The sequence below is a fragment of the Uloborus diversus genome, chromosome 3 (genome assembly GCF_026930045.1).
Source record: "Uloborus diversus isolate 005 chromosome 3, Udiv.v.3.1, whole genome shotgun sequence".
Taxonomy (NCBI): Eukaryota; Metazoa; Arthropoda; class Arachnida; order Araneae; family Uloboridae; genus Uloborus; species Uloborus diversus.
In genome coordinates this window covers 33,881,524-34,025,702 of record NC_072733.1, presented here as the reverse complement: position 1 = coordinate 34,025,702, position 144,179 = coordinate 33,881,524, and the positions used below count along the sequence as shown (strand labels likewise).

The 144,179-nt window shown below is 34.0% G+C and overlaps 1 protein-coding gene across 1 annotated transcript; it reads right to left on the bottom strand.

The window, feature by feature from the left end:
* Nucleotides 1-42,432: 42,432 nt before the first annotated feature.
* On the bottom strand, nucleotides 42,433-141,409 carry LOC129218334 (uncharacterized). The gene is made up of 4 exons (XM_054852571.1): nucleotides 141,374-141,409; nucleotides 137,792-138,050; nucleotides 67,593-67,696; nucleotides 42,433-42,480 (listed from the first exon to the last, which is right to left on the bottom strand). The coding sequence occupies exons 1-4, from the start codon at nucleotides 141,407-141,409 to the stop codon at nucleotides 42,433-42,435; spliced, it is 447 nt and encodes a 148-aa protein (XP_054708546.1).
* Nucleotides 141,410-144,179: the final 2,770 nt, after the last annotated feature.

Here is a 144,179-nt window from a genome sequence, read left to right as displayed (position 1 = left end):
AATTGCTTTGGGGTCTACAAATCAATGATTGTAGTCGGCAGAGCGAGGGAGGAGAAAAAAAAAATTGCTTATGTTTCTTGCTTACATCAACTTTCGGTGTGAGTAGTCTTTAATCACCTCTTCAACAGTGGTGCAACCAGAACTTTTTTTTAGGGGGGAGCATATTAAAAAAAAAAAAAGATTTAGATCTAATAGGGAAGAAAAGAAAGGGGGGTATGGGGGTTCTCCCCCGGAAAGTTTTTGAAACTTGTAGTTTTAAAACCGCAATTTAAGACTTTCTTTGCTGATGCTAGGGGGGAAAAAGTACAGGGGTCTCGGCGGAAATTCTAGAAATTGAAGTCTTAAAAACGCGATTATAAGCCATATTTGTTGACTTTTGGGTAAGGGATGGAGCTTCAGGGACTGTCAGGATCGATTTTTGAATAACGGAATTTTTCAAGAAATACTAAGCACTTCAGAATGCACTCAAAAGGACAAAATAACTTTTCTGGCATATTTTTTTGAGGGGAAAGTTTGGTTTGAAATGACTTGAGCTGCACTTTTCCTCTTTTGTGGAGTCATTTTCTTGGAATAATTGAAAACTACAGGAATACTTAAATAGTGTTCTTTCTGACCCAGATAAGTTATTTTGTCCCTTTGAGTGTGAAAAGTGCTTAGTATTTCTTTCTTTTTTTTTTTTTTAAAGAATTCTGTATTTTATTCTTTTATTCTGTAAATGTATTTCAGAGATAGAATAATGTTACTATCAGGAAATTTCACCTCTGTTTTCCATATAAATGCTTCATACCAAAAGGGAAAAAAAGCTATAACAATTAGAGCCATTTAAATATTAAAGGTTTGCAAAACTAATTCATATTTCACAACAGACAAAACACTCGTGATAAAGACCGTATTTCTTTATTTAGCCCCGTTTTCGATTATTGACATACATAGATGAGGATAAAAAATCCAAAGAAAGCATTGATAGTGGATAAATATCATGCTTGCTCCAGAGAAACCTTGATTCAAAATTTTTATTATGATTACTATTAATATTGCTGTTGTAAGGCAACAAAATTTGTAACAATGGGTTTTGTATTTAAACATTTAATAGGGGAAATTACATGAAATTTGCTATTTTCCATCCTGACCGAAATAATAATTTTACTTCAGAATTTTAATTTTTCAGCGTTAAGTTGTACCTTAAAATGAAGCAAATCATTTAGTGAAATCCAGAAGTCTCTCTATATATTTTCTTAAATTCAAATCTTAAAAACACGATTGAAGGACCATATCTTCTTATACTAGAGCCAGAAATTTTTCGAAATTAAAGCTCACAAAACTCAACTTTTAGCGATTTTTGAACTTGACCAATAAGCTGCAACTATTAAATATTTTTAATTCAAAGATTTCTTTAAAATAAATTAGGATTTTCCCCCGGACAGTATTATTTTGAAAATTGAAATCACTTTGTTTTCCCACTATACGTGTTCTTTTTTCCTCTTCAATAATAAAGAATAGTTTTTAAAAACATTTAGCTCAGCATTCCGGGGGGGGGGGGGGGGGGGGGGGGGGAGGGAGCTGTGGGTCCCTCTTCTGGTTGAGCCACTGCCCTCCAACCAAAAATCTTTTAATCTCTACATAGTATAAAATGAAGTGTCCAAAAACGTCTGTTTGTTTGAACTCTCAAAACTCGAGAACTACCCGGCCGATTTTGCTGAAATTTTCACAATTTGTTCCTTTAAGTCCTGAGAAGGTTTGCAGACAAGTTCGAAAACAATTCGATGAATAGTTCTTTTTTTATTCCAATTTAGGGAAAATTTTCACATAAATTCCCGAATATGGGGGTGAAAAATTACTCGCAATTAGTAACATTATATATCGTTGGAAAGAGAAGAATTTTCCGCGTTCTACGCAATTTGTTCCAACGCTCTAACTTAATTGCGGCGGGAGTTATTTACGTTTTTAGCTTGAATTTGTTTAGGCTTAGCTGAAATTTAGGCACTATTGTCTTCATTAAATTTATCAATAAAAATTGAAGGAATTGTCCTACAGTTTTCTTTTTGACACCATTGAAAAGAGCTACCTTTTTTTACTCCAGATCTAACTCGACCTATGGTCGGAAGTTTAACCCTCTATCTCCATTAGAAAAAAAGTTACAAGCGAATTAAATGAAGTTCAAAAATCTGTTCTCTATTCAAGTTTTTAACCATTTTATTTTGCGTTTCCACGGTAACGCTTTTTGAATCCATCATTTCCATCTTTCTCATTTTCAATTCTGAAACTTATTTTACTTTGTGTTTCCATGGTTATGCTTTTTAAATTCATCTTTCTCATTTAAATTTCTTAAAAGTATTTTAATATCTCTCGTCATTGTTTGGAGGGGAAATTTTGCATGATGATTTTTTTTCTTTTATTTATGCCTGATTGTTGAATATACGTCACTCGACACAATTTTTGTTTTCAAAATAGACCGGGCAAAGCCGGGCAACGCAGCTAGTAATTAAATATAAATTTTGCAAACGGAACCTGTAAAGCTTTTATGATATTTTTACTTCAACTGATTACATTTCATGGACTTTCCTGCTTTTTTTGAGCGAATTAAAATAGTATTGATTCCCGATACACCACTGACAATATTAAATATCTTATTATAATAAAAGGAAAATATGATTTTTTCGGCTGTATAATTATGTTTAAAAAACGTGATTACCGTACCATAGTCTACAAGAAATTTTTCTTTAGGTCAAAATTATGACCACATCCAAAGCTAAAGTAACATGGCTAAACATAAGAACGTAATATTATGCTATCTGCAAGAAACGGAAAATCTATAAATAATTGTGAATAAATTTTACAAAATAAGTAAATGGACTGAAATCAATAATGAAGATTGTGGAATCAGGTAAGAGAAGATATGAATTAATAATATATGTACATAATGATTAAAATGGAAAAACGGACATTTCCCTCAAAAATGTAAAAGGTTATAAATATAAAGTTTGCAGGAATAATTTAATAAATTATCACACAGTGAAAAAAGTTGTCTCATTTCTTAACTTAACATAGTTCGTCAATAAATTTTTTATTGTAAATTGCAAGAAGTTTCTGTTGTCTCAAAATTCAAGATGGCAAAAACATCTTTCTAGAAAGGTCCTCTTCTTCTGGGGCAGACCCAAATCTACGTACCCGCAGACGCCGCAGTAGGGGGGGGGGGGGCACACCACAGAAAAACCTACGGTCCGAGTGACCAAAGAATATTTTTAAAAAATAAATAATAAATGTGTACTCAAATTTAAAAAGTTGAAAATATTTTCAACATTGTTATAAAAATTAGGATTAAAAGTTCCTCATAACTGCTCAAAACTTTAAACTAATAATAATTACAAACAAATTTAAACAATTTAAACAAATGAACTCATAATTAAAGTAGAAATATTGAAGCAGTTAAAAACAAACAACAACCACTCGTTTAACAAAATAGTCATTCGAGGTGCGGGGGGGGGGGGGGGGGGGCTATCCAGTGGCCTGTTGGGGGCCCTGAAGATTTTTTCAGGGGGGGGGGGGCAGAATTTTTGGAGGCGAGGAGTGTTTTTTGAAGAAAAAAAGACTTTTTTGCCGCAATAACATAAATGTCGTGTAAAGCGCGAAAATATTTATTGTTACAAGAGTTACAATAAGGCTGTAGGGCAGTTTTAAAAGACTGAAGGGCGCAACTAAAAACGCAATAGGGTGCCTTTGCTTAAAAATTAACGATTACAGGTACGGTGGGACGAAATGTTGGTCGTTAAGAGAAGATTTAGAAAAAAAAAACCTCTCTTCTCCGAAAACAATTTTTGTAATGTCTTAAAATGTCATTTTAAGTCTTTTCAAAATTCAAGATAGCAAAAACGGACCCTTCAAGAAACTTGTTGCGTACGACAGTGTATGAAAAATGGCATTAAAGACCTGAAAAACGGAGATCGGGAGGGGGGGGGGAGTTTTTCAAGGAAAAAAGCGGGGCTGCGGAGTCGAATAAAAAAAAATGTCTACGGCTCTGATTCCGACTCCGGAAATTTTAGAACCTTCGACTTCTACTACTTTACCCCAAAGAGAGTTCGACTCCGACTCTTGAAATCTTAAACCTTCGACTCCTGAATCCGACTCCTTCACCCCAAAATCAGACCGACTCCGGCTCTTCGACTCTGACTCCGCAACCACGGAAAAAAGACATTTTTGTCGAGTTGTCGAGATTACGTAAATTGAAAAGACTGAGGGCGCATCTAAAAACGCAACAGGGCCCTTACAGACTAACTAACAATTGCAGGAATTGGATGTTTGTCTTGATTCTAGATTTAAAGAGCTCTCTTTTCTGAAAATGTTTTATTTATTTTTTTTTAAATTTCTTAAATTGTCTTTTTAAAAGATTTTAAAATTCACGATCGCAAAAACGGGCCTTTCAAAAACTATTCTTCTAAAGACCTGAAAAAAGAGGGGGGGGGGGGGGTCACAGTATGGCTGCTGGGCGCTTTAATATGACGACAGAAGGGCGCACCTGTGCGTTAAAACAACAACTATTAAAGGTATGGGGTGTTTGTCTGTGTAAGAAAAAAAAAATCTGCAGGGCTCTTTAGAAGGCAAAAGGGCGCTACAGGATGTTGCTTTCTGCCAAATAAAGATGAGTCACCTCTAGATGCTTGTTAATTGTGTTAATGCAATCGGAGGTAAGATAGCAAGAAAATTGATGATTGAAATTGCAGTAGAAAATATTGCGGTCCTGATACACTGTTACAAAGACTAGCTATACAATTTTTATTTCGGAGAAAAAGGGAGGCAAAATCTAAATTACTATTAAAAATGGTAGCGTAATATACAACTGATAATTACTTTTCAGGAAGCACTCAAGAAAAAAGCTGAATAATCTTCCATGTCTATCCGCTCTCCTCCCTCCTAATCGCCGCTATTAAATTTCCACCAGAATTTCGCTGGTGATTCTGGGTATCGAGTAAGCTATCAGCGGTTCCTAGAATTTATGATTTACTCGTCAAGACCCCTGTTCCAAGGATTTTGACCCCCAAATTACCTTCAAAATCGCACCAGTGAGCAGTGACAATGATTGAGAAGAAAGGAACAAATTTTGAAAAGAAAGGCAAAATAATTCCAGGTTCCTCAGTGATAAAAGACTTATATTACCGTAAAACTTTTGTACTTAACAATTTCGAGGTGTCAGGAAAAGAGAGAAGAAAAATCATCAGTTAAAGGGGAAAAAAATATTTTTTTTAGTAACAAAAAGAAAGGGGGCGGATAATTTATTTTTGTAAAGAATATTTTTGAACAAAACAAAAAAAAAATATTTTTCTGGCGTAGGGGCGCATCGGCCATGTGGCCGGTTGCCCGGCGGGCCAGTCCGGGCCTGGTTGAACAAAACATAAGGCTACTGAGAAATATTGATTGTACTACATGCCATCCATGGTTGCATAAGATGTTGTTGCATGGAGCTGAAATACTGCAGAAGTCGATTCTCCCTTTCAGGATATCGTCAGAAGAAGCACAAGAAAGTAGGAATAAGGATTACAAGACTTTCAGTATCACAAATTCGCGGAAAATGTCTCCTATATCTACCAACAAAGACTTGTTCCTCAAGCTACTGGAGACTTCCGATCTTTTTATCACAAACATTAGACCTGAGCCAAAAAAAAGCACCTGAAAATCAGTGATGCAGCTAAGGAACTGTTAATCTAATTTCCTTGAATTTGAAATCGCATGTATCTTTTCAATTAAACCCGTAACAGGGGAGAGGAGGTCTCACAGACCACTCAAAAGTTTATCCCACCACCCCTACTTCATTTTCAGTCCGATTGAATGGTTTCCCAATAGCTTTTTATTTTGTGATCTTGAACACCCTCCTTGCTTATCAGTATCTTTTGGCACGTGCATCTGGTTTAAATTTCATTGCATTCTTTAAGAGCGGTCTGTGAGACCTCCCCTTTAGTGTTACAACTTTCGGCAGTAGTAGACACGGATTTTAACGTTTGCACTGGGAATATAGATTTATTTGATCCGCGTTATGCAGAAGAGATGTAAACTGTTCGAAATAAGGTTGCTATTTGTTTAAAATGTTCTTAAAAGGTACGCAATGAATGTTAAAGGGACAATAAGAGCTTAATTATTTCTGGAAATACGACGCCATATACTAGTAGTTTAGGTAATGTCAAAATTTTTCAGTAAGGAGATATAATCAATTTTTCGGTGTTAAAATGTTCTTTATGTATTTAATAACTGGAATGAAATCATTAATAAATAACAGATTCATTTTTATTGCAAGTAGTACGTTATTTACCTCAGCATGCGATTTTTCTAGAAAAAACGTAAGATTATAGCAAAATGTCCTCGGAAAAGGTGTATTTCGAATCAAAATCCAAAAATATTTTTTCCCCATGCTAATAAAAGTTCAAAGAACATCTAAGGCAAAATACAGGAATGTATCTTATATACACGGTTTTTAAGAAATTTTTAAATAGAGCGGTCTCTGAGACCTCACGTCCCCTCTTACGTCCTACTTTTCACCTCCCCTGCTACGGGTTACCCCTATGCCTTTGAATCCCAAGTTTTATTATTTTCAAAGTTCTCCAGTCTTTTAAGCTTCATAAAAATTTATAATTTTAAGCAATATTTAATTTAAATATATGCTCAAAATACTTACTGCAACTTGTTTTCATAAGTACAACCTATTTCAAAACTGTTTATCTTTCCAATAGATTTTTATTTAAAAATTGGTTATTTAATTGTCTTCAAAATTTCAACAAAAACTGTTGAACTTGATGTATTTTTCTGTTCTGATTCCAATGAGAACGGCACCAGGTTACTATGTTAATCTGTTCTCGAGATATTGAATTTTTCCGCTTTTTGGCCAATCGACCCCACTGTGCAGCGGCTGCTAAAATAAATGTTATGGCGGTGTTTATCAAACCACATCATCTATATAAATATTCATTTGAATAAAAAATTTTCCTTATCTCGTACTGTCCATGCAGGTATATTTAACAATTTGTACAATCAATGCATTACTATTTTGTATTTATACCTCTATACATATCATCTCTCTTGCTCTATTTACCATATTTTCGGGTAGTACGTGTTTTAAAGTTGAAATTAAACATCTGTGGTGTATCTGCCAGGGCACCATATCTGAAGAAATCCCCCCCCCCACTCTTATTTCTTCGCGTTTCTCATGTTTGCCAAATCAAGCGGCAATGTTAAAATTCTTTAAAAAACTCCAGTAGAGCTCTCAAAATGCACCATGAAACAGGTTTCTCATTAAATTTAATTTCTTACTCCCTTAAACCTCCACGTAGACTAGGAGGGACAGAAGAAGGGAATTGCGCCCTTAGATGGCACTTATAGAGAGACCAACAAAGCGCACTGACAGGTAAACACAATGTGTTTTGGACTGTCAAACTTATTAGATATCTTGCTATAATATACATACTGTTACAAATTTTCAACTCTCAAGAATCTAAGGCAACCCAGGTTAATCTTCCTTAACACCTGACAATGAAAAAATATTACCCTTCGAGTCACAATAGCGCGAGGAGAACAAGCCTCGAAAATGAGATAAGTTCCGATCAGAAAATTAAAGTAATAATTTCAAACAAACAATGTCTTTGTTTTTTGTAAAAAATTCTTTTACTCTTCTTGGTGCATTTATCAGACAACATTTTGTTTTTGCCAAATGTATTTTAATGCTTTTAATACTTGTTTTTGCTTCATTGGATGCTAAAACCTAACTTTCTGAAAGCATTTCTGTTTTCTTCAAACGTATGAAATCCAGAGGTGCCCCTCCCCCCAAGTTCAATAACGCAAATCCCCCCCCCCCTTCAAAAATTATACATCCTCGACTTTTTTCCTTTTGTATTTTTAGCTCTCTTTTTAAAAAGAGTTTTTTTTTTAAAATATTTTATGTTTATTTGCAATTATTATTATTATTTTATTAGAAAAGTTCTGTGCTACGCAAATGAAATACACAGACACACAAACTAAATAAATAAAAAACGTAGAAATAGTTTTTAAAAAAATAATTTAAATTGAAAATGAATAAGTTTAAACAAAAACACTTTTGATGGTACAGACTACGTTATGACCCCTCCTCCTCCTGTGATCATCCCTGACATATATAGCAATCTGAAGAAGCACAATTGTAAGACTCTGATAAAAAAAATATGTATGACCTTCAGAGAATTAATTTCAATGTGAAAAGAAGTAGGCGGTGGGGGGGAGGGGGAGTCCTGGTGCAGACAATGCTGAAATTTTTTGGAGGTAGTTTAACAATTTTATTTGATCTCATGGCACATGATTTAATCTCAGTTTCCCTGTCTGCTTTGTTCCACACTGAAATGAATTTTCTTAAAGTTATACATCTTTTTATCAGAGCCATAAAATACAAGCACTTGCTTATCATTTTTCAGATAGTTATGTCTCGGTGTCAATGAGGAGAGAAGGTAGGTGTAGCACTGTGAACATTGAAAATTTCAGGGGGGGGAGCAATTGAAGAAGGTTTTCGATCTGATCTCGTGTAGTCTCCTTTTGGGGGGTGGAGGGGGCTCTGTGTAATGGAAGGAGTGCGTCATTGTTCTTGGGTGGATGGGCAACATATCGCCCCTTCGAATGCTATGGAGGGCCCCCCAATGACAAAACTCTCGAAAATGAGATCTAAAAAAAACTCTTAAACTTGCCCCCTATCAATTTCAGTGAAAAAGAATACCCTTGTACCCTCGTGCAAACCCAAATGAGAAATATCCTCCACCCCCCAGGATGAAGGCACACACCCTCAAATGCAAAAAGCACGCCCCGTTAAAGAGACTCCCCCCTCAAATGAAAGTTGAAAATCTCCCTCCCCTCTGTATATCAATGGCGCAGTGTCTGCCAGGAGTCCCCGTTCCCTAGTACTCTTTTCTTTCCACACAGAAGTGAGCTCTTTACTTGCTTATGCCTCTTCAGATAGTTATTTCTGTCAGCACAGAAATATATCGCTATAGTACAGATCTAAAATTAAAAATTTCGGGGGAGGGGGGGGGGAATTATTGTTTTTGATTTCATTTCGTATAGTCTCATTTGGGGGAGTGAGTGTGTGACACCATTCTTGGGTGTGTGGGCAATGTATTGCCCTTCCAATGCCATGTAACGGCAACTTCGGTTTATCTCCCTTAACACCTGGAAATCAAAAATATTATCCTTTGAGTCACATTATCGGGAGTAGAACAAACCACCTTCCAAAATGAAATCAGTTCCCATCAGATAATCTATATAAATACAACCCAAATTCAAAATAATAGAATATCAGAACTGTTTGAACAAAACTTGTCCCCGAGTCAGAAAAAATGAATGCATGCAAATTAAAAAGACTAAAACTCTTTATTCATGAATGAGTAATTAAATTTAAACAACTTTGCAGATATTATTTTTAAAATTTATGCATCATTAACACATTGGAAAAATAGATTTTTTATATGGGTCAAAAAATTAGAATAATCTATTCATTCAATGTGAATTTAAAAAAGTAGCGAAAAAGCGAAAATATTTGCATACCTATTACCCTATAATTTGTTACAAGTATGGAGATTGGCGCCCGGATAATTTTACGCTCTTTTAAAAGCCATTTATTGCTCAAAATGGGTCGTCAAGGTGATAAATATTAAAAAAACGAAGTTACATATTGCATCATTTCTTTAATTTAGAAAAAAAAAAAAAAAACTATCCATCTCAATTCAAATGAACGTTTTACAATCTATGGTATGAAAGATTTTAAAGAAATATAGAAGGACTGACCTAAGTCCAGTCAAAAGATATTGATAATATCTGTTAGCAAATTATCTGATATAGGAATAGGAGGGAAAACTTTCATTTGGGTAAAAAACTGGCTGACCGGAAGGAAACAAAGGGTAGATGTAAGGGGAAATTATTCTAATTGGAGTGAGGTCTTAAGTGGGGTTCTTCAAGGATCAGTGTTAGAGCCTCTTTTGTTCATTGTCTTTATTAACGATATTCACAAAAATTTTTCTGGGAACATGAATTGTTTTGCTGATGATGTGAAAGTTATGGGGACTGTAGAAAATGAAGAACAAGCAAATCAGCTGCAAGAGGATCTAGATCTATCTTAAGGCTGTTGTCCCAAGTGATTGGCGCCAAGGGAAAATCAATCTACTCAAGTAATCAAAATCAACAGCAAATAGCCTCCCGATCTTTGTTGCATACGACGTGATTTTCAGTCTAGAATCAATTGAGATAATATTGTAGAAAATTTTTTCATTTTTATAATTTAAATTAATTTTAAATGAAAATCTCGCTTGGCGACGGTTTCAGAATAGCAACCATACACGCACTAAAAACTGAGCAACTTTGCGCCCTACTACAAATCCCGTAATAATATTGGGGAAAAAAAAGTTATCGATGATTCATAAGACTTTGAGGGTCTTAATGATAATTTTTAAATTTCATTTTCATCAATTTTTATATTTTAAAGTGTGGATGTTTTATAAAACTTGTTCAATTTACAGACATTTAGTTTCAATTTTCTCATGCAGGTGTCGCTGAAGTAAGAAATCTGAAAAGTAACCACTCTCTTGCACATTTCCTAATTTACTACCATTTATCACTTAAGCTTTTCCCGCCTTTTTCCCAACGCGAGCCACTGGCGAGCTTCCGTCTTTCTTCAAACTCTGATAACGATGTTTCCCGAGGGCCCAGGGAATCGACTCCCCATCGAGAAGTGGTTGAATGCATTCCTTTTGCTAATTCCAGCGTTTCACTGAGGCATTTCGCAGTTTTTAGTTTTGTCGGTCTGTATTTTGTTATTGTGAATGCCATTCATTAATAAAATGAAAAAATAAAATAAAAGCGATTTTTTGGCTATTTTGAAACAAAAAGCATTTATATATGATTTTTTATTAATGAGATAAATGTTAAATCATAGTGCGTTTGACTATATGTGAGCAAAAATTTTAAATTTATCTCAACTTGTCACATTTGCTGTATTGTAGAGTTTGGTTAGAAGTTACCGGTTTTAACGATTGCTTCGGTTTAGTCACTTAATAAAGGGATTTCTTCTCAGGAAAAAGCAGGCGCTATCAAATTATATGTATTGTTCGATCAACACTCAGAATAATTTCTGAAATTTCAACTTTTTATCATAGTTTTCCTAAACGTTCCTGACTTAATATCTCAATGAGAAAAAGTATATGATTTGCACAAACACAAACATCATATATGAGCAATAAAGAGAAAAACGAAAGAGGAAAAAATGTGCAGATCAACTCCAAGAAGCTTTCCTGTTTTGAAAGTTTTAGGGTTGTGACTATTTTTCGAGAAAATGAGGAATCTCCTTTCAATAATGGTTTGGAAAAGAATTTGATACTGTTAAATTTATTCTTGTCTTCCTTTTCATTTTCTTTTTGATTTTTCCTCATCAAAATTGATCATTAACTTAATTTCTTCAAAATATTTAACATTTATGACTCCTTTTTGTTCAGTATTTCCGTAATAAATACCTACTCAGCACATAACCGTAAATTTTAGTGGGGGGAAGGGGAGCTTCTCCTATGTAGTCAAAACTTACAAGAGACTAAATTGTCATCTGCAATGGTACGGAAAGGCTTGGAGGAAGTAATTTATTCTGCGATCGAGGCATTTTTATCTGAAGTTATTACCTTCAAATTAAATCAATCAAATATAGATTACTTTGTTCCAGGAAGGTTTCACTCAACTGGAATTGATAATTAACACTAGAATCGCAGATGGGGTCATTTTGACCCAAAAGCAATTTTGTTTCCAATTTCCTCAAAAAGTTACGAACGAAATTGAAAAAAAAATCGTGACTTTTCCAATTTTTATACCAATAATAATCTGTGAAATTATGATATGTTAAATACTTACCACTTTTTTTGTTTTTAATACTTATACCTAAAACCGCGGAATGGGTCATTTTGACCCCATTATAATCACAAGCACTAAAGTTGCAATTCAACGTTTCCTAGAATAGGAAAAGCTTTTTCAGTCCTCCCTCCATTTCCCAGATGAAGGCAGAACAATACTTCACGGTCAGTAAATTATTACTGATAACAGAAGTGCAGGTGGGGGGGAGGGGGCGTCTGCAGTAGTAGTAACAAGTGTTGCAGACGCTCCCCCTCCCCTAACGTTATCGTTCCTTGTGGGAAAAATGCGTCTGGTTAGAGTATTCAAGGAATATTTCCTTTCTGATGTTTTTTGTTTCGGCCTAGAAGGGAAAGTGGTGAACTGGCGCACATCCGGTTCTTTATGACTTCACAACTGGTTGTTCGCATTGCCTTGGATAGTTTGATTGTATTAGTCTGTTAGGTTTTTTGGCGCCTTGTTTACACGGAGATAAAATTGATCTGATGTGAAAATGGCTGGAAGAAATTGGCATAAATTAACAGTTAGCGTGGCCCTCGAATAAATGCGACAATTATCGGAAAATGAATCTGAAAACGATAATGATGAAGAAATTGTTTTCAGCAATGATGAATATGCCCCCCCCCCCCCAGATGAGGAAAATATATTTCCTTGGATGAAGATACCATATCTAATTTTTCTGGACAATGTACCAGCAGAAAAACTACTTCTGGGAGGAAAAGACAATATGTACACAAACAAAAAAAGTTGTCAAATTGAAATCCAGATGAAATAAAATCTGAAACTTTTGTTACAAATGGCGAGGCCCTCGAATACTTGCAACAATTATCGGAAAATGAATCCGAAAACGATAATGATGAAGAAGTTGTTTTCAGTGATGATGAATATGTGCCCCCAGATGAAGAAAATATTTCCTCGAATGAAGATACCGTATCTAATTTTTCTGGACAATGTAATAGCAGAAAAACTACTTCTGGGAGGATTAAAGTTAATGGGAGAGAATTTTATATCTTACTATTATATTGTATAATCTTAGTATTACTCTTGTTCATCAAAAATATTTTTTTTTACCTCTTTCTAAACATCAAAGAACCCATTTTAAGCTTTGGGTCAAATTGACCCCTGTCCGCGGTTTTAGGTATACGGAAATTTCCGTGGTTCTAGTGTTAAATAATACTCGAAATTCATTATCTTAGAAACGGTTCATTGGATATAAAGTAAATATAAAATCAGAAACATAATTCACTTAATATTGATAATTTTTTACATGCAATTTGATGACCAATGATAATGAATAAATTTGCGGTGATTATAAATAAACATTCATACTCTAAATACATTGCTACAGTTTGCTGAGGAGCGCCTCAAATCGATTGTACACGAGGAACTCTGCAGTTTATGCAGTCAATATGCATCACAGCTCACAAGATGAATATATACATATCATACAAAGCGGAAAATGTTTCACTCACCTGAATTGGTAATTAAATAATTCTCGAAATTCATTCTCTTAGAAACGGTTCATTGGATATAAAGTAAATATAAAATCAGAAACATAATTCACTTATTATTGACAATTTTTTACATGCAATTTGATGACTAATGATACTGAATAAATTTGCGGTGATTAAAAATAAACATTCATACTCGAAATAAACTGCTACAGTTTGCTGAGGAGCGCCTCAAATCGATTGTACACGAGGAACTATGCAGTTTATGCAGTCAATATGCATCACAGCTTACAAGATGAATATATACATATCATACAAAGCCGAAAATGTTTCACTCAACTGGAACTGGTAATTAAATAATTCTCGAAATTCATTCTCTTAGAAACTGTTCATTGGATATAAAGTAAATATAAAATCAGAAACATAATTCTCTTATTATTGACAATTTTTTACATGCAATTTGATGACTAATGACATAATGAAAAATGTGGCGGTGACTATAATGTTTATGCAGCAAGTTACCTTTTTGAATCTTCAATTTCGGAGCAAAGTTCCAAACTCCCTCATCTGCTGCCTTAACAGCATCGAAAGTGGTGCATAAATGTGTTTTTACGGTATTATATAACGGGAAGAGGGTGAAAGATAAGACTTCAGGATTTTTTTTTGACATCGAAGCTCTCAAAACGCAATTTTAGATGATCTTGGATAATTTTAAAGAAACGGGGGGTTTGAAGGCTCTCCCCGGAAATTTTTCCAAATTGAACTCCTGAAACTGAATTGCCTTTGATGATCTGACAAGAAAAATAAGGTTCCGGGGCTTTCCCGGGATTTTTTTAAAATCTTAATTTTTTTTAAAGTTTTAAAGCCCGAAATTTTAGGCGGTTTTTGATGATATTGGGATGACGAAAGATACGAGTCCACTCCCGAAAATTTTTCTACATAAAAGCCCTAGAAAAGCAAACATGGACCATATTTAAAAATGATAAGAATCGACGGTTTTCAGGACTCTCCCCCCAAATTTTTTTACTATTGCTCCAAAAACTCAATTTCAGACGGTCTTAAATGATATTATAGCCCTAGTGGGCCCCAACACCAATATAAGCTTTTCAAACCAAATTTTATTTATGTAAAAATTTTCGGGCCCTTGCCCCCCATTCCAGATCCTACACAAAAAAAATCTCGACTCTCTTTCAGGATTCCTTACGGTCAGGACTTTTTCTTTCTTCTCCCTTTCTTTTTCGGGGATTTTCCCTTTTCTCCACTTTTTGCTCAGTGCCGTCCCAAGGTTTAGTTTTCGCACATGGAAGTTGAGCCGTGGGCCCCCTTTTTTCCACTTATAGGCCGATTACTGAATTGGCCATGACCTAGGGCCCCTGCTATTTAGGAGCCCCAAATTGGCTAAAACTGGTTTAGCAAATGGCAAAATTTGAAATGTTTGCCTACAAGAGGGCCCCGAAAAAATGTCTGGAATGGTGCCCCCGATATCTTAAATGGGGGTTCCACGTCCATAGTTTCATGGGTTCTGGGGGAGGGGGGGGGGGCAGAACCAATATAATGTTTTCCAACTAAGTTTGATTTACATTTTTTTAGTTTTAGTATTACGGTTACTAGTTTTTTTTTAAATAAAATTGAATGAAAACAAAGCTTGAAAATTTTCGGGCCCCTCCTAACTCTGGGCACTCGAGCGTTGTGGGGTCGTGTGGTACGTAGTTATGCCAGTGAAGGTAAAACACTTGATTTGCATAGCAGGGTACTCCAAAAGCTTTTTAGGGGCAGGTCCGGATCTGTATACCCACAGACCCCACATCCTTAAAAGGACCAAGGACCCAAGAAATTGAAAAAAAAAAAATAATAAATGAAATCAATAAAGAAATAAAGCAAACAAAACTAAAATAAAAACACTTGCACTAAGAGACTTATTAGCTTTGCAAATATGCACTTCTGGCCTCAGGGAAAAGGCCCTACATATTTTATTGTAGGGTGGGGGGACCGAAATTTATAGATCAGGGCCTGAGTAATAATGTCACGCATATTATTTATGATCATATATATATATATATATATATATATATGATAATAATTAAAAGCAAGTTGAAATTAGTTTTTCCTCCGGCAATTTTTGTTGTAGAATTGGAGACATCTGCTAGTAGTTTTTCTTCTCTTTTCCTGGAAAGTATAAGAATAGGGAATTGACGGTGAGATAATAAGGTAGTGTCGGTATGAAGGGGGTGCTGAAGTCTTTTTTTTTATCGGTGTGTTCCCTAAAGGTTGACTCTTTGTGCTTTTCTTTGGAACAAGTGCCCGATCACTCTGATGACAGGAGGTGAATATATTTTATAATAAAACTAGAATTGGAACATAATTTTTTTAAATTTTTGGCAGTAATTTTGTACCTCCTGAAAAGGGTGGAAATTTTTCCCATTTTTTTTATGCGGCAAAGTGGGAAACAAATTATTTTTATAATGAAATATTTTCTATTCGTTTTTGAAACATATTTTTCATCAGATGAATGAGTAAAAAAAAAAAAAAATGAATAAATAAAAAGGAAATGAAACAATAAACTAAAAGATAAATAAATTAATTAATATGTGAGAAAAGATAATTGACTGAATAAAATAGTGAATGAATAAGAAAATAAGTGAAAGAATGAATAAATAAGGGAATTAATAAATCGTCGCCTCCAAGCAACAGTAGGATATCTTAGTGTTATTCCTGGCATTAGATGTCTTAGCGCTGCTCTGAGGAGACGAAATGAAGGTTTGCAAATGAAGTAATTAATAAATGAGTATGTAGTCATTTGACTAAAGAATGAATCAGTAATTGAAATGAACTATATTTCACTTCGCCCCATCCACTTTGCCTTGCACGCACTTGACTACCAGTACAAAGCATTTAAAATGCAAATAAGCTTAATCATAAACAAATAAATACTGCACTGAATATTACAGTGAGTGACAGAATATTACAAGTTACTACAAAATTAGTGTCTCATTTAAAATTTACAAGCATTTTATAATTTAAAGAAAAAAATTATTTTTGACTTGCATCAAAATATTAGAAAATGAGTATCAAGGGCGCCCATATGCAAAATAGTAAGGGGGGGGGGCTCAGATATTTTCCCCATGGTTTAAGAGGGTATTTTCTCCATGGGAACCGATTTCAGGACAGATTAGAGTCATTAAAATATTTCATTTTTCATAACTTATTCATTAATGGCTGGAGAATAAATGTTTTTACATTTTTGCAAAGAAAAAAGTACCGAAAGCAAGGAAACTCTAATTTCAAAGGGAGGGGGGCAACCGCCCCTGCCCCCCTATATGGGCGCCCTTGATGAGTATCAATTTTTGAAAATTACTTGTATTATATTCTTTGATTTTCAGAAGTAATTTTTTCTCTAGTGGAAAATAGACTATATGGGTTACTGAATTGTTAAAATATTGCTAGACAAGTGGCACTAAAAGCATTGTAAATATTTCACCATTTCACTTTACCTAGTTATATCAATTTGCCCCACATTTCCCTACATTATATACATGTATTTATCTTATAGGTGTGTAATTGTGAAAGTTACTAGTGTAATTTTTTTGAAGCCTTGATAATCTCGATTTTTTTTCTTTCCAAGAGATTTGCGGTTGTACTCAGGGCCGCCGAGAGCTAAATCGTGCCCCAAACCAGTTTGGTCGCCGGGCCCCACTCCAGCCCTAAAAGTGGCCGAATTTATACTACTCCAATTCCGAGCCAGGCCCGCGCAAGGGACGGATCCCTAGTTTCCGATTAAGCTGGCATGACTTCTCGTCGGCTCTGGTTGTACTGTATAGTGTTTACATACAGAAAGAAAGACGGAGCAGATCCAGCTTCTGATTTAGGTGGGGGGCTATTTCATTACTGCAATATGGGAACACAAATCAAGAGAATTGCGTCTAGTATATATCCGGAGAAAGAGAATTCAGCAGAGTGAGCTTAGACACAAAGTGACGTAGGCACAACAAAATAGTGGTTTTTAGAAACCCGCCCTTGTACAAAAAAAAAGGCTTAAAAACACACAAAACAGCATTCCCAAAATTTAAACTGTCAAGTTGATGAAGAAATGTTGACATTTTGCATTCAGGGGAGCCCCGATGGGAGGTCACAGCAATATCCCAAAAACTCCTTAAATTTTGCTGACGATTCAGAAGATTTAGAGCTTACATTTCAACATAGTCTTTTTTCTTTTTTTAACCGTTTAACCGCCGAACTATTGACGGATGATCAAATTTGAGTAATTTTTTGAAATTATGTCTATTTCTGTCTAGTAAATACAGAAATAAAATAAAATTTCCAGAAAAAAAATTTTTACTATGATTTTCAGTGTGTTCCATTTTTGGAACATTGGCGTTTTGCATGAAGTTTTTTTTTCAGAGAATTTTTTTAAACTAAGAGGTTTTGAATGCGGTTTTTATCTTAGCATACTTTATTTCGGAAAAAATAATATTTTAAATTGCATTTGTGTACATATCAGAATTCAGAAAATCCAATACTGAAATATCTAATGCCCATCATATGAAAGGAAGCATTGCTGGTGAAGTCGTTTGTCGCAATTGAAACATTTCTTAGTCGTATTTTTTTGCACACCGCGCAACGTCCTTGGGATGCAGATACAATATAATGTCCGTCAGACATTCTTGACCGTTTATGTAAATGACAACGAGGCCCTAGAGGACTTTCCACTCGTACTTTTCTTCTTAGGAGGTGAGTTGTTATTTCTCTTCGGAACTCTAAATGCTTTATCTTGACTTCGTGTAAATCACAATGAAGTAACCAACTAGCTACAACTGAAATATTCAGCGCATTACTAAAAAGATTCCCCCACCATTTTTTACTCCTCAAATGAGGTCTGTAGCTCCCTAAAAGTTTATCAAAGACGTCCACACCCCCCATTCCTTCATTGTTTCTCTTGATAAGATGAGGTTGTGGCACATCTATCTTGCATTTCTGCGCATTTGAGTAACATTTTACAGATGCAAGTGGCTCATGTGTATAACATTTAGATGCTACTGTAACCACTGCATTATCTCTCCAGCTGCACATGTACACTGATCCATCAGATAGATAGTTAAAATTTCCGCGATCTTCTTTAGAAAGGGCTTTTTTGGATTTCCGTGGACAATGGCCAGTTCGGTTTTCAAGAATTGTTCCTGTTGCTCGTACACTTTTTTTTTTGATAGCTGAGAAATTAAGTCATATGATGTAAAAAAGTTATCAAAGTATACTTCATGCTTAGACGTGTCAGTCAAAACCGATAATAGATCATTTACAACTCTGGATCCTAATTGCACATCAGGGGATCCTTCTTTTTTGCCTGAATAAATCTCCATGGAATGTGGGTATCCACTTGAAGAGCACAGCATCCAAATTTTGAAGCCGAATCTTATTGGTTTTCATGTAATAAACATTTTACATGAATGCCGACCGTAGTAGGGAACCATAGATTCATCTATGCTTAATTTTTCATGAAATACACCAAATTGTTGAGGCTTTTTACACAATTCTTCGTAAATAAGGAAAACTTTTCTTAGTTTGTCATTTTGTTTTAATTCATGGTTGTCCATCAAATGAAAGTTGTTTTTTATTTTTCGAAAACGATTTTGAGGCATAACTGTTAGTACAATTGGCACAGATGTATCTTCTACACTGCTCCAATACATATCTTCAGAAGGAACAGAATGGTACCCACTCAATAGCAACAAACCAAAAAATTGTAGGATTTCATCTCTGTCAACATCTATTCTTCCTCAGTGATATTGCCTAGTTCATCAGGGGGTAATTGGCATATATCTACATCTGACAAATCCGAATCTGACAATGTCTCTAAATAAGGCACAGCTTGTTCTACAGTAAGAAATCTTGTAGACATTTTTTAACATTTATGAACAGTTGGTATATGTCAAACAGAATTTTGTTTCGCCCGAAAACAAAGCTAGCGAATTATTGAACTGCATTTAAAATATGAAGAATAAAACTCTCACTAATATTATTTTTTATTATTACGTCACAATGCAGCTGTCCGAGCAGGTGTGGATTCGGAGCCATATAGTCCGTCAAACAGAAGACTGTTATTATTTTCTTTGCTAACAAAACGTCAGATCCTTTCAAAATATAAACTTACTTGGTTTTGCCAACATCTACATCAGAGTACATTCAAAATGAGAAAAAAAAAAAGAAACATGTATTACGAAAAATGAAATTTCCCCTTGGAAGTCGAACGATTTATTTCTTGGAAATTTGACTCCCTAAAAGCGCCAATGTTCCAAAATTGGAACATGCTATTTTGAAGGGGTACACCTTTCGGAAATATCATTGTACATTTCTACAAGCATTTTAAAATCATACATTGAAGTATTTTTCACAACTATAATAAATATCATCACATTTTCTGAAAAAACCAATTTTTGGTAAATTTTATAAGAAAAAGTTGCAAAAAGCTAAAAGAACACTCATCTTTGAAAAATCGCAATAAAGAATTGAAAACATATAAACAATCAAGCAGAAAATCAAAAAATACTTTGAAATAAGACTAAACTGTGTTAAAAAAAAACTTGTTTATTTTAACGTTATTTCTTGGGAAAATTTTCACTTAAATATGATGTTCCATTTTTGGAACATTGGCGGGTAAACGGTTAAATTCTAAAAATTGTTTTTTAATGAAACCTAACATTCCTGCTTATTAGATGTTATGTGCGTATGTATGATATGCGTGTAAGCTCGTGTTTTATCATTCGATAAAATTAGAATTTTCCTTTCCCCAAAAATTTTATTTCAATGAACTTTAATGTCTTGTGCGTTAACCATTTTATCAGTCGTTATCTTTATTTATAGCAGCATCTTTATCCTATTATTTTTTTCATCTACGAATCAACGATTTAAATAATTTACTCTGTTATTACGTTAACTCAATTGTGTTCTTACAACTCCTCACTGTTCAATGGTATTTCATTAAAAAATTGTAACTGGAATACATTGCAAAGAGTCTAAAGTTTCCGCTTTTGAAAACTGCATATTTGAAAAAAAAAATATGTTTAAAAAATTTTTGATGACTCTTTTTTGTTCTTCGGTTTTTAATTTTGCATGTTTCCTTTATTAGACCAGGATCTGAAGGGGGTTGAGCATGCATGGAAAGGCTGACGCAATATTATTTCTGATTATTGTTACAGGCACGATGGTGTTTATGAAACCACATCTCGTCGCCCCCCCCCCCTGGGTGGTCGACAACCCCGGGGGAGGGGGGAAAGCAGTGGGGGGGAGCCGTTTGCTAAAACACTCATAACTCGCGAACTATTTGAGATAAAACACTGAAAAAAGTGGCAATCGACGCAACAAAACAAGGGCTTCATAAAAACTAAATAGGACTTATGATCGCATCTTTGTTAGTATCCGAGTATAATTCTATTTTTCGCAAACAAGCAAAAATTTTGAATAAAATACGCATTTTTTTTTCAAATTATCAAAATTATTTAACTGTTTAAGGAACCAATAAAATCTGAAATATCATTATCCAGTTTGTTTAAAATTATTTAAATATTATCAAAGCGTTGAAAAGTGAAATAAAAGCAAGCTCAAAAAGCATTTGAGGTAATTCACAAAAAAAAAAAAAAAAAGCTTGCGGAATGTACTTTGAAGACTCGACATAAACCAAAGTAAATTTTGTGGCTCTCCTGTTTTGGCGGTTTTATTTCGTAATATTATCAAAACAATGTCCTAGTTATGTAATTGTTTAATCTTTAACGCTTTATAGCTGCTTAGTATGGGTCACAATGGCACTTTTTTAAAAATTAAAACATGCAAGTTTGCAAGTACGAATTACAGAAAGGATAAATATAAATGATCAGGATAACCCTTTTGCAGATTTTACACTTGAGTTATGAAATATAGTGGGCAAGGCTATTGCCACATAAGCAGCAACAAAATTTCAGTGGAACGTTAAAGAAAATGTGAATAGTCTCTTATCCAGAAACGTCCTGCAAAGAAAATGTGAATAGTCTCTTATCCAGAAACGTCCTGCAATGGCAATGTCTTCAATAGCGACTGCAAAACAGCAAAAGAAAACCAAAAAAACATTTAATCTGGGAAACGTTAGCTCAAAAGTGATGTTAGTACATCTAAAAATCATTCCCATATAATCCCTTACGAAAATGGTTGATAGAGCTTAATAGAATTCTATAAAAAATTATATAGAAGTCTATAAGAAAGTTCCTATAGAAATTATTTCTATATAATTCTGTAGATATCCATATAGAACTTGAGAATGAAGTTTCTATAGAGAATTTCTTCTATAAAGTTCTATAGAAACTGCTATAGAATTTGAGCATAAGGTTTCTATACATAATAAATTCTATAAAATTCTATAGAATTTGTTCAGAAAACTTCCCTTACTGTAGAATTTTGTAAAAAGTTGAGAATTCGTTCATTTTGTTTACAATTATAGTTTTCATTAGTGTTTATATAATACTTCTAGTTTGGAAAGCCTAAAAAGCCCTTATTAATTAGGAAGGTTAATCCCTAAAATGAAATGGTTTAATTCCTAATTAATCTATTTAATTTTAAGAATAATTGTTTTAACAATTAATTATTTGTTAAGGTCATATTTTTTATTACAAGGGCGGATTGTAGTATGGTCTTTAATAATAATACTGTTGCATTTTGTCATAGTTCAATGAAAAAAATCAAACTTAATTAAATAAAAAAAATATACTCATAAAAGATTAAAAATTATTTATTATTTACAATGTTTAAGTTATTTTATAGTAATAATAAAACTTCTAAACATTGAAATTAATTCTAAAAATGTGAGAATTCGTAAAAATTCTTGTCAAGGTTTAGTAAATAAAATAATCAAAATTCCAAGATGCAACTCCGTCTTTTGCCGAGAGTTTGCCAGCAGTATTTCTCTCAATCTCTTTGCGCATGCGCCAGTCTGTTTTCCCTTTTCTGCCCCGAACGGCGCCGGCGATAGCGTCCATCTTGCACGTGCGATCCTCTAAGCGTTTTGCGATGAAAATGGCTGAACCTTGCCGAATTCGTTAAAAGTATGTATTATTTTTGTGTTGTTCTATTAAACAAATTGGGAATGAAAAAACTTATAAATAGTAGTTATAAAACAAAACTTGAATTTTAAATCCAGAATGAACTTTATTATGCATTGGAAATAGCATTTGATTTTACTAAATAAAGCTCATGACTGAGTAATGACATTAATTTACTAGTGATTTTTGCATTATAAATTTATATGTAAGTAACAATAACCGAAAGTTTGGACGTGTTAACATTGTTTTTTATATTGATAGGGGTTTTAATATTTAATTAGCACTCCCAAATGGTACCACTGTCCAGTGTTATGAAGTGTCTTTATCTAACAATAATGTGTAATCGTTGTAATAAATTGCTGCACCTAATATTTTAAGGCATAATTTAGTTTTGTCAAACGTATATTAATTATGTAAAGCATTGTCATTGTGTTTTATGAGACTCTTAATAGGATCTAGAGTAGGGTGGTCCAAGATCTTATGGTAAAAACTCAAGTTGAATGTAAAAGCCAAGGGACCCCCCATTTTTTTTCTGTTTGATAAAAGAAGTAAGGAGCCAAAATTTCAAGGTCATAAGTCACTTGGAAGGCAGTGCTCAATGCTGTTTAAAAAAGGAAAACCGGAATTTTTTTTTACAATTTTTGAAAAAGTGACAAGACATGTTCGGATACAAAAACTTAAATTTATTTGGATATTTTACATTAGAAACCATGTTAAAAATAAGTATATTTTATAGTGAAGACCATAATAAAAATATAAAGTCTTTAAATTTTGTCTTTGGAAGTGGATGGTTTCTGTAGGCTTTCTAGAACGGCCTTCTTTGTTGGTTCAGTCGGAACTTGTTTTCGATTAGCCTCTACAATCTGCAGCAACAGCTGTTTTTCCTCCTCATCATTTGTTATGAGTTTGTTAAAATCTTGAAATAGTTTAACACCTCTTTCTGCGATGTCATTGACCACTTTTATTTTATTTACTCTATTTTTTGCCTCTTTAAACTCTGGCTTCTGTTCCCATTCACTTGGGTGCTTGTTTAAAAAGCTTTGCTTAATGTTTAGCTTAGTAAACAACATTGTTCTACTATTAGCAAAATCTGCCAATTCACATTCATCACTTAGTAAATTGGCATTTCCTCTAATCATCCTGGGCGGTGCAGGGGCACGGGCAGACATCTTATTCACGATGCTCACTTTGTTTTCAAGGCTCACTTTGTTGGAAAAAAGTGATAATCCAACCAGTTCGTCGGATAGGTACCACAAATGTGGCTTCAAGGCTTTTTTGATGGTTTTAGCTATCTCTCCATCAATTGCGCTGTATTTCCCAGCCTCTTTCCAAAAAATTAGGTCGTTGAAAGCTGCATTGGTGCTGATTGGAGCCTCAACCCAGTTTTTCACATACAGAAGTGCTCCGAAACGGACAAATCTGTCCAAGTTTTCTTTCTCCTTGTTTGTGAGATGGTAAACTCCTTGACCTTGGAAAAGGTACAATTTATATGCATAAATAAGCTTAGCCATCCACCGAGCATGGTGAATAGGCCCAGGTGCTCTCCAGTGAATTTTTTCTATTGGTTGCCCCAACACCAACAGCGTCAGTTCAATAAGTTCGAGGTAGTCATCTCGAGGCTGATCTTTCTTACTAAGATGATGTAGCAGGGACTCGATGGTACTGCTTTTTAACTCAGCTTCTCCAGGGGAAAAATTTAATGGTGTGTAATCTGATCGAACAACTACATTCCATGAGTCCTTCAACCTTTTAAATATGGGAATTTCAGGAGAGCTTGAAGGTCCCAAACATAATGTAAATACTTTGCTCAAAATTATTTCCATTATGTGATGGCGACACGCCAACCATAGAAGTTCTTTGTTCAGCTTATTTTCAATGAAAGTGCATGCACCACTCTTGAATCCAGTGTTGACGGCTGTTGTGTCAAAGCCCATACCAATGACTTTATCATCGAGGTCCCATGTTTTAAGAGTTTTAAGTACTGCATCTCCAGTTTTCAAACCTGTTCCACTAGCCAATTTTGGCACCCCCAGCAGTTTCTCATTTCCACCAGCATAGGAAACTAGCACTGGTAGTCTATCTACTTTTTGTGAACCTAAAATGTCGGGCAAGATTTTGCCGTCCCAATGAACAACAATTGGTTCTCTGATGTCTAAGTTTGATTTCATCTCTGTTGAAAAATTCTGCCTTGCTGCTTCTCGTTTCCTTTTTATAGAACTTCTTGAAAGCGGTAATGCCGCAGGATCATGCCCAAGTGCGGCGGCAATAGGAATGATAAGCCTTACAGCTTCACGATCGGAAACTTTATTCCTGTCTAAAGCCCCTGCCACATTCATGTCCAAAAGGCTCTTAGCCTTTGGATCAGAAACATCTTCTTCGCTCTTGCCACCTAAAACATTTTCAAATTTTTTTTTGGACGAAGGTTGATATAATTCAGAACCATTTTCAGAACTGCTTTTGGCACTTGAACTATCATTTAAGTCATCATCGGGTGGATTAATAGAAGAAGACATGGATTTTGCAGCAGAAACTGACTTTTCTCTTCTCTCCTCTTCTTTTTCAAATCTTTCTAATGCTCTTTCTTGCTTTTTAATATACTCTTTGTCTTGAGATGAAATGATCATTTTTCTCTCAGTTCTTTGGTCAATTAAAAAATCTTTGTCTTGTTGTATTTTCATGAGAATTAAAGCATCTGAATGGGCAATGTCAAAAAGCTTTTCGATTTTGTCTACAAATGATTGCTCGTTTGTTCTTTGTTTTTCTGTTTTTCTGCTTTTATTTTTCTTTAAAAGTAGCCACTGTGAATGCACACTTTCAAGTTTTTCAATCGAATCCTTGGTATATTTAGTCGGGATTAGGGCTTTGCTCCAAACTTCATTCACTTCTTCAATTGTGCTATGACTGGCATTCCTGACAGATTTTTTTTCACTTAAAAAAAAGTGAAATCTTAACAAAACTTCTTTTGTTGTAGGAAGTTGGTTCTTCTTTGTTAAAGGTTCTAAGTCCTTAACGCCGATTAAGTAAACACTGTCCGCCTGACGCGTCTTACGCGCAGTCATTTTAATTGAAATATAGTTCAAACCTGAAACAAAAAAAAAAGGCGTTAAAAGGCTAAACTTAAGTGTTTTACAGATATTTATGAAAACTAAACGTTATTGAGCACTGCCTTCCACATGTTCTAGGGTGCTAAGATTTTGCATAGATTATTCTTTTATTAGATGTAAAAAAATGGGAGGGTCCCTAGATCTAAAAAAAAAACTTGAGTTTTTTGAACCACCCTAATCTAGAGGCTGTATAGGAAGATCTATATAGGCTCTATAAGATCTATAGAGGCTCTATAAGAAATACCTGTATAGAGTTTTATAGAATTATGGCCCAATTTTCTATAGGGCAGTTCTATAGAATCCTATAAAAATAACTCTATACAATTCTGTAAGAAGTATATAGAATTCTATAGAACTAATTTTATAGAATCCTATAGAATTTTTCTCTATAGAATTCTATAGAAAACGGCCTATAGAAAATTGGGCCATAATTCTATAAGACTGCCGTTTTATAGGTATTTCTAAAGAATTTTTTTATAGAATTCTATAGACCATTTTCATAAGGGATAAGCCCAATGCTAGGTTAGGTTCATCAGAATGGTTCACTAAAGCAAAGCGTGAGATCCGATTTTGTGAACGTAATTGAAAATGATACTTCTTGCAGCAAAACTCTGGAAGAAGCACCCTATTTTAAAAACAAAGTTCAAGTTATCGATGGAATGACTCTGGTCCATAATGTCCCAAACACTACTTTCAAATCCAGCAAAGACTTTGCAGGTCTCCAAATAAAAAATAATAAAATTTTTCTCTCCAATAGTCAAACTACACGAGCAGACCTTAAACACGATCGGTACATCTCACTGTCGTTTTCATAACTTGAAAACCAGAAGTTCAGGAAAGTCTCCTTCACTTATAAAAAAAAATCACTAGGTACCAAACCAGTGGTTTCGTGTCATAGCCATTCCTGAAAATAAAAAGAACCTTAAAAGTACATTTCAGAGTATGTAATATGTAACATATCCGTTCCTGCATCCAATCAGCTTCTGGTGTCTGGTAACTCTGAAAACGAAAATGAATATTATTTAAAATCTGAGAGTCAAGTAATAAATTTCTCTGAAATGCACGAGTCCAACCAGGACGAAGCACGCAACAGAATCTATCTTCCTGCATATGATTCAGTGCAAAATAGGGGAAAAAGTAACTACAGTAGAAGACCGTTATAATGCATACCTTGAGATCAGAGCTTTTGCGTTATACAGGTTTTGGCGTTATATAGGTCATTTCACAAATTTTGAAACTAATATTCAGAATATATATATATATTTGCACTTCAGAATTAGTTCTATCTGCAATAAGCATTAAAACACTAATTATACAACTAATCATTCACAAATAAATATGCTTTACAATTAAAAGAAAGTAAATTATCCTGCATTTCTGCCAGCTTCATAGTTTGCATAACAGCTGCATTTTCAAGAGCCATCTGATATTTTCTCTTCACTGTGAATATTAATTTTCATTTAAAAGCTTTGAATTACGATGGGAAGATGAAAAATTGTTTCAAAATTTAATTTTCCTAACAATTTTTATGTTAGCAAGGCAAAACAAAAGGATTGTTTAAACTTCAGAATTTATTGTTTACTTCTGAAAAGTTGTGCGGTTTATAGAGAATTGCGTTATATAGGTCGGCGTTATAAAGGTATTCTACTGTAATAGTTTATAGATCATAAACTAATGAATTCTTATTGGCAATCTTTGTTAAAGGACAGAGGTTGCCATTTCATGTGCTGGTGCTGTGGAAAGGAAAAGAGCTTTAGGATGACATCTATCTTCAGGAGCACTTACGGAAAAACATCTAAAATTTTACTAGCTTTTGATGCATTTTCCGCCTGCGATTCAACAAGTAAAATAGGAATACACAAGTATGCTTTCACTTTATCAAAAAAGTCGGAAACTTTTTTTGTACACTAGAGTTATCATTAAAACAATATCTGAGTGCTTCAAAATTTCAACTGTTAGAAGCTGTATTATAAAAAATTGTCAAGAAAATAGGTATTTCTTGCGAATGCAACTATTACAATAATTTCTGGTCATTTCCATCAGAAATAAATATAATATCAGCTCTCTACCATGCTCCTGCAATTCTTTCCAACATGTGCTAAGAAGTATTACTCAACTGTACTATTGAATCAATTCCCCTGTACTTTAGCAGTGTCTTTAGATGTAACCAAGCTTGGGTTTTACTTGAATGAAAATAAAACAATAAAGTGCCACACTCTATGATGCATCCAGTGTTACCAGAGAGTTTAATTCCACAATGCGCAGGCAAGAACTGTAAATTATCTTGTAAATGTTTTATTAATAACTCATCTTGCTGTAAATACTGTGCTTTTAAGGCTAAAGCAAAAACCCATAAACTACAAAATACTCGGAAGAGAACGATTCAATAGAACAATTACGAGTCAACAAAAAAGAGTATGATCCAGCTTTCAGAATTTCTGATATATTAATGCTTTATGTATGCATATTGATATTCTGCAATAATTTTTTAATACGCTTTATTTTACTAATTTTATTTAATTAGTTTTTTTAGAGCTCTAGTGTATAATTTTATATTTATATTCGTTTTCATAAAAGCTCAAAGATGCTTCTCAATTTTTATATTTATTTAGTACATATTATTTCTTGTATCACTGTTCTTTGTTGGGTAAATTATAAAAAACAATATCCGCAAAACAATACCCGCAATATTCTTTCGTGCAAATTGAAAATATAAATTAATAAAAATAAATTTAAATTATATTTGAATTGAAACTACTCTGGGCCTGGTTCCCTAGTTCCTCTCAAATTTAAAGCAGTATATAACAAAATTAAAGCCATAACTGAATACTTTGCAATTAGAATAAGTTTGAAAACTGAAGAATGAATAGTTCGTCATAAGGATAATAAAGCTCCTTTTTTTTTCTCCTTAGCATACTGCCGTTTTATTCAATGCGCTAACTTAGACAGTGCTTGCATTTTCTATTTCGCTTCTTAACGCTCACGTTGGTAATAATTAAGTAGTTTTAAATAAACTGAATGATGAAGTTTCAGATTTTACTGATTCCCTAAACGGTTAAATAATTTTAAAAAAGAACTTATTTTTGAAAAAAAAAGCTTTTCGTATTTTATTCAAAATTTTTGCATGGCTGCTAAAAAAGGAATTTTACTTATAAACCAAGAAAGATAGGACTATAAACATATTTAGGTCTTACAAGCCCTTGTTCTGTTGCATCTTTTGCCACATTTTTAGTGCTTTACCTCCTGGCTTTACCTTCTACGGTTCGCGAGCTATGAGTGTTTTAGTAAACGGCGTCCCCCTACTGCTTTCCCCCCGTGGATGTCGACCGCCAAGGGGGGGGGGGGGACATGTGCTTTCATAATCACTATAGTGCCTGTAACAATAATCAGAAATAATTTTGCGTCAGGTCTTCCATGCATGCTCAAAACCCCCCTCCAGATCCTGAACTATACTATGAATATGAATAGTGTCAGAGCTTGCTACTGTCATTTTGTTTTTCAACGCATTAACAGTACTTAAACAGTTTTAACAAACTGAATAATGATATTTAGGATTTTATTTTTAAAAAAATCAAACAATTTTGATTTAGAATTTATTTTGGTCAAAAAAAGTTTGTTTTGCGCATTTTATTCAAAAATTTTGCTTGTTTGCGAAAAATGGAATTTTACTCAGAAACCAACAAAGATAGGTCAATAATCATATTCAGCTTTTATGAAGCCCTTGTTTTGTTGCGTCGATTGCCACTTTTTTCAGTGTTTTATCTCAAATAGTTCGTGTGTTATGACTGCTTTCCCCCCTCCCCCGGGGTTGTCGACCACCCAGGGGGGCGACGACGTGTGGTTTCATAATCCAGGGTTCATACCCTTTAAGCAGAAAAAAATTCAAGCACTTTTCAAGTACTTTTCAAGGAAAAAAATTTTGTTTTCAAGGCAATATCATAAATTTGTACTAAAAATATTGTATGCAGATTTCATTTACTACAAACACATAGAAATAAGGCAATAATACAAAAAAGTATAGGAAAACAAAATTGCTTTTCCTACAACGAGAGACGCTTTGATGAAAGATCTACTGCATCGAAAGTTTTTCTGAAAATGTTTGAAAAGTTTGGTCATAAAGAGAAGCAGATACCAAGAGGTTTAATTTTGAGGTTTTTCAAAGGTTGCAGCAGTCAGAGGTTTGTATATTTTCTAGAATCAGCAAATTAATACTTAAAAAAAAACCTTTCATAAGTGCTTTAACCTTTTACGGGAAGAAACTAAAATACCCAAGCTCAATGGCATTGCCAGAGAGGAGTTTTTGAAGTCACCCCCCCCCCCCCCAGTTTCAACATTTATTTCCAATAGCTATAGAGTGGTTTATTACAATATAAGGGCGGTTAGGACAAAAACACTACCCAGAAAGTTATTTCAGTTTGCACTATTAAGTTCTAAAAATATTAGGTTTGCAAATCATTTATAAGTATGCAAATCAGTTATTCGTATGTTTGTATTAGCTGTTCAGCCAATAAGGCATTTCAACTGTCCTCGAGTAAATTTAAAAATTAGGAAGTAAGAAAAGTTTATGAAAGTCCACAGTCCAGTCTCTACACCTCAAAATATACAATAGCAGCTTAAGCAGTGATAAATACTCTGGATGCAAACTTGAGCCTATTCAGCTTTCATTGATTAACTTGCAATAGTCAATAAATGTGCAAGTTCAGATTTATAGGGCCATATTTCGAAATTGGAAAGATTCACAAGAAGTTGACATATATTATGACAAAAGTAGTTTTATTTTGGAAACAAATGTGTTATTGTTGAAATTAGAATTTAAATTTAGAAAGGCAATAATATTCAGGTGTGATTGTGATTTGTGAGTTCATAAAAAATTACCTGAAAGTTTCAAAGAGCAAAATGGGGCGAGGGGGGGGGGAATAATTTTTAAAACTAAGACCCCTATTACTTAAATATACACATGTACAACAATAACTTTTTCTATGCATACAATTCATAAAATAGTTTATTAAGTCAAAATATTCTGCATAGAAATACCATGCCCAGTGCCTGTTGATAACCAGCAACAGGCACTGGGCCTAGCTAGGCTGGTCCTTGTCAATTTATTAGATCCAAATGAAGATGAATGACCCTCCTTAAGCTATCTACCCCTTTGCTGATTAAAGCCTCTTTCAGTAAGCTGCTCCAAGTACCCACAACCTTAATAAAGTAGTAATTTTGAACATTTGAAGAAAAGGGGAAAATTGGAGATATAAGGGAGGTAAAAGCATAAAAACGAACACTACTGGATTTCAAGTGAATAATCATAACACAACCACCCCTGTTATACACCTTATTTATTTTAGCAGACATAAAAAAAAATGATGTACTTATAAATAAAATTCAACTTAATAAAATTATATAAATTAGCTTTATATTTAAAATACAAACTTGAAGTTAATTTGTTAGGTGCTCAACTGCTGAAATTTAATTTTTTTTTCAAAAAATCTGTTATGATCAAAATTTAGGTAAAGATAATCAAATTCAAAATTGCAAAAATAAATAAGCAAATAATTAAACAAAACCAAGGTAATAAATTCTTTAACTCTTTAGTTATTAAAATAAAAAATAAAATAAGCTAATTTGATGTAGCAGTGTCAAAATAACTACTAATTGCCAAAAATATAAAAATATTTACAAAATGCAAAAGGATTGAAATCTCAAACAAGGGAAGCAAATTTTCGCGAATTAAGTTTAATGTTGTCATGTTTCCCATAAAATAAACTTATATTTTACTAAAATTAAACATAAAATATGCTAATCTAAGGTAGCAAATATGAAAATAACATCCAATTAGTGAATATATTTAAATATTTGCAAGATGCAAAAAGATTGAAATTTCAAACACGAGAAGCAATTTTTCGCGAAGTCTGAGTTCGTTCGACGTGGCATGTTTCCCATGAAATAAATTTATTTGTGTTTTATTAAAATTAAACAAAAAATATACTAATCTAAGGTAACATATGCGAAAATAACATTTGATTAGCCAAAATATTTAAATATTTTCAGGATGCAAAAAGAGTGAAATTTCAAACTCAAGAGCAATTTTCCGCGAAACCCGAGTAAGTTCAATGTTGCCATGGTTTCCAAATTAATTTCTTTGTTAATTAATGAAATTAAACAAAAAATAAACTAATCTAAGGTACCAAATGTCAAAATATCTTTCGGTTGTAAAAAACATTAATATATTTACAAGATGCAAAAGGATTAAAATCCCAAACACGGAAGCAATTTTTCGCGATGTTGCATACTGAACACTTGTTCAGAAAATTGCATTGGTGAAATACTTTTTTAAAACTTTTAAGCACAATTCGTTGATTTTTGAGAGAATTTAAGCACTAAGAAACTTTTTCCAAGGTTTTAAAACGTTTTCAAGCACTTGAAAATGAACTTTTTTTTTCCAAGCACTTTTCAAGGTTTTTCAAGGGCGTACGAACCCTGTAATCACCATCGTGCCTGTAACAATAATCAGAAATAATATTGCGTCAGCCTTTCCATGCATGCTCAACCCCCTTCAGATCCTGGTCTAATAAAGGAAACATGCAAAATTAAAAACCGAAGAACAAAAAAGAGTCATCAAAAATTTTTTAAACATTTTTTTTTTCAAATATGCAGTTTTCAAAAGCAGAAACTTTAGACTCTTTGCAATGTATTCCAGTTACAATTTACTAATGAAATACCATTGAACAGTGAGGAGTTGTAAGCAGGGCTGTGGAGTCGGAGTCGGAGTCGAAGAGTCGGAGTCGGACTGATTTTGGCGTAAAGGAGTAGGAGTCGGAGTCGGTAGAAAATATGCCGACTCCGACTCCGACCTACTTTTTTTTCTTTAATTTTCGCTGACTCTCCTGGCATTTTTTGAAAAACTGACTTCCAGTTGATTCGATTACATGTATAAATGCCTACTAATAAGAAAACAACTGTCATTAATAACCAGCTGGCTTGATTGTTCATCGAATTTTCTGTAATAGCCACCTACGCTGTTCCCTAGTTTGCTTGTTTTTCAACATTCTTGAAATAATAGCAACTGTGAGCACGGTTTTCTTACCTAACATTTTATATTTTTTTAATCACTTTAAAACAACAATAATAAAAAATTTTAAAATCACTTTAAAACAACAATAATAAAATTTTTTTTACTTCGACCTCAGTTATAAAATTGTAAAAGGAATGTACCCCTTGAGCAAGTTGGAGCCCGTAGTTCGAGAGGTATCTTACGGTGTTCTGTAATTCAACTTAGTGTTGGCGTGCAAAGGCGCAAATCTAAAAGACATGATAAAATATATCTGTCTTTTCAATTTAAGGACAACATCTACAAGCTTGATTCTCAACAAAAGTATGAAATAGAACAAATATCTTGGTTACAACACTCAAATAATTGCAGTTAATCTTAAAATCTTCATTTCAAGATTAATTCTAAAGCAGCCAGTAAAATTAAAATTAAAAATTGAGGGAATAATTATAGGAAAAAGAAAAGCTATTTGTACAAAGCTGTATATTGCCGCATTTTCTGTAAAATTTTCTCCAAGCGTACATGTATCCCATATTTTCCCTCAATACAAGTATAGTGCCTTATTTTCGTTGAAATTTTATAGATGAAATATAATTTCAAATTTATTGGGGATTTTTTTTTTCAGAATAAAAGTATGTGTATTGTTTTTATAAACTCTGAAATATACTTGAGGTGTCACCCACCAGATAGATCTCGGCCGGAGCGGACCGCCCTTGCTCTAGAAAATTTTTTTGACTTAGCAAAAAAAAGCGTTTTTGAAAATCACACGATTTGATCAACATCTATTCGTTAAACATTAATGGGGAGCAAGTTAAACCTTTTCAATTTTTTTTAACAATAGGATGATTATGTGATTTCAATTTTAAAATCGTAATTATTGGAAAAATTTGATTTTCAAATTCAATTTCTGACGTTGTATGCTTCTTAATTTTACAAAAAAAATACAGCGCTTAAATTTCATAAGAAACAAATTAATATTTCAATCTCTGTATAGAGGTTTTCCTCCCTTCTCATGAGGGGGATAGGGGTTGAATTGAAAAATAAATAAATAAAAAAGCCGGAGTCGGAGTTGGAGTCGGGTGTTTCGAAACCCCGGAGTCGGAGTCGGGGTCGGAGTCGGCTATTTTCCTTCCGACTCCGCAGCCCTGGTTGTAAGGACACAAGTGAGTTAACGTAATAACAGAGTAAATTATTCAAACCGTTGATTCGTAGATGAAAAAAATAATAGGATAAAGATGCTGCTATAAATAAAGATAACGACTGATAAAATGGTCAACGCACAAGACATTAAAGTTCATTGAAATAAAATTTTTGGGGAAAGGAAAATTCTAATTTTATCGAATGATAAAACACGAGCTTACACGCATATCATACATACGCACATAACATCTAATAAGCAGGAATGTTAGGTTTCATTAAAAAACAATTTTTAGAATTTAAAAAAAGAAAAAGACTATGTTGAAATGTAAGCTCTAAATCTTCTGAATCGTCAGCAAAATTTAAGGAGTTTTTGGGATATTGCTGTGACCTCCCATCGAGGCTCCCCTGAATGCAAAACGTCATCATTTCTTCATCAACTTGTGACTATATTTAAAGGCAATCAGCCTTTTTCGTTCCCTTTTTATTTATCTTCGAGACTTAATATTAACAGAAAACAATTTTTAAATATTAATAATGTAAAAAAGAAAATAAACGTCAATCACTCAAGAAACTAGCCCTGAATAAACTTATGTATAGCACTAAAATCCTTGTCAAGCTCCAATCTTGTTGCGACTTCTGGATAAACGCAAGGACTTTCTGAAATCGACACCCTCTTTTCGTCTTCACTTACTGTTTTACGCTGATCAATTACCATGATTGAAACACATTTGATTTTCATAATACGTGTGAAAGTAATCATTATTAAATGACAAGAAAAAATTGTAACTTTGAAAAATGAAAAAATGCTAATATTTTACTTTTAAGAACAAAAAAAAAAAAATTTAAAAAAAAATGTAGTTAAAGCAAAATTTGCCGCCCCTGAAAATTTTGGCGACGTTAGGCCTATTGGGAAATTGGGCCCTGGTGTCAATACCTTTCAGAAAAACTAATTCCCACAAGTGCGAAGTGCATCACAAAAATCGCTCGGAAGCTAAAATTTGACCATTTGTTGCTCTTCCACTACATCCTGAGAAATGTTGAAAGAGCAAACCGGTCTTCGGCTTTGCATTTGCCTGAAGGGAGAGGGGTTCGGTTCCCGTGACAGCTATTAACGCCTAATTACTCCCCTCTGTGTGAAGCTGTTTAGAGAGGGCCCTTTATTTTTCCCCCCTATAAACCGAGTGAAAATCTGCGCCATCTACATTTGAAAGTTGGCAAATGAAGGTGCTAGCTACAGTAAACAAACAGCCTTAATGAATAATTGCAATCAGATCATTTGTTCTATTAATTTCATTAATGCATCATAATCTGTAAAAAAAAAAGATAAATTACCATTTGGTAATGACAAGTTGAGTATTAGAACTTATATTCTAAACACAACGATGGACTGAGTTTACAACCTGCCAATAGCAAGTCAGTCAATACGAGAAATTTAGTGTAAACAAGCAACTTCTCACTGCCGAGACAGAGAACTCACGCACTTCCTTCCTGTCTTGAACTAGTCGGCAGCTAATGAAGGAACCGTAACGTAAATGTGTCTTGGAGCGTAGCAAAAAATTGCAGCTCACAAGATGTAACGTCATGCGGGAGAAAAAAACTGGTTTTCTCTCTGGCAAGTTCCTTTTTGTTAGTTTGAACTTAGATCGACCGGTCAACACACATCTCTGTGAAATTGTGCTACTTATTTAGAAGAAGTATTTTTATCTATTCAAAAAAGAAAGATACTAAATAATTACATGCATCAAATAAACACATTTCTTAAATTATTTATTATTCAGTTCTGTATTATAGAATAATTGTATACTTTGTGATTGGGTAGTTATTGGTATATTATTACTATTTTTTTTCCTTGAAATAACCATGACTAATCATTTTTTTTAAATTTTTTAAATAAATACTTCTTGGAGAACTTCCAAAAGGGGAATAATTTTCAAAGCTCTAGAGGGGTTACATCGTGCTTGATGGATAGTAAAGGCAACTTATGCTGTTAAAATTTATTAATTTAGAGATCAATTTGAACTTTCCAAACAAGAGTAAGCTGGAATTCGCTACATATGCTCATTTGTAGTAAAACGCTATGTAAAGAGCTGGTTTCAAGGAGCAAGAGCTTTTTTTTGACCCAAAAAATTGATTGCAAATCTTAAAAAGCTTAAAAAAGTGTGAAAGACTTAATTATGAGGTTTCAAAGTGTGCAATGAACAAGTTTGTTCACTATTTATGATATCTATCAGAGGAGTTTCATCTTAAATGTATGTTTATATGTTTAGAACTGATATTATCTCTAATTAATGAGTATGTATGAAAGGAAAAAGTTTGCATTCATAGATTTTATAAAATTTGTTTTTGTTTTATTGTCAAGGAATTAACAAATTTTGAAATTTAATTATCTATTTATTCCACATTTTTAAAGTGAGAAAAATTGCACTTCACTGCTGCATTAAAACTGTGATGTATAAATATAATTATAAATATTCATCTACGCAAAAAAAAAAGTTGTATGACTAAAAAGTGAATATCATAGCAAAACATGTTATGCCTAATGTTATTTTTTTTATGAGTGTTAAGTTGAAACCTTTTAGTACTTGTAAAAATGCAATTTCTTTAGTAAGTGAGTAATTCAAGAATGAAATCAAACCATATGCAAATAGCTTATCAAATGATCATAAAATTGATTCTGTAGAGTTGTTGGGGTCTAACACTCATATATATCCTTTTGCTAAAAATAATACTACCCAAGTATTTTTTTAATTTCTGCGTCATCTGCTCCCGTTCAACGATTGCTTAGCATTGCTGAAAATTTCACTTCTCAAAGAATGAGAAAAAAAAAAAAAAAAAAACAGACACTTTTGAAAGTATTAATTACACTTAAATGCATTTAATTCCTTTTTTTTTAAATTTTCAATTGTTTAGTTCCGTATCTTTTATTTACACTTTCTGCATATTTTATTACATTGCAGTTTTTCTGCATAAAGAATCATACGAGGTTCTTTTTTTTTTTTGAATAGCTGCGTATTAAATTAACAGATAATATACTAAATAATTTAGAATACAATGCTGACATACACCGCACAATTTTCAGAAATTATAAGCTCTAAAATGTTGAGCAGTTTAACAGTAAGTTATTGCCCTTAGGCCAGGGCTAAGGCAGAACTACTGGAATGGCAAAATCTTTATATATTAATAGGCAAGCCGTTTTCTTTCAGTACCGATTTCTCCTCTGTTTGTGAACCGATTTCCTTCATTCTTCTTTTGTTCGGCAGCTATTGCCGAGTTTTAGTGTCATCAGTAAAATTTTTTGAAATTGAAAAGCTAATTAACGGAGATATTAATCAAAAACGCATTTTCGTCCTAAATGACTCTTTCTACGTGAGCCAATGGTCCAATTTTTTCGAGTATGATATGGTTGGAAAAGTCTTTAAAAACACTCCTAACGAAAAAATTGTCAGGGCGCCCAAGATCCAATAACCTAAATCCACTCGAAAAAAGTTATAAGCGTTTTTTAGTAAGTGAAACTCAAAAATTTTAGTTTTATCTCTTTTCAATTGTTGAAATTCATTGTTGGAAGCGTAAAACATTAAGTTTTAATACATTTTTAAACCGCCTTTTCTACACGAAAAACACATTTTAATGCTTCGAGCTTGGTATGGTTGGAAAGCCCCCCCATCACGAAAAACGCTATAAAACACATTTTACCCGGTTTACTGCACAAAATTCGAAACCCACTATGTTGGCTAGAAAAAGCGCTAGAAGCAATTAAAAGTTAGAGAAAATGCATTTTTATTTGCTTTTTCACGTGACATATTTGATTTGACTTATGATAACACACATTGGGGTATATAGCTATTTTCAGCTTTGAAGCCATACGACATAGTTAGCCTGAAGAAATTGCTGGTTAATTTTGTGGTGTTGCCAATTCTCCCTTGAGCATAAAGAAATGAAATACTTGCATTTGTTTTTATTATTGAGGCTTTTTGGGGAACTACGGGCATTTAAAATATTTTCATTTTGATTCTGTTTTCACGATTTTAATATTTAAATAAATATTTTTACGGAGTGAGGGAAGACTTTCAGTAACAGCTCCCAATAATACCTGCATTTGCTATAACCAGATCTCAAGGTAAAACTTATGATAAAATTGGTGTATTATTACCACGTCCAGTGCTTTCGCATGGACAATTATATGTTGCCGTGAGTAGGGTTCGTTAATTTGACCTGTTGGAAATTTTATATTTAACGGCAAGATCATGCCTACTTTTCCAAAAAATATTGTTTGTACGGAAGTTTTACATATTAAGGGAGTTTTGCGGCATCATTTCATTCAGAACGACTTCCATAATTGTGAAAATGGCGAACTTTACTCATTTTGGCACCAATGCCAGGACGAAAAATATATTTTTTTTTGCATTCGTAAAACACAAGTACAGAAATGCCTATTTGCAAGGAACTACCAATGAAATCCCTCTTTAAGGTGGGGTTCATTAAATTGTAACCGTTCGTGACACGGCGGAGGAAATAAATGACAAGAGGAACATATAATGAGGAGAATTGGACACGAAGCTCTTTTTTTTTTATATGAACGTTTATGAAAAACAGTGCGATATGTGGCAAACGGAAGAGGGGTTCTGGTGAAGTGTGACACTTAGCGACAAAGGGGAGGGAGATCAAAAATTTTGAAAAGTGCATTTGTCAGTTTTCCCCTAAACCGTAAACAAATCACAAACACGATTTAAAAAAAAAAACACTATTATTGCGACGTCCAGTGTTTTTGAATGGAGAATTTTTAATGTAACGGCAGAGGTCAAGGCAACTTACTCAATAATATTAATCTTATTAAAAGAAGCATTGTTCATGCAGAAGTTTTACGTATAATCTGAGTTTTGCAGGATCATTTCATTCGGGAAGATTTCGATAATGGGATCGTTTCAAAAATTTTAAAAGTATTTTCTCCTAAAAGAGTATGTTTAAAAACATAGGATCTGACCATTTTTAACTAATTTGTTTAAGTTTAATATTTTTAAAAAAATTACTTAAATCAGTATGCTTTCATTGTTTATACTTCTGCCGATGACATCACTAATGATGAAATGTCATTCAGTGTTGCTATTCACAGAACAAAATATTTAATTTGCATCTTTAGTCACGTGTATTGGTAACATATGGTTGATAGCAAGCGTAGAGCGCAATTTTAATTCGCTGCTTGATTACCGTAACGTGGAAACGCCGTACAAAGATGCGCCAAAGAGCATCATTTGTGAGGTTATCAAGACCACTCCTTGTTTGAAAAATCGGACATTCAAAAAAATTAATTAAAAAATAACTGTTGGGAAAATGAAAGTATTTTCTGAGTCCATGCTATTTTTTTTTTTTTTACTTAGTCTATGAATTTCAGAGACAAAAAGTACTACTTCTGACTGAAGGAAACAAACCCATTGTTAAATTAGCGGGCGCTCTTCATCGATTGGAGTCAAATTTTTGGCATCAATTGCAGCTCGAGAAATGTTTTTACTTTGCATACGAAAACAGAGTAGGGAAATGTATATTTGCATACGGTTGCCACAAAATAGGGGCTGTCCACGAATTAAGTCCCTCTTTAAGGTGGGGTTCACGAAATAGTAACAGTTTATAACAAGAGAGAGGAAAGACATGACAAGAGGAGCATATAATGGGGAGAACGTGACAACAAGCCTTTTTTTAATCGGAACATTTATGGAAAACAGTGTGACATGTGACAAAGGGAAGAGGGGGTAAGTGAAATGCAAAACATTGTGACAAGGGGGGGGGGAGAGGGTCGAAAAATGTTGAAAAGTGTGACATCAGTTATGCACCGCCCTTAACCATAAACAAATAACAAAGTCGACCTTTTTTAAAAATTGTACTATTATTATGACGGCCAGTGTTTTTGAATGGACAGTTATATGTTGACACGAGTAGAGTTCATTCGTTTGATACTTGGAAATTTATATTTCTAATGACGAAGAAGCAACTTACTCAATAATAGTAGACATTTCATAAGTAACATTGTTCACACAGAAGTTTTAAGTATAAATTGAGTTTTGATGCCTCATTTCATAAGGGAAGATTTCGAAAATTGGATAATTGGTGATTTTTATCCATTGGCGTCCATTTTTTTGTTTCCAATGCCAGCACGAAAAAATGTTTTTCCTTTGCATACGTAAACAAAGAGTAGAGAAATATTTATTTCCATAGGGTTAGCATAAAGCAGCATGATATCCAAAATAAAATTATTCAATTCAGCAACTTGTCGACCATCCCAATTTCTCAATCAGGTTGTTTCCTTCAATCAAAAGTATAACTTTTAGTCACTGAAATGGACAGAATAAGAAAAAAAAATGTTGAGCCAGAAAATTTTTTTTATTTTCTCAACAGTTGTTTTTAAAAAATTTTTTGAATGTCCGATTTTGGAAATAAGGTGTGGTCTTTATGACGTTATAAGTGATGTACTTTGGTGCGTGACTCCATTGCAGCGCTAAATATTTATGGCTTGCTCTCAACCGCATTTTCGAGTTATGATAATTTGAGCTAAGCACTAATGGCATCAATAAGTGGCATTTTATTGCTTTTGATGCCAAAGAAATAATTTCAATCTCCGCACCGGTTAAAATGGTTGTTAAAAAATATTAAATTTTTTCAAATTATTTAAAAAATGGTTAAAACCTTTGTTTTTAAGCATTCTCTTTTAGTAAAAAATACTTTGAAAATTTCGGAAATGACCATGTTATCGAAATATCCCCTTTCATCCATTTATTTTGAGATTAACAGATAAAAAGCAAAATTGGAATAAATTAATACTGTGGTATTGTGTGTCCGTATAAAAATTGTATGGTTTCAGATATGCAGTAAACATGAGTAAGAGTAGAAATAAAAATATTAGAAATCAGGGGCGTAGCTAAGGGGGGGGTTTTGAGGACAACCCCCCCCCCCGAAAAGTTAGTCTCAAAAAAAAAAGAGAAAAAGAAGAGAGAAGAGAAAGAAAAAAAAAAGAAAAGGGAAAAATTCCAAGCGATTATACATATATATATATATATAAAAGAAGTAACCCCCCCCCCCCCCCGAAAGTCGGGTCTAGCTACGCCACTGTTGGAAATAGTTAAATTCATTTAAGTTTTCTCAAATATTCATTTAGGAATATGGTTGAATTTCGACCACTTGGCGAACACTAGTAATAATAAAAATGGCGAGTCAAAAAGAATATGCACTGTGTATACATTTGAATAAGAGTGTGCCTATACCTGCACAGTCATTGTAGCATTGTGTAATGAACGCAATTTGAATTTTCTAGATGTGTTTTTATCTTTCATACATTGCTCTTTTATTGTAACAGCGCAATAATGAGAAATAAATAATCTTTAAGATAATACAACATGGTAGTTGCAATTATCTCTTTAATATTAAATCAAAAATTATAATTTTCAAATGTCACATTGTTGATGCAAATGTGTGATATATATATATACATTACAATATGCCTGTAATCGTAATCAAAATTGGCATATTATAATCTTAATCGATTACATTTTCTACACAATCAAATAGTTGCTGTAATCGTAATTACGTTTTGCCAGAGGATTATAATCCTAATTGTAATTCTCCTTTTTTTGTGCCTGTAATCAAAATCGATTTCATTCTCTCATAATCAACTCCAAGCCTGGTTCAGACATTATTAATTACAAATAACCAAGAATAAATTCTTGAAAATTAATTTCTTCATAATCACAGCTATCTAATATAAGTAAAAAAATGAAAGTAAAATTAAAATCATGCATTCTTAAACATGTAGTTCTTAAACAAGTATCTTGCAGCATCTACAAATAAATCATAAGTCTGATGTACATTACACAACTTTAAAAATCAAAAGATCAACGCATATCTTGTTTAAAGATTTTTAAAAAAGTTACAAATAATGAAATTTATTTATCTAATGTATCAGTGACAACAATTATAGAAACATGACAAGTAGGTTTTAAGAAAGTCATTATGTTTTCCATTGTAAACATTATCTATCCTGGTTTAATGCCTTTAGGAATACAATTTTTTTATCAAAAAAAGAAATAAAATAAATAAATAATAAAATAAATAAATAAATAAAAATCATTTTAATTACACAAGCCTCAGTACAAACTTAAATGAGAACACTCTTTTAACTTATTTTAATAATGATGACTACCATAAAAACTAATGTTTATTGATTCTTCCACCATTCATACGATACTTCTTTTATTATAGTGGGATAAAAAAGTTCTTTGACAGGTGAAAATTTTGTATAAAACATTTTTTTCAGAGCAGAGAGTTAGTTACATGAATGTTTTTGTTTTCATAATTTTATACATTTTCTTTGCTTTCTCATTGCATCCTCTATAGGGGATGCAAAATGTGGGAAGGTATAAGCGCAATTTTAGGTCTATTCTACTTGCATTTTCTTTTAAAAAAAAGTTTCTAAATGTATTAAATCTATAATTTATCTAAAAAGCTCTGGTAGTTACTTTGCATTAATTAGATTTTACTCTTTGCATTAATATGTAAAATTTATGAAAACATTTGGGGGAAAACGGTGAAATTTTTGAAGAAAAAACTAGTTTTTTATAAACCCACTTGGTTTAAACCAACGTGGTTTAAACCAAACAACCCTGCGTAAAATCGAGTACAGTAAAAAACAGCACCTGGTGATCCAATGGTTTATTAGATAGCTGTTGAGTTTCCCCAAGTCCAAGCCCTAATGGTGTTCCTCTCAGTCACAGCCTGGAATTTGTAGTGAAAGCATCCTGGCAAACTGAGGAAGTCTATAAAGTTGTTACACATAAAATTTTTATAAAACAAAAAATATTCAGAAAGCATTCTTAAATTGTATAACTGAATGCTTAATTAAATATAATGTGCAAAGTATAAAAATTAATGTGCAAAACTTATAATAGATTTGAGATGCTTAATGATGCTTTCTTCGACAGTCAAAGCATATGAAAGCATTTTCGTATGTAAGACAACATATTCATTAATGAAAAAAAATACTTATCTTCGATGAGGCTGCTGAATTCATACAATAACCAATCGAATACAGTAACGAATCAAATAAATGTGTATTTTAGAATGTACCTTAGGCTGTTTAATTTTTCCAAAGTTGTGATTTTCATATGGATTTTTTATGCTCCAAGCCTCAGTAATGTAAAATACACATGTCAAATTTTATGAAGATTGGATTATATTTGGTGGTTGCATCATCAATCACTTTCACCTCGAAGTAGTGAAATATTATAATTTATTATTGCAATGCTTTGTACTAATAAGCTTACTTGGCGTTAGTTAAGTATATTAAAATAAATATCCAAAAAACAAGGAGAGGCTCAGGACATAAAAGCAGCTACAGGGGATGTTCTCTATGGAGCTGGAATCTATGATTTTTAGCATCTAAAACTTGAAAAGAGTTTTTCTCAAAATTATTATTATTTTTTTTAAATCCATGTTTACTCCCACTTTATAACTACTTGATGGATTAATTTCAAATTTAGTACCACAAATCCTACACATAAAAATCCTTTCAACATTGAGTTTTAGAACTTTTTTTAAATGGGTTTTTTATAACAAAATGGCAGAACTTTTTGTGGAAAATTGAGTTTTTAACTTTAAATGGCCGTCAAAAAATTGAAGTTTCAAGAAAAAATATCTGAAACCATTGGGGGGGGGGGAGGGTGAGGATTTATTAATACATTAACTAAACTCAGTGTTTGATTTCAAATAATTGTCAGCAGAGATACAGTGAACACTGCAAATAATCATCTTTCTCCAAAGGCACTGTCACCAGCTTGTCTGTGGATATTTTTTGATCAAAATTTTATTCAATATTTTTAAGGGGGTATTCTAGTCTAGAAATAAAAAAAAATGAATTTTTTTTTTCTTTTCCCATTTTCAAAAGCTTAGACCTTTAAGAAGAAGCCTCTAAGAGGATTTACGAAAATTCAAACCATTTTCAGAGAAATAGTTAATTTTGCCGGCAAACAAGATCAACAACGTGACAAACGCTCTGACATACAAGCTTTCGAAGCTTCAAAAGAAGGTAAAACTGCTCTTATGGCTGAAAGGTCTGCCAAAAATATAGCTTTCGAGGTGTAGGAAGAAACAATGTATAAGGCAGGGATGGCTGTTCAAAAAAATATAGGTATAGCATACCATTAAACCACTCAGACTCCCCGAAATGCGACTGCAAACTTTAAACATGTTTTTCTCGAAACTAATTTTTTTCCATACAGTTAACAAGATATCTCAAGTTTTAATGCACCGATTTATTTGAAATTTGGCAGACTTTCTTAATAAAAAACGGTCTCCACGTAGGGGTTTCTGTATTTTTACTATTTTTTAAAAAATACCAAAGTTGAAAAAGGAGCCAAAAATGACCCTTTTTTCCAAAAAGACGCTATTTTGTGCAACTTTCTTTTTCCTAATTGGCTTTGTCCAGATAATTAATTCTACATCCTTGTTTAATAAGATTCAACCTTAATTTCATGCTTCAAACCACCAGGAGGATTGGAATCTTGTCAACCAGTAGACATGTTTTTATTTTTTCTGAGTCCCTATTTTGCCGGCCTCTACAAATTTCAATTTTGAACATTTTTTCCCCACTATTATACATTTTTATACTTCTCAAGTTCCTAAAAAAATTGATAGAAAAAAACGGTTATTTTTTTGTATTACTCCTGCAAAATCAAGTCTCTAGATTAGAATACCTCCTTAAAGCCATACATAATAGTGCATTAAAAAATTTAATCCATCAAACTAGTTTTCTTTCAAAAAAAAATGTAAAAAAAAATATTTTTTGACCTTGAAAACCGTACCACTTCCGCAGAAAAAAATACTGGTTTAAACTCACATGGAAATGCAGTAGTGCCCCCCCCCAAAAAAAGGAGGTGAAAACCCCCCTAAAATGAGCCTTTTGTAAAAGGGTGAACTAATATCTATCCATGGAAAAGGTGTCGAAAACCTAACACTATCATCGAACAGCATAGACTTCTACGCTGTATTCGAAACAAAAATTAAACTGATTATGTAGTAGCAATTTGCACGTTTTCCTCGAGCAGCGGCACTCAGATTTACTTCAAGATGCAAGTTTAACTGTGATTGTTAAAGTCAGTTGCTAATTACATTATACGGACAGAATTTATTAGAGGATGAATGAGATCAGAATAGGGGTTGGGGGGGGGGAGGGTTCAACAGAAACAAGCACTGTGACCAAAGGTACTCAACCTCAAACAAAAATCCCTAAAAAGAAACCAGAAACTGAAGCAAAATTCAACAAGTACCTAAAGATCTGCTTGTTAGAGATGTCCCCGTTTGAGCAGGGCAGTCCGGGTTTTCAGATAAAATCCTGATGTCCTGGCGGGTTTATTTCACGTCCCGGTAAAAAATAAATTTGATAATTACCAAAAAATTCTAAGATTATTAACTGAGAAGGACTAATAAGATAATTACTTGTCATTTGTATGATTTTCATGTAAAATTAATAACAGATTAGCTTGAGTAGCTTTTTCAGGGTTGCCACTCATTTTTGTAAAAGCAATTCCCTGTGTTTTCCCTGTATGCAACAATACAAACAAGCATGCACTGATATTTAAAAAGAACATTTATATGATAGTTTTATCACAGGAAAAAAAAATAACCGAAAAAAATTTAAAAATAAGGAGAATTAAAGAATTTCTTAATTGAAATAACATGGCATTGAAGTACATTTAACTTTTTATACAAGAAAAAAAAAAAGCCTTTGTGTAAGCATTTATTACTTGGACCTAAACAGATACAATTGCAAAAGTTAAGCAGAACGAATATAGATGATTAATTCCATGCTCTCTAAATTAAAATAGCATAAAATTCAAGATGCATATCAAATAAAACAATAAATAATTTTTGCTTTCATGGTAGACATTTTAACATTTACTCAAAAAAAAAAAAAACCTCTGTGTAAAATTGTCATTTTTTATTTTATTTATGAACTTTTATTAATATAAATGTTATTATTATTATTTATTTATTTATTGATAGTTTTTTAAGAAAGCAATTTAAAAACTTCCAGTAATATAATAACTTCCAGTAAAATAATAATAATAAAAATAAAATCCTAAGGATTTTATTTTTATTATTATTATTATTTTTTTTTTTTGATTTTTAAATTTTCCTGTTTTTTCAGGTTTTTCTGTGGCGTGGCAACCCTACTTTTACAACGAGATTAAAACCAAAAAAGACTTTTTGGAAAAAGTCCTAGCCAATGAACAGTGCATGTAAAAATTGTTCACATTTCCATTCCTCATTAAGTTTCTTCTTACTTAAGTAATTTATGAATATTTACGTTTTAGAAAGAAAATGTAAATTCATCTGCTTGTGCCATTTATTACTACCCCTGGAAAAGGTTCACAATTAGTAACAATTGATTCACAGCTGATGAACTACCTTCTGAAACACGGAAGGGGAGGGGGGGGGGGGGAATTCCAGTGTTTCGGCTAAACATATCAGAAATCTGGCATGCCTACCAAAAGGGAGTGTTATGAATTTCCCATGGTTCGATTAGATGTTGACCAAGGTAGACAACACTTTAAAATCACATAAGATTTAAGTTATAGCTTCATTATTATCAAGGCAATCCCTGCAGGTAGGATCATTAATGAGACCCACAATAGCAAGGTGCACATACCAGTAAAAATTCTTATTCCCTTTCTAATACTATTAAATCTAAGAGCACTTTTGCCCCAATACTACGGCAACCTGGATTGAGCTCCTTAGCCTGACAGTATCCTTCCATATTATTCTATTTACAATCACGGATGGGTTTCGGACAGGACAGGTGGTTTTTTTACCCTCCAAAACTGTCTGGAAGTGTATAAAACTGTCCAAAAGTATGCTAAAGCTAAAGCTTTATAGTCCCGATTTACTATAGTAAATATACCGTAAAATCCCCAAAGTACCCCCCCCCCTCTATTTTCAAAACAAAACTTGTTCATTTCAGAAAGGGGGTTATAATCGAGATTTTTTTGAAAAATTAGCCAAAATAATTTTTTTAGTGGTATTAATTTTAGACTAGAGAAAAGAAATAAGTAAATAAGAGTTAATGTTAATGAAGAATGAGAAATTAATTAATAAAAACCTGTCAATTTTCTAGTTAGTAATAAATTGCATGTGGGCGCCATTTCTTTCGAAATAAAGGATTTTGTACCTTAATTTAGCAAAATACTTATAATTTATCGCTTGAAAATTCATCCTGTACTGAATGTAATGAGGTTACAGTAAAATAAGCAATATCGTAATGTTCTTGTTTCAGAAAAGAAGCAAAAATCACAATCACGGCCACAAATTCGTTACAGAGATCGAGCTTTACTAAGTTCGCGAACATAAACAAAGACAAATCTCTTATTTGCTTTTGTAAAATACACATTTCTAATGATTATAAACTTGTTCAATTACATTATTTCGCCTTTAAAAAAGTTTATTTTTAAGTTTCGCGCTACTTTTTAAGCAACGTACTTCCAAATTGGTGCCACGTTTTCAAAATGGTGTGTTGAAGATTGTTCATTTTCACAAGTCAGAACAAAAATGCTCTTTCCAAAATGAATAAAAAGCAGTACAATGGTATAAATTTTATTTTGTAATACAAATGAAAAAAAAAAAAAAAAAAGGCGCCCAAAGGAGTAGACATTTTGGAAGAAAATCTGTGGAGACCTTTTTTTTTTGCTCATTGTTTTCTTTTCTTTCTTTTTTTTTTTAGAAAAAAAAAACCTGCACATGGAAGGTGGAAACTAAACCGCTGTAAATAATTTTCAAGTAAAGCAGAAAATGTTATTTTTTTTTTTTGAAGGGAATGGCAAATGAAGATGATCAGCAATTTTTTCAGGTGAAAAAGGGGGGGGGGGTATATTCAGGATTTTAAAATGAATTCACTTTTTACAAAAAAAGGGGGGGGGGTAATCGATAGGGGGTTACTTTCGGGATTTTACAGTAGAATAGTTTCAAGATCCATTCAGCAAAAATTTCTACATTCATGATAACTGACATCATGAATGTTCGATCCAGAAAAGTGCAGAACAAACTTACTATCTTTCATTAAAAATTTTATCCAGACAGCAGAAGCGCAATTTGAAAACAATAAAAGACATCTTACCTTTAATATGAAGTAAATGTAAACCTTTGAATGAAGCAATAATTGAACTTCCAAACTTAAAAAAGTTTGGTGCTGTAAAACAACAGTGACTTGTTTATTAAATCTTACCTCTTGTTGAATATTTACAGTTGCCAACAACTGATCTAGGAAAACAGTGATTTTTAAATTGTGTGTGTGAATTTTCCATTAAAAAAGCTCTTGGTTGATTCAGTGATCGTTAAAAATTGAAATTGTTAAAACATGTAACACAAAACTTTTAAAAGCTGGGTAAAAGCTAAATAATTCAAAGCTTTAAAACTTTTAAAAGCTAAATAATTCGAGATCTAATTCCAATCATAAAGACATTTTTGCATTAAGTAAAACCATTACAAAGTAGAGGATCAAAAATTCCACACAACTTGAGAGAAGTGTTTTGCACATATTTTAGGTTTTTGAGGATTTTAGGCCATAAAGACTAATTTTAAGCGGTATCTTAAAATTGAAGAAACAAAACAATAAAAACTTCAAAATTTTAGTGAATTACTCCATAGGACAATTTATAATAGTTTTTTCTTTTTAATATGATAGTTATATCTTTCAGCTGTTACTTTTTTGGAGTCACCACCATGAGGAAACAAAAGCCAGTAAACCGAGGCAGTTTGAAAAGACAAGGTATTTATTTCAATAGTTAAGTCATTTTATTTAAATTGATAGGTCCAAATCTGGTTTCTACATGGTGAATTGTTTGTATTTTTTGCTCATTTTTTAAAATTGTTTGATATCACGTAAAAAATTAGTTTTGCTGCAATTCTGCAGCAATATTTTAGTTAACGATATTTCTTCAGTAGAACATAATCAAGGTGGTGACAGGAACCGTGAAAAAAAGTTCCCTGACTTCTCTCTGATTAAGTTCACCAAATTTCCCTGATTTACGTTACCAATGATAATTATTTCCTTCCTTTTCCCTACTTTAAAACCATTGCATATTAAATAAAAACACAGTGTTTAAAATGCTTTAAACTGTTAATTAAAAACATTTCAAGTTAATGAGTAAAGGCAAGGGAGCTAAGGCAGGGTTTCCCAAACTGTGGTCCGCAGGACCCCCAGGAATCAATGGTGCTATTCAGCTAAAGCGTTAAATACAATCGAGATTGAAGGACGAGTAACAATATTTTAATCAAAAAAGAAAGCACATTTACGAGGAGTAAAACAGTTCTTGCTTAAGTACATGCAGGACGCAGCACCCCCCCCCCAAATAAACACATTACACATTAATTAATTTTGTGTAGATAACAAAGTTCATATTGTTACAAAACAATGTTAAGTAAAATGCAAACATTGAGGCACATAGGAACTTGGGAGGTTTTTTTTAAAAGAAAATGATTGATGTTATTTTTGGTCTTATGTCGAGCCTGAATTAAAAAATTTAGTAAACAAAGAAATGAAAAATCTTCTCCCTTTTTCTTCAACTTCTTTGTGTGAAGAAACATTCTCATCACAATAAAAGTAAAAAGGAATCAACTTTAACTATAGAACCAGCATTGAGGTTGAAAGTTTCAACCTTCTTTCTAAACCGTTGTACATAATAAAATCCACGAAACAGTTTCATAAATCATAACATAAAAATAAATCATACAAAAATAAAATTCAGCCGCAGTTCAGCATTTTTAACTTTTTGACACATGACATTTTTAAAGAGCATGGAATTTTGTTTAAAGCTATTCAATGTTAGGACTATATTAAAATAAAAAGGAATTTGTATTTGTTTGCCTTTTAACAAAGCATAATAAACATCCAAAACGAGAAAAATCAGATTCCCATAGGGGATGCAAAGAGATTGCAATTTTTAAAGTGAAGGCATGGAAAGTATAAAAGCGGTATGTAACAGAATTAATTTCAGAAAAATTGCTTTAAAATTGCATTTTAAATGTCCGCCATAAACATTGTTGATATTTATCAACAGAGTTAAAGCAAACAAAATTAAACCATTCAGAGTTCTTTTTAACTCCAATAAAAAACAAAAAATTTCACTTCTATTTTCTTAACCCTTAACAGGAGAGGTGCGGTCTCACAGACCGCACAAAAGTTCGTCTGTTTACCTCTATTTTCATTTTCAGTCCGATTGAATAGTTTTTCTTAATAACTTTTAGTTTTGTGACCTTGAACACCCCCCTTTGCTTATCAGTAACTTTAGGCAAGTGCATCTGGTCTAAATTTCATTGCATTCTTTAGAAGCGGTCTGTGAGACCACACCTCCCCTTCAGTGTTAATTTTTGGCATGGCTTTCAACATTAGAACCGTGAATATAGATTCATTTATCTTATCCCGCATTATGCGGAAGAGATACAAAATATTCTAGATGAGGTTGAGATTTGCTTGAAATGTTTACAAACGATACGCAATGATGTTCTAGGGACAATGAAAGCTGAATTATTCCTCGAAATACGACGAGAAATACGAATAGTTAAAGGGCTGTCAAAAATTTTCTTCTAATGTCATATAATCAATTTTCTGTTACTAAATTATTCTGTGTATATTGAAGAACTAAAATGAAATTACTAAAAACTAACAAATTCATTTAATTATGAGTAGTTAGTTATTTACTGCAGCATGTGATTTTCTCGAAAAACCCTAAGACTCTAGCGAAATTTCCTCGGAAAAAGGAATATTTCTATTAAAAAATGAAAAATATTTTTTCCCCGTGCTAATAAATATTCAAACAACATCTAAGGGAAATTACACAAATGTATCTTAATTACTCGATTTAAAAAAAAAGTAAATGTAGCTGTCTTTGAGAATTCACGTCCCCTGTTACGTCCTACTTTTTCACCTCCCCTGTTACTGGTTAACTATAATTTTAATAAAAAAATAAAAGAAGTTTCCTTTATTCGCCAGCTAATAAAGCATAGTAAGCATAAAAAATGAGCAGAATTCGATTCTCATATTGGATGCAAAGAGATTGGATTTTTTTCAAAATGAAGGCAAAAAATGTATAAAAATGGCTAATAATATAATTTATTACTGTGAAATATTTCAGAATGGCATTTTAACAGGTCTACATGATAAATGTTATTGATAATCAGCGACATACACGCCAAAAATTAGGAGTAAAGAAAAAAAAAATCGGATTAGGAGCGATAACAGGGTGGCGACAGAAACTGGAAAAAAAAGTTCCCTGACTTTTCCCTGATTAAGTTCACCAAATTTCCCTGATTTACGTTGCCAATGATAATGGCTTCTTTTCTTTGCCCTACCTGAAAAGCATTACATATTAAATAAAATGCAGTATTTTTAAAACGGTTTAAGCAGTTCATTAAAAATATATTTTGAAAAGATGCTCCTATTTTTTGGTGAAAATTGTAATGTTAAATTATCGACAGAGAAATATTGTAGGAAATCTAAAACAAATACTTTACTTCCAGGAAACAGTTAACACAAGAACTCTAAGAAATTATTGAAACCACTCTTAAAGACATATCTAATCATGATAAAACTAAAAAATTTAAATGGAAATAATCTTGAACTGAATTTTCAAGCAGTATAATTGTTGCTGCAAGAATAACAATCAAGTGGTAGTTTAAGTATAGAGGCAATGTAGTTTTACTTACGTAAGTAATACTGCCGTTTGCAAGTAAACGGCAGTATCTGCAGAAAATAGTTTTCGAGATATTTGGAGAAATGTGTGGTGAATTCAGCACTAACAATAGGAAAATGTTAGAATTAGACGTTTTTTTGCGCGTTTTTTTCAACGGAAACCAAATAAGCAGGTATGTACAATAAAGATAACGTACAATAGATGACAAAAATGCAAAGAGAAAAAAAAAAAAAAAATGTGCAGTTTCTGCTTTTTACCTGCACACGGCAGAATAGACATATTTATATAAAACAAATTGAATTCTTTCGACAACCAGTCATATTCAGCTATCCTCTAATCAAGAACTTAAGTTTGAATGAATGAACACAGCATTTTAACTATCAAAAAATAATTAAAATATTTACTTACGTACACAACTCAATTTCAAATGATGTTATTAGTTGTAGAAAAAAAATCTTAGATTACTTTAGTAACAAACAACTTTAAAATACAAAAATAATTATTAAATTCAAAATGTATATGCATATGGTTTTAAAATAAAAGTTTTAAAGTGAAATAAAATCCCTTCGTGTAATCTGAAGTGCCAACAAAAAATACCATGGCAAAAAAAAAAAAATTCAATTTTAGCAATTAAATTTAAAAAGCCAAGTGAGACTTAAGATTTTTTCGGCATTAATTTAAAAAACAAAGATTCTTTCTTGAAATCGTGATAACAGTATGCTAATTACTTCAAGACTGAGTAAAGGCAAGGGAGCAAAGTCATAAATGACAGCTTCCTCTTTGCCTGTAGGGTTGTTTATTTTACGTAGCATGGAATGCATGGAAGGAAAATTCAAGCTATGTAAAATAAACAACTTAACAGACACAGAAACAATCTTGGGAAGCTCGATTGATTACTTTGACCTTGAGGAAAAAATATGCTCAAATATGCAGCACTGTATAATCACACTCCATTAACTTTACTTTTTTAAAACAAATAATTGGCGGAAAAATCATAGGGAGTCAAAATACTAAAGTTTTGCAAGGAAAAAATTTTTTTTTTCTTCATTTGATAAAATTTCCCTGAATTTTTGTTATTTTTTCAAAATTCCCTGATATTTCCCTGATTTTTCCCTGAGTGATAAAGTTCCCTGATTTTTCCCTGATCTTCCTGATTTGTCGCCACCCTGGATAAGCGTGACGGATAATACCGGACATTCGGTTTTAACACACGGAAAAATATGGCAATTATGGAGTATAACCGAAACAAGTTAGCATAAAAATCTCAAAACCTACATAATTCTCTCACAAAATGTTAAAACAGGTCACTAAAAAGTTTAAGGTCACGCGCTAATTGGCAATAATTTTCAAACTGGTAACTTTACCGGAAGAGATTGCATTTAACACCCACCCCTAGCTATAGTTTGGGCTTCTAAATTCAATTCCCTGATATGCTACTATTTCTATTTTTTGTTTAAATCATGAACGGGAAAGAAAAGTCAAGTCATTCATGGCAGTTTTGCAGTGCAGGAGATTGCCTTTTTAGAGAAATCTATAATATCAACATCGCTGCAAACTATTTTGATTGGGCAATGATAAAAAAAAGCAAAATTATAAAAATAAAACAACTGACTTATGTTGTTGTTTCTATTAAAGAAGCAAACCAACATCAACAGCAAGCGTTATATTTGCAGGCATTAGTGATTTATCGCTTGTGAAAGCGCCAAAGAAAGAGCGTCAACATTTTTTTTCACAAAATAAACAGTTCCGTGTATAAGCAGATCCCCCTAATCTTTACTTTAAAAAATGTTCAAAAAGTTATCGGCTTGAACACAGAAATATGCGTTATTTTGACTTCAGATTAGGCTTTCAATAAATAATTTGTGAAAGCTCTGTATCGGTTGATTGTAATTTTGCGAAGGGCCCGTTTTGGCTGATCAGAATTTTGTGAAAGGTCCGTTTTGGTTGATCCGATTTTTGGGAAGGGTCTGTTAACGGACCCAAATATCCTCTGGCCAGACCGCTGAGAATAGTATAGAGTGTAGGTACCATATTGGAAATGAAAGTCCTTTGTTGCTCAACATCTCAATCAAATTAAATTCTACAATTGCTAGTGCACATATACTAAATTTGCAGAGAGAAGGGCAATGGTGCATGTAGACAAAATCATTATTTTGCAAATTGCAGTACATTTCTCTCATTTATTCCTCAGAAATTCTGAAAGCGTTTTGAATAATCAGGAATTTGGTTAATTGGTGTTCTACTGTAAAATAATTACACAAATAAAGAATAAAATAGATCGACTAAAGGTGCCATATGTTAATACAGAAGAGAACCAATTATCTGGGATACTCAGGACTATCGCCATTCCGGACATCAAAATTTACCGGTTTTCTAGATCTCTATAAAATGCTATTTGCTAATTGCTTAAAAAGCTCAAATTGATACAAAAATTAAAAAACATCTTAAATCACGAAGAAAACAGCTTCAAAATGCTTATAAAATTCAGAATAGTGAAAAATATTAAGCAAAAGAACAATTTTAATACCTAAAAACTCAAAACATTCACCAAACCCTCATTAGCAAAATTTTAAAAAAGAATTTTAAAAAAGTGCAAGAAATGTGTTTATCAGGTTTCCACTCCAAAATGGAAATCAAACTTAAGCATTTTAAAGCAGCCTACTTCTTCTCCAGCAAGGATGATTTCTTTGTGCTCTTAGTAAATCATATTTTCATAGTTTACCTTTTATCGTCTTTTTACACCTGGTTCTTGAAGATTCCAGTAACAAATGAGAAAAAAAGGAAAACATAAATTTCAATGGAATGAAATTTAAAAACTAGGACAACAGCATAAAGAAATATTTAGAACAGAAATGCCAAATTTTAGCTTAATGCAGGATTGAACAAAGGATTTGAGAACCATCTACAGTGGTTTTGTAGAGCATCTTGCGATTTTGCAGAATGATTCAATATTGCGTTAAAAATTATTAAAAAAAAAATAATCCAAGGTTTGAGTTCCGATAATTTATAACACTGGCATAAAAATAATTATTAGATGTTAATTAATAACACATTAATAAAAATACATAACCTTAATCGTTCTGAGCAGAAAGAACTTTGATTCCCCATGTCCACACATTGGTGTTTATGATGTTAAACAACAAAGTATAATAATAATAGAAAAGACCAGAGCTACCGCTATGGTCGCATTTTTCTTATTTCTTTGTCATGGCTGAACTTTGAATTTCGTTCTCAATTGTAGCTCAGGCATTGAAAAAGATATAGGAACATTAACCTTTGACATTTTAGCATTTTGCTAAAGCTTTTTTTTTTCCATTTTAGTTTCCACGAGTCTGCAAAAATTTCAACAGGAAAAATGGGTATATGCAATAGCTTGAAAATGTTCGTTTAATGAATTTTTGCCAGATATGTAAAGCAAATAAACTTCTTGGCTGTGTTTCATTTTTGCAAAAGAAAACAATAGAAAATGAGAACAGGGAAAGTTTTTCCAAAATGGTTGATACTAATTTTGAAAAAAAAAAAACCAATTGAAATCAACCAGAAATTGGCACTTAAAGAGTTTGTCCTTAAACTTACCTCTGTTTTCATTACTTAGAAAAAAAAAGATTCACTTGCAAATTGTTTTGTATAAAGAATGTACATCTGTGCATCTATTTAGTCAAATCAATAGTACAACCTATACCTATATAATATTGTTGCTGCAAAAGTATCAGAAATCAAACTAGTGACACATTGCATAACACATTTGTGACTATTGGAACGTGGCAATTTACTGTGGACTAGCAAAGCTGAAGCACTACTTAATGCATCTATCATTGCTTCAAACATCTAAAAAAGGGCCAAAACTATATTTCTACCTGCTTAAAGTAACACCTTTCAACTAAACAAAACTTTTGACAGCCAAAATTTAAAATATATTTTAAGTCAGATTTTAATGGATTCATGTGCATGCTTTCCTTAAGCCAAAGAAACTTTTGTAACAAAAATGTGTAATTCGACATAAGCCACAATTGTTTCTCCTTAATATGCTCTGTTACCATTAAGTAACATGAAATGAAGTCATAATCTTTAAAGTAAATATACATTCAGTTAATACCTTCTAAGCCTTCTACTAAAGAAGCCTTCTACTTTTAAAATACTGGATATGAATCTTATTTTAGAACATTTTTCTTGGAAGTGCCAATCACTGGTGATTTGTCAATAACTGGGGGCTCAACCTTAATACATTGAAATGTCAAATTTCAGGGAAAAAAATAACAATGAAATTTGAAATCATAGAGGAAGAGATGATTGAAAAAAAAATGACAGAAATTTTCACTTTAAAGACTTGGTTAAAAATAAAAAATAAAATAAAGCAATTTAAAGGGACCTTTGTAACACAGCACGAAATGGAGCTAGTTAACTCTAGCTGGTTAACACTAGGAGCTGGTTAACCCGTTCGGGACGGCAGTCTGCAGAAGATAGCGTTCTCTCAGGACGACAGCTATTACACGCAGACTGTGCGCAAAGGCCAGGGCAATTTCTCCCGCTAGCCTAACACGCAATTTCGGGAAGTACGCATACATAAATTTAATATATGATAAAATATATCAAAATTTCAATCATAACAAAATTGGATGAAAATAATTGATATTTAACAATAAAAATGCAAAATATATTGTTTTCTACAATAACTAAAAGTACCAAAATTAAACATTATATTTTCTACAAAACAGGGAAAATATTTGCGTTTAATATCACAGGACGCGGAAGGTCCCGCCCCGCCAAGGAAACCAAACGTAAGCAGCCAACAGAAGCAAATCCACCGCCAAAGACGAAAGAAAATAAAAGCGACCAAGAACAAGATTACACGACAGAACAAGTTGGGGTTTTTTGGGTTTTTCACCCCTCTGTATCTCAGCCCCATGAAGATCCCCGGAGTTGATTTTTGGTACACTCAATCTCTACCAGCCCCTGACACTGTAAACCAAAATACAACCCCCTGGACCATCAGGGGGAGGAGGTATTAAAGTTATAAAATCGCTGTTCAAAAAAGTTTTTGCTTTCTTTGACAGGGCTACAGCCCACACGAAAAAAGGAATCAAGCTGAAATTTTGCACACACATTCCTTGTGTCTTACTGATGTGCCTTTTGTGCCATTTGATCCCCCTCCCCTTCCCCCCTTGTTTTTATCCCCCAAATTGTACCTTCCCGGGGTTTTATCACAGCCCCCAGGGGAGCTACGGTAATGATTTTTTGTATACATATTTTTGGGGTGCCATTGAGTACATATACAAAAATTCAACCCCCAGGGACATCATGGGCCGGAGTAATTGAAGTTTGAAAATCACTAATTTTCCCTAAATTCTAATGTCCCTAAACTCTCAGCTCATAGGGTTTGTTTATCCCCGACTGCAATTGCAAGGTTAGAACAGATCTAACAGTTATTCCAAAGTTGTCTTAGGAAATGAAATTTAATCAAGACTAAAACATATCCAACAGTCGCAACTAGACGTTAAATCGCGGATATCACAAATTTGCCACAGCGACTGTGCATGCGCGCACAATTGGCGCATTGGGCTTTCTGTTTTCAGATTCTATGTTGTTTGTTTATACTTAAGCAGAGAAACAAATTAATGAATGATATTAGAATGCTGTCCTCCCCCCCCCCCCCCCCCCAAGTTTGGCCGATACAAAATTTCATTCCTCCTGTTTTTCAGTTTTGATATATTTATGGAGGGAAGAAATTTTAAATGTTGGCGCGAAACTGGGGCTAAATCATTACAATATTTTACGTGACAAATTATATGAAACTGTAAGCATATGAATACAGCACATATAACTTTTTAATTGAAAGCGAAAAATAGCACTTTTTTATTGGTTTGCTTATTTTCTAAATTAATGGATTTTTCACAAACAACACATAATGAATTGAAAATATATGAAATACGTGTGTGGATATCCGTGCTTTGTAGTAATTTGTTAGCTGAAAACATTTTTGCAATTAATTTAAGCAAGACTTTTAATGAGCTTAGTTCGCACGCAACATGCGCATTCGCTATGGCAAATTTGGGATATCTGCTATTTGACATCGAGTAAAGTTGTATAGATCTTCTGACACATTCAAAATTAAAATATTTAATTTCTTAGTTTTTTTTTTTTTTTTTGCTTGGCGATAACATGCGTTATTTCGTTTTTTAAATGAACTTTTAAATAAAACTAGGTATTAAACAAGACAAAGACTTCTATCAAGAAAAAGATAAATCACCAAACAATTAAAATTATCCCATAAAACGTAAAATAATCCGCAATTTAAGAAAAAATGCAATTAAACAAAAAATGAAAAGCTAGATTAAAATAGCCCTCAAGCTGTAAAACATTTAAAGAAACCAACATGAAAATGCTGAATAATCTGTCAAATAAAAGAAACTGTAATAGAAGTTATTGCAAAGTTGTAAAATACTCGAAAACAATATAATTTAAAATATAGCATTTTATTATCCAAGAAGTCAACAGAGAGGATACAAGGATTGCAATAAAATGTAAACCGCCCAATTCTCGCAAAATGAACATAGAATCTTAATAGTCAGAAAGTAACTTCACGTAAAATTAGGCTAACCATTATTGTTCCTTAAAAACACAAAACAGCGTTGTTTCAATTGAAAATTTTCTGACTTGAAGTTCTCAATTCAAAAAATACAGACAAGTAATGATATCAATGCAAAAAGATGTGATATCTCATCAAAAACAAACCTGTTGTAAAAATTTCCCCGCCAAGAAAACCTTTAACTTTTCCGCACAAAAAAGAAAACCTGCATCCTAAACGAAAAAAACTCAGCCATAAAAAGTTATGATATCTAGTTTTCCAGCCAAGTATCTGCCAAACTATCATCCTCCCTCTTCTCCTTTTTCATCACAGCTACTTCCATTAGAACCTCCTCCCACCTTCAACTCCTCAGAAATATGGATAGATCTTTTAAACTGTTTATCTTGTTTGGTGGGAAGCTTTTCAAAGTGAAGTGGTTGCTTGGTGAGCAAAAAGCTTCCCGCCAAACAAGATAAACAATTAAGAACGTATCTATATATTAAAATATCTGCAATGAGCATTAAAGCACCAACTATACAGTTAATCATTTTCAAATAAATATGTTTATCAATCATAAGAAAGTGAATTATCCTGTACTTCTACTAGCTTCATGGTTTGCATAACAGCTGCATTTTAAAGAGCCATCTGGTATTTTCTTTCACTGTGAATACTAATTTTCATTTAAAAGTTTTGAATTAAAATGAAAAGATGAAAAACAGTTTCAAAAATTTGTCTAACAATTTTTATGTCCAAGGCAAAACAGGGGAATTTTTTAAACTTCAAAACCTATTGTTTACTCTTGAAAAGTTGTGCGGTTTATAGAGAATTGCGTTATAAAGGTATTCTACTGTATATGTTTCCCTTCTCACTTGTGAGCACATGTTTATTTTTTCTTTCACGAAATCCAATAAATCACAGACACTTGACAGACCCCATTCTGATGTCAGACAGAGAAATACTAATGAAGGAGAGCAATCATTTGAATGGAACATGGATAAGGAACGCCATCTAATAGTACACATTTCGTTCCAAATCCAAAACACAGAAAAGCGTCGTTAGGCCCGCCGTGTACTACTCACCGTAACGCACGGATGCATTTTTCGTCTCTGAAGAACCACTTAGCGGACGCAAAGACGCGTTGTTCATTGCGAACGGGTTAAACCAACGGGCTAGGTGTATGAACCTGGTACTCAAGGAAATTTGCGTGAAGCGTAGTATCAGGTTTATTTATGTGTGGAGTAAACGTAAACGCGATTGGATTGCTAGGGATGACCTGCATCTGAGCTCTATAGGGGTCAAAATGATCAGTGGTTTGGTTTTAGAGGCTTCAGAATCAAGAAACTAAGTTGAAATGGGCGGCATGGTTTAAGGAGCAGAATTCGAAAGGGTACTAACTATTGGGATTTTAGTAGAAACAGAAATAGGGTGGCTGATAAGAAAAAGATTTTAACAGCTGGGATTCAAATAATCACACGGCATTAAATGAAAGTAAGATGGGCTTACTTAAGGTTTCTTATACCAAAGCTCATAGTATTAGGAACAAGCAAAACAATTCATGTTCCTAGAAATATTTTTATGAATATCGTTCATAAGAACAATGAACAAAACAGGACCTAACAGTGATTCTTAAGGAACCCCGCGTAAAAACCTCACTCCATTTAGAATAATTTCCTCTTACAACTACCCTTTGTTTCCTTCCGGTCAGCCAGTTTTTACGCAATGAAAATTTTCCCTCCTATTCCTATACCAGCTAATTTGTTAAGTAGAACAACATGCGATACCTTATCGAAAGCTTTTTAAAAATCAATGTAAACAACACCTACAGGCTTCTTATTGTCTAAAGCCGTAATAACTTTGTCATAGGAATGTAATAAATTAGTTGCACAACATTTACCTGTCCTGAAACCGTACTGAAAACTAGTCAATAGGTTATTAGTCTCTAAAAAATTTACCATCTTAATTTTTATCAATGTTACAAAAATTTTGCAAACCACCGAAGTTAGAATCACAGGTCTATAACTTCCCTTACTTCCTTCAGATCCTTTCTTGAAGAGTGGTGTAATGTTAGCCAGCTTCCAATCCTCTGGCACAGTCCCCGAGTGAACAGAAGCATTGAAAATATTTACAATTACATCTGCTACTTCCTCTGCACATTCTACTAAAATTTTTGGATAAATATTATATGGTCCCGGAGCCTTAGTCTCTTTTTTTTTCAAATGAAGTAAAACGTCATCCCTGGAAAATACAAAGTCTTCAAGCTGTACTAAAGCTTGTGTCTTGCTGGTGTCAACTGTTGAGATACAGTTGTCGGTAAAAACACTCGGGAAAAAAGTAATTAAGAACATTAGCAATATCACTATCGTCCTGAATTGAAATTCCATGCTCATCAACCAATGGCCCAATATGACTATTTCGAACTTTTTCCGAACTAGCGTACGCAAAAAACCTTTGCTTTTCAATTCTTCCATCTTCAATTTACTTTAAGTTTATTTCTTCTTTCCTCAATTTTTAAATTAAATATCACTGCTTGCTTCAGAATGTAACTGGCCTCTCCCTGCCATATAATGCCCTATTTCTGTTGAAATTTTATCGATAAAATATAATTAAAGATTTATTGGGAAAAATTTTCAGAATTAAAGTATTTTTATCCCTTATAAACTCAGAGATTAAACTGGGGTGTCACCTATCAGATGGGTGTCCCCTGGGGCGAACCACCCTCTCTCAAAAAAGTTTGTTTTGACTTAGCAAGAAAAGTTTTTTTTCTCTCAAGTTACAGCTTTCAAAAATTGAAAGCACATAATTTGATCAGCATCTATTTGTTACACATTAAAAGAGAAGCAAATTAATCCATTTCATTTTTTTTTTTAAATGGGATTTTTAAGTAATCTCACTTTAAATATCGCAACTATTGGAAAATTTGATTTTCAAACTGAATTTCTAGCATTGTATGCACCTTAGGCTTACAATACAATAAAAAGCAGAAATTTCATGAAAAGGAATTAATATTTCGATCCATGCTTACGGGTCTTTTCCTCCTTCCCATGAGGCGGGAAATTTGAAAATTAAATAAAAAAGTCCGAGTTGGAGTCAACCATTATCCTTTCGACTCGGCAGCCCTGGTTGTTTGGAATACTTGCAAAAGTTACAAAATGAGTGCTCTTTGAACGGTAAGGAATTATTACCGGAAATATGCAGGGTTGCTATTTTGTCCACTTTTTTGTAAAAAGGCCGGGACGCTGGAAGAAAATGGACAAGATAAAAAATGAACTGATTATCATGCATAAATTTATTGCTATGATGTAATAAAATTAGCATATAATTCTAATACATTATCTGTTATGAATTAATCATTTAATTAAAATAGAACGACTGTTAACTTTAGACTTTAATGAATCTAAATAAATGTTTAATTACACATTGTTGCAACTAATTTTAGACCATAATTTACTTAAAAGTAATAAAATTTAACAATGTGAAAAAGCTATTGGAGATGATTACACTATTATATATCACAATAGTAAAAATTAAACTCAATGGAAAAGTCAAACGAAATGCTTGGAAACATACAAACAAAACTAAACTTTATAGATCAGGGGTGGCACCTAGGGGGTGCCATGTCGCAGTTGTTTAAGGGGTAATATTCTCATTTCTGAGGGGGGGGGGGAGGATCTTTACAATCTTTAGGATTGACGTGCCCTTGCTCTTGGGGGGGGGGCACCCCTGTATAGATGAAAAATATAACAGTAATAAAATGTTTTTAAAGTTTTCATTGATGTCACCTCATAGTAAAATATTTATTAGTCTGCATATTTTTATGTATAGGCTAATGTAATACAAATTAAGAAAAATTAATGCTTTAGTAGGGTTGTGGGTACTCAGAACAGAGTACCGGAAGAGGCTACAATGAGAAATGGGGTAGATAGGTTTAAAAGGGCCATTAATCTTCATTAGGGATTAATAAATCGACTAGGAACAACCTAGCTGGGTGCAGAGCCTGTTACTGATCATCACATTTGTATTGCAAGAACAGATTTCACTTCATGTCAACATCTCCTGTATTAATATCAAATAGTTTTTCTTTCCTTTTTTTTAATATGATTTTTAATGTTTTGAGACTCCAACCTTCAAAAACTTTTTTTTTTCTACTTTTTAATTTTATAAATTCATTTATTATGGGCAATAAACTTTCATATCACAGAAAAACATCTTAAAATTTACAGCTGATGTGTTTTTTTTTTTTTTATGTATATAAATGCTATTACATGCATTATGACATATTAACACTCATTTAATTTATCTACACATTTACATAAACTTCAACTGACCGTAATTTTTTCGTTTTCACTTTAAAATATTTTTCAATTTTTTTTTGTACATATTTATACATGCTATTTTTATATTAAAATATTACTTTAATAGGAAGAATCTGTATAATTATTCATCACTTTTAAACTTCAAATTTCAAATTTTTAGTTAAAAACTTTCAGTTAATTGAAAAAGTGGACAAAATGACATTTTGTCTGGGACGGTCTTTTACGGGGTGGACAAAATAGGACAACCTTGGAAATATGACATGATATACAACTAGTTAAGGTGAAGGTCAAAATGTTTCCATAATTCCTTTTATTAAAATCTTCTGTACATATTCAATAACAAAAATGAAATCACTAATAGATAATAGATTCATTTTTATTATTAATAGCAAAATATTTACTGCAGCATATGATTTTAGAAAACTAAGCTAAGTAGTAAGTTAGATTTTCCATTGATAGTGAAGAACAAAGGGAAAAATTATTAAATAAAAACAAAAACCTGACTGCGTGAAAACCAAAAAAAAAAAAGAAAAAATATATAAGCCCACTAGTTTAAAATGTTATTAAGTGCTACTGAATAACTATACCATTGAAATAGTTTTATAATCGATACACACATAAGACAAATCATAAATTCAAAAGCAGAATAGAAGGATCAACAGTAGGGGGTCCATTCCTTTTTGACCAATCCTGTGAAATTTGAATAGGCCCAACTGTTACTGCAAAACTAAAACTATTTCAATAATGTAGTTATTCAGTAGCACTTAATAACATTCTAAACTAGTGGGCTTATATATTTTTTCTTTTTATTTTTTTTTTCATTTACGCAGTCGGGTTTTTGTTTTTATTTAATAATTATTTTTTATTTTGCACTTTTTAGTTACTTTTCTTTGACTTAGTTATTGTGATTATAAGATGGTAAAATTTGTAATTGTGTCACCTTATTGAAAGAGTTTATAGCGTGAGAATTTTTAAACTTGCGGTGGTCTAAATTACTGATTATTAGTCCCTCCAGAAACCTGACTCCCCTTAAAGTTACGCATGCTTGACCTGTAACAAAAATGCGCACACTCAAGTCAACCACAGCTATATAAACAGCCTGTATAACTCATGATGACGCAAGCTCGGAATCCCCCCCCCCATCAGTTAATCTTTCTCGCAAAACTAAAAAAAGCCTGTCAAGACATTACACGTTACGAAACTCAGTCCTCTGAATCATGACAAAAACAAATGTAATATGTCAGAGATGAAAATTGAATTAGTAGAATTAGTTTAAAAAAATTTCAGGCAGAGAAAACGCTACCTGCATTTGTTACACGCAGGTAGCATGCAACATGATCCCAAACTGACAATATGGCAATTGGTTGTTGATATGGGGAATTTTAATTGCTGTCATGAGTTTAGTGACCAAGGATGAGTCCAGGACTTTTCACAAAGTCTGTTTTTTGTAAAAAAATTAAATAGATTTGTAAAAAATCAAATAGTTTTGCAAAAAAAAAAAATTTTTTGTTTTGTAAAAAGAAAATTTTAGAATTTTGAGATGGCGCAAACTGCAAGGGCAGCATCGCTCTCTGGGAGACAGGTATCCCTCAAGTATCAATATTTATCTACCATTCTACATTATGCTAAATTATACTAGAAATGTTATATGTATAGTATTTGAAATAACTGTAAGAAAAAAAATCAGGCAGGGGTTCCACATTTAACTTTTTGACCCAAGACACTGTTAAAGAACACAGAATTTCGTTTAAAACTTATAAACTCTGATTTTTACAAAAATAAAAAAACTGTTATTTGTTTACCTGTTAATAAAGCATACTAAATATCAAAATGTGAAAAATCCGATTCCCATAGCAGATGCAAAGAGATTGTAATCCTCAAAGTGAAGGCATCAAAAGTATAAAAACTGCTTGTAAAAGAAATATTTTTTATAATTTTTTTTTTAATTGCAATTGAATTGCATTTTAGAGTTCCATGATAAACATATCATTACTATCTGGACACAGTTGAAGCAAAAAAATAAATAAATAAATCATTGATTCTGCATTTTAATTTTTGACTCATAAAATAAAATTTTGCTTCAAAAACTTGAAATAAGCGTTTTTCCAAAAAATAAAGAGATTTTTCATTTATTTGCATCTTAATTAAGCGAAATTAGCTTGAAAAAAAAAAAAAAATATGATTCTCATATTGGATGTAAAAAGATCCGATTTTTCAAAATGTAGGCATCTAAAGAAAAAAACGGTAAATAAAAGAGTTCCATATTTTTGGGAATAAGTGCTGAGGTGTAGACAAGAAAAAAAGTAAAAAAATGCTGGTTCGGTGCATATAACGGGTGCGGCGGATACAGTGGTTTTTTTTTTTTTTTTTCAAGTTTAAAAAGAAAGTTGAAAATGTTGCTAACAGATGGCATCACATTGTTCACTTTCATTTTGCGAAAACCTTCGCCCTTGGGCAACAAGTAAAGCAAAGAGGGGGGAAGGAAGGTGAGTCAGCAATTGCTCGTATTTCACTGAGAGAAACGCCGATACACGTGGGCAAGCAAGCCATAGCGTCGGAGCGAAGGGGTCAGGAAGAGGAGGCAGCAAAAGTACTAGTAAAAGAGAGAGATGTATGTCCAGTGTGTAAAGGGAATTTACCACCTCCCTCACAAAAATGGGTTGCTCGGTCAAGCAACCTAATGGGAAACTTGTCTCTTAGCTCTAATTTTATTCACTCACATTTTCATGTTGTATCTTTTGCTGTTGTTCATGTGTTCTTGGCTTATCTTTTTTTACGAAATTTCTTTACAGTTGCTTTTGAAATGGCTCCGAAGCAATTCCAAGCAAAGTTATACTGCAGCCTTTAAGTTTAAGGAAATAAAGGCAGAAGAAATTGGAAATCGTTTTGCTGCCAGAGAGTTTGGCATTGACGAGAGATGTGTTTGTCGTAGGAAATTGGATAAATTAAGCATCGAAAGTGATGGCCAATCAAGGGATGGCAAAGTCAAAAAGTGCAAAATGGGGATTTTTAAAAATATTTCATTATTGTTCATTAAAAATACTAACGAGAAATAAAAAAATATTTTTTTTTTTTACATTTAATCCAGCTTTCTTTACTATTGTTTGTGCTTTTAAGTTGTTTAATGCTGGCTGCTTGCTTATTGAAGGTGCGGCGCTTACACCGGGTGCGACCCATACATTAAAAAAAAAAAATTTTAAATATATATTACAATGCGGAACATAAACTGGGTGCGGTGCTTATTCCTGAAAATACGGTTTATTTAAAGTTAATTACTGTTTTTAGCATTGAAAAATCAAACCCATATAACTTTCTCCCAAAATAATAGCTTAACATCGCGCCCCCAGATGCTGAGTGGTGATAAGTTTGAAGTTGATTACCCTATCTGAAGGGATCATATCCCCCCCCCCACCCCTACTATCCTTTTTGCAGTTCCAAGTTCATTTCTCTGTATATTATTGTTTATTAAATCTTGAGCGGGGAGGCAGCCTGAAAAGCAGAAGGTTGCTGCTTTTTCAGAGAAGTTTGCAACAACACCGCTGCATAAAACAAACAAGCAAAATTATAAACCAAACTGACTTTCAGCTGTTAATTTCTTTCAAAGAAACAAACAACAAGCATTATATTTATTTGGCCGTAGTAGTTAGTTATCACTTGCAAGAGCATCACAAGAGTGCTGAGTTTTTTTTTCTTTTCAAAATTAGCAGATTTTGTATAAGTTGATCTCTCTAATTTAACTTTGAAAAAGGTTCCAAAAGCTATCCTTTTTATACAGGGAAATATGTGTTATTTTAATTTGAGATTTGCTTTTGCAATAAACAATTTATGAAAGGTCCGTTTTTGCTTATCAAATTTTTGTAAAGGGCCTGTTTTCGTTGATTGGATTTTTGTGAAAGGTCCTTTAAAGGACCCAAATTTCCTCTGGCCAGACCTCTGGTGACACTCCCAAGGTTAAGACAAATCAATTGACGTATGTATCATCAAAATTGGCCAATGCGTTTAGTCTCTACAAGGCAACATAGGAACAAACATACATAGACCCATAAACACATTACACTCCTTTGCCTCGCGTACATGCAGTCGGGTAAAAACCATAAAAAGGATTTAGATCAGATTTTAAGTGGGCAGTCAAGTTGGGTATGTCAGTCAATGTTGGAAACAGTCAAGTGCTTCAGTTAAAGTCATGGAGTTAGAGTCAGTTACAAGATTGAAGGATGTTGAAGGGTTGGATTTATGCATTGATAGCAAAACCAGAGATCATTGTTTTATACTTTTCAAATCCCAAACTCATCCTGAAAGTAGGAAGCATTATTACTTCAATAGATTTGCAGGCCTTTAGAAAAGTTTACGGGGAGCATCTGTTACTTGCAATGAGCAGAATAGTTTTAAGATGTTGAGATAGTTGCTCTTGATCTTCATTGGAAGATTGATAAATTGACTAGGAACAGCACATTTCTTTTATGGGCTATCATACAGTCATCAACCAAGATCACAAAACATACTTTTTCTTGCTCAGGAATATTTAATTCTAAATTAATAAACAACATTTAATTTCTTTAAAAATATTAAAATTTTTAACTCAATGAAAATTATTATTACTGTGTAATTGAATATTAGTTAAATCTTTCACACATTTATGTTCGACAATATTTTATGCTAACACATTTGATTAATTTTCATAAAGATTCCAAAATTTCTTACATTATTACTGATCAGTAAACATTCCCCTTAGTTAAAAAAATTAAAAAGAAATACAAAAAAATTTAAGAAAATATAAAGGACTTCATTGTTAGATTACTCATCATAGTAATACTGAAATCATTTTCATAAGAAAACGTGAACTTTATTTTAATTAAATGAGAACACAATATAATTTCTATACAAATAAGAAAAGAATTATAAGATAAAGGTGATATATTATAAGAAACTGACCTATAAGCAGCTCCGTCATTTTTGCATTGCTACTGATGAATCAAACAGTACTTACAACTGCAAACTGTAGGATGATCTGCTAACTCTGTGACTATTTAATTGGTCTTAAAGTATTTCAAACAATCCACACTTTGTACAGGCACAATGTAAACAGAAAAAATACTTTTTCTTAATAGAAGTTATCAAAATTTGGTTCTTACATTAATTTTAATAATCAAGGCAGTGATGCTTAAACATTTTGCTCACTTGCCGGCTCTCTGACAGAAATCGCTTAAGTCCATTTTGAACCATATATTTTAGTATCGAACAACACATAAACAAGAAAATATTGAATTCATCTAACCCCCAAAATAAGTATTCATCAAATTTTCACTTACCTTTGGTTCAATGCTAATATTTATGTAGCAGGATTCAGAGCCACACCGGCAGCTATCTTTAAATTCAAATGTTTTTGGACCGTAGTTAAACAAAAGCTCATCTCCTAAAAAGATTAACATTCTGCTTAAATTTCCAGTCATTTATTTGAAGCTTGCATTAAAAATAGAATAAAAGCCGAGCTCCATAACAAATTGAACTACTTTTTTGTAACAACAATGTGCCTAAAAAAGAACTTTGAAGGGTTGTATGGCGCTTATTCACAATCGATGATTGCAATACCAGTACAGTCAACTCCTGCGACAATGCGACTTATGCGAAATAGCTATAACGTGAAATTTTATAAGAGTAATAAATTTAAGAGTTAATGCAAATTTTTCATCCAGAACAAATTTTTTTTGGAAGGAAGTATCAGCTTCATTATTGGCTACTAAATATTGATTCCGTCAGTGTTATTACATCCCTAAAAGCATCACTGACAGCGAAAGTTTCCACACCAAATTAGTCTACGCATCGCGTTGTTAGTACAGTAAATAACCTTCTTTTATTTATTTTTTTCCATTCTAAATATGAAAGTTGATGAAATATAATGGCACCGTAGTGGCACCTTCATCTAAAGTTTGTGAAGATGGGGAAAAAAAGAATGTTTCTGACTAAACAACTACAAAATGTTGACGGTAGCGCAATAATAAGTATGAGTGAATCTTCCATACGTACAATTAAAAGTCAAAAGAAAAAGATATCCAAAAAAGATCAGAATTTATTTTCAACATCGAAGCTTGCAGAGTAGTCTATCAAAGTAAATATTTTGAAAATGGAAGCTGCTCTTGTATTGTGAAATAAAGAGATGAGGAAGAGGGACTGTTGCCATAAATTGAAACGTTATAAAAGAAAAGGCAAAGCAACCGTATTTAAAAATGTATTAGATAAGAATAACATTTCTGATCATGGAGCATAAATCATCATTATCTTCATTTTTTAACTCATAAATATTGTTACTGTATTTACTACACAGTACTATTATATTGCAGCATTTTATTATTACTTCACACTGTACGTACCATGTTGTTTTATTTTATGTCTTTCCCTCCAACTTTAAAGTATTTCATGTCGAATAAAACAACTTTTTATTTCTTAAATACAATAAAAGTTCAGTTTTTTAAGTAAGAAACTGTAGTGTATAGTTGAAGAATGCTTTAAAGCAGTGTGAGGGGTGTTTATAAGTATCTAAAAGAATTTGGTATTTTTCTAAAAAAAATGTACATATATTTTTCCACAACGCAAAATTTCGACTTACACCAGGAGTCTTGGAACGAATGAATCCCTCGCCTAAGTCGGGACTCGACTTTATACCAAATACCAGTTTTTCAAGCTATTTTGCAATTTCGTAATAACGGTATTTGCTGAGGTAGAATACCGGTATTTTTTGTATTAGATGAAAATAATAAATAGTTTATAATAAATGACTCTTTCAATTAAATTATTTTAAATGTCAGGGATAAAAACAGACCAAAGTCAAAAAAGAGGAAAAATTGCGAGACTTAAAATTTGAATATATATACATTTTCTACATTAAGTGAAATTATTTTGATAATATTGATAAGATTTTTTTTTACTAGTAGAAATGCTAACAAATGAACAAATAAAATAAGCTTGTAATTATTTCAGATTTCAACAGATATATCAATTCCATTTACCACTTTCAACAACTGGACACCATAATTACAAAATGACATTATCAGTGTGGCTAACCTTGGAAAAACAATTTGAGGATCATTTTGAAATTTCTTGGAGCAGCTGTGTATATTCTATACAAATCATTAAAAAAATAAACCCAATCTAAAACTTTTTGAGCTTTGATGGTCAGTTTAAGCACTAGCATAAAAATGATTAGTTTTAAATTGAAAAAAAAAATTTAAACACTATGTCATGATTTGAGAATATTAGCATTTTTTATTTCTACGTCTGTCATAATAAAATAGCACAGTATAATTAATATATTGATCAAATCGTGTGCTTTCAATTTTTGAAAGCTGTAACTTGAGAGAAAAAAAACTTTTTTTCTAAATCCAAGTTCTTGAGAAGGGGTGGTTTGCCCCAGGTGACACTCATCTGGTAGATGACATCCCAAGTTAATTTCAGAGTTAAAAAAAATATAAATACTTTAATTCTGAAAATTTTTGTGAATATATTTTAAATTATATTTCATCTATAAAATTTTAACGAAAATAGGGCACATATACGTCAGGAGCTAATTTCACACAAAACGTGGCAATATACAAATTTGTACGAATAGCTTTTACTATACCTATATTTCTTCTTTGCTAAATTTTTAATTTAAATTTTATTGGCTGCTTTAGAATTAACCTAAATATGAAGATTTTAAGATTAACTGCAATTCTTGAAAGTTAATACTTCACTCTTCCTATAAGTGTAAATGATTTCTTTAATCAAGAAATCATTTACACTTATATTGTTCCATACTTTTTAGTGAGAACCAAGCTTACAGAAGTAGTCTTAATCTCATCAAAAACAACCCTGTGGTAAAAATTTCCCCGCCAAGAAAACCTTTAACTTTTCCGCACAAAAAAGAAAACCTGCAACCCCAAAAACCCTCAGCCATAAAAAGTTATGATATCTAGTTTGCCCGCCAAGTATCTGCCAAACTATCATCCTCCTGCTTCTCCTTTTTCATCACAGCTTCTTCCATTAGAACCTCCTCCCACCTTCAACTCCTCAGAAATATGGATAGATCTTTTAAATTGTTTATCTTGTTTGGCGGGAAGCTTTTCAAAGTGAAGTGGTTGCTTGGTGAGCAAAAAGCTTCCCGCCAAACAAGATAAACAATTAAAAACATATCTATATATTAAAATATCTGCAATGAGCATTAAAGCACCAACTATACAGTTAATCATTTTCAAATAAATATGTTTATCAATCATAAGAAAGTGAATTATCCTGTACTTCTACTAATTTCATGGTTTGCATAACAGCTGCATTTTAAAGAGCCATCTGGTATTTTCTTTCACTGTGAATACTAATTTTCATTTAAAAGTTTTGAATTAAAATGGAAAGATGAAAAACAGTTTCAAAAATTTGTCTAACAATTTTTATGTTTGCAAGGCAAAACAGGGGAATTTTTTAAATTTCAAAACCTATTGTTTACTCTTGAAAAGTTGTGCGGTTTATAGAGAATTGCGTTATAAAGGTATTCTACTGTATATGTTTCCCTTCTCACTTGTGAGCACATGTTTATTTTTTCTTTCATGAAATCCAATAAATCACAGACACTTGACAGACCCCATTCTGATGTCAGACAAAGAAATACTAATGAAGGAGAGCAATCATTTGAATGGAACATGGTTAAGTAACGGCATCTAATAGTACACATTTCGTTCCAAATCCAAAACACAGAAAAGCGTCGTTAGGAATGCCGTGTACTACTCACCGTAACGCACGGATGCATTTTTCGTCTCTGAAGAACCACCTAGCGGAGGCAAAGATGCGTTGTTCATTGCGAACGGGTTAAACCAAGGGGCTAGGTGTATGAACCTGGTACTCAAGGAAATTTGCGAGAAGCGTAGTATCAGGTTTATTTATGTGTGGAGTAAACGTAAACGCGATTGGATTGCTAGGGATGACCTGCATCTGAGCTCTACAGGGGTCAAAATGGTTAGTGGTTTGGTTTTAGAGGTTTCAGAATCAAAAAACTAAGTTGAAATGGGGGGCATGGTTTAAGGAGCAGAATTCGAAAGGGTACTAACTATTGGGATTTTAGTAGAAACAGAAATAGGGTGGCTAATAAGAAAAAGATTTTAACAGCTGGGATTCAAATAATCACACAGCATTAATTGAAAGTAAGATGGGCTTACTTAAGGTTTCTTATACCAATGCTCATAGTATTAGGAACAAGCAAAACAATTCATGTTAATAGAAATATTTTTATGAATATCGTTTATAAGAACAATGAACAAAACAGGACCTAACAGTGATTCTTAAGGAACCCCGCATAAAAACCTCACTCCATTTAGAATATTTTCCTCTTACAACTACCCTTTGTTTCCTTCCGGTCAGCCAGTTTTTTACGCAATGAAAATTTTCCCTCCTATTCCTATATCAGCTAATTTGTTAAGTAGAACAACATGCGATACCTTATCGAAAGCTTTTTAAAAATCAATGTAAACAACACCTGAAGGCTTCTTATTGTCTAAAGCCGTGATAACTTTGTCATAGAAATGTAATAAATTAGTTGCACAAGATTTACCTGTCCTGAAACCGTACTGAAAACTAGTCAATAGGTTATTAGTCTCTAAAAAATTTACCATCTTAATTTTTATCAATGTTACAAAAATTTTGCAAACCACCGAAGTTAGAATCACAGGTCTATAACTTCCCTTACTTCCTTTAGACCCTTTCTTGAAGAGTGGTGTAAACACAGAAAAGCGTAGTTAGGCCCGCCGTGTACTACTCACCGTAACGCACGGATGCATTTTTCGTCTCTGAAGAACCACCTAGCGGACGCAAAGATGCGTTGTTCATTGCGAACGGGTTAAACCAACGGGCTAGGTGTATGAACCCCCTCTTAAGAACTTGGATTTAGAAAAAAAAAATTCCTCTTAAGTTACAGCTTTCAAAAATTGAAAGCACACAATTTGATCAATATCTATTTGCTAAACATTAAAGGGGGGCAAATAATAGATAATCATTTTTCAAATTTTCTTAAAAAGGAATTTTAAGTCATTTTACTTTTTAACTCGTAACTATTGGAAAATTTGATTTTTAAATTGAATTTCCAAAGTTGTATGCATCTTAGGTTTGCAATAAAAACAAAATGCGAAATTTTCATGAAAAGGAATTAATATTTCAGTCTCTGTTTAGAGGTTTTCCCCCTTACCCTGAAGGAAGAGAGGGAGTTGAAAAAATACGATTTAAATTTTTTTTTAAAAATCCGGAGTCGGAGTCGGGCGTCATGGGTGCAAGTTTGGTGATGTGTTCAAGACGGAAAATATTTTCAGCCCCCCCCCCCCCCCCTGCGGGCTCAAGGAAAAATTTGTATGTATAAATGTTGCAGATTTTAACAATGCCAGTTTTGGAATCTGTTTGATTTAAATTTTAAGCCTTAAAATTGTAATATTTAAGTGTTTTGACATCACAATTCCAAAAAATCTAAAATCCGGCAGTAAGGGGGGGTCTAGGGGCTCTCCCCCATAAATTTTTTTAAATTGAAGTCCAAAAAACGCTGTGGTAGGCCATTTTGGTAAAGTTCAGGGAAAGGAGGGGTTCAGGGACTCTTACATCAATTCAAACTGATAGTCCCAAAATCACAATATTGGGCAACCTTCAAAAAATATTAAAGAAAGAGGAGGGGAGGGGACGCTATGGGCTTTCCCGAAATCGAAGATTTAAAAACGAAATTGTAATTTAAATTTCATAACGTTTATACGCTTTTTGAATGCACTATTGAAGGGATGGAGTTCAGGAACATTCCTTCGGCAATATTTCGAAATTGAAGTTTCAAAAACGCAATTTTAGACGATGTTGGATAATGTAAGGAGTAAAAGCGTTTGCAGCACCCCACCATTAGTTTTTTTGCCGATCCTAAACATTTTTGTTGTAGCAATAAAATCGCTTAGGACATAAGATTTTCACTTTTGCAACATAAATCAGTTCTGATTCGAAAGTCTACCCAAGGTAGCGCCAACAAACTAGAAAAGAAGGAAAGGGGGGGGGGGAAGGGTAAGGCCGACTAATGATAATAAACTGTCACCATTCCCCCACAGTCTTCATTTGAAAAAGGATTATTTTATAAGATAGCAGGTGGTGAAATTAGCAATAAAAAATCGCTTCAGTGAAGAAGGTATATTTTTTAAACAAGGTACCCCAGGTAGCATTAACTCATCGGATTTTGCTCGGCCGATCATCGACTCCTCCTAAACTCATCGCGTAATGCACGCTGATATCGATGCGATCAGAATCCGAGAACGGTTTTCGATGAGCTGTTTTTTATCGGAAAACTATATCGTTACGATCAAATTTTCCGATGAAAATTTGCCGAGCTGCATTTCATCGGAAAAAAAGATCGTAACGATCAAATTTTCCGATGAAAATTTGCCGAGCTGCATTTCATCGGAAAAAGAGATCGTAACGATCAAATTTTCCGATGAAAATTTGCCGAGCTGCATTTCATCGGAAAAAGAGATCGTAACGATCAAATTTTCCGATGAAAATTTGCCGAGCTGCATTTCATCGGAAAAAGAGATCGTAACGATCAAATTTTCCGATGAAAATTTGCCGAGCTGCATTTCATCGGAAAAAGAAATCGTAACGATCAAATTTTCCGATGAAAATTTGTCGAGCAGCATTTCATCGGAAAAAGAGATCGTAACGATCAAATTTTCCGATGAAAATTTGCCGAGCTGCATTTCATCGGAAAAAGAGATCGTAACGATCAAATTTTCCGATGAAAATTTTCCGAGCGAAATTTCATCGAAAAACGAAATCGTAACGATCAAGTTTTCCGATGAAAATTTGCTGAGCTACATTTCATCGGAAAAAGAGATCGTAACGATCAAATTTTCCGATGAAAATTTGCCGAGTTACATTTCATCTTAAAAAAAGTAGGTCGTTTAAATTTTCCGATAAAAATTTTCCCAATCTAAAATTTTTGGAAATCTCCCAACTGTTAAAATAGGATAAATTTTATTATTCGAATATCCGAATATTGATCAAACGTAAGGCTATACGGATCAACATTCAAGTTTGAGAATCGGAGGAAAAATGACTGAGACTTTGACTCCGAATCCGACTCCTGGATTTTGGAAGGGTTTACTCCAATTTGCTGCAAAATCAATTCAACTTTAACTCCACGATTCCAACGCCGATTACCTCACTGGAATTGCGAACAAAATGAGACTCCGGCTCTTGAATGATTTCTCTCTATCTCCAAAACAATTCCACTCCGTTCAATTTGACTCCCAAAATTACCGACTCCGACTCTTCACTAGCTGTGGCGCCATAAGTATATTCACTGAATAAAATTCTCACTTTCCGTTCAGAAATCTGTCATGGCCTTGCCACCCGATAGATGGCGCCACAAATGATTTTCCATTTAACACATTATTTTCCGCCATGGAGCGAGCATAACATGTCTAGTGGTTAGCATATGAATCTCGTATTCCAGAGGACTAGGGTTCGATTCCCGGCTAGAGCGACTATGATTGAACTCATGAATCACGCTCATCAAAAGTTGTTAAATTAGAAATTAATTAAACAAGTTAATAAAAAATAATATATATTAAGTAATTCCCAAATGACGTCATCCGAAAATACCCCTCCTGCAAGTTTTCTTCCCACTGTTATTTTTGTTTCCTCCTTGCTTGTCCCTATATCGTAGTTGTTACTACTTCTCATCGTATTTTCATCCTAAATTCATCGCCTCGGAACAACAGCACTGCTCGTATATTGCTCCAAATTTCATCGTATTTTCATCCAAAATTCATCGCCTCGGAACAGCACTGCTCGTATATTGCTCCAAATTTCATCGTATTTTCATCCAAAATTCATCGGCTCGGAACGGCACTGCTCGTATATTGCTCCAAATCTCATCGTATTTTTATCCAAAATTCATTGCCTCGGAACAGCACTGCTCGTATATTGCTCCAAATCTCATCGGTATAGGGAGCAAAATTCATCGGATTCCGATGATCGGATTCTACTATTGCCGATGAGACATATTGGAGCAATTTCCGATGAAAACTCATCGGAATCCGATCAAAGTTTGATCGGATTTCGATGAACGGCCGATCATCGGCCGATGAGTTGATGCTACTCGGGACCCTTTCCAACATTCATTAATTAAACAAAGAAATAGGGGAACTGAATCCTAACTCCAGGCAGGGTTCCCGAATCACATCCCTCTTTAGGCGCTCAAATATAGCCCAAAGTGGCACTTTAAATATTTCAGCATCAAAGAATTTTCGGAAGAGAACTCCCGAACCCCTTCCTCTGAGTTCACCACAAATGTCCTAAATTTCAATTTTTAAGGCTTCAGTTTCTAAATTGTTTTGTAGGAATAGTACCCCTCTTACCTATAAACATGACTTATGACCGCCTACAAATTTTAATACAGTAAAACCTGTAAAGTTGACCACCCTTGTAAGTTGACCACCTGTCTATGTTGACCACTTTTGTCGGGAACGGAATTTGTCCTATATCATATAATGAAAGAAAACCTCTGTAAGTTGACCACCTCTCTATCTTGACCACCTGTCTATCTTGACCACTAATGTACGCCAAATTTGGTCTGGAGTATTGTAAAAAACCCTTTGTAAGTTGACCACTTGGTTTATTTTTTTAAACTTTCTTCAGAAAATTATTTTATTTTATTATTTATTCACTTATTTATTTATTGTTATTATTATTATTATTATTTGATAGCTTTCCAAGAATGTTTTTAATGCTTTGATGACAGACAGGCATTTTACTAACTAAGCAGCAGCATGAAGCTTATGCTGCTCTTTATTCTCCAAACTTGTTTTTCATTTGTTGTACTATTTGAGATAGCTTTTTGTATTCTGTTCAATGAAAATAGGTGTCAGTAGAAAAGTTCAAAATCTTTTCTTTCAGTTGCAATATGTTGTGGCAACACAGGAGTTGTGCAAAAAGAGCTGGTCCGGATCTATATATTTTGGGTCCCCACCCCTGCAACAAAATACGTAGCCCCCCCCCTCCCCTAGTGGCCAGCAGTGTCTATTTGTAAAGTGCATAAGTCTTAGTGCTAGTTTTTTTCTATTTTTTCTTCAGTTTCTGGGGCCGTTAGCCCCTTTAAGGACGCGGGCCCCTCGCACTGCGTGTACACAGATCTGGGCTGCTAATGAGTAAAGTTACATGTTTCTGGTGCAAGGGATTAAGAGATAGGACATTTTATTTTTGCCTTTATGAACTGGGAGAGTCGAGCTTGTTACACTTTGTGCTATACATAAAAAGGCTTCAAAAAGAAAGTTAGTTGAACTTGAGATTAGTAAAAAGTATGAAATATTAAAACTAATTGAAAATGGAGAAAGCTAGAGAAAATTAGTTGGCATATGTGGAATTTCTAAACCTACAGTGTCAAATACAGTTAAAAACAAGGAAAAAAATAAAATTATTTGAATAGTATTTTTAATAATTGTTTCACTTTCAATAATGTTAAACACTGAAAGTGAGTTGAACAGAAAGAGTAAGGGTGAATTCCTCAAAAAATGAATACATGGTGCAAGAAATGACAAAAAAAAAAATATTACCGCCCTTTATAAGTTGACCACCTGTCTAAGTTGACCGCCATAGTGCTGCACCGCGAGTGGTCAACTTACACAGGTTTCACTGTACTTTAATTTTGGAAACTTTTTGAAAAAATCTTCCTACACCCTTCCCCCATAAGTCATCCAAAGATAGCCCAAAACAAAGCTCTTAAAATTTCAGAAACTAAAATATTCCGGGCTGGGGGTGCGGAATAACCCCCCCCCTCTCATTGTGTTTACTAAATGCAGTGTAAGTTTTTATTTAAGATTTATTTTTCTATTGAGAGAGCAACTCCCTTCCACATATCGCCAAAGACAACCCAAAGTTTTAAGACTTCAATTTCAAAAATGTTTCGAGAAAGACCCCTGAATTCCCTAACTCTAACTCACTCATAGCCAAAACAGCATTTCAATACTTCGGGGAGAGAGACTCTCCCCCCCCCCCCCGAACTCCTTCCTCTAAGTTCACTAAATTTTACTTAAATTTGCGGTTTCCCCTTTTCATCACCGAAGATTTAAGAATTTAAATTCTAAAACGTATTGAGAGAAAGCCTTCGAATTCCTTCTTCCTTAGTCTTTCAAAGATTACCTAAAGCTGAGTTCTGAATACTTCAGCTTTGAATATTTTTTGAGAAAGGAGAAGCCCGAACCCCAAGACGGTCCAAAGTTGCGCTTTTAAGACTCCAGTTTCGGAATTTCGCCTAAAGAGAGCCCCCTCCCTCCCTCTTGACATTGCCAAAGACAGCTAAAAGATTTAAGACTTCAATTACAAACACTTTTCGGGAGAGGGTCGCAAATGCAGTTTAACTTAAGTCATTTAAGTATAGCCTCAAATAGTTTTTAATACATCAGCTACAAAACATTTTCATGTTAGAACGCCAAAACCATCTCTCATAAATTCACCAAAGATTGCCTTAATTAGTGTTTTTAACACTCCAGTCTTCGATTCTTTTTTAAAACCCACTTTTACATCATTAGAGACAGCCTAAAACTTTTTTTTTTTGACTTTTAAATTTTTAAGAGTTTGCAGTGGAGAAATATCGAACCACTCCTAGCTTCAAAAATATTTTCAATTCAGTTTTTCGATATTTTATACTGTAACCCGTGAGTAACACCCCCCCCCCCTTAGATTGTCCAAGATATCAACGTTTTAAGACCTCAGTATCATGGGTTAATTGGCGGACAGATTACCCTCTTCGCAAGAGCAGCGTTTTTTCTCAAACTCGTGCTGCCGTTATTTTTCTCCTTTCCTTTCTCTCCCCCCCCCAACCCATATTTCCATTCTAGCGAGTGTTCGATTCAATGACATTAGAATTTAGTGATTCCTCAAGTCTTTGTCAAAAATGCAGGAACGGTTTGCCCATCGGTGTTTCCAACCAGCTTAAAATCCCCCCCCCCCCCGATTATTTCCAAAATTCCCATTTTCATTAAAATCTTTAAAATCCTTGATAGTTTTTGTTTTACCTGGTATGTGGACGCCCTTTGCTGTGGCGAAAATATTTCATCTTGTCAGCAATCACTCTCAATCGGTGTTGCAGATTCAACTCTTAAGACATTTTAAGAGCGTACATAATTTTCATTTATGAGTGTAAAGTTTGCAAAGAAAAAAAAAACCCACAAATGAAAACTAGTATGTTGTGGCTATCACGAAACTTTCTTCTATATCTTTCTTATAATTCTGATCCCTCCTCATGCCTAACGAGGAAGAAATATTCCCAACGAAAACAAAATTACACATGCCAAAACTTGATGACCATCCCAATTCCTGATTTATCTCAAAAGCAAAGCAAAGAATGAAAATTGAAAATTATTTTTAAAGCCTTGCTGAAAATAATTACAAACATTTATCTGTTAACAGACACAAGATGGCAACAGTTAAAAATTTTAAATCATTGAGATAATATTTCGGATCATTTCCATGCAATTAAAAGCACGAGCTGAACGCAGACGACAGTCTGTTACGATTTATCTTTCTTATTGTAGCAATTAAAAAGCTATTTTTATTCACACAAATAAAAAAAAAAATCAGCCCCCCTGGAGCGATTGGCGCCAAAATTAAACCAACGCCTGTTTACATATGGATTCATATTTATTCCAAATTTCATCCAGAATGTAGCATTACTTCTTGAGATATGGCACTCACAATGGAAAAAAAAAGAACGTTCGATTGCGCCACCCCCTTTTTAGCTGTTGACACCAAAATAGAATCATTTCTTATACCCTCTAAGGGCTACTTGTCGATAAATTTTTGTTTGATTACATTCATTATTTATTGAGATACAGCAGTCACAATTGACGGCAAAAACGTTCTATAGCTCAACCCCCGTTTGAGCTATTGACACCAAAATTGAATCAGGATCTGTACCTGTTAGGGAGAACATATGGACCAAATTTTGTCTGATTCCGCCAGTTACTTCCTGGAGAATAGCAATCGAGCAAAACTCAAAAAACGTCCCATTGCTCCATCCCCCTTGGAGGAATTCGCGCCAAAAAGCAATGGGCACAAGTTCACATAGGGGCACATATGTGTACCAAATTTCGTTCGATTTCATGCAGTAGTTTTTGCTGTAGAGCGGCCACAAAAAACTGGTCACACACAGACGTGACACACACACACACACAGACAGACAGACATTTTCCAAAAATAGTCGAAATGGACTCAGCACACCTCAAAACGTTCGAATCCGTCAAAATTCGAAAATTTGCACGAATCCAATACTTTCTTCTATATATTAGATATAGAAGAAAGTAAAAACGAAAGGATGATCGAAAATAGCGTGAGAAAAGGCTAAATTTTCAATTAGAGCAGATTGCTTCGAAAAATCAGGGAGAATAGCGAGCAACTCCTCGGTCTGCAATGCAGCGAGTTGGAAATAAGAAAGCTATACCTAAAAAAAAGTCAAACGGCGCGAGCCGAAAAGCCACAACTCATGGGTGCAAGACCTTCCGTCTTGACAAAATTTCCGAGACGGAGGTCGGGACGGAAAGAAATTCAATGACTTTCTTTTAATTTTGAATGAAAAAAGAAAAATTGAGTGTTTGAAAAATATGCTTTAATATTACTAGACCGTTCCATAACCACGAATTTACATCGACATTCTCTCGGTTTTCCGCCATGTGCTTGTTTTGTTTGCAACGTGCTTTTGGAGGAGTGGCTTTTCGGCTCGCGCCGTTTGACTTTTTTTAAGTATAGCTTTATTTCCAACTCGCTGCATTGCAGACCGAGGAGTTGCTCGCTATTCTCCCTGATTTTTCGAAGCAATCGGCTCTAATTGAAAATTTAGCCTTTTCTCATGCTATTTTCGATCATCCTTTCGTTTTTTTCATTTGTGTTTTTTTTTTTGCAAACTTTACACGCATAATTGAAAATTATGTACGCTCTTAAAATGTCTTAAAAGTTGAATCTGCATCACCGATTGAGAGTGATTGCTGACAAGATGAAATATTTTCGCCACAGCAAATGGCGTCCACACACCAGGTAAAACAGAAACTATGAAGGATTTTGAAGATTTTAATGAAAATGGGAATTTTGGAAATAATCGGGGGGGGGGGGGGGAGTTTCAAGCTGGTTGGAAACACCGATGGGCAAACCGTTCCTGCATTTTTGACAATGACTTGAGGAATCACTAAATTCTAATGTCATTGATTCGAGCACACGCTAGAATGGAATTATGGGTGGGGGGAGGGAGAGAAAGGAAAGGAGAAAAATAACGGCAGCACAAGTTTGCGAAAAAACGCTGCTCTTGCAAAGAGGGTAATCTGTCCGCAAATTAATCCACGATACTGAGGTCTTAAAACGTTGATATCTTGGACAATCTAGGGGGGGGGGGGGGGTACTCACGGGTTACAGTATAAAATATCGAAAAACTGAATTGAAAATAGTTTTGAAGCTAGGAGTGGTTTGATATTTCTCCAGTGCAAACTCTTAAAAATTTAAAAGTCAAAAAGTTTTAGGCTGTCTCTAATGATATAAAAGTGGGTTTTAAAAAGAATCGAAGACTGGAGTCTTAAAAACACTAATTTAGGCAATCTTTGGTGAATTTATGAGAGATGGTTTTGGTGTTCTAACATGAAAATGTTTTGTAGCTGATGTATTAAAAACTATTTGAGGCTATACTTAAATGACTTAAGTTAAAGGGCATTTGCGACCCTCTCCCGAAAACTGTTTGTAATTGAAGTCTTAAATCTTTAAGGCTGTCTTTGGCAATGTCAAGAGGGAGGGAGGGGGCTCTCTTTAGGCGAAATTCCGAAACTGGAGTCTTAAAAGCGCAACTTTGGACCGTTTTGGGGTTCGGGGTTCTCCTTTCCCAAAAAATATTCAAAGCTGAAATATTCAGAACTCAGCTTTAGGTAATCTTTGGAAGACTTAAGAAGAGGGAATTCTTAAATCTTCGGTGATGAAAAGGGGAAACCGGAAATTTTAGTAAAATTTAATGAACTTAGAGGAAAGAGTTCGGGGGGGGGGGGGGGTCTCTCTCTCTCTCTGAAGTATTGAAATGCTATTTTGGCTATTTTTGAGTGAGTTAAGAGTTAGGGAATTCAGGGGTCTTTCTCGAAACATTTTCGAAATTGAAGTCTTAAAACTTTGGGTTGTCTTTGGCGATGTTTGGAAGGGAGTTGCTCTCTCAATAGAAAAATAAATCTTAAACAAAAACTTACACTGCGTTTTAGTAAACACAATGAGAGGGGGGGGGGTATTCCGCACCCCCAGCCCGAAACATTTTAGTTTCTAAAATTTTAAGAGCTTTGTTTTGGGCTATCTTTGGATGACTTAAGGGGGAAGGGTATAGGAAGATTTTTTCAAAAAGTTTCCAAAATTAAAGTATTAAAATTTTTAGGCAGTCATAAGTAATGCTTATAGGTAAGAGGGGTGCTATTCCTACAAAACAATTTAGAAAGTGAAGCCTTAAAAATTGAAATTTAGGACATTTGTGGTGAACTCAGAGGAAGGGGTTCGGGAGTTCTCTTCCGAAAATTCTTTGATGCTGAAATATTTAAAGCGCCACTTTCGGCTATATTTGAGTGCCTTAAGAGGGATGCGATTCGGGAACCCTGCCTGGAGTTAGGATTCAGTTCCCCTATTTCTTTTTTGATTAATGAATGTTGGAAAGGGTACCTTATTTAAAAAATATATCTACTTCACTGAAGCGATTTTTTATTGCTAATTTCACCACCTGCTATCTTATAAAAGAATTCTTTTTGAAATGAAGACTGTGGGGGAATGGTGACAGTTCATTATCATTAGTCGGCCTTACCCTTCCCCCACCTTTCCTTCTGTGGAAAATTATTTGATTTGGAATGGCAACAGCCATTCAACGCTTCCTAGCATGAACTCGAATCAGGAGTTCAGTCGCCACTGAATCACCTTTCGATGAATGTTGATATTCGATACTTTGATGTGACGAGAGTCACCCCTTTTGATGGGACTTATGTTCCCAATTTTCGATATAAATTATGTGCACTGTATATACGTTTCAACTAACAGTTCTTAATTAAAATGTTTTTTCTAACCTTCAATTCGTTTGTCGATTTTTGAATTTGATGTGGCAAGTGTTTTACCCACTGAATCATTTTACGATATGGTGCATAGCGGCCGAAAAGTAACGCTTGCATTCAACTTTAGTTCGTTGCGTGTGACATTTGTTGATTTAGAAGACTTTCATATGGATTAGCACCTAGTGCGAAGACAACAAAAGGTAAGAGAGACATTTTTATTTTCCAAAATGGATTTCGAAAAGCTCAAGAAAAACCGAACTGTTATTAGAACAGCAGTTACGAAAATAACGAATACTATTGAAGGTTTAATTAAAGAAGATCAAATAGATTTAGAGACCCTAGAAGAGCTATTGAATCAATTGCATATTAAAGCAGAACTGTTAAAGAAAATTGATGAAGATATCGAACCGTTGTTAGAATTAGAAGAATACGAAAAAGAACTGATATCAGCATATGAATACGCTGAAAAAGTTTCGAACACAATATTTCGCGCTCAAAGAAAATTAAAGGAAATTAAATCCTCTAATAATAGCCATGCGAACATAAGTTGGAACATGAGAGAGAAATTAATATAGGAAACAAAACACGTGAAGCTTCCAAAATTGAACATTCAAAAATTTTACGGTGATTGCACCCAATTTTATTCCTTTTACAACATTTTCAAAGTCTCGATTCATGAAAATGAAACGCTTTCAAAAACTGAGAAATTTAACTACCTAAAAAGTTATTTGGGTGGCCCTGCAGCTAATGCAATTGCGGGTTTTGAAATTTCAGATGAAAATTACAACTCTGCGCTTCAAATATTAAAAGAACGATTCGGACAAAAAGACGTCATAATTAACAGCCATATGAACAAATTGCTTAACTTATCTCCTGTTTACAAAATTACCGACATTCCAAAGTTAAAACGGATTCACAATGAAATAGAAGTTAACGTTCGGTGCCTTTCCGCTTTAGGATTGGAGTCAAGTTCCTATTCTGCAATGCTGTTAGCAGTAGTATTGAAAATAATCCCCCATGAATTGGCATTGGAATATAATCGACAAAATAAAAAAACCTCTTGCGTTCCAGACATAAATCAATTCTTGAATTTCTTGCAAACAGAAATTTTAACAAGAGAACGAACTTATTCGTGTAGGTCGAAGCCATTTGAATCAAACAGTAATAAGAATAAAAATTCAACTTTGTCTAATAGACAAGATAGCGCTTGCATTTCCACCAGCGGTTTTTTCGTTGCTGCGAAGAATGGAAATGAAGCTTTCGCTGATAAGAAAATGGATAGCTGTTTATTTTGCAAAAAAGAACACGATGTTCTCAACTGTCGCTTAAGTGTTGAAAAAAAGAGAAACGTATTGAAGAATCAAGGTAGATGCTTTTTGTGCCTTGGATTAAGACACCGTTTGAAAGATTGTTTATCGGGAAGGAATTGTAAGTACTGTTCCGGTAAACATAATGAAAATATTTGCTATAAGTTTAACAATTTGGTTAACGATAAATCTAATAAGGAATCTCTTATGGGCGATGGGACGGAAAATGTAATTTCTGCTGTATTGCATATGGGAAATAAAAATAGGACTCTTTTGCAAACGAGTTACGTGTTAGCAAAAAATGAAAACTTAGATTTGAACTGTGGTACACACGTTTTACTGGACTGTGGTTCGATGCGTAGCTTTACCACGCAAAACATAGCTAACAAATTAAAATGCAAAGTACTAAGGAAAGAAAAATTGTCAGTGTACACATTTGGAAGTAAAACCCCGATCGAAAAATACTACGATGTCATCAAACTTACGTTAATCAACAGAAACTCTCCCGACTCAAAAATAGAAATTGAAGTGTTGGTTACAGACGAAATATCAGGATCAAATATTCCCCCTCCCGAAGTTGAAGACTTTAAGGGTATGAAACAGTTGAAAAATTTGACACTCGCGGATTTTCCAGAAATTAAAGAACCCATTACAATTTTAATTGGTGCTCATCGAAGAGGATTCCAAAAACAAACTGCTATGGAAACTCGGAAAAATTGAAAGAGCGTTTCTCGGACGGGATAATAACGTACGCTCATACGAAGTTAAAACTGCTTCTGGACTTTTGCGGAGAACGATACAACACTTGTATCCCTTGGAACTTTGAACTTTTGAAATTTGAACTCTATATTAATTTAAATTGAACATTTATTTATATTGATATTTTGCACTAACCTTTAAATTTGATACTTAATATTTAGGATACTTCACTAACATTTTTAGAATTATATTTAATATTTGGAATTATTTTGAAAATGTTTTGATTCATGCATAACTCTGATTTATTGATTTAATATTTTGTGTACTTGAAATTTTGAAATTACGATTTTGTAATTAATACATTATTTGAAATTGAGATATTGATGAACTCTTGAAAGAGTTCATGGTGGGGAGTGTGTGGAAAATTATTTGATTTGGAATGGCAACAGCCATTCAACGCTTCCTAGCATGAACTCGAATCAGGAGTTCAGTCGCCACTGAATCACCTTTCGATGAATGTTGATATTCGATACTTTGATGTGACGAGAGTCACCCCTTTTGATGGGACTTATGTTCCCAATTTTCGATATAAATTATGTGCACTGTATATACGTTTCAACTAACAGTTCTTAATTAAAATGTTTTTTCTAACCTTCAATTCGTTTGTCGATTTTTGAATTTGATGTGGCAAGTGTTTTACCCACTGAATCATTTTACGATACTTCTTTTCTAGTTTGTTGGCGCTACCTTGGGTAGACTTTCGAATCAGAACTGATTTATGTTGCAAAAGTGAAAATCTTATGTCCTAAGCGATTTTATTGCTACAACCAAAATGTTTAGGATCGGCAAAAAACTAATGATGGGGTGCTGCAAACGCTTTTACCCCTTACATTATCCAACATCGTCTAAAATTTGCGTTTTTGAAACTTCAATTTCGAAATATTGCCGAAGGAGGGTTCCTGAAATCCATCCCTTCAATAGTGCATTCAAAAAGCGTATAAACGTTATGAAATTTAAATTACAATTTCCTTTTTAAATCTTCGATTTCGGGAAAGCCCATAGCGCCCCCCCCCCCCCTCTTTCTTTAATATTTTTTGAAGGTTGCCCAATATTGTGATTTTGGGACTATCAGTTTGAAATAATTGATGTAAGAGTCCCTGAACCCCTCCTTTCCCTGAACTTTACCAAAATGGCCTACCACAGCGTTTTTTGGACTTCAATTTGAAAAAATTTCTGGGGGAGAGCCCCCAGACCCCCCCCCCCCCCCCTTATTGCCGGATTTTAGATTTTTTGGAATTATGATGTCAAAACACTTAAATATTACAATTTTAAGGCTTAAAATTTAAATCAAATAGATTCCAAAACTTGCATTGTTAAAATCTGCAACATTTATACATACAAATTTTTCCTTAAGCCCACATGCGGGCGAGGGGGGGGGGGGGAGCTGAAAATATTTTCCGTCTTGAACACATCAAACTTGCACCCATGCCACAACTCCAAAACCACGATGCAAACAAAACAAGCACATGGCGGAAAACCGAGAGAATGTCGATGTAAATTCGTGGTTATGGAACGGTCCAGTAATATTAAAGCATATTTTTCAAACACTCAATTTTTCTTTTTTCATTAAAAATTAAAAGAAAGTCATTGAATTTCTTTCCGTCCCCACCTCTGTCTCGGAAATTTTGTCAAGACGGAAATCCGTCCTGAGACGGAAGGTCTTGCACCCATGTCGGGCGTTTCAAAATCCAGGAGTTGGAGTCGGGGTCGGCCATTTTCCTTCCGACTCCACAGCTCTGGTTAATGATAAGTGTTAATTACTACTAAGAGTAAATTGATTGCAAGTTTTTAAACTAATTCGGTTGGATGAAAATTGAAGACATGATAATGTTTCGAAAAATTTAAGCGTTCAATTCCTGTTACTGTTTGTAAAAAATTTCTAAGTTCAAAAATATGGGAAAAACACGATAATGTTAAAACAAGCGAGAAAATAATCAAACTCCTAAAAATACGAAAAATAAAATCGAAATCGCGAAAAAATAATCTCAGTCTGAAATGTTTGAAATAAGAAAAGACTAAAAAGTGAGAAAATAGTTAAAGACTAAAAATATGAGATAATAATGTAAAAACGCTGAAATAGTGAAAAAATAATCAAAGTGCTAAATGACAGGAAAAAACGTTAAAGTTCAAAATGTATGAAAGAATGATAAATAAATTTAAATATGAATAAAAACAATTTAACTCCTAAATGAACAAAAATAGTTAAAGTCGGTATAAAATGATAAAGTTGAGTATACTTGTAAATAAATAAAAGATGCAAAAAAAAATTAAAGATCCAAATGCATAAAAAAAATCGCGAAAAATAATCGAAGATTAAAAGACGCTGAAGTGAAGCAAAAAAATATCTGAACACTAAAATGCATGAAAATAAATCAAAATTGTCCACAAGGTGGGGAAATAATCTCAATCACGAAAATGAACAGAATTGAAAAATATTGAAAGTTCAAAAATGTGCAAAATTCGGGAAAAACAGCAAAGTCCAAAAATTCTTATTCTGAAACCGAAACTAAACCCTCATAACCTTTCACGGCTAAAAACGACAAAGTCTGAAAACGCGGGAAAATAATCAAAAATGCATGAAATATCCTTCTAATCTTCTACAAGCGTGCGTGAAATTGGGAGGCGGTGGAGGGATGGTAGGCCGCTATCGGCAGGCTCAGCCAAATTGCATAATCCAGCTGCGCCTGCTGGCACAAAATGCCCACTCTCTCCCTACTTAATTCTACGAAAAGTTATAAAGGTTTAAGTGACAGAATGGCACAGTAGAAAAAATGAGTGAGAGGTCATGGAAGCGGATGCAATCGCTTTTTGAAATGCATAAGCGCTGACGCTTTCTACGTCATTCTTGAGCCGTTTTCCCTCCCCACCCATGAAATGAATTTCAACGTGATGGATCGCTTGAAAATGCTCCGCGGAAGATTTTCATCCCTGAATGTGCATTTCTTTTTCTATGAGACATTACCAAACTGAATCTATTGGTATAAAAATATGGCTTGAAAACCATGAATTACTAGAATATAATTGAATAAAAGTAGCAGAAAGATTGCAAAATGATATTTTTTATTACAAGATGGTGTGATGAATTGTATTTTCATGCATTTATGTGCACCATGTATTTATTTTTCCTTGATCACTACTCACTTATCTATTGGTTAAAGTTTTATTTTAAGCGTAATTACAAATGTAATTGTGCTATGAATAATTTGTTCCAACCCTAAACTTTAGCAATACACTATAATACATAGCTAACTGTAGCTAGACAGAGTTTTGAGAAAAATCTTTTTTTTTGCTAGTATAACAAATTGTAATTTGATGTCACTGATATTGGTGTGTTGTCTTGTCTCGCTGTTTGTTGAGGAGATAATATTTAGCAATTACAGTCAAACCTTGATATCAGAACCTCCTTATCTCAAAACCGTTGATGTCTCAAAAAAAAAAAAAAAAAAAAAAATCCCCCGCATTTTCTATAAAAACCCTTTGTATTTTCCATAGTTATCTCGAAATTTATTTTTCGAAACCCTTGATATGTCGAAATTTTTGCACAGAAGCAAGTTTCAATTGTTGTTTTTCTTTGGCAATTTTCGTAGTAAAACCAGTTTCAGGGACAATTGCTTGACTTTTTCATCCCTTTTCTTGGAAATTTTGTGAATAGGGGATTGGGGCAAGATAATAGGGGAGTGTTGATATGAGGGGGTGCTGTGTTTTCCCCAGAGTTTAAATCGTAGTGCATTTCTCTTGAACATGTTGTCCACTTTGAGGAAAGGGGTTCGAATTTTCGTCTGTCAGTTTTATTCAGTCGATTATCAAATTTCAAATCTAGTAAAATATTGAATACTATTTTATTGATCGTAAAACAAAATGGCCCCCAAAGTACATATATAAATGCATATAGCATATGTGTGGGTAATTGTGTTACTAGTGTAATTTTTTTAAAACCTTGATAACTAGATATCTCGAATTTTCCCCCTGTCCCGAGAGATTCGAGATATCGAGGTTGTACTGCAAATTTCAAAAAGAAAACAAAAACAAATTAAAAGATCAAAGTTCATTGTAAATTTCAAACAAAAAGGTTAATAAAAGGCCAACACAAACCTATCTTGATCACGGGGAAATCGTTGAAAATGATGTTATACTCGACTGCAAGCTTACTTGGCAATGGAGAAATGAGCGAAAGGGAAAGGGAAGGAAACAGTTTATAGAGCCTTATCCAATATTTGGGTGAAATTACGCTCTTAAATTTAGAAATCTGATTAGTTAGTTAAACCCAGGCATACCTAATCTTTTTTTTTTGTCATAATTTCTATCAATCGTTAAATATTTTCAATTTTACCAGAGAAGCAGCGTGGAGCATTTTATCCATTTCAATCAAACTGGCTAGCCAATAGCAGCTGGTGACCTCCTCTTATTCGCTAGTATTTACACTCCTGTTTGTGAAAATTGCAACACCATGAAGGAATCATCATAGTTGAATGAAATTTAATGCACAGTTGAGTGATAATGGCACAAATAAATGATTAAATTTTCAAACCAAACAAACAATAAAAAGAGATAGAAATATTTTGTGTGGCCACCACGCGTCGCAATAAGAACTACTACATGAGTCGGTATGGAGTGAAACAAAGTTTGAATATCTGCCTGCGGAAGAGTATTCCATATTGTTTGTAAGCACAACCAAAGTGCGTCTGTCGAAACAATAGGACGAGGATCAGGAGCGAGACGCTGCCCAACAAAAACCCACACGTGTTCAATCGGTGACATACATGGGGACACATTTGGTGATGCGTTCAAGAGGGAAAATATTTTCAGCCCCCCTCCCCCTGAATGCATGCTAAAGGAAAATTTTGTGAATAAATGTTGTAGATTTTAACAATGCCAGTTTTGGAATATGTGTTTGATTTGAATTTTAAGCCTTTAAATTGTAGTATTTAAGCCTTTTGATATCGTAACTCCAAAAACCTAAAAACCGGGGGAAGGCTCTCTCTCCCGCAGAAGTTTTCTTATATAGAAGTCCAAAAAACGCAATGGTAGGCAATTTTGGAAAAGTTCAGGGAAAGGAGACGTTCAGTCACTCTTGCATCAATCATTTCAAACTGATAGTCCCAAAATCACAATATTCGACGAACCTTCAAAAATATTTGAGAAAGAGGGGGCACTCTGGGCTCTTGCCGAAAGTGAAACTTTAAAAACGAAATTGTACTCCATCTTTCATAATGTTAATAAGCTTTTTGAATACATTATCAAAGGGATGGTGTTCAGGAACCCTCCTTCGGCAATATTTCGAAATTGAAGTTCCAAAAACGCAATTTTAGACGATGTTGAGTAAAGTTAGGGGTAAAAGCGTTCGCAGCTCCCCACCATTAATTTTTTGCCGATTGTAAAGATTTTTATTGCAGCAATCAAATCGCTAGAGACATAAGATTTTCACTTTTGCAACATAAATCAGTTCTGATTGGAAAGTCTACCTAAGGTAGCCCCAACAAACCAGAAAAGAAGGAAAGGTGGGGGAAGGGTATGGGCAACTAATGATAATGGACCGGCACTATTCCCTCACAGTCTTCATTTGAAAAAGAATTCTTTTATAAGATAGCAGGTGTTGAAATTAGCAATAAAAAAAACTGCTTCAGTGAAGTACATATATTTTATATAACCAGGTACACTTTCCAAAATTCATTAAGGAAATAAGGGAATGAATCCTTACCCCAGGCAGGGCCCCCGAATCACATACCTCTTAAGGCACTCAAATACAGCCTAAATTGCGACGTTTTAAATATTTCAGCATTAAAAAACTTTTAAAAATAGGGAAGAGAACTCTCGAACCTCTTCCTCTGAGTTCATCACAAATGTCCTTTATTTAAATTTTTGAGGCTTCAGTTTCTATATTTTTTCCTAGGATTAGTACCCTTTTTACCTATAAACATGACTTATGACCGTCTAAAAGTTTTAATACTTTAATTTCGGAAACTTTTTGAAAGAAGCTTCCTACACTCTTTCCCCTTTAGTCATCCAAAGAGAGCCCAAAATAGAGCTCTTACAATTTCAGAAACAGAAATATTTCGGGCTGGGCGGCAGAATATCCCCACCCCTCTCATTGTGGTTGAGAGTTATTTTTTCTATTGAAAAAGGAACTCCCCTCTCCACATCGTCAAAGACAACCCAAAGTTTTGTGACTTCAATTTCAAAAATGTTTCGAGAAAGACCTAACCCCTCTGAATTCCTAACTCTTAACTCACTCAAAAATTGCTAAAATAGAATTTCTTCAGCATGGAGAAATTTTCGGGGGAAAGAGCACCCAAACTCCTCCCGCTAAGTTCACTAAATTTGACTTAAATTTGAAGTTCTCCCTTTTCATTACCGAAGTTTTAAGAATTTAAGTTCTAAAATTTATTGAGAGATCCTTTGAATCCCCTCTTCTTAAGTCCTCCAAAGATTACCTAAAGCTGAGTTCTGAACAGGGCTGTGGAGTCAGAGTCAGACTCATTTTAGGGTAAAAGAGTTGGAGTCATTGGAAAACATACCAACTCCATGTTTCTTTTTCTCCCTCTAATTTTCACTTACTCTCCTTACATTAAAAAAAAACTCATGAGAAATTGGTTCGATTTAAGCATGATACCTACTAATAAGCAAATAACTGCCATTGGGAACTAGCAGGCTTCTTTATTTATCGAGCTTTCACTTTAAGTAATAGTTACTTTCGCCGATCCCCTAGGTTCATTGTTTTTTAACTTTCTTCAACAAAAAGCAACTGTCAGCAAAACGTCTTCCCTAACATTTACAGCGATTAAAAACAAATAAAAAATAAATATTTTTTTTTAACTTCGGCCTTAGTCATGAAATAGTAAAAGGAATGTTTCCCTTGAGCAAGTCGGGACCTGTAGCTCAGGAAGAAACTTTTAAGGGGGTTTGGTAAATTAAATAAATGTTGGCGCGAAAGCACAAATCCAAAAGATCAGATAAAATGTTTTTTTTCTCATTTCAAGACTATAGCTATAAGTTTAGTTCTCACTAAAAAGTGCAAAATAAAATAAGTACATGATTTCTTGGTTGCAACACTCAATAATTGCAGGTAATCTAAAAATCTTCATATTAAGGTAAAGTGTAAAGTAGACAATAAAACTAAAATTGAAAATTGAGTGAAGAAGAAATATAGGTAGAGTCAACCCTCGTTTATTGTGGTTAATTCGTTACAGATTTTATCACAATAACTGAATTTCCGCGAAGTAGGATTCTGTATTAATAAACTGAATATTTTCCTTATTAGGAGCATATAAAACTTACTTACGACTATTTAAATAGGGTTTTAAGATAGAGCACCCTAGACATGAAACGGCACCCTTAGCCACCATTAAATTTGTAGTATTCAATATATTACACAAAATAACACACTCGACTAAAAAGATGTCACGTTGTTAATTATTGGGAAATAAACTACGCACACGCTAGTAGTTCTTACACACTACTACTAATCTATGAAAATAGCTCAACTTGTTTGATGAATTAATTGCCAGTTAGTGAAAGTATATGCCCCCATTTTTCCTCAACATTCATCCTCATTAGAGGTGTTACGTATAAAACTTAAAAAGCTAGTACATTGTTGAACACCATATACACTACAGATGTATTTATCCCTTAGTAGTAGTACAATGATTTATACTTTTCAGTTAGTGCTTAGTGGTTAAAATGAGATAGCGATTCCTTCACTTTCTTTGGAGATTTTATACCTCCACTCCCTCTACTAGTTCAACTACAGCCCCTCAAAAGAGCTCACCTTACTTAAAAGACATACTTGTTATTCTTTTGTAGTAAAAAGTTTACACGAGTGCATAAAAAAGATTAATTACTATACTAAAAAAGAAAAAAAAAGAAGTAGTGAAGAGTGTAGTGAAGTCCCAACAGTCGAAGCGCGAAGTAGCGAGGGATGACTGTATAGTAAAAGCATTTCACGTACAAAGCTATATACCGCCATATTTTGTGTTAAATTTGCTCCAGATGTGCTTGCATCCCGGCTCCTCTCTGCAATAGAGTCCTCTACTTACGTTTAAATTTTATAGATGTAATATAATTTAAGATGTATCAGGGAAATTTTTCAGAGTTAAAGCATTTATATTTTTTATAAATTCTGAAATTAACTAAGGGTGTCACTCACCAGATGGGTGTCACCTTGGGCGGACCTTCGCCTTTCAGGAGCTGATTTTTGACTTTTCAAAAAAGCTTTTTTTCTCTCTAGTTAATGCTTGAGTAGCAAAATTGAAAGCACACGATTTGACTAACATCTATTTGTTAAAACATTAAAGGGGAGCAACTTAATCCTTTTCAATTTTTTTTTAAAAAAAGGGGTTTTCAAGTAATCTCACTTTTTAAATTGTAATTATTGGAAAATTTGATTTTGAAATTCACTTTCTAACATTGTATGCATATGCATCAAAGGTTTACTGTAAAATACAACGCAAAAATTTCATGAGAAGGAATTAATATTTTAATTTTTGTTCAGTGGTTATTTTCCCTTCCAGGGTTTATACACTTGTGGTAAAAAAAAATTCCCCGACTTTTCCAGGTTGTTTTTAATAAAATTCCAGATTCATTTAAAATTAAGCTCAAAATACAATATCATCTTAAAATTGTAATAAAAATTGTTAAAAGTAATGAAATAAAAAACTTCATAACTTGTTAAATATGCTCCTTTCTTGACTCTTTGTCTTAAAGTAATTAGAGTACTATAATGACAATTTCGAGAAGAAATCTTTATTTTTTGGATTATTTTGTTTTTTTAATATTGAATATATACCTCAAAAATTATTACTTCTTCAGGCGTTTAGCTTAGTTGCTAAAACTGTATGTTACATTGAAACTTCATTTTTTTGCATAGTATTATCCGCGGATTATACGCCGCCGCAAATAATATACAGGAAAATACAGTAAAGTTTTTTTTTCCTGAAAAAAAAGTCACCAAAGAGTTTTCTACGGCAGTATACAAATACAAATACAAAAGTGACGACCAGCAACAGGCTCTGGGCCCAGCTAGACTGGTCCTAGTCAATTTACAATCCCCAGTGAAGATCAATGGCCCTCTTAAAACTGTCTACTCCTTTGCTCATTACCACCTCTTCCGGTAAGCTGTTCCAAGGTTCCACTACCCTGCTAAAATAATAATTTTTCCTAATATCCATGTTAGCCTGAGATTTAAATAGCTTAAAACAATAACCCCTTGTCCTGTTTTCAGTGCTAAACTTTAGCCCCGTAACATCTTTCGTTTTAATAAATTTAAACAGCTGAATCATGTCCCCTCGGTCTCTTCTTTGCTCAAGACTGTACATTTTTAGCCTTCTAAGCCTGGCATCATAATCTAAGTGGGAAAGTCCACTTATTAGCCTTGTAGCCCGCCTTTGAACCCTTTCCAATACATTAATGTCTTTCTTAAGATAAGGAGACCAAAACTGAACAGCATACTCCAAATGGGGTCTTACTAAACTTCTATATAAATATAGGCGGATTTAGGACAGAGTTCCTGGGGGGGGCAGGGTTTTTTTTTTTTTTTTGAGCAACATTTTAAATTACCCCCCCCCCCCCAATGTTTTTGGTCTGTTTCCCTGCGATGCATAAGGCCATGCTTTTACTCTTTTTTTCTTTGGTGTGTCGTTTTCATTAATGTGTGTTTTCCTGCTATCCTTTTTGAATTGACCTTAAGAGAGTGACGCAGGGCTCACTTTTAAGTGGGATACAGAATATCTCCAAATTTAGGGGGTCCGGGGGTTCCCCCCGGATGAAATTTTGTAAAATGGATGTAAAATTTTGCATTTTGAAGCCTAATAAGGGTTAATTGGAGAAACAAAAATATCGGGAAAAAATAGACATTTTTTTTTTTAAAGTTTTATGATTTAAATGTGCTTTGTGATGTAAGTTAATACTTTAAAAGAAATGTTGTACAGGATTAGAAAATATGTAACATGAGAGTAACATACTACTTATTAGAACAATTCATAATTTATACACTTGATAAGAAATAAAATCGAAGCACACTTTGCTTAGGAGTTTCAAAGATTTGTCTAATTATTTTCAAGGTTTGGTTGGTTAGATTGGATGTTTTAGCCCAAGAGCCCTAGTAGGTTATACTGCGCCAATTCTTTTCAAGGATTATAGAACATTTAATAATTTAAGGCACTTCATTTGCACTTTCCAATCTCTGAAATTAAGCACTAGATTATACAGTTGTACAGTATTATTCAAACTTTGAAAAAAAAAAAAAAGCTATTTTAAGTTTAAAAGAAAAAATAAACTAGAATTCTCTCATTACAACAACCTTTTTTTTTATTATAAGCAGTGCAGAAAAGGAATCGAGGTAGTGTATCATTTTTTCCGGGCTAAACGGATTAACAATATGCAGTAAATGCAAGATAAAAGCAATCAATACAAAAGAATTTCCAAAATACTGCATTCGGGATTAAATAAATAGCAAGATATGAAACGTGTGAGTCACAAAAATTTATTTCAAGTAATATGTTACATACGTAAGAACCATGATTTTTACACTTTTGATGCACGATGTAGCAAGGAGCTAAATTTAACATATTTTGGCATTCCTCCCCCTACCATTTGTTAGAAATTTAAAATTATTTTTTGTAGCCACGCTTTTCCAAATATTCAAGGTTTTCAAGCACTTGAAGATGAAATTAGTTTTTTCAAGCACTTTCCATTTTTCAAAGAACAAATCATGCAATTTTTTACGAGTTACGGACCCACTTCAAAGCAGTGGCCCGAAGCTATAGCATGTTTATCTTATAGGCAAATCCGGCCCTATTATCTGCAGATTTTTATAATTTTTACGAAAGTTCGTCAGTTTTTACGGTTAAAGGATTTTTACAATTTTACCAATCTGAACGTGTGAATCCAGAAGTTTCTTCAAAATCTTTCGTCTGTAACAGCACAAAATATCTAGTTTTTGAAATCACGCAAATTGAAAATATACATTCTGAAAAGAAAGAAAACAAATCATAACGAGCAGATTGTTCTGTTAGCGCAAATGGGGGAGGGGGATTCCCTTTGTTTTAGGTTCTAATTTAAAAATAATCGTCAGTTATAAGTGTTGCAGCTGAATGCATAGCTCGTTTTGACTATATTTTCATTTGTATACTTGCCCAAATGGTTTTCAGCCCAAAATAGTGAATTTAGGCATATTTTCAGCACCCCAGTGACAGCTGTAATATTTGTATTTAATGTTCTTTTTTTCCTTTTCTCCCATCAGAAAAGGACATTCACTATCCTCTTCATTTTCATTGAACTATTCAAAAAAAGAAAAAATAATAATGATTTTTTGTTTTAAGATTTTGGAAGATGTGTTGTTACTACATAAAGTCCTCCCAAAACTGGGGGGGGCATTGCCCCCCTCTGCCCCCCATAAATCCGCCCATGTATATAAGGGCAGAAGAACTTCTTTAGATTTATTTGAAATAGATCTATTGATAAACCCAAGCATCTTATTGGCTTTGTTGCTAGCAATGCTGCACTGTTGGCTAAACTTTAAATCCTGACTTATTAAGACCCCCAGATCAGTAACTTTGTCTGCCTGACTAATGACTGAACCTTGCAAATAATAACTTGTACACTTATTTCCATGCCCTAAATGTAGCACTTCACATTTCCCAACATTAACAGCCATACCCCATTTATCAGCCCACTCCGTAATATGATCTAGATCCTCTTGCAGCTGATTTGCTTGTTCTTCATTTTCTACAGTCCCCATAACTTTGACATCATCAGCAAAACAGTTCATGTTCCCAGAAATATTTTTGTGAATATCATTCATAAAGACAATGAACAAAACAGGCCCTAACACTGATCCTTGAGGAACCCCGCTTAAGACCTCACTCCAATTAGAATAATTTCCCCTTACAACTACTCTTTGTTTCCTTCCGGTCAGCCAATTTTTTACCCAAATGAAAGTTTTCCCTCCTATTCCTATATCAGCTAATTTGATAAGTAGAGCAACATGCGGTACCTTATCAAAAGCTTTTTGAAAATCAATGTAAACAACATCTACAGGCTTCTTATTGTCCAAAGCCATGTTAACTTTGTCATAGAAATGTAATAAATTAGTTGCACAAGATTTACCTTTCCTAAAACCGTACTGAAAACTAGTCAATAGATTATTAGTCTCTAGAAAATTTACTATCTTAATTTTCATCAATGTTTCAAAAATTTTGCAAACCACCGAAGTTAGACTCACAGGTCTATAATTTCCCGCACTCCCTTTAGACCCTTTCTTGAAGAGCGGTGTAATGTTAGCCAGCTTCCAGTCCTCTGGCACTGTCCCCGAGTTATAAGAAGCATTGAAAATATTAACGATTACATCTGCTAATTCCTCTGCACATTCAACTAAAATTTTCGGATAAATATTATCTGGCTCCGGAGCCATAGTCTCTTTAATTTTTTTCAAATGAAGTAAAACGTCATCCCTGGAAAATACAAAGTCCTCAAGCTGTACTATAGCTTGTGTCTTGTTGGTGTCAACTGTTGAGATACAGTTATCGTTAAAAACACTCGAAAAAAAGTTATTAAGAACATTAGCAATATCACTATCGTCCTGAATTAAAATTCCGTGCTCATCAACCAGTGACCCAATATGACTATTTCGAACTTTCCCCGAATTAGCGTATGCAAAAAACCTCTTGGGATTCCTCTTTATGTTATCTGCCAGTCTTTGCTCCAACTCTCTTTTCTGAATCCGTACCAAATACTTAAATTTACGCCTTGCTTTACAATATTGGAACCTATCTGCACTGTGACCTGTTTCTCTAAACCTATGAAAAGCAGCTTGCTTGTAATTTAGAGCGTCTTTAGTTTCCCTGGAGAACCACATTGGCCAAATTTTAGTGTTGACACCCTTTCTCCTAAAAGGAACATGATCCCTAACCGTATTCGCTAGATTTTCCTTAAACTCTGCCCACTGAAGATTCACATCGCTATTGTCCAATCCAGAAGAAAAAACTGCTTTCAAACTCTGCCGAAGTACCACAAAGTCAGTATTTCTGAAATTGGGCACAAACCTAAAATTCTCTACTTTGTGCATAGCAAATTTAATCCCATACCTAATACTGTTGTGGTCACTATCTCCAATGTGTTCCCCTACACATAACCCCTGAACAGAGCCTTCCATGTCGCAGAAAACTAGATCTAAAATCGCGTCCTGTCGAGTACCCCGAGTTACAATTTGATCTAAGAAACAGTCACCAATTACTTTCAAAAAATCCTCTTCTCTGCTATTACTATGGTAAAAATTATTCCAATCAATTCCTGGAAAATTAAAATCTCCCATTATGATGACTGACCCCCATTATGATGACTGATTATGATGACTTCAAATATATTTGAAGTAGAACAAGTTTCCATTCCAAAAGCAATTTTTCGGCCGTGGGGGAGGGGGTTAAAAGCAAGGGATGCCAAAAATATCTTTTAATTTTTGCTCCATAGGCATTGCACTGTGCACAATAAAGGATATTATCAGTAAAAAGGCAAACCAGAAACAGATACTAAAAGATTGCTGTGCAATCACCAATTCGCTGAAACTGACTTCTCCCCCCAAGTGCATACAATATACTACACAGAACAATGGTGGCATCTGGTTTTGGACAGGTCGAGAAGCTATGGTAGTGCCCTAGATTAGACGATTTTCCTTTCACAAACGAAAATCTCGATAGATCGCGATAGGATGATGGTAAATAAAAAATCTGAAGAAAAACAGAAGAAATCGATATTTAAACGCAAAAACGGGAGCAATGGGCGAAAAATGGGAGTCTACCCTGTATGGAGGCAGAGCATTCCATCAAAAATTAACCGATCCTAGGCCGATGCCAAATATCTCCAGTTCCCCCCCCCCCTTTAGCATACAAAGCGATGCTTTCATTAAGATTAAAGGGGAAAATAAGAAATGCGGCAAAAAACAATAGCGAAATTTAGAACAACGTACCAAATATCACACAAGACAATTTATGCTTTTCTTTGGGTAATTCAGGGGTAAAAACCCGCAAAATTCCGAAATCTGGAAAAAGTCGTGGTCTCAATTTGGGGTACAAGTTGTAAAGTAAAGTATCTCTATGCTGAAAAAAAGTCATTAAAAGGTTTTCTACGGTAGTACATTTCAAATAGAACAATTTGCTTCCATTTCAAATGTAATTTTTTGGGCAGGCGGGGGGGGGGGGGAGGTGCTAAAAAGCAAGGGATGACAAAAATAACTTTGAATTATAGCTCAATAGGCATTGAGTACAATTCAGGAAATTATCAGAAAAAGAACAAGCCAGACGCAGATGCTAAAAGATTGCTGCTCAATCACCCTAAACGCGCTGAAATTGCTTAAGTTTTTTCTCCCACACACATATGATATACTGCACAGAACAATGGTGGCATTGGATCTTCGATTTGGTCGAGAAGCTATGGTAGTGTCCTTTAATCAGGATTAGACGATTTTCCTTTTACAAACGAAAATCTCGTTAAAATACGATAGAATGATGATAAAATACAAAAATCTGAAGAAAAACGAGAAAAATTGATATTTAAACTTAACAACAGGAAAAATGGGCAAAAAACGGGAGTCTCCTGTGTTGGCAGGTTTGGCATACTATTAAAAATAAACTTCTGCCGATCATAAGAAGATGCCAAATATCTCCTTTTTTTTTCTCTAGCCTTTTTTTCATTAAGATTAAATGGGAAAATAAGAAATTCGGCGCAAACGATAGCGAAATTTCGAACAACGTTCCAAATATTGCACAAGAAATATAATATCCCATACTGTGTATGTATGAGTACTAATGTCCTTTCCTTTTGTTTGGTTAACGGTAATAACGTTAAAAATAAATCATTAGGTAGTACATTATTTGTAAAACAACATTCTTTTATTTCATTTTTAAAACCGAGTTGGGACACAGAATTTAATTTTAGTGCAAAGAAATTGCATAAAACAAAGATTCCATGCATTTTTTAAAACATATTTAGTACTTTTCTGCAATTAGGACAATTAATTAAAAATACTTCATTAAGTTTTCAAAAAACCAATGTATTTAAAGTTATATTAAAATATGCAAAAAGCAAACCTACTACATTTTAGATTTTCAATAAAATGTATAATATTCCGTATTTTTGAGCAAAAGTTCGGCGGCAAGATTAATTCAGAAAAAGAGAAAAATAAAAATCGTTATCATAAAAAGGAACCTTTGACTAAAAACTAGAAATCGCGGAAATGAAACTATTCAATCTCTCCAATCATAAAGCCTGAATTTCCCTTCTATGCGATGTAGCGTAAAATTATTACTTCTTCACGGATTTAATTTAGCAGATAAAATTTTATGATGACTCAATATTAACTACGTTTCTTGCATTATACGCGGATTTATACGATTTTTTTTTTTCCGAGCGATTTTAGGACTTTCGGATTATAATACGCCACCGAGGATAATATGAAGGAAATTAAATCTGTAATCTGTCAGTAATCTGTTTTTCCATTCAAGAACATGATTAAAATTGTCCTTAGTTAATGAATCTATATGCATTTAAATATAGGGGAGGGGGGGATAATGAACAAGACCTTCATTTTTCTATAGCGCTTTATAGTACAGTTGCATACTTAAGGAAAAAGACCCTCCGTGGGAAATTTCGTGAGGAAATTGTGAGACCAATTTTAATGCATTCTTTATGGCCTATGTAACTATGCCTCACCGGGTGTTTTGCTTGAATTTGTGTCAGACCGCCTGTGTGACGTCATTATTCCAAGATGGCGGCTTCACTAGATGTTGATGAAAATTTACGGTTTTAAATTAATTTTGAGGCATATTATGAAATTTTTTCAACTTATATTATATATTTAACACTTTAATATTATTACATTTCAAATTTAAAAACAAATTGTTTATATAAAATAAGTTATTTATTTTGCTATTTTTGATTTTTGATACAGATTTTATGAACTTTTTTAGTTACCAATAGCAGTTAAAAAATATTTTGGAAAGCTTGTACGATTAAATCAAATTTATTATTCCAAAAAGCCTGTAAAGTTATTTACATACACGTGTTTTGGGGTTATAAGAAGCATTTTTTTTATGTAGAAAAAATTTACAACTTCCGTTACTTAATATCGGAAGCAATGACAATTTTATTTTTTACATTTTATGTACTCTAAGTAATGAATAATTTATTTAAACTCTGATTTTAATTCAAAAATATAGATTTAAAAGTAAACAAACAGTCCTCACTTAAAGTTCTTCATCTGAAGTGTCATCAATATCGCTTTGTTGGCTGGGTGCTTTTCACATAAGTCCCATCACATCGACACACACAAAGTTCAGTGCATGAAATGTTTTGAGATTTGCATTTGCATGAAACAATGCATTTGCCTTTTACACAGCTGCATTGAACTAGTTTCAAGATGAATTCAGGCGCACAAGGTAGTATACATATAACTGAAGCATAGAAGTTGTCTTTCTTTTCCCATCCGAAGTCTAACGGTGATGGTGATTTCGGGTGCTGCTGGTCAGCAAGACGCCACTCTAATACCTGACAATGTGCTCTTAAAATGTATGGGGACAAAGATGCTCTTGTAGGAGGCAAATTTTCATTTTGAGCCGCTTGCTTGGAAAACATGAACCAACGAAGTTCTTCAATATCTGAAATTTTGGTCAGCGGCACATACACGGAGCAAAGAAATCCTTCAATAGTAACTTTATCATTTGCACTAAACTCTTCGGTTGACCCCAGATGACTCAAAGCATCAAGAGTATTTTTGTCTGCCTTCTTATAAATTTTCCAAAAAGATGGTTTCCCTTCTTAGCAAGTGAACCTGTTGTATCACATCCTGATAGAGCATGGAGTCCTAATATTCCTTTAGTTTTTTCTGGTCCTCTAATGCGGTCATAATTCCTTTAATATCTCACTTTCAGTTTTCTTATCTTTTAACCCTTAAAGTGGAACGCCCCTCTCCCACTAAACTAGTCAAAAATGTCTGACCCACTGTAAAGAATTTGCTCTATTTGGACACATCGCATCCACACGCACGTGCTCCGAAAATGCCAGCTACCTTGTTGTCAACCCCCCCTTCTTTCTCATCAAGGTGGAACCCAAATTGACAGTTCAATGCACTGGTCTCGCCCTGTTCCTTGGAGATTTGAATCCTTTTAGCTATTCAAATACACATTATCTGGATTTTTCCGTTTTGTTGTGGTTTGCTGAACAAGGAATGTTCTCAATTTCGAGCTGCCTGCTTCATTTTGTAGCAGTAGGAACTAAATTTTTCTTCGCACTTCAGGAATATTATTTCGCAATACGGTCTTCAACTTTTACTGCAGAAATTACATATTAAAATTCCTTTTCAAAAAGTCATAGTATGTTTGGGCACATGCAAAATTTAAATTTGTTCAGTACCTACTACGCTACAAATGTTTATTCCTATTCAATTGTATATAGGCCTACTAATAACAAAATAACTGTCTTTGGCAACCAGCAGACTTGATTGTTTATCATACTTTCTGCAATAGCTATTTACGCCGTCCCCTAGTTTGTTTGTTTTTGTACTCTCTTTAACTAATAGCAACTGTCATCAAACGAATTTGTTGCCTAAAGTAATCCCTTTCAAATAAAAATAATAACTAGTAAAAGGAATGTATTCCTTGAACAAGCCGGCGCCCGTAGCTTGAGAGGAAACTTGAGGGTGTTCGGTAAATTCAAATAAGTGTTGGCGCGGTGAATCCGAAAAAGATCCGATAAAATATAAAATCTTTTCCCTAAAGGGAAGGGAGGGAATTGAAAATAAATAAATAAAAAAAAAGCCGGCGTCGAAGTTGGACGATTCAAAATCCAGGAGTCGGAGTCGAACATTTTCCTTCCGACTCCACTCCTCCGACTAGTACTTTGTTAGTTTAAATTGTACTGTAATGTGTCAAATACAAAAAAAAAAAAAAAAAATTATGAATTACATAACAATGCTCACTGTTAAATTTGAAAGTTTCGTAGTTTGTTCCAATCGCTGGAGACAAAAGAAAAAGAACCTATAAGACTGCACAGCCCAAGAAATATTTTAATTGGGTTAAGATTATTTTTATTATACATTGCTATTAGGTTTCACACAGGTTATTAATGTTTTTAAATGATTTTAAACTGGATTTTTTGTTAATGTTTCGTGTTTAGTTAAAATGTTTCGTGCCTTTTTATTTCCTGTAGTCAGGACTAGATTAGCCTTTAAAATTAGGGAAAACTCGGTCTCATTTCAAGGCCCTCACTTTTAGCTTTTGGAAATTTTTCGAAAATTCTATGCACATTGATGCAAAACTTATTTGTGCTACTAGTAATATTTACAAAAGTGATCCAGTAGAATTCAATAAAGTTTATTCCACCTTCCCAGCGAATTGAAATTTCGTACATTACACATGTTGTACTGCAATGCTCGACGAATAACGTAGTAAAACGCTTAAATCAAATTTAACACTTCACAAAAAAAAAATGACATAAATGAGCATTATAACAGAGTTGAACCAAATCCTATGCCAGAAAACATAACTTGTGACCACATTTTATTAAATGTATCCTCACCTTTTATTATTATTTATTTCTTCCAAACATTTTTATTTAGCATGCGGCAACGTTAGCAATCTCTTTAAAAATGCTTTTAAAAGCAGAAACTGTAATTGTTAATCACAGTTTTTTATTTATTTTCTGGCTCCCTAAAAATTCTAAGGAGAAGCTCAAGTTTTCTGACTTTTATGGGGGTAATCTGGCCTCCCTGTAGCTGTTCTATAGCACAAAATTCTTGACTAATTATGTAGTAACAAGAAATAAAGAAATACTTAACTATACTTTCTGAATCGACAGTACAAAAAATAATAATAAATCATAATATTTTTTTCTCGAAAATTAATAATAACCTAACATTTATGTTTTAAAAAAGATACCGGAACAGCTCACATGAGCGGCGGTTGTTATGTGTTTACAAGTTCTCCATCTTCTACTTTAGGACTAACTTGCAATAGTAAAGAATTTTTAATTTAATAAAATAGAAATTACACATATAGTCATACATTTACGTAAAGGTTCATCAGTGGCAATATCGTGGCGAACGCAATGGGGTCCGCAATGGTGTCCGGCGGCCACCCCCATTATTTTTAGACCATCTCAATGATCTAAGCCCTATCCCCTCGATTCGTTTTTCTTGTCTGTAAACCTATTTATAGCAGTCATCTCACTGCGTGCACTGTTAAAACCACGTAACAACGAAGTCAAAAATGCTTTCATTTCTTGTATTTCATAATTTACATGACTATATAAACGTGAATATTCATCGTACAGCGTAAATTTATTTAGATTTGTAGTTGCAAAATATGAGGCAGCAAGAAGCTGTAAGAAGGGATGTAAGTTGACTTTTAAAGTTTTGAGTAAAACATGTTTAAATTTTAGATTCTAGATAGACTTTTAATTGATTTTTTTCTAAACTATGCTGTTTAGCAGCACTAGCCAGAACTTCGAGTTCTATCTCTTGCCCCCAAAATAGAAAAGAGGTTCTACCATTTCTACTGATTATCGGCAAATTTTAAAATTTTGGATCTTACATACGTTTGTTTCTCACTGTTTCATAATATTTTAAAACTGTATTGAAAAAATAATTGATTGAAATCCTAAGATAGAAAACAAGTAACATTACTGTCTTTTGTTAAAAGCATACTTTAAGATGAAAGACTACTTTTCTTCAAGATTGAAGAGAAAGAAGATTCTGTCTTCATCAAATGATAGTTTTTCTTTTTGTTTTTAAATTTTGAAAAAAAGTAAATGTGCAAATTATTGTGGTTTTTGGTAATTCCATTAAGTGTTCGTTAAAAATCCCAAAGAAACGATGAAAATTTGCATATTTTTCAAATTTTCAGGAACGTTACCGGCTTTGATATCAGATTTCAATTTTCTTTTCCGCTTCAATTCTTCATCAATAACTGGAACTCTCTGGTCTTATAGTATTTTAAAAATAAAAATGAAGGGTTTTTTTTTTAATTATGAAGAAATGGTGAAATTCTTCCATTTTGGAATTTTCTGTTTAATTGTGGATTGGATTATAATATTCAATTTCATTATCTTTTTACAAAAATTAAGTGTTCACCAATTGCAACGTTTCAGGGTTTATAGCACTTAAAGAAAAAAAATAGATGCAAAAATTTTGAAAAAAATTCCAAAAAACCGGCAAAACTCTCCCCGTTTTCGAATTTTTAAGGCTCGTTCGGCTGTCAAAAGCATGCAATTTCAAAATAACTTATTTTTTAAGCCGTTGCGTTCACCAATCGCAACTTCTCCGTGCTACATTCACTCGAAAATAATTGTTTTGATTTTTTCGCACCACTCTTCGCTCTTTCTGTTTTACTGAAGAATATCATTTAAAATTAATACACTCCAATAACATTAATTATATTCTACCAAGTCATTAGCTTAACTTTATTCCGTTCTGTTTTTCATTTGTTGCACCTATTTGTTCAGCATCGCAATTCCTATAGTAACATAAGGTAAAAAAATGTATGTCTAAGAATGTGATGTTTCAGTACTTATTTAAAAATTGGTTTTCAAGTGAAAACAATGACTCTTTCTTTATGAAAAACAAAGTTCTACAAATATTATAATTCCAGTAATGTAAGGATGAGTTTTGCTAACTCTCCAAAGCATATCTTAGTTTGTTGTTTGACTTTATTGAATGCACATGTTCTTATCAGTCACAGCTGAATCACTGTTCTTTATGAAAAGAACTTGAAAATAAGATTTCCCCCTTCTGATGCTCAAGGGACCTGCATTCATGTGGAAGGACAATACCGAGGACTTCCCCTTTCTCGTTTCGTCTTGCAAACGAAACAATGGAGTACTCTAGCTCGTTTGCTATGGCGTTATGGGGTGCAAGTGTCAGGGTCAGGTATACCCCGGAAGGTGTCCTTGGGGTAGGAAATGGCGCGAAGCTGAGACTGGACTATCAACCAAGCTTTTAACATTTCAATATCAAGCCACCATTTTGATACCACCATTTTCACACCACTAAAACCTCTCGCTACGGCACCATAGGGTACCACAGCAACCCACTTTGAGAATCCTATCTCTACTTTTTCTTAATTGTTAAATGTTGAATATGAAAAACAATTAAGATCGTGCAATTAAAGGTATCCATACTAGTAAAGCAAAAATTTCCAATGAAAGGTTCACGTATTTTGGAGCAGGGCCGACTCAAGTGGTTTTGTCCCCCAGAACAAAAATGAAAAATGACTCCCCTCCTCACGATAAAAATATTGAAATTTATATATTGTTAATAAATACATGCCAATGAATCTTGAATAAATCTTGCACATAGATGACCTGCATCGCAAAATAATTCATATATAATAAATAAGCATTTAGCTTTGATAAATAATCATTCATTGAAGCTCCTTTTTCGATTATATAGGAAAAAAGAAAAAGAGAAGAAGACAAAAATTGAAAGCGAATACTAGAAAAAGCATATCTGGGCCCCTGTGTAACATTTACATGAATTGAAACATTTACATGAGAACTCGAACCTCCTAATTTTTTATAAATGTAATTTTTAATAAAACATAGTAACAAGTGGCAACCATTTCTGTGGGCACTCATTAAGTCATAGCTTCATTCTAAGACAGCGTTACTTGATTTTTTTTTTTTTTTGATGAGTAGAGGTGGAACCCTTATTAATGTTTACTTTTTTCATGGAGCCCTGGATTTTTCTTTACACAATGTAATCTACTATCAGTAATATTAAATGTTAGAATATTTTAATGCATTTTTCATGCAAAAAAAATTATAATAGTTCACATGGATATTAAAAATTTTTTTACAGCTTTTTATCTTATTTAATGAAGTTCTGACTTTAATAATTCGTGTTTTAGATATTTCGAGGTAGACCCAGTCCCATTCATCTTGAACTATGGAGATTCAACTATATTTCTGTTTTGGATTTAGTCACATATATATCCATATTTTTGTAATGAGACAAGGTTAAATTTAACATAATATTTGACTTTAATATTTAACTGAAAGTCTGGGAAAAGTTTGGATATATACAAACTAAATAATAATCTGTGATCGGTAATATGAGTAAAAATAACTTTGTGAACCAAAGTTACCGTTATGTACGCCTTGATATAGCATTTTTTTATGCGGCCAGTTTTTTACTAGCCGTTGCCCCAACTGTCGCTTTTATTCATAGATAACACCCAAGCGGTCTGAGTATGATGAAAATTAGAACTGGGCCTGAACATCAGTCCCCTCCCCCCTCCCCCCCCCCCAACTAAACTGAAAACTCGGCAAAATTGTTTCAGAAAATGTAGTGGCTGACCAAGGTTCTAGCCTCGAAGGCCAGCGGTCCAGAACACAAATCAAATTTCAAAGTATTTTATTCTTTTCTAAATGACATGGGAAATTAATCCGTTGTATTAAAAGAACTGTAAAATGATAAAAACATCGGCAACAAATCTGCAGCAGGAATATTTTACAGAAAATATTTTTACTATTTTAAATTCTAAAATATTTTTAAATACGTTTCTGTTTATTTACCAAAATCGTTAAATAAAAGATTAAGCCCATTTGGAAATTTCAACAGTAACGATCGTCATTGTACATGCGAAACGATTTACTTATTTCGACAGCAATCAGCTTTGTTTCAGTTTTTAATGAAACGAAATGTAACGAAGAAATTCGATGCTTAAAGATGGTGTACTTTTTGTATAAAAATTCCAGTGAAAAAAAAACATTTTTTACTTCATTAATTAACTTACATAGTTTTTCGAGAAACATATTCATAGTTCGCCGTAATCTGGTGCATAAGCTAAACTAAGAAGGGGGAAATGAAGATCAGCCCCTCCCCCTCCCGAACCATATCAGCCCCCTTTTGATCCAGATATGTTCGACGATGGCACGTTAAACAACTGAAACAATAATTTAATAAAATAATAGCAAACTTCGAAACTATGTAAAAAGTAACAACGAATAGAAAATAATTGTGGTAATAAAAACAGTTAAATCGAACATTTGTGAACACAAAACTATTGTCCGTCGATTTCAAATATCACTGACTGAAAAAGTGAGTCAGCACCCCGCAGTGTCAGCTCTCAACACCCCTTCAGTGAATAGAAAGAGAAACACCCCCTTGGTCAGCGGCTGTCCCTCACGAAATTTGGAACAGGGGAAAGCACAGTCAGAATTTTACGTCGCTGCCGTTTTTAGAGTAGCTTTCAGGTGACAGAATTTTACGCCGCAGCCGTTCTCGAAGCAGAATTTTCATGGCGAAATTTTCCGACACGGCCGCTCTTCGATACATCGCTGGGTGAAGGAATTTTACGTCACGGCCGCTTGAAGGGTTAATACTTTCCCAAATGCTGAACATTTGGGTTGACTTGTCTTTGCAATTTTATAGGACGTTATTTCAGTCAGGGACTGAGGTAATGTCAAAAGGGAACGGGCTGCTGAAAGTGTGGTAAGAGAAAGTGGAATTTTTCTATCCGAGTCTTTTTTCTGTTCATAAAGTACCATTACAATGCTATGCAAAGTACCCTTCCGATAAGATGTGTCTTCAAGGAAATCAATGTTACCTGCAGCATAAAGTAAAAATTTTGCTTTTATCAGATCAGGAAGAATATAGATTCCGCCACTCTCATCCATGCGCCTTTATTACCTCATTCGCTATCTGTGTTTCCAAGCGTAGAACTTAAGCATAATGAATCGAAACACCTATTTTATGTAAAAAAATCAATTATATATTTGCTTCAGGTAGCACAGTGCATATTAAGGCCAATACCAACTTGCAAAGGCATATCCCGGGCGTGTCGATGAACAGTTTCTTTCTAAGCTTGGTACGGAGACAGTATTTTATACATGAATATGTGTGATAGTCTTTTAGCTTTATTCAGCACGATATTGTTCTGCACCTCATAAATAGAATTAATTTCGAATTTTACGTTGCAGCACCATTTCAAAAACTGACGATTGGACAACTTCGATTGGAACGGCATCAACTATCTGATTCTGTTCAAGAGATCCTGTAAATCTCCATTTCTGATCAGATAAAACTGCTTTGCGTAAAATTTTCGCAGCTTCAAAGATAGTTTTCATGTTTTTTCCAATGTTTATAAAATCATCTTCTGCATTAGATAGGGTAATATCTACAGTTGTCTTTAAAGATACGCGTTGCGACTCATTTACACTTTTTGGATTACTAAATATAGCGTCATCAATTTCCTCTTGAATGAGATTTTTAATTTCTTTTCACGTTTTATTTTTTCCACTATTTTTATTTGCAATCGACTGATAATTCATTTCAAGTCTGTTATTGCAGTAACATTTCCCTGAACAAGAAAATTATTTAATGCACACAGAAATTCTACGTCTGTTGCTTCATTAGAAACGTCTTCTGACTTTGTTACTACATCAGGATCGCAATTTTTTCGTAAAACATTAAATACATGTTTTTCCCAGCAAGATTTATGGTATAAAATGTTCTTTGCATGATGGTCTTCTAGATCTGTACAGTCACTGAGTTTAATTTTGAAATAGGAAATTTCAATGGCTTTTTTTAATTGCTGACCTGCAGAATCTTTTTTTATCGCCACCAAAGGTTTTCTTACACCGCCTTTTCGAGGCAGAAAAAACACTTATTTTTGTCACCAACGACAATTTTGGATCTCATTGTGTGTAGCCTACAACATTTTCTTCATGAATGGAAGTAGAACAAGATGGTTTATTCTTTTACATTTCGTGTAATTTCTTACTTCTGTTCATACTTGCTTTATGAGTGCACTTCTTGTAGCATTCTGCATGCCATAATGCGTTTTCATTTTTCAATTCTTCTACGGTTACATTCGTTAATCTATCAGTAAGTAATGTATATACTCTTTGTCATTTCATTGTGCTCTCTTCTTGATACATTCTAATACTTTATCATAACCAATGGGTTTAACTAATGGGCACTTCTTAATCTAACAAAAAATACATAGTTTATAATTAATTTGTAGTCTTGATTTTTTTGAAGATGGAGGCAAAAAAACTTGTAAATGAGTTTCTGGGAGAGAAGACATCGTGAATTAAAAAGCAGTGATAAGTTATGAAAAAATAACCGTACTTGCAGATTTGCAGACTATTCACCAACGAACCGGCAAACAATACTTTCTCTACTCAGAAGCTTTATCTTCTACTCTCCCTACAAATTCCTTAAGAGCACCCCTGATGTACGACATTCACATCCGGTCAAAGAGTTTAGGGGGGTCAGGGGGTATACAGGTTATTAGAATTCTGTTAAACGATTAAACAGTCGAACCTTGTTAAAACGAACTCAAAGGGACCTTCAAAGTGAATTTGTCTCAACAGCAGCTCGTTTTATCCGAAAAACAATAGTGTTAGGTGTGTTAAGTGATTTTAAAAGAAGGACGGGGATCGCAAATGTAGTTCGCTTTAGCAGTAGTTCGTTGTGATCGTGTTCGAATTAACGAGGTTCGACTGTACTAATGTTTAGTGATCTTAGCCTGAAAATTAAAAGTATTTTTAACTGCGAAAAGTCACTCAAGGTACTTTTAAAGCAGCTAATTCTGAGAGTCAAAGTGAAAAAAGAAGATTTATCAGATTTTTTTTAAAAATAAGTTAATAAAAAAATTAATTAAATATTTTGCTTTTAATTTATAGTAAGAAGATGAACTGAATATTAATCAAATAATTTCACCAGAAAATTATCACAAAATACCCAAAAATTAACTCATAATTGCAAAAACTCATCATAGCCGCCATCTTGGATTGATGACGTCATACAGGCCGTCTGACACAAATTAAAGCAAAACACCCGGTGAGGCATAGTTACACAGGCCATAAGGAATATAAAAAAATTGGTCTCACAATTTCCTCACGAAATTTCCCACGGAATGTAGTATGCCCCCCTACTATTACAGTAAGATTGAAAATTTATATCGTTAATCGCAACGAGATTTTTTAAAAAAATCTTTTTGAAAGTTATAAATTCCTATTTGAAGTTTATATGCATGAATAAATAATAAAAATAATATAAACTTATCCGAAACCACAAAGTTGTAGAAATTTCTGGCATCCAGCATCCAAATCGTCGTAAACACTTTCGATTCCAATTTGGCGCGATTTGTTGGTGGGTGAAAGCTTTTCATAATGAACAGAATGTTGTGGCAACCCACCTAAAACTTTAGGCAGTAGAAAGAAATACGTTCCCTCAGACTCCATGTAAGAAAATCTTCGCTCTTTTGGCGCATTTTTCGTTGTGAAAAAAAACGTTCATTTTCAATTGCAGTTTTTAAGTGCCAGCATCGGTTGAGATTAAAATTTACAATTTTTTCGTGAAATCACAATAAAAACTAAGACTAGATCTCATGGTACTTAATTCCTTTTAATTTTTGGAGGAAAAATTTTTGGAGGACAAAATTTGAAAACTCCCCGACTTTTCCCCGACATTTTTGACAGGGTTATTTTCCCTGACAATTCCCAGTTTTCCCAGAGCGCACGAACCCTGCCCTTCCCATGAGGGGGAAAAATTGAAAAAATAAAATAAAATGAAAAAATAAAAATCCATAGTCAGAGAAGGACGTTCCAAAATTCAGGAGAATGAGTCGGAGTCGGCCATTTTCCTTCTGACTCCGCAGCCCTGGTTCTGAATACTTCAGCTTTGAATATTTCTCGGGGAAGGGGGCTTTGAACCCCAAGATGGTTTAATGTTGCGTTTTTAAGACTAAAGTTTCGAAATTTCGCCTAAAGAGAGTCCCCTCCCCCCACATCTTGACATTAAAAAAGAGAGCCTATAAGTTTTAAGACTTCAATTACAAACCTTTTCTGGAGGGTCCTAAATTCCTTTTCTCTTAAGTCATTTAAGTATAGGCTCAACTAGTTTTTAATACATCAGATACAAAATATTTTCATGTTAGAACCCCAAAACCATCTCTCATTCCTAAATTAGTGTTTTTAAGACTCCAGTTTTCGATTTTTTTAAAACCTCCTCCTCCCCACATTTACATCATTAAAGACAGCCTAAACATATTAGACTTCTAAATTTTTAAGAGTTTGCAGTGAAGAAATCCCAAACCACTCCTAAGCTTCAAAAACGGCTTTCAATTCAGTTTTTCAATATTTTATATTGGAGCCCTCGAGACCCCCCCCCCCCCCTAGATTGTCCAAGATATAAACGTTCTTTGACCTCAGTATCATGGGTTAATTTGCGGGCTTACCCTCTATGCAAGACTAGCATCTTTTCGCTAACTCGTGCTACGGTTATTTTTCTCGTTTCCTTTCTCTCTCCCCCTCCGTATTTCTACTTGAGAGAGTGTTAGTTTGAATGACATTAGAATTTAGAGACTCCTCAGATCTTTGTCAAAAATACAGGAACAGTTGCCCATCGGTGTTTTAAACCAGCTTGAAATATCCCCGAATCTTTCTCTATTTCCCATTTTCATTAAAATCTTCAAAATCTGATAGTTCCCATTTTACCTGGTACTCACAACCCTACTAAAGTAGTAATTTTGAACATGTGAGGTAAAGGGGAAAATTGGAGATATAGGGAGGTAAAAGCATAACGAACACAAATGGATTTCCAGTGAATAATCATAACAACCCAACCTGTTACAAATTTTATTTATTTTAGCAGACAAAGAAAATGATTAACTTATAAATTCAACTTTATAAAATTATATAATTCAACTTTATATTTAAAATACGAACTTTAACTTAATTTGTTAGGTGCTCTATTGCTTAAATGTAATTTTTTTTTTCAAAAAATCTGTTTTCACCCAAAATTATCGAAAGATAATTAAATTCAAAATTGCAAAAATGAATAAGCATATAATTAAGCAAGACCAAAGTAATTAATTCTTTAATTCTTTAGTTATTAAAATAAGCTAATCTGATGTAGCATGTGTCAAAATAACTTCTAATTGCCAAAAATATAAAAATATTTACAAGATGCAAAAGGTTGAATTCGCTTATAACTAGCCCTGGTTTAATGAGATCACGGATTTACGGAGGAAATCGGGAAGATTTGGTTCATACAATGTTAATTTAATGGGAGCATAACTCGTTTTTAGAGAGCAAACCTCATTTAACGCAAGAAATATTTTCGTGATTCATATTGTAGCTTAAATTCAAGCAAATATAGATGGAAAAAAAATAATGAAAACGACGACAATAATAACAAATGTGAAGAATTTGAAACTGAACCATCTTCAACGTCAATCAATGCCTTTTGATGTGCAGAAAAATTTCAACCTTTTTTCAAGTCATAGGTGCAACTGTTAATTTTTTCCCGGGTGTACAAGAAAGATACAATAAGACAATTTTGCAGTTCAAGGCAAATTAGTCATAATGATAATAAGCAAGTGTGTGAATTTTCATGATTTTTTCACGAGCACTCGGTTATAACGAGCATATATCACAGTCCCTTCTAACTCATTTTAAGCAAAATTCGAATGTATTGTTAGATCCTGCTAAACTTTTGCCTAATTGTTTTTTTCATAAAAAGGAACCAAATTAGGAGTAAAGATCATATTTTCATACTTCAAAAATAAGTTTCACCCTAATGCTCCTTATTCCATCCTGTCCTGAACCTCAGGACAGGATTACATTCAAACTGAACTAAAAACTATTCACCGTGAACACTTCTAAGTGACTAAGTCTAGAAATTTGTCTGTACTAGAAGTTAAATGCTGTTTTCCAATCACAAACTAGGGGTGCACAACCTGCAGCCTGTATGCCAAACGTGGCCTGCTGTATAGTGATCTGCAGCCAGCAAATGCATTCAGGTTTTTTTCCTTTTTTTTTTTGAAAAAATGTAAAAAAAAAAAAAAAGAAAAAATGTTCCCCCCTCCCCCACTTCCAAAAAACTTTTTTTTTAAGAAAATAAGTTCAGAGCAAGAAAGAAAAAAGCTTCTTCTGTTAAGATCTTGAATTACACCAAATATAAATGCTACATAAATAAGTTTGCAAAAAGGTTTTAGGACTTTGAAATAAAAAATAGTATTTCGATTTGACTTACCACTTTTTCAGTAAACCTAACAATTGTTCTAAAAGCAACAATGCCATAAAAAAAAGGGTGCCATTTTGAAAAATACATGACTTATTTTTCAATATTTCTAAGATCAAGGCCTAATGTTTTCGACTTAACCCATTCGGGACGAACGATGGAAGATTGCGGCAGCTGCTTGTCCCATCTGAATCATGCTTATCCGTGTTACGGCAAATGCTACTCAAAACACCAAACCACGCTCGTGTGTGGCTTAGTTTTGGAACGAAATGTTTACTATCAGATGCCACTACTTATCCATGTTCCGTTACTTATCCATGTTCTGTTACTTATTCATGTTTCGTCCAAATGATTGGTCTCAAACATTAGTATTTTTCTCTCTTGCGTCAGAATGGGGTCCGTCAAGTGTCTGTGATTTATTGGATTTCGTGAAAGAAAATATAAACATGTGCTAGCAAGTGAAAAGAGAAACGCATACTCATTTTGAAGCAGTTGTTTGTAGTTTTAATTCCATTTTAAAATGGAATTTCTTACGAGATATTCTACATTTTATACATGATTATGTAATGCATACTAGTGATGTTTCGGAAATCCATGTCCATATCCATGGATATCCGAGGGAAAATGAGGATCTGTATCCGCATCCTTTACTTTTTTGGCGGATCTTTTCTATTCTAAAAATTCTTAAATATTTGAATAAAAGACTCTTAAATTCCGTTTTAATTAGGTTTTATTCCCTGTCTAAATTATAAGCTATAATTTCTGAAGCCAATTTACCCCCCGTCGCAGAAAGGAAGGGGTAATAAGTTTTGAAAGTGTGCATCTGTGTGTTTATTTATCGTAGCGCATAAACAGATGAACCGATTTTGGTGGTTATTTTTTTTGTTCAAAGGTGACTTGATAAGTGTTCTTAGCTTGACCTCATTTTTGTAGAACTTTAGCTACGGGAGATATTAATTAAAAATCGACTTAATGTTTTTTACAATTATGGTAGTAAAAACTTACCCGTAGGTAAAAAATATTGGCCCTAATTGAAAGAACGAAGTTTTCTGTGTTTGATATTTATTTGGAACTTCCAAGTTATATACAGTAGGAGCTATAATCTTGTTGAGTAAATTTTAATGCTATTCTAAGCCTTTATACGCGTGGTTGGTAGCGATTTCATAGTCGGAAGATAAAGAGAAAAAGCTCAAAGATTTAAAATTTCTATCTCCTGTCGGTTCAAATTTGTTAACAATATGTAATCTGACCTGCGAAATTCATCTTAATATGAGGTTGGCTCTCTGGGGAATGGTTTCTGTAATTCTTCATTTTGTTTTTTCTCGGCATCCTTCAAAAAAAGTGAGACTAAATTATCTATTTACTAGCTGTAAAGATGCTGTAAAAGGCTCTGTTATTTTGTTGGTTGGGGTAAGTTGGGTAGAATGAGTCAGCGCTGCATTTGCATTGAAATAAAACGCAGAAAATTATTTCTACCCTGTCCAGAAGCAGCTTTACACTTTTGCTCCTGTATCCTACATCTACCAGTCTATCTAGAAATAATTTTTCATATTCTATCTTCATTAATGTAGCACTGACCCATTCCTTCCAATTTCACCTCAATTTTAACGATAAGACACATCAGTAATGCATACTTTCCGAAATTGCATATTAGGTTTAGCAGGAGAAATTGCCCCGCCCTGTACGCACTGTTCACGTGTAACAGCTGCCTTCCTGAGGGAGAGCTATTTACTGCGAACTGCCGTCCCAAACAGGTTAAATGTTAAGAATTATTTTTTTTAAAGTTGGAAACTTTTGATAATTTTATGTCTTCAATTTTCGTGAAAGTTTCAGGTTGTAATTGTAGTACTATAACAAGAAAATCTGAAGTATCTTTTTTAAAAATATGATTTCTTTGCCCCAGGTAGAGGTCAAAGTTTAAGGTTGTAAATATATGGTACTAAATATATAACTGTTTTGCTCCAAAAGCAATGAGTGACCCATGCCATTTTTTTTTTTTTTTTTGAAAATGGATCTAGGTACATGCCAGCATAAATAATTTGGATGCTCATTCTTGGTATTGGGGGCAAAGATGAATTGAAAATGCTGTTTTCATTACTATTTTTGCTTTGCTTGCTTCCGGATATCTGCTAATGCCATGAGTGACCCTCGGAAAAGGATAAATTACTCACTATAGTATAGTATTCAAAAAAGCAGAAAATAACATGGGTTACTCTTTGCTTTAGTAGTTGGGGGTAGGGTTTTGCAAATTTAGAAAAGTGATTTTTTTCTTTTTTGTTTTGTTTCGTAGTTAAACATTTCAAAAAATATCCCCAAAAATTTCAAGTTGTTTCAAGCAAAATTCTCAAATTTGTCAAGTACTGAGTCTCTGCTCCTTCAAACTGTAGCTTGGCTTGGGGTTAGTTAAATACAACATAAATAAATAACAAAAAAAGAAAAGGCTGAGGGATCTAAGTTGCTACAAGAACTGTCTATGGAGCTGGAATTGATGCTTTTTAGCTTCTAAAACTGCGAACTTTTTTCTCAAAACCACGTTTTCAAAGTCTGTGCTCACTCAAATTTTAAAAAGTTGACAAATTTCAAATTTGGTACACACATTCTGTGTACATAAAATCTTTACCCTTTGTTGAGGACGAGTTTTTTTTAAATGGGTTTTTTACTATCAAAATAGCAGAATTGTTCATTAAAAATAGCACTTTTAACTTCAAATGGCCACCAAAAATTTTAAAGTCAAACAAAAAAGGTTCTGAGAATGTATGGGGGAGGGGGAAGATTAATTATTACTTTGACTAAATTCAAATGGAATTCGATTTCAGATAAATGTCAGCTGATATACAGTGAACGCTGCAAATCGTCTTTCCCCAAAGGTGCTCTGGGAAAAGCTCAGTCACCGGCCTGTATGTGAATATTTATTGATAAAAAATCCGTAGAATATTCATAAAACCAAACATGATAGTGCACAAAAGGTTTTAATAAAATTAATCAAACCATTTTTTAAAAAAATTGTAAAAAAAGTGAATTTTTTGAAGTTAAACCCTATGCCCTCCCCTCCCCAAAGGGTTATTTATTGATGATTTTCAAAAAACTCTGTCTTGTGGAAAATACTTCTATAAAATCACTCAGTGATTTAAGATTGTAATTAAAGTGGAAATCAGACAGCTAAAAATTTAATATATGAACTTCGAATTAGCGAGTTTAATTGCTCAAACTTGAACACTTTACTTATCTTCGGCATCCGCTGAAAAATGTTTTTAAAGCTCCATGTCATTCAAAAACACTTATGGACATTGGTGCCACCAAAATGATTGACATATACAGATACTACATAATACTGATATGATATGATATAATAATGAACAACTAATGCTTAAGGGGCCGCTGGAGAGAGCCTCGGAAGTTTCGAAGTCAATGTTAAGTCTACGGGGAAGTTTCCTCCCGATTGCTAATTCGCATTTCAATATTTTGAGATAATTTTTTCTGCATAACATTCTTCACAGAAGTACAAATAACGCGTCTTTTTTAATTTTTCATTTTTTGTTAAAATTTAATATTAAATGGCTGTTAAATTTATGAGTTGACAAAAGAAGAGGTGCTTTCTGTTTAAACGCTTCATAAATAATCAAGATCTAACATTTGCTCAAATTGAAAAACTACGCGTTATTCTTGAAAGTTTGGGCTTTTCAGGGATACCTTTCTTTTAATCATACTCAAATTAGGATAAGAGTAATTGGGAGGGGAAAACTGGAAAATTTTGGAAAAATTGACGAATTTCCGTGTTAACCACGCCTTCCGCCGGTGACAATAGAGAAAGAGGGGACAGCTTCTTTATCCCCTGTTGGGGTGGGGCAAGGAGATCGTCTTCAGGCAGTCTTCAGGGTAATAAAAAACATGTGTTTAGGGGGAGGGGATGACAGCAATTAAGGGTTGAATGAGCGAGAGCATTTATTTCCTTCGGGTCTAAACTTGGAGTAGACTATTTTTTGAGCTTCGCTACGCAACTTTTTCCTTGCTTACATACAGATTTGGAAATACATATCCTAGCAGGGGGAACCCCCCACGTAATTCAAATAAATTTGAAACTTTTTTTAGCGAAAATATTACACTATATAACAATAGGTTTGCATTTTAACTTTGCATAATTGCCATATTATCGACTATATTTTAATGCAAAACAAAAACTTTCTTTCAGAAAAAATGTATCAGAAGTGTAATATGCAAATAAAATAAAAGATGTCATAATTATGTGCCCGTTGAAAGTGATTAGCATGAACTTTGAAGAAAAGCATCAACAATCTTTTGTGCAAATAAACAGTTGCATTAACTAGGATGAAATACTGTGAAAGCACTTATTTTTACGAGCCTAAATTTTAGCAAAATTGAAAAAATCTACGAATTTCTGAGTTGCAAATTTTGCGAATTTTATATGAACAGAATTATTCTGTAAAAAATTATTTCGCGAGGTTTAAATTTTCGTGATTACGACAAGCTCTGGAAAATTGCCAAAATGAAAGCCTCGCGAAAATAAGTGCTTTTACTCAAAGTCATCACATAAATACGTTATCCTGAATCACTATTGATTTAATGAACTAATTTTCACGTGCTGAAAATTTAACTTCATGGTTCAAAAAGAGCCTTATGTTATTTAAAAAGTTCTATTCGGGAATTAATGCACCACTAAGTGCTTATAGTCATAGTTTTTTCCCCCCTAGTTTGAGTCTCTCACTACCGAATTATGGCTAGGGGGGACAGCAATTAGGAAACTGAGGTGCCCCGCGTGGGAACACAGAGCGATTTGGAATGAGGTACAATGAGACATTGAGAAGGCTCATAATCAGTTATATTATGACACTATATTAAAATATTGAATACAGGTTAATATATAGTAAATGTTACACAAAACATTACAAGACAAAAAGTTAGTTATAACGATAAATTATTTATAAAGTAACGTTTGATGCATCACAAATTGAAAAAGAAAATCCAATAAAACATTAGATAAGAAAATAGGAATTGCGGAACGTAAGAGACATTCAAATCTTCATTGTCGAGAAATTATTCCATCGTTGGCCATCGCAATTGGCCATACCTTTTCAGTGCTGTTACTAGTAGCCAGCTTGAACACGAAATAAGACTTTTTGAAAGTGAACCAAAAAACTCTTTGTGCTTGAAAAACTATTTTTTTTTAATTTATAAATAATTTGCTTTTAAAATATTTTTTAAAACTTTTTACAAAATTTATTGGTTTTAAAAACATAATGGGGTTCTTTCCTTCAGTCAAAAGTATGTACTACTTTTAGTTACTGAAATTGATAGAAGCAAAAAGAAAAAAAAAATAATAATAATAATAACAATAATAATAACACGGAGCAAGGAAAAACTTTCATTACCCAATGCTTAATTTTTATTTAATTATTTTAAATGTCCAATTTTAAAAATAATGCGTGGTCTTTATGGCGTCACAAATGATGTACTTTGGCGCATCTGTCTACCGCGTTTCCACGTTATGATAATTAAGAAACGAATTAAATATTGCGCTCTACGCTTACTCTCAGCCATATCGTTGCCAGTACACGTGAGTAAAGATGCGAATTAAATATTTCGCTCTGTGAATGGCAACAGTGAATGGCATTTCATCATTTGTGATATCAGCAGAAGCGTAAACAATAAAAGCTTCCGATTAAAATATCTTTTTTAAAATATTAAACTTAGTCAAATTATGTAAAAAATGGTCAGCTCCCATGTTTTTAAACATGCTCTTTTGGGAAAAAATACTTTTAAAATTTTGGAAACGACCCCATTTGAGGAAATTAATATTTTTAATTTAAATGTAGTTTTCATAGTAAGAATGATTGTGTACAATTTTCCTACTCCATCTTTTTAATACATATTGTTTATTTGTAATTTTGCTGTAAGCTATTCAATTGTTTTCGAGGTACCTATTGCGTTTTAAATTTAAAACTTTCGTAGATTCATTCATTCTGAATGAACCTATGATCTGAATGACGAATGAATCTACATCTGAAAGATTTAGTCTGATTAATAATCAGATACAAACAAAGCTTAAACCCATCATCAAGCCTGCAGTTTCAACATAGGCGAATGTAACACTTTTTTTTCTAAAATTAGCAGGTATTCCGGGAGGATACTTTAATGCTCCGTAATTGTTCTAAAGTATATCCTAAAAACTGTACCAATACGTGTGCCATGAAGTGTTAAAAAAGTGCGTTAAAATGTATGCTGAACAAAATACATGTTCCGAAAAGCGTTATCCGAAGTGTTCTCAAAATTATTCAAAAACGTTCTAAAAAGGGGGACAAGAGTCTATGCTTAAAAAGTATTTTGAAAAGTGTTCTCAGGAGGGTTGAAATACCTATTTCAAAAAATGTGTTCTCAAAAAGGGGACAAGTGTCCATGCGCAAAAAGTGTTCAAAAAGAGTTTGATTATTTGTGTAGTGCACTTAGGAATCAGCAAGAGGTCCAAGGCTAGAAATATTGCTTAGGAGAGCACTTGATTTCTTGCATAAAACTCTGCTAAATTACAGTTCCATAAGGCGAATGGTTCTGCCAATGTCCACAGTTCTGTAAAGGCCTCGTTTTTTTTTTATCGCCTCGCGATTGAAATGACAAAATCACCAAGTTTTTGCTTTCTTTGCTTACAACCTGAGATGTTTGCAATGCTGATATTTGGATGCCTCACTTTCCGAATTGTTCAACTCCATAAAACAAAAGGTAGGGAATAGTTATGAGGAAGATGGTATTATACATAGGAGTAATTAGGCCCTCATGGTACATTTTCTGCCATCACGCGGTCAGAAATGTACTTAACCAAAACTTTTATATAAATTCACATGCTAAGCATTGATAAAGCACTTCTAAATCAGAAATGAGGATTTTTTTTTAAAATGGAGAGAATCGATTTGGCAATTGAGACATCCATTTGGTGATCCTGATCAACTTTTGGGATAGAAGAACCCAGTTGTATAGCAAAAGCTCTATGCATGGTAGATTTTTCACAATTTGCTGCCAAAGTAGGTTAAAAATCGCATTTTTACAAATTTTAACCATACATCATCGGCTTGTATCTGCTGAGAGAATAGTTTTCTGAAGTTAATTTTTTCCTCGTTTGTTGCCTGTTGCTATGTCCGAAAGGTATGCAAGTGTCATTTTGATAGCTCAAATAATTGCCTAGCTGAAAAATGAGCCAAAAATCGATTTCGTCAACTTTGTCTCAATTTCAAAAATCAATATCTCAAAAGGGTCCTCTATAATTTGGTTTTCCTTCACATCATTAAAAAGAGAGCACATTTTTATCAAATAAAAAAATGTTCGTTTCATTTTCGAGACACACAATAAAAAAGAATAATGTACGTAGTAAAAAAAAAAAACTTTTAAATATTTTAGACCGTTAGTTTTTGTGTGAGCGTCCCTCCAACAGTCCGAGAAATGGTAAAAAGTGACATTCCGGTTCCTGGAAACGAAGTAAAAGATGACTGTTAATTTGAAAGTAGTAACTTCAGGTAAAAAAAAACCTTGATAACAGGACAAAGCCATTTCCTCCAAGCTTTTCCATGGCTGTGCAAATCACATGAGGGGAGGGGGACATGGCCACAGCCCTCTTATCCTGGAAATGAAGTAAATATGTATGACTGGTTCAATTTGAAAGTAATGAATTTAAAGAATAAAAAAACCCCGATTGCAGAAAGAAACTATTTCTTCCAAGCCTTTCCATACCATTGCAGACCACAATTTAATCTGCTTTTAAGTTTTGACCAAATGTGAGAATGGATTACAGTCTCCTACCAAATATCCCTATTAATACGCTACTGCCAGTGGCGCACACAAGGGAAGGTCTTGCTTTATTTTCCCTTATTGATTACGATTCTATGTATTTTGTACGTAAAATAATTTCGAACAATAATTTCAGTTGTAATAAGTGAAAAAAAATCCTCATGTTAAAAGATTTTTAAAAATATTGTGCTCTTTTCCTACAACGGATTGCCTATAACAAGTAGACTGGTGATTATAAATGAATACACTAAAAATCCATGTTTTTAGTTTTGTAGTTACAGATTACATCAAATGAGATGTTATGTACTTCTATAATCATATGGTGCTTCTGCAACGATGAATTTGCTTTGCTGAATCCATTTTTTACTTATGAGAAAAGTTAATGCGTATATTATTTTGCTTTTTGATAATTTATTGAAGTTTATTTCGTTAAATAATGCTAATTATTTATTCAATAGTTTACTTTTTACTGTTTTTCGTTCTCAAGAATCGACAAAATCAAGTCAATATGTTTGGCGTATTGGGAGTATGGTATGAGAATGAGGCTTTCGATCTTGCACCTTCCCGTTGCAAAATTCCTATGTGCGTTCAGTATCATTTCATTTATTTTCAACCTTTTATTTACTGATTCATTTGATCAAAAATTCAAATATCGGCTTTCCCCTTATTTTTGATGTAACATAACACTTATCAGCTCAATCGTGACTTCATCCTTAACAAATAGTCTAACTGATGATAAAGCGCTATCAACTAGCAGTTTTTTGTCACAAGGTAACAGTGTAGCGATGGGTATGACAAAAGAGATAAGAACATGGTTCGCCTTATTAGTATTCCTGTCACCAGGTTTTGGGTGGAGAATATGATCCATTGCTGCATATCCTGCTCATTTGCACGAACTGCGAGCAGAAGCGAAAAAGAGAAAATAACGAATTACACTGTGCGGCCAAATGAATAAATAAATAAGTAGGGGTGATGGGAGAAAACAGCGGTTATATTTGGATCAGAGGGAGGGTCGCGTTTCACATAAGAATCAGAAAGAATGGTGTTCCCTTATTTTTTAAAAAAATATATCGAAAACGCTGTAATTTTTATACTAGGGTTTGTTTTCCTTTTTTTTTTTCCTCCGAAGTAAAACCAGGGTTTTGGACACCTGTAAGCCCCGTGTCCAAAAAATGTTTTCCGTTGCAAAAATTGTTTTAAATAGGGCATGAAAACACTACATGTTGCATTCGAGCCGCACCACAGATTTTCAATAAAGGGATACACCGCCCCCATCCCTATATCAAGAAGTGTTAGCAGGCGGTGATTATTAGTGACGGCGATCCATGAGCTATGGAAAAGCAGCAATGTTACATTGCAAAAAAACTTAATTTCATTTTTAATCTTAATTATTTGATTAGAACAATTTGATTAAAACATATTTTTTGAACATGGGACTCATAGGAGTGAGTCCGATACTCAGGTTTTACACCAAAGAATTACTAAGTGAAAGAATTGTAAAACAAACCTCTAGGAAAAAGATATTTTTCGAGATCGTTTGAATATTTTAGGGGGAATGCCTATACGAGACTCTCACCTTGCTCCAAATACGCGTGCTTTTGAACGTTGCACCTCTCTAAACCCTCATGGATATGTTAATGGTTATTATAATACTCCCTTCTTGTCCAAATAAAAATTATGACCATGACACTGTCCAAAACTGAAAGAAAAGGGGAAGGGAGTGGAGATGGGGCGTTAAAACTAATCCCCCTTCCAAAACCTTACCCTTTTCCAACCTACAATAGTCTAATACTGTACGGAGCTGTAGATTGCGTAGAATGTAAGAATAAAGAAAATGTAAAAATGTATTATTCATGCGTGTTACTTTAAAATAATACATGTGTGTATGTAGTTTTAATCAGAGCCGGCCTTAAGCCGATTAGAGCAAAAGAGCCCAACAGGGCCCCGCGCCAGCAGGGGCCCCGCGCAAAAAAAATCCTCACAAAAATAAATAAGAAAATAAAGGAAATAAAAAATTCAATATGCGAAACTGATATTTAATCTGGGGGTATAGAGCTTCTTTCAGTGCGATTAAGGGAATAGGGAAGTTTCCTGAGGCAGGCTTCCTGTTAGCAGATATATGTCAATAACTACTAGTTTCAAATAAATTTCCAGAAGAAAAAAATAAAACATATAGCCAGTTGAACATTTTAAATCCATATCTAAGGCCGTACCCACTGTACCCTGTAACGTTCGTGGAGAGTCTCCGCCCCGAAATGCAAATTAGGAGATTCAACGTCATACGCTGTGAATTGGATAAAAGTGCGAGTTGCGCTGTGTGTGGTCGTCTTCAGTCTGTTCATAGCCCAGGCAGTATTCGAGTGGACTGTTTCGAGGTATTTCCTACAAGCCGCTGTTTTGCGCATAATCCATAGGTTGCTGGAGCATAACCGGCCCTTCTACTTTAGTTCGGGAAAAGTCAACCTCAACAGTATTCTTCATACCACGGACTGGAACCACCGGAAAGTAACCCTTTCATTTACTCTTTATAACGTCCAAGGACTATGAATTTGTATGAACAACCTTAATTTAAAGCATTATATTCACTCAATGATTCCATTATATTATCTTCAGTTGTTTGCTAGCCAAGAAGCGGCATTTGTACATAATGTAAATAAAAGAAGAATTATTTTAAATAAGATGTTCTCTGTATCAGTTTAAACGTTACCTAAATTGAACGGACAAGCATCGTCCATCAAATGGTCCGTCGAGCCGGATGTCCCTTCTTGGTTAGTAGCAAACTGATTTTTTGAAAATTCAAGTATTAAAATTGCTTTAATCTGTTAATATGGCCAAAAAACTGCAAGTAGTTCAAGCTAAGTTTAAGTTACATTTAAAAGAAGTGTATAGATTCGAATCAATGCTAAATGACTTTATTGCTAAACCAAATACAGATATCTTGCTATACGAAAATTTATTGTCGGAATTAGAAGACACGAAAGATATTTTAAACGTAATATTAGAAGTAATGGTAAATGAAACCGATGAAGAGACCGATGATTACGAGAATTTTAGTAAAGCTAAGAAATCAATTCATAGCATTAAAAGTCAAATTCAAAGAATACTTTCAGATCTGAAACCAACGGAAGAAAGTGCTAGTCGAACAGTTAGTCAACCGGTAGAGCCCAAACCTAATCTAAAACTGCCGAAATTCAATTTGCCCACATTTGACGGGGATATTCAAAACTGGATAAGTTTTAAGCAAGTTTTTACCTCAGCTATAGGTTCAAACAAAGCATTAACCAATTGTCAAAAATTGCAATATTTAAATACTGCTGTATCGGGAAACGCACACAGATTAATTAAAGGTTTTCCTGTTGTTGAAGCAAATTACGCTCAAGCATGGGAAACACTTTCAAACCGCTATGATAATAAGCGAGAACTCACATATTCCTTATGCACAAAGATATTCAATATTAAGTCGGGTAAAATGTCTTCAAAATTTCTGCATGAAATGATTGACTGTTGCAATGAATCGGTGCGCAATTTGAACACGTTAAGTTTGAAACTGAACAAACTATCGGAAATTATACTAATACATTTCCTTCAGAAACGCCTAGACGAAAACATAAGAAGACAGTGGGAGTTAACTTTAGAAAGTGACGAGTTTCCTTCTTATCAGAAATTCATGCAATTCTTTGAATTAAATGCTAGAAGTTTACACTCATCAAAAGATTACGCGAAGGAAGAAAAATCTAAAGCTCAAACGCTTACTTATACTAACACAACATCTAATAAAGCTGCATTTGCAAAAGCCATTAATTGCACATACTGCAATTCTAATCATACGATATTTAGATGTCCAAAGTTTTCGGGATTGAACTTCCGGGATAGACTAGAATTCGTTAAAAAAAGCAAACTGTGTTTTAATTGTTTAAGAGAAAATCATGATGTTTGCAATTGTAAAGTAACAATGCAGTTCCACATTTCCAGACCAGTGGACATAATAATCGGTGCTGATGTTTTTCTAGACCTGATAGAAGGTGAACAAATAAAAAACAAACATAATGCTCCGGGTGCATTAGATTCTAAATTGGGTTGGTTGCTGATGGGAAAGATTTCATCATATTCTCCAAAATCTAAAAGTTACACATTTCATCATGATGTAAATCAAGAATTGGATTTAACCCTCCAAAAGTTCTGGGAGTTGGATTCAATTCCAAATGAAGACAAGGACAATTTAAACAGCGAGGAAATTACATGCGAACAATTCTACGAAAACACAACTAAACGGGATATTAGTGGAAAATATACAGTAAAGTTACCTTTTAAAAGGGAAATTGACTTGGGCGAGTCCAGGACTAAAGCCGTTTCGAGGTTTCTATCTCAAGAAAAGAAATTTGAAAAAGACAAAATTCTTGCTGAACGATACAAGGGTTTTATGCAAGAATACATAGCTTTAAATCACATGGAGTTAGTACCCGAAAATGAAAAGCTAAATTCTAAATCTTTTTACATGCCTCATCATGGTGTGATTCGAGAGCAAAGCACAACTACTAAACTTAGAGTAGTATTCGATGCTTCTGCAAAATCGTCAGAAAACATATCCCTAAACGATATTCTACACAAGGGTCCTAAACTTCAGTTAGATTTAAGTTTTATTCTAATGAATTTCAGAACTCATTCAATCGCACTAACCGCGGATATTGAGAAAATGTTTAGAATGATAAGTGTCTAAGGAAGATTGTGACTTCCAAAGAATTATTTGGCGAACCGATTCAACTAGTGAAATCAAAGATTACAGGCTTTTAACAGTCACATACGGCACTGCATGTGCACCTTATTTAGCAGTAAAGACTATTCAGCAACTTGCTGCAGATGAGCAATCTTTATTCCCTAAAGCTGCAGAAATCGTAAAAACAGATTTCTATATGGATGATCTACTTACAGGCGCGGATTCAACATCAGAGGCTCGAAATATCGTCCTTGAAATGAATGAATTAATGAAAAAAGGTGGGTTTACTTTGCGTAAGTGGTTATCAAATGACCCGAAGGTAATAGAATTCCTGCCCGAAGACTTAAAAGCGACTATTTATCCTAAAGAACTGGGGGAAGAACACTCTATTAAGGTACTGGGTATTGAGTGGGATCCTATCACAGATTACTTTAGAATACAAATCAAGCCACCAAGCGAAGTAAAGAATAAATGACAATTACTTTCCAATATCGCTAAAATTTATGATCCACTAGGATTTCTAGCACCAACAACCCTACTAGCAAAACTTTTAATTCAAGAACTGTGGTCCGAGAAAATAGGCTGGGATGAAAATTTACCAGAACAGATTATGAGCAAATGGCAAAAATTCGCATCGGAACTTATGCATTTGAAAGAAATTAAAATTTCGCGAAGTTTGAAAAATAAATGTTCAATTTCAAAATCCGTTGAAATTCATGCATTTTGTGATGCGTCTCAAAAAGCTTACTCGGCAGTAATTTATTTACGCTTCCGTTTGGAAAACGGTGAAATTAAAAGTCAGTTTTCTAGTAGCGAAAACTAGAGTTGCTCCTTTAAGGAAAATTACTTTACCAAGATTAGAACTTTGTTCTGCAGTATTATTGAGTCGTTTGTATAAAAGTATTAAGAATAGACTTTTGATTGTAACCGATTTTGATTACTTTTATACAGACTCGCAAATCGTTTTAGACTGGATAAAATCGGAATTGCGTAGATGGAAAGTATTTGTCGCAAATCGAGTATTAGAAATTCAAAAACTAACCCCGGTTGAAAATTGGTTTCACGTAAGAAGTGAAGATAACCCAGGGGATTGCGCCAGCAGAGGGATTCTGCCATCTAAGTTAAAAGAACATAAACTTTGGTGGAAAGGTCCAGTTTGGCTTTCTGACCCAAATTTTAGCATTAATTCAAGCGCGTTTTTTCACCCCGTTAAAGAATCGGATCAAGAACAAGAAGAATCGGAGAGCGTACTCGGTTGTTTGAAAGTAGAGTCAAGTCCATTCATTCAAAATTATTCAAGTTATGTTAAGCTAATTAGAATTACGGCTTGGTGTTTGAGGTTTATAAAGAACTAAAACTATTGCAGAAAAGCGCAAGTTTGGGTTTTTAACATCTGAAGAAAAATCGGAAGCTATTTCTCGGGTGATTAAAATTGTACAAGATGAAGAATTCAAATTAGAAATACGTAAATTGAAAAACAATCAGTCACTACCTTCAACACACAAACTTTTACCACTCAGTCCTTTTCTTGATGAAAATTTAATTCTAAGAGTTGGGGGCAGACTGAAACATTCAAATTTGCGTGAAGATCAAAAACATCAAATTTTGCTTCCAAGAAATCATCATTTTTCAAAACTTTAATCAAGTACTTTCATCAAAAAGCTATGCATGCTGGTGTTCAAACAACTCTATTCTTGATTCGAGAAATTTTTTGGATTATATCAGGTCGGAATGCTGTTCGAAATATTATTCGAAAGTGTATTGTATGCTTAAAAGCTAATTCTTTAAATTCAAAGCAGCTAATGGGAAACTTACCCAAAGAAAGGGTAATTCCTGCTCGAGCCTTCTCAAAATGTGGATTAGATTTCGCTGGTCCAGTAATTACAAAACCGAATCTTAAGCGGTCAAAAGTAACTTTGAAAAGCTATATCGCATTATTCGTGTGCTTTACTACTAAAGCAATACATCTAGAAGTTGTATCGGATTTAAGTACGGGAGCCTTTTTGGCTTGCCTTCGCAGATTCATTGGAAGAAGAGGAAAGCCTTCTGATATTTTTAGTGACAACGCGACAAATTTCAAGGGCGCAAGAAATTATTTAAATGCTCAAGCTATTATTTGTTCTTCAGAAGATGTTCAAAACTATGCCACAGAAGAAAACATAAACTGGCATTTCATCCCTCCCATTACTCCTCACTTTGGGGGATTATGGGAATCTAACATTAAGACTGAAAAAGCATTTAATCAAGGCGTCTAATTCTGCTATTCTTAATTTCGAAGAACTTTCAACCTTATTGATTCAAATAGAAGGATGTTTAAATAGCAGGCCTTTAACCCCTTTGTCTGCTGACCCGATGGACTTACAGCCTCTTACACCAGGGCACTTTTTAATAGGTGCACCCCTTCTGTCTTTTCCTGAACAATATTCTGCTGAAACTAATTCTGCTTTTTCTTGTAGATGGAAGGTAGTGCAATGTATTCGTAACAGGTTCTGGAACAGATGGTCTCAAGAGTTCCTAACAGAGATGCAAGAGAGATGCAAGTGGCGTAAGGCGACTTCAAACGTCAAAGTGGGTCAACTGGTGCTGCTGAGGGAGGACAACCGGTCGCCTCTGCATTGGTGTCTCACCCGGATAACTAAAGTCTACCCTGGAGATGATGGTTTAGTGAGAGTCGTCGACGTGAAAACCTCATCTGCTGTCTACAAACGATCAATTACGAAAATAGTGGCCTTGCCATATGAAGAATTTAATTTTGGATTGTCATCCAACGTGGGGGAGCATGGAGAGTCTCTGCCCTGAAATGCAAATTAGGAGATTCAACGTCATACGCTGTGAATTGGATAAAAGCGCGAGTTGCGCTGTGTGTGGTCGTCTTCAGTTCGTTCATAGCCCAGGCAGTATTCGAGTGGACTGTTTCGAGGTATTTCCTACAAGCCGCTGTTTTGCGCATAATCCATAGGTCGCTGGAGCATAACCGGCCCTTCTACTTTAGTTCGGGAAAAGTCAACCTCAACAGTATTCTTCATACCACGGACTGGAACCACCGGAAAGTAACCCTTTCATTTACTCTTTATAACGTCCAAGGACTATGAATTTGTATGAACAACCTTAATTTAAAGCATTATATTCACTCAATGATTCCATTATATTATCTTCAGTTGTTTGCTAGCCAAGAAGCGGCATTTGTACATAATGTAAATAAAAGAAGAATTATTTTAAATAAGATGTTCTCTGTATCAGTTTAAACGTTACCTAAATTGAACGGACAAGCATCGTCCATCAAATGGTCCGTCGAGCCGGATGTCCCTTCTTGGTTAGTAGCAAACTGATTTTTTGAAAATTCAAGTATTAAAATTGCTTTAATCTGTTAATATGGCCAAAAAACTGCAAGTAGTTCAAGCTAAGTTTAAGTTACATTTAAAAGAAGTGTATAGATTCGAATCAATGCTAAATGACTTTATTGCTAAACCAAATACAGATATCTTGCTATACGAAAATTTATTGTCGGAATTAGAAGACACGAAAGATATTTTAAACGTAATATTAGAAGTAATGGTAAATGAAACCGATGAAGAGACCGATGATTACGAGAATTTTAGTAAAGCTAAGAAATCAATTCATAGCATTAAAAGTCAAATTCAAAGAATACTTTCAGATCTGAAACCAACGGAAGAAAGTGCTAGTCGAACAGTTAGTCAACCGGTAGAGCCCAAACCTAATCTAAAACTGCCGAAATTCAATTTGCCCACATTTGACGGGGATATTCAAAACTGGATAAGTTTTAAGCAAGTTTTTACCTCAGCTATAGGTTCAAACAAAGCATTAACCAATTGTCAAAAATTGCAATATTTAAATACTGCTGTATCGGGAAACGCACACAGATTAATTAAAGGTTTTCCTGTTGTTGAAGCAAATTACGCTCAAGCATGGGAAACACTTTCAAACCGCTATGATAATAAGCGAGAACTCACATATTCCTTATGCACAAAGATATTCAATATTAAGTCGGGTAAAATGTCTTCAAAATTTCTGCATGAAATGATTGACTGTTGCAATGAATCGGTGCGCAATTTGAACACGTTAAGTTTGAAACTGAACAAACTATCGGAAATTATACTAATACATTTCCTTCAGAAACGCCTAGACGAAAACATAAGAAGACAGTGGGAGTTAACTTTAGAAAGTGACGAGTTTCCTTCTTATCAGAAATTCATGCAATTCTTTGAATTAAATGCTAGAAGTTTACACTCATCAAAAGATTACGCGAAGGAAGAAAAATCTAAAGCTCAAACGCTTACTTATACTAACACAACATCTAATAAAGCTGCATTTGCAAAAGCCATTAATTGCACATACTGCAATTCTAATCATACGATATTTAGATGTCCAAAGTTTTCGGGATTGAACTTCCGGGATAGACTAGAATTCGTTAAAAAAAGCAAACTGTGTTTTAATTGTTTAAGAGAAAATCATGATGTTTGCAATTGTAAAGTAACAATGCAGTTCCACATTTCCAGACCAGTGGACATAATAATCGGTGCTGATGTTTTTCTAGACCTGATAGAAGGTGAACAAATAAAAAACAAACATAATGCTCCGGGTGCATTAGATTCTAAATTGGGTTGGTTGCTGATGGGAAAGATTTCATCATATTCTCCAAAATCTAAAAGTTACACATTTCATCATGATGTAAATCAAGAATTGGATTTAACCCTCCAAAAGTTCTGGGAGTTGGATTCAATTCCAAATGAAGACAAGGACAATTTAAACAGCGAGGAAATTACATGCGAACAATTCTACGAAAACACAACTAAACGGGATATTAGTGGAAAATATACAGTAAAGTTACCTTTTAAAAGGGAAATTGACTTGGGCGAGTCCAGGACTAAAGCCGTTTCGAGGTTTCTATCTCAAGAAAAGAAATTTGAAAAAGACAAAATTCTTGCTGAACGATACAAGGGTTTTATGCAAGAATACATAGCTTTAAATCACATGGAGTTAGTACCCGAAAATGAAAAGCTAAATTCTAAATCTTTTTACATGCCTCATCATGGTGTGATTCGAGAGCAAAGCACAACTACTAAACTTAGAGTAGTATTCGATGCTTCTGCAAAATCGTCAGAAAACATATCCCTAAACGATATTCTACACAAGGGTCCTAAACTTCAGTTAGATTTAAGTTTTATTCTAATGAATTTCAGAACTCATTCAATCGCACTAACCGCGGATATTGAGAAAATGTTTAGAATGATAAGTGTCTAAGGAAGATTGTGACTTCCAAAGAATTATTTGGCGAACCGATTCAACTAGTGAAATCAAAGATTACAGGCTTTTAACAGTCACATACGGCACTGCATGTGCACCTTATTTAGCAGTAAAGACTATTCAGCAACTTGCTGCAGATGAGCAATCTTTATTCCCTAAAGCTGCAGAAATCGTAAAAACAGATTTCTATATGGATGATCTACTTACAGGCGCGGATTCAACATCAGAGGCTCGAAATATCGTCCTTGAAATGAATGAATTAATGAAAAAAGGTGGGTTTACTTTGCGTAAGTGGTTATCAAATGACCCGAAGGTAATAGAATTCCTGCCCGAAGACTTAAAAGCGACTATTTATCCTAAAGAACTGGGGGAAGAACACTCTATTAAGGTACTGGGTATTGAGTGGGATCCTATCACAGATTACTTTAGAATACAAATCAAGCCACCAAGCGAAGTAAAGAATAAATGACAATTACTTTCCAATATCGCTAAAATTTATGATCCACTAGGATTTCTAGCACCAACAACCCTACTAGCAAAACTTTTAATTCAAGAACTGTGGTCCGAGAAAATAGGCTGGGATGAAAATTTACCAGAACAGATTATGAGCAAATGGCAAAAATTCGCATCGGAACTTATGCATTTGAAAGAAATTAAAATTTCGCGAAGTTTGAAAAATAAATGTTCAATTTCAAAATCCGTTGAAATTCATGCATTTTGTGATGCGTCTCAAAAAGCTTACTCGGCAGTAATTTATTTACGCTTCCGTTTGGAAAACGGTGAAATTAAAAGTCAGTTTTCTAGTAGCGAAAACTAGAGTTGCTCCTTTAAGGAAAATTACTTTACCAAGATTAGAACTTTGTTCTGCAGTATTATTGAGTCGTTTGTATAAAAGTATTAAGAATAGACTTTTGATTGTAACCGATTTTGATTACTTTTATACAGACTCGCAAATCGTTTTAGACTGGATAAAATCGGAATTGCGTAGATGGAAAGTATTTGTCGCAAATCGAGTATTAGAAATTCAAAAACTAACCCCGGTTGAAAATTGGTTTCACGTAAGAAGTGAAGATAACCCAGGGGATTGCGCCAGCAGAGGGATTCTGCCATCTAAGTTAAAAGAACATAAACTTTGGTGGAAAGGTCCAGTTTGGCTTTCTGACCCAAATTTTAGCATTAATTCAAGCGCGTTTTTTCACCCCGTTAAAGAATCGGATCAAGAACAAGAAGAATCGGAGAGCGTACTCGGTTGTTTGAAAGTAGAGTCAAGTCCATTCATTCAAAATTATTCAAGTTATGTTAAGCTAATTAGAATTACGGCTTGGTGTTTGAGGTTTATAAAGAACTAAAACTATTGCAGAAAAGCGCAAGTTTGGGTTTTTAACATCTGAAGAAAAATCGGAAGCTATTTCTCGGGTGATTAAAATTGTACAAGATGAAGAATTCAAATTAGAAATACGTAAATTGAAAAACAATCAGTCACTACCTTCAACACACAAACTTTTACCACTCAGTCCTTTTCTTGATGAAAATTTAATTCTAAGAGTTGGGGGCAGACTGAAACATTCAAATTTGCGTGAAGATCAAAAACATCAAATTTTGCTTCCAAGAAATCATCATTTTTCAAAACTTTAATCGAGTACTTTCATCAAAAAGCTATGCATGCTGGTGTTCAAACAACTCTATTCTTGATTCGAGAAATTTTTTGGATTATATCAGGTCGGAATGCTGTTCGAAATATTATTCGAAAGTGTATTGTATGCTTAAAAGCTAATTCTTTAAATTCAAAGCAGCTAATGGGAAACTTACCCAAAGAAAGGGTAATTCCTGCTCGAGCCTTCTCAAAATGTGGATTAGATTTCGCTGGTCCAGTAATTACAAAACCGAATCTTAAGCGGTCAAAAGTAACTTTGAAAAGCTATATCGCATTATTCGTGTGCTTTACTACTAAAGCAATACATCTAGAAGTTGTATCGGATTTAAGTACGGGAGCCTTTTTGGCTTGCCTTCGCAGATTCATTGGAAGAAGAGGAAAGCCTTCTGATATTTTTAGTGACAACGCGACAAATTTCAAGGGCGCAAGAAATTATTTAAATGCTCAAGCTATTATTTGTTCTTCAGAAGATGTTCAAAACTATGCCACAGAAGAAAACATAAACTGGCATTTCATCCCTCCCATTACTCCTCACTTTGGGGGATTATGGGAATCTAACATTAAGACTGAAAAAGCATTTAATCAAGGCGTCTAATTCTGCTATTCTTAATTTCGAAGAACTTTCAACCTTATTGATTCAAATAGAAGGATGTTTAAATAGCAGGCCTTTAACCCCTTTGTCTGCTGACCCGATGGACTTACAGCCTCTTACACCAGGGCACTTTTTAATAGGTGCACCCCTTCTGTCTTTTCCTGAACAATATTCTGCTGAAACTAATTCTGCTTTTTCTTGTAGATGGAAGGTAGTGCAATGTATTCGTAACAGGTTCTGGAACAGATGGTCTCAAGAGTTCCTAACAGAGATGCAAGAGAGATGCAAGTGGCGTAAGGCGACTTCAAACGTCAAAGTGGGTCAACTGGTGCTGCTGAGGGAGGACAACCGGTCGCCTCTGCATTGGTGTCTCACCCGGATAACTAAAGTCTACCCTGGAGATGATGGTTTAGTGAGAGTCGTCGACGTGAAAACCTCATCTGCTGTCTACAAACGATCAATTACGAAAATAGTGGCCTTGCCATATGAAGAATTTAATTTTGGATTGTCATCCAACGTGGGGGAGCATGGAGAGTCTCTGCCCTGAAATGCAAATTAGGAGATTCAACGTCATACGCTGTGAATTGGATAAAAGCGCAAGTTGCGCTGTGTGTGGTCGTCTTCAGTTCGTTCATAGCCCAGGCAGTATTCGAGTGGACTGTTTCGAGGTATTTCCTACAAGCCGCTGTTTTGCGCATAATCCATAGGTCGCTGGAGCATAACCGGCCCTTCTACTTTAGTTCGGGAAAAGTCAACCTCAACAGTATTCTTCATACCACGGACTGGAACCACCGGAAAGTAACCCTTTCATTTACTCTTTATAACATCCAAGGACTATGAATTTGTATGAACAACCTTAATTTAAAGCATTATATTCACTCAATGATTCCATTATATTATCTTCAGTTGTTTGCTAGCCAAGAAGCGGCATTTGTACATAATGTAAATAAAAGAAGAATTATTTTAAATAAGATGTTCTCTGTATCAGTTTAAACGTTACCTAAATTGAACGGAGAAGCATCGTCCAGTCCGGTAAAGAGAAAGGAACTAGGTAGTGGAGAACCAAAGTACAAATTTTTAATGATTATCAACAATTAATACGGTCTGCAAAAACGTAAGGGTCAAGGATCTCTTTCCCAGAATCTTACTATCACATGGGAAATGTGGAAATTTACCAGATACTTTAAAATTTCAGGAATTTCCAAAGCTATCTTTTTAATTTATTTTACTTATATATGTACTTTTTATTATTATTATTATTTTTTTTTTTACTTTCTTTATTTGTGTTGATAAAAAATCTTAAAACTCAGTTTCAATGACAATTTCTTTAATGCACAATTAACACTAACGTAGGTACAATTCTGAAAAATAAATAAACAAATGAGAAACTTCAAATACTGCCTACTTAATACGCGTAAAAATTCTCCATAACAATATTAAAGAAAGCAAATTGCCATTCACCTTCTAACGTTTATACATATAGCCTAGCCTGGACTTTGGTTTTATATCTTCAAGGTCGAAATTTTTTTTGATGCAGTCACCAAAACCTGACATATCTCCTAACGTGACTGAAGATGCGTTTTTAAGATTTCAATTTCAAAAACTTCAGGAGAAGGCTACTCAAACGCTCACCCTTACCTCAACTTTATTACAAAAGACTGACTAAAATTACATCATTCAGTTTTTAATTTTAAAGAATTTCCAAGGAAGGAGGATTCTTAAATTTTCACGATCTTTCTTCCCTTCTTCTCCTTTAACATCTCCAAAGGTAGCCTAAAACAGTGTTTTTAAGATTCAAATTTCGAAATATTTCATGGGGGAAAGTCTCTAAAACCTTTTTCCTAACTAATGGCTCCTTTCTTTAGCACCAGCACAATAGCTTAAAATTTCCTTTTTCGAAAATACTACCACGAGAAAACCCTCGAACCCTTCCTTCCCATGGATAGCATAAAATTGATTTCAGTTTCGAAAAAATTCTGGGAGGAATCTCCTCCCTTTTCCTCTATCGTTACTAAACAGGACCTAAAATAAATCTTAAGCACTTCAATATCGAAAAATTTTCGAAGAGTCACTGAATCTCCTATCGTCACCACTGATATAGTCTAAAATTGCGCCTTAAAACCTTCGATTTTGAAAGTTTTCATCAGGAGATCACCAAATTCCTTCCTTCTCCATTTTCATCAAACATCACCTAATTGGGGCTAAAATTTCAGAAATAATTTTTGAAAGGATCCCCCAATTCCCTATCGTTATCAGAATTAATGAAAACCTATCTTAAGTTTTGAAAATAATTCTGTAGGTAGGGAAGCTCCCTTTTCCTTCATTTTAAAGACTCTTCCGGAGACCGTGGGTGGTTTGTCTGATCCTCTAACGTCCCCCCCCCCCCACACACCCAAACCTCATTTCCATACCAAAACTGCTTCTTTAAACTTCAATTCCGAAAGAATTCCAAGAAAAGCTCCCCCGTTCCCTGCAATTCCGTTTCACTTCTGACACCCAAAGGCGTCTGGTTTTTTGCCTGTAGGCTAAAATTGCTTCTGACAAATTTTGCTGTAGTTTCCTTTTCTGTCTAAGCTATAAATTGTGCACATAGGCGGCTCGTGAGGGGGGGGGGGCAACCACTGGCTCACTCCCAGGGGTGGATCCAGAATTTTTTGAAAGGGGGGTCAAGTTTCAATGGCCAGCGTGTTATACCGCATAAAAAAAGCAGTTAAACAGGGTGCAACCCCCGAAGGGTGATGGCATACCGTCTCGTAGGTTATGATCCCCCACCACCAAAAATTTAAATCAAAACCCTTTCAAATTACCCCCTGCCCCTAAATTTTTCAGTGGCGTAACCTGTGCCATGGATCATATTCCCCCAAATTTTCACTAAAAATCATATTTCTTTGGCAGACAGGCTGGTCACGTTACCATATTAAATAGATGAACACATTTACATAAATATTTTATAGCATACAAAACGTTGTGGTTTGAAGTGGAAGAGTGCTCTGAAAAAACTTTAAGCTCATTAGAGGTGATTGTTCTTTTGAAATTGAACAAAAACTCATAATAGCAGTAACCTAGTAAACGAATTCAGTCATATCCTTCGGATTACGACGTATTGGGAAGAAAAACCTTACAGAACAAAGCAAAAAAGGGAAAACATTAACTCCAGATACTATTTTTTCGGATCTAAAAGTTTGAAGTTTGAATAATAATCATTAAAAAAATCTTGTCACAGGGGGGGTCAGCTGACCCTTTGACCCTCCCCTGAATCCGCCCCTGCTCACTCCCAACGGTGAAGGGGCTTGTCTCCTCACTTCTCAAAGTTGCACAATAATGATCGATAGAAAAATGATTTTTTACTGAGTGGGTTGATTTATTTCAAGAAAATCAAAACTAAAAATTCCAACTAAATGGTCTTTTCTCATGTTATTTCACAACAATAGAACTTTGAATCGGAAGAGGGAAGTCTACGATAGCCATGTGGGCAGGTTTTGGCAGCCATATTCCACATTTTATGGAGGTTATTCAATCAGTCATGTTAAAATCCTATAAAATCGTCCATTTTTAAAAATATAAAGGAAGAAAAAATCAGCATCAGGGGCACCGTTCCCTCGCGCTCCCCCACTCCTTTTGCCCCTCCCCTTTCTTGTGCACCAACCGCATGTGATTGGGCATAAAGATTCTATAAAGGGCCCCGCCAGATTTCTACAATCGGGCCCCGCATGTGCTAAGGCCGGCTCTGGTTTTAATAGGTTTTTTCAATTCCAAAAAAATCTAACTTTCTCAAAATGTCTTTTAGCAAAAAAAAATCTTGCATTTAAATGCTTTTTCAAATCGTTCAAAAATGGTTGAAAACAGTAAAGACTAACTCATTGCAAAACTAAAGTTTCTTTTTCTTTCAAATCATAATTTCTCTCTCTCTCTCTCTAGCGGCAATGGAAGTTTTCTTTCCTAACTCAACGAGCCGATTCTGGAAGTCTCCTGTCTTATAGCAAAGCAAAGGGTCTTCCTAAAAGCCCCGGGGTGACCGCAGGCGTAGTAAATAGTAAACAAGTCAAAGCAACAAGGGGAAACCTCAACCCCTGAAGGTTGTCCATTATTGGGATGGCAGCTAATAAATAACATGTGAGGGGGTCCTAGATGCAGTGTCAATTCCTTTTCTGATTGGATGCTCGTCTGTCAATCATGTGAGCTTAGCACATGCCTTCTCGCCGTGTCGAAAAAGGATCTGAAGTGAAGCGGTGGGCAAGTTTCAAATTAGATCTCTATCCCGCGGCACCTTAAGTAAAAATTACACAACTCAGTAAAAGTTTTAAATACAGGAAACTAAAAAAATAAAAATGTACCTGGCTCTAAATCAGTAAGTGCGAAAATTCCGACACGAGAATCTCCAATAACTTTCCATTTCTGAAGTTCGCAGTTTGGTTCACATGAATGGTTAATAAAGCGTGATAAATTTCCGCTTGGTCCAGCGTCTATCAAGCGCTTTGAATCTAAATATAGAAAATAGTAGTTTTTCTTGTGCCTATCTCTCATATCTTTACATCTCCTCTCATATTCTTCAGTGGTGATTACTTCTCCAACATATTCAATAATGAATTGACCCTAAAAATTAGAGAGAAAAACATCTTATTACCAATGTATGTATAAAAATGGCCACATCTCTTAAATAAACAGTATTTTTAAATTAAAAAAAAAGCTCCAAAAACAAAGAAATTGAGACTACAGTGTCATCAAACTATACTATCGTGCTAAGCGCAAAAGTTGTATTTGCATCCGAGTTTAAAATGAGAAATTACTGTGTTCGCAGAAATCAGTTGTCTAGCTAGATTTCTTTATGTGGTACAGTGACGGACACCCCTCTCCTCTTGTGCGGACAATTTTTATTTCCCCGATTCCAAAGCAAATAACTTTATTAAACCCGTCCTGCAGACACCCCTCTATTGCGGACAAAAAAATTGTTCCATTAGTGTCCGCATTAGAGGGTTTTTACTGTATCAACTTGTCATCAGTTTTTTTTTTTTTTTTTACCATATAGCAACCAGCTACTGTATTAATGTTTTTCCAAAAAATTAAAAGAAAGCTGGATCCCTAGCTCTTGGAACCAAAATGTCCAATAGATCAGCCTGTACTTTAAAGGGGTTCAAAAGAAAACAAGTTATAGTTTATGTTTTAATAATGGCACACACAAAAACGAATTAGCTTCTTTTAATTTAGGTATAGGGAAACAATGCTTAAGGCAAACCTGACAGCTTTGTACAGCTGTGATTAGATCTGTGTAGCCTTCACATTGCTGCCGGGCAAGGTTTGCCCCAACTGTAGTTTGGGGAATGATTTTGTGGGATGGAAAAATAGATTTTTTTGCATTTCATTCTGTGCTGTTATATATGTTGTATGCTATTTCTACTTTTTGTGACTTATCATTTAAAATGAGAAAATTATAATATAAAATTTTACTGAAAGTTGACTATTTTTATTGTGATCGCACAGCAGCAGGCACAGGTTGATTAGCGTGCACCAAGGGTATGCCTTACCCACAGGCATAGGGTTGGGGAACCCTGATGTAAGATAGTGGACAATACTTCTAATCTTTACATATAAAAGAAAGTAGTGTTAGTTACACAATTTATAACTCAAGAATGGCTGAACAGATTTGGTTGAAAATTGGTGGGGAATAACTTAGAACCAGGAGACAGACACAGGATACTTTTTATCCTGTTCGACTGTGTTCCTGAACTATTTGTTATTTTAAATTAAATGTTTAATTCAGGCCAAGGAGTGTTGATGAACTTTGGAAAAAGTGAGAAAGGTGACAAATTTGAAAACAAAGGTGACTAAAAGGTATAAATATTCACTCAAAAGTACAGATGATAAAGAATAAAATTCAGAAACTTTATAAAAAAAAAAAAAAGAAAAAAGGTTATCCAAAAAGGTTCAAGTAAGAATAACTTTCAATTAAAAAAAAATATTTGAAATTTTCTCAGGATGCATAATCAGTTTTCTGTTTTTTTTGGGGGGGAGGGGGAGGCGGGACTTCATTGTTTGGTCTTAATGTTGCAATGTGCTGATCTGGGGCTGCTCTTAGAGTGCGATTGCAAGTGATAAAAATATCCCCTGATGTTAGCGGAAAATTCCCTCATATTTCCCATAAAATAAAACTTCCTGGAGAATTCCCAGATTTCCCGGCAGCATAGCTATTTTTTTTCAACAAAACCAAGGGGGGGGGGGGCATATTTAATGCAGTTTTTTAGTTATTTTAACTGTTAAAGCTATTATTCAGATACTTTTCAAGAATTTAATTATTAAAAAAAGATTTTCCTAAAGTACATTACAAGAAAAGTGAGAAAGGTGACAAAAATTGCAAAAGGTGAGTAAAAATAACCAAAATTTCAAACGGTGACTAAAAGCATACCTGCCAACCCAGTCAAGTAAAAAAAAAGAAAGATTTATGATTTTAAAAAAAAAGGGAAGAAATCGGAAGAATTGAAAAATAACCAGAAGATTTAATCAAAATACCAGAAGATTTTGTAAAAACAGTTACTTTAATTACCATGAAATGTGCCACTCAAATTTTCTGCAAACTAAAAAAAAAACAATAATAGCTCCATTTAATAGTAAAATAATCCACTAAATAAATGTATAAGTCATTTTAAATCCAGTTAACATTTTATTGAAGTGTCCCATTAAAGCATAAGAAGTCATAGCTAAGGGCTCGAGTTTCTGAACGTAAACAAGAGGTCAAGACGATTTTGAACGTAAACAAGATGCCAATCACCATAAAATGATAACCAGTTGTTTAATAGGCTGTAAAAAATAATTAAATTATTGAAAATTAACTTATTAACCCAATTTTAAACTATTAGAATAATAAAAACTTCTTACCTGAGCAACTTGAAGAAAAAACTTTTTCCTGTTTAAAATAATGATTAAAACTGAAGTGTGGATTTTTTTTTTTAAACTAAGCAATTATAATAAACACTGAAAATTTTAAATTTTATTTATTTTTTAATTGATTCATTGTAGCTCTTTTAGCTTTACATAGCTGCTCATTTGAAAATTCCACATTATAGCAAGGTACATCAGATTTTGCTTTTAACAATAGCAAACTTTCCTATGATGAATCATTTAAAGAAGATCGTTGGACAGTTCTACTCTTCCGAAATACAGAAAATAACCTAAATTGCTATGCGGAATGACCAAGATTGAAATAAAGAAACTGGCAATGTGATCATATTTTTTTGAACCATCAACATTTTTGATTTTTTTAAGTGCTTGCAACTGATGGCTGATTCTTTTCATCGGAAGAATATTATGTTAAAATTACCTCATTATTTATGATCATATTTCCCTTACATTTAATAATCTTTACTGTAAATAATACTGTGTGGCAACACCAAGTTTATGTTGTGTAGTTTGGCAACGTTCTGCGTTTGTTTGTTGTCGTCTCGGCCAGATCGCCATGACAAAATGTATATAAGTGTAACTATTTGTTTCTTCTTTTAATACGTATATAATCAAGATGATTCTTGTCCCTGCATTATTTATTCTACTTAAACATAAGTTGTAACAGGTTATGGCCTCCAGTGCGTTAAATGCGCTAAGTTTTTAGCTAAGTGGAATGAAATGTTAGCGGTAGCTGCTCATTAGGCCTAACTGTAGTATCGTAACATGCAGTAACTTCTTCGATTGCTCAGATCTGTGATAAATTTCTTCAAAATGGAACAGGGTAAAATCCCAGTGAAGCCATTAGTGGGCAGCCCATCTGGAAATATCGAATACGATTTGTATTAAATCATTACTCTGATGCCTTAGACATCGTTGAAGGAAGGTTGCAGATGCCAGAAGCATCGGCAACAGCAGACGATAATAGTGCCAAGAAAAAAAAAAGATTTTCTAAAAGCTAACAACGGCGCAATGCTGGTACTCACCAATTCTATGACCGAAGATGCATTACAAAAGGTCATGAGATTCAACACTGCGAGAGAAGTTTGGCTTGAGTTACACAGGATTATTGAAGATTCATTGAACAATCAATTGTACAATACATGTTTACAATTTTTCAAGTTCAACTGGTCCGAAGGTGAGATGGCAGATCATCTATCTAAAATGAAAAATCTGTGGAACGACTTAACCAATGGTCTTGAAAGCAAACTAGACACCCAGAAATATTGTTAATTTGCAAAATACTAGATATTCTTCCTGTAACACATTGCTCCTTCAAATCAAGCTGGTTGCTTCTAAGCGATGAGAAAAGAACATTAGATCAATTAACAACGCAGCTATGCACCCACGAAAGGGAGCTAAAGAAAGTTCCAAGAGTAGCAGAAGTGAAAGATCATCAAGGAGCCCTAGCAGCCAGTGCAGATTATAAAAACACCAGGTCTTTTGCCAACAAGAAGAGCAGCAAATGTGATTATTGCCATCTAAAGGGCTATTGGGTAAAAACCTGCAAGAAATGGATTGTGGATGGAAGACCTCCGAAACCTAGCAATCCAAATGCCAATAAAGGGAATCATTCAGTTGTTAATATGACCCTGAATAATGAGGCATTCGCTTGCGGAAAAGAGCACTGGTGAATGGTACACCGACAACGGAGCCTCAAAGCATGTAATTAATAACAAGGACCGTTTTGTAGACTTTCAACACAACATTACAGTAGCTAATAGGAAGAAATTAACAGCTGTTGGAACATGAAAAGTTCAGTTATAAAAACTGTAAAAGGAAAAGACCAAGAAAAATATTTGGAAAATGTCTGGTACGTACAGGAAATTAGCAAAAATTTGTTCTTGGTGCTTGCAGAGCAAGACAGAAACCAAAACAGCGTTTTCGAATCAACATTCAAAGATTGCTATCTAAAGATCAATGGAGAAATAGTTCTTCAAGGCACACCAAATGTGGGTGGTGGACTTTTCAAGGCTATAATGAGAAGTTTAGTTCCAGAGACTCAAATTGAATTAAACATGACTGTAAGCGAAGACGAAACTCTTCAACTTTATCATGAAAGGTATGGACACCAAGATAAACAGCATATCAGATCCATTATTGCAAAAGAGTTGAATATCAAAGTGAAGGCGGACACAAAAATTTGCGAAGCTTGTGTTTATGGAGAGGCCCACAGGTTAAAATTTGGCACAAGAGAGAAACCCACAAAAGCTGGGGAATTGATTTCGACAGACGTATGTGGCCCGTTCGATGAATCACACAGAAAATTTAAATACTTTGCCGTTTTTGAAGATCACTTCACTAAATTTAGATATGGATTTTTTCTGAAGCAGAAATCAGAAATGCAAGATGTTCTTGAAGATTTTATAGTCCATGCTAAAAATCTAGGCCACGTCAAAGAAATAATGAGTGATAATGGCAGAGAATTGGACAATGAAGCAGTTAAAAAATTTTTGAAGAAACACGGAATTATTCAAAGATTATCAGCACCTTATACACCTCAGCAAAATGGGGGGTGGTTGAACATGATACTCGAACCATTGTCGAAATGGCTAGAACATTTAAAGTATGCAAATGAAGAAGTGGAGTTCCCAGCATTTTTATGGGCAGAGTTCATCAACGCCTCAATCTATATACTTAACAGAACAGGAAAATCTTCTGTACCTAGTACAAGTCCTTATGAGCTGTGGATGAACAAGAAACCAAGGATTAAACATATGTGGATCATAGGATCAGTCTGTTAAGCTCATATCCCAGCTCAAAAGAGAAGGAAAATGGATAAGAAAGCCACAAAAGGATTTCTTGTTGGATATGATGGAGATGAGAGGTACCGCATCTATGTCAAAGAAACAAGAACTGTTATTTGCTCCAGAGATGTTGTCTTTCAAGAAAAGCCCTTTACAATAGAAAATGTAATAACATTGCCCTTGCAACAGGTAGTCGAAGGGGATCCGCTCGAATATCAAAAGGAGAAGGTTGCAGATCCAAACTCCCAAGAAGACAAAATAGAAGAGACACAGCAGACACAAATGAGATCCAGAAGACAAACCATAGCCCCTAAATGGACCAAAGATTATGTTATGGGAGGCGACTCTGAAGTGTCTGGAGAAAATTGCCCGGAAATAAATAGAGCGGCAACTGACGGTTCTAGTTGACAGCTAAGAAAATATAATGATTCTCAAAGTGAACATAAGCAAGCTCTTGAAGATGACCCGGATACCTTAGAAGAGGCGTTAAGTAGTTCAGAAGCAGAAAAATGGAAGCTGGTCATGAAAGAAGAGCTGGAAAACTTGAGCAGAAACCAAACTTGGGACATAGTGCCAAAACCTAAAGGTAGAAAAATTGTGAAATGCAAATGGGTTTTTGAAAAACATTTGATAAAGATGGGAAAATAGAAAGATACCACGCAAGATTAGTCGCTCGTGGACATACTCAGGTAGAAGGTATAGATTTTAAAGAAACCTTTTGTCCAGTAATAAAATCAAAGTCTATTAGAACTCTGTCAGCATTCTCAGTTGAGCAAGATTGGCAATTTCACCAGCTAGATATTACAGCAGCTTACCTGAATGGAAAGTTGAATGAGACAGTCTTCATGGAACAGCCACGTTTAAATCTGCATGGAAAATCAGATGAGGAAGTTTGCCTACTGAAAAAAAGTTTGTATGGCCTTCATCAATCTGGCAGAAAATGGAACCTAAGTCTCGTAGGTTTCCTGAAATCAATTAACTTGACAAGATCAAGAGCAGATCCTTGTGTATACTTTAATAAGGAAGAAGAACTAATTGCAGGAGT

Bases quoted from the DNA above. Each gene is read 5' to 3' on its own strand.
- LOC129218334 (XM_054852571.1), bottom strand. From the start codon at position 141,409: ATGACCTTTTGTAATGCATCTTCGGTCATAGAATTG. The intron at 67,697-137,791 runs GTACATTTTTAT...TAATCTTTTTAG, and splicing joins ACTTACTGATTTAGAGCCAG to GAGATGAGCTTTTGTTTAAC. The intron at 42,481-67,592 runs GTAAGTGAAAAT...ACAACTTTATAG, and splicing joins ATATTAGCATTGAACCAAAG to ACTTCCTCAGTTTGCCAGGA.